General features: G+C 46.1%; 4 protein-coding genes, 1 long non-coding RNA gene and 2 other non-coding genes across 7 annotated transcripts; 3 read left to right on the top strand and 4 right to left on the bottom strand.

Annotated features, from left to right (window-relative positions):
• Positions 1–5,406: 5,406 nt before the first annotated feature.
• Positions 5,407–8,706, bottom strand: LOC129693719 (uncharacterized). The gene is made up of 2 exons (XR_008722904.1): positions 6,415–8,706; positions 5,407–6,375 (listed from the first exon to the last, which is right to left on the bottom strand). It is a non-coding gene; the product is annotated as an uncharacterized LOC129693719 (long non-coding RNA).
• Positions 8,707–23,145: 14,439 nt separating this feature from the next.
• On the top strand, positions 23,146–26,473 carry LOC129693720 (zinc-binding protein A33-like). Its single transcript, XM_055630497.1, has 3 exons — positions 23,146–23,453; positions 23,539–23,654; positions 25,677–26,473. Exons 1-3 carry the CDS (start codon positions 23,413–23,415, stop codon positions 25,805–25,807), a joined length of 288 nt encoding a protein of 95 aa, XP_055486472.1. The 5' UTR covers positions 23,146–23,412; the 3' UTR covers positions 25,808–26,473.
• A 939-nt stretch (positions 26,474–27,412) lies between these two features.
• Positions 27,413–27,584, bottom strand: LOC129693723 (U1 spliceosomal RNA). The gene has a single exon (XR_008722906.1). It is a non-coding gene; the product is annotated as a U1 spliceosomal RNA (small nuclear RNA).
• Positions 27,585–32,783: 5,199 nt separating this feature from the next.
• Positions 32,784–59,149, top strand: LOC129693717 (tubulin alpha-8 chain-like). Its single transcript, XM_055630495.1, has 3 exons — positions 32,784–33,025; positions 38,979–39,131; positions 58,417–59,149. Exons 1-3 carry the CDS (start codon positions 32,784–32,786, stop codon positions 59,147–59,149), a joined length of 1,128 nt encoding a protein of 375 aa, XP_055486470.1.
• Positions 38,976–39,139, bottom strand: LOC129693722 (U1 spliceosomal RNA). Its single transcript, XR_008722905.1, has one exon. It is a non-coding gene; the product is annotated as a U1 spliceosomal RNA (small nuclear RNA).
• A 5,954-nt stretch (positions 59,150–65,103) lies between the features above and the next one.
• Positions 65,104–70,802, top strand: LOC129693718 (tubulin alpha-1B chain-like). Its single transcript, XM_055630496.1, has 5 exons — positions 65,104–65,153; positions 65,718–65,995; positions 66,120–66,268; positions 68,097–68,777; positions 70,376–70,802. Exons 1-5 carry the CDS (start codon positions 65,104–65,106, stop codon positions 70,673–70,675), a joined length of 1,458 nt encoding a protein of 485 aa, XP_055486471.1. The 3' UTR covers positions 70,676–70,802.
• An 18,974-nt stretch (positions 70,803–89,776) lies between these two features.
• Positions 89,777–106,049, bottom strand: LOC129693721 (zinc-binding protein A33-like). Its single transcript, XM_055630498.1, has 6 exons — positions 105,209–106,049; positions 105,025–105,120; positions 103,243–103,476; positions 101,032–101,054; positions 98,564–98,682; positions 89,777–90,769 (listed from the first exon to the last, which is right to left on the bottom strand). Exons 1-6 carry the CDS (start codon positions 105,617–105,619, stop codon positions 90,189–90,191), a joined length of 1,464 nt encoding a protein of 487 aa, XP_055486473.1. The 5' UTR covers positions 105,620–106,049; the 3' UTR covers positions 89,777–90,188.
• Between the last annotated feature and the right edge of the window lie 18,563 nt (positions 106,050–124,612).

A 124,612-nucleotide genomic window follows, 5' to 3' on the forward strand; every position in this document is an offset into this window, starting at 1 on the left:
CGACGTGGATGCTGCCCTGGTGGAATGAGATTTGTACATGTTAGTGTTTATCCCAGCAGCTTTTAGCACCTGCTTGAGCCATCTCGCAATGGTTTGGCTCATCACCCGACCATAAGGTTTTTTATGACTGACCCACAAGGTTTTTCATCTCCCTCGAATATTTTTGGTTGTGTCTATGTAGGATAGTAGGTGGGTCATGGCACATAACCGTGGTTCTGGTGGGTAAGCCTGGAATTCCACAACTGGATTAGGTGTTCCTGGTCTGCTCTGTTTGATCAGTCCCTGGATAATGACAGAGATCTGGTCTGGAGCTGTGAGCATGGTGTCCAGTTGCAATAGGTGTAGTGACTGGACCCTCTGTGCAGATACAAATGCCATCAACATGAGTGTTTTGAGCGTAGATTGTTCCAGGTTGAGGGATCTGGCTGGTGGCCATCCCCTGAGGTATGTCAGGACCACACTGACATCCCATATATGGGTGTACCTTGGTCTAGGGTGTAAATACCCTTCATTAATTTGACCACCAGCGGGTGGGACCCCATGGCCTGTTGTCCTGGAGCTGGTTTTAAATAGACAGGCAGTGCACTTCTAGCTGTGTTGATGGCTCTGTAGCCGAGTCCTTCATCGTGGTGAAGGTTCGCCAGGAATTCCAGTACGTTGGTAACTGTAGCGGTTGAGTAGGTGGTCCCTGTATCCAAGCAGTACTTCTCCCATTTTTTGATGCTGGACAAGTGCTGTTTTTTAGTGGATGTTCGGAGGGATGCTGACATGGTGTCGACGGTTTGTTATGATAATCCCAGTCCCATAAGTGGTTTGTGCAGAATCTGCAACCCAGGAGTATGATTTTTTAATGGCACAGGTGGCTTGTGCCCGACACTGTGTGTTAATAACTCTGGGTCACTGGGGAATACCATCGGAGTTTCAACAACCATGTCATGGAGTATTGGGAACCATGGCTGTGTAGGCCAGTCGGGTACTATCAAAATACCTGAAGCAGAGTCCATTTGTATTGTGCGTAGTCCCCGACTGATGAGGCAGAAGGGAGGAAATGCATAGAAGAAGAATTTCCCCAATCCAGCATGAATGCATCTACCGCTGCTGCCTCAGGGTCTGGTTCCCAAGCGACATACATAGGTACCTGGTGATTTAGCCTTGATGCAAATAAATCGATATCTGGCGTGCCATATTGCTTGATAACTTTTGCAAATTTTTGGGGGTTTAACATCCATTCGATGTTGTCAATAAATTTACGTGACCTGGTGTCTGCCACTGTATTTAGCTTACCTGGCAGGTAAGTTGCTGACAGCCAAATATGTCTTTCGACACACCATTGCCAAATTGTGTTAACCAACTTGTCGCATGATACCGATTTTATGCCGCCCACATGGTTAATGTAGGCCACCACCGTAGTATTATCTATTTGTAACCGTACATGCAAGTGATGCATATTTGTGCATATGCTTTTAAACCATAAATGTCACCCAACATCTCTAGATAATTAATGCCCAGTGTAAGTGGTAATGATGACTCTGGGTTAGTCCATCTACCACCTGTGCTGGATATAGAGTTAATTGCTCCCCAGCCTTGAGCACTGGCATCTGTTTGGATAACTAACGTAAGGTCAGTGATGATAATAGGGCTGAAACTATGCCAAACATTTTTTGCCCACCACTGTAGTTCTGATATTGCTTCAGTGGGTAACTTTATGACACGATCATAATGACCTGTATGTTGTTTTGGTGCCTGTACCTTTGCTCTTTGTAAGTTTTGACAGTGCAAAGGTCCGAATTGTGTAGCCGGAAATGCTGCTACCATTTTCCCAATTACTCTGTTACTTGTCGAATAGTTGGTAATTTGTTAACCATTAAATTGTTGCATGATTGTGCCAATTCAACTGTTTTGTCTCTTGGCAATGTTACAGTCACGTAGACTGAATTAATTGTGAAGCCCAAGTAGTCCATGATTGTAAATGGCTTCAACTTAGACTTATCTGGATGTAAGACAATCCCAGGGTTTTGAATAACTGTTTGGTAGCTGATACAGCTAACATAGTCAATTTCATGGTCTTGCCTATTATTTAAGATATCATCAAGATATGCCATGACAATATGTTTTTGTCTTCTGACTATTGCCAGAGCTGGTTTTAGTATCTTGGTGAATGATCTTGGGTTGATATGAACCCATTGGGTAACGCTTTAAAACTGCCATAGCTGCCCCATCCAGGTAAATTGTAGGTATCTGCGATGATCCGTGTGAATGGTACTGAATAGTAAACATCTTTAAGATGAATGCTTGCCATGAAGTATCCTTTGGAAATTAGTTGTTTGGCAGTAACAACCATTTCCATTTTGAAATGTATATACTTAACAAACATATTTAGTGAAGTTGTCAATGATGATGCGACATCCACCATCTTTTTTGGGTTTAGTGATGAATATTTGATATGAATTCCAAGGGTTCATGTTTGCCCATGATACCTTTGTAATTATTCTCACCAGTTCAGCTTGTCCCTCTTGTTTCTTTAACGGAGAGGGGAAATACCCTCTGGGGTGAATGTTGAACTGGAGGCAATTTTTCTAGTATGAATTGTATTTTGTATCCACTAATGCCATTGAGTATATACTGATCACTCGTGATAGACTCCCATGTGTCAGTATTACTCTATATGCTGGTAGGAACCAGACCCACCTACCTCCATGGTTATGGGTATTCTTCTGTTTCCTGCCGGTCCAACGAGTCTCGCACGTTGTCTGACGTGGCGGTGATGTTGGGGGGTGGCGCATTTTCCATGGGGTTCACTCTGGGCCCTGGTCTAAAGAAGACTTCCGGGGATAGAATGCGGACCCCGAGCTTTACACCAGTCCCATATGGTAGACGTCGACTGATGGACGTGATGGGGTGCTGCTGCTTAGGAATTATTGTTTTTGGTTTGCTCGTCCGAAAGTTTTTTAAGGCCTCTTCCATATCCTTCATATGCTTTGTGAGGTTTTTGCCAAAGAGCAGTGGGTCTGGCTCAGTGGCTGGGGTATCCACAACCCCGCAGTGTAGGATTTTATGGCAGGTTTTATGATTTGTTTACGAAGGTTGTGGTCATCTCCGTATTTGTCCACGGAACGAGCAAACGATGTGATGGCTGTCGTCAGGAGCCTGAGGATCGGCTGCAGTTTTCTAAGGCCTTATTGACCACCTCTCCTGTAGGGTCCTGTTGGAGAGGTGGTTAATGCTGGCCGCTGGTTTAACGGCCTCCTGCACGTGGGGTTGCCACGTAGCGGTCAACCACACCTAAGAGCTCTTCCTGCACCCCTTGCATACTCCCGAGATCTTCAGCCATCATCCCCTCTTCTTGACCAGCCCAGTCTTGGTCACCAAAGCTACCCTCACGTAAGGAGGAAGCAATGGGCAGTGCACAAGACACTGTGGAGGGAGTGCCTGAACTTCCCCTGTGAGAGCGCCCCTGACAAAGCGCGTCTCGCTGGAGCTCCTGCTCCAGCAGCTGCTCCATGCGGCTCAAATGGCTGTCTCTCCCCCGGGCGGGTGGAGAGACGTCCCCGTCCGACAAGTCGGAAGCCACCGGCCGGACGCCTCTTCCGTGGCTTTACATCCAGCCCGCTGCTCAGGCGCTAGCGGGCTGGGCTCGGCACCGTGTCGGGAAATAGCGGAGCGCGCGGTAAGTGGTCCTACCGCCTTGTTGCTGCCCCCAACCCCCAGATGGAACGCTCCTCCGTGGAGTCGAGCGGGGGACCGGTTTGTCCAAGAGCTTTTCTTCTCTGCCTGAAAGCAGAAGGCTCCTCCTGTGAAAGAAAACCCGACCTCAGCTTACCTGACGGTCCGTTCTTTCACCCTGTAGCGGGAGCGCCTGACTCCCGATGTGGCCGCTGTTGCACTGCTGAACACAATGCGCATGCGGCTGAGCAGGCTCTTCACGTAGTCACTCACGTGACTCTGAAGTAAAATCAAGTGATCGAGTTTTATTGCCATATACTCAAGCATAGAAACATAGAAAATAGGTGCAGGAATAGGCCATTCGGCCCTTCGAGCCAGCATTGCCATTCAATATGATCATGGCTATTCATCTAAAATCAGTACCTCTTTCCTGTTTTTCCCCATATCCCTTGATGTCGTTAGCCCCAAGAAATAAATGTAACTCTCTCTTGAAAACATCCAGTGAATTGGCCTGCACTGCCTCCTGTGGCAGAGAATTCCACAGATTCACAAATCTCTACGTGAAGAAAGTTTGGCCTCATCTCCGTCCTAACTGCAACCCCCCCCCCCTTTATTCTTAAATTGTGACCCATGGTTCTGAATGCCCCCAACATCGGGAACATTTTTCCTGCAGTTACAGTAAGTGAAAATCTAGCAGGCAAGCAGAGTGCTTTCTCCAACCACCCCCATTTGAAGTTCACTACCTTCCACCGTTTCTACCCAGTGCTTGGTACTTACTTCCAGCAGGCACTGGTTGTCCTCCAGGATGCACCGAGCCGCAGCCTGATCCATGCCGGTCACCTGGGCAAATTCGACACAGAGACTCTCTCTCTCTCTCCCCCCTCTCTTCAGCTCTCTCTCCTCTCACCCCCCCCTCTCTCTCTCTCTCCCCCTCTATCTCTCCCCTCCCCCTCTTTCCCTTCTCCTCCCTCCCTCTCTCTCTCCGCTCACTCCCTCTCTCTCCCCTGTCTCCCCCTCTCACTCGCTCCCCTTCCCTCTCTGGTTCTTCTCCCATCCCTCCCGCAGCCTCTGCTCTCCAACACCAGCGGACCATGCAGTGTATCCGAGTTTTGACATTTTCGTTGATCACAAAATTTCTCACCACTGAGCGTGAGAAATTTCTGATGAGCGTGAGGGCGTGAGAGTTTGCTTGAGGGCGTGAGTCTCACGCTCAAAGCGTGAGAGTTGGCAGCCCAGATGAAAGTACGCGTTTCTTACATTAATAACATATACCGGAAGTTACGGATGTCCTCCAGATGGATTTGGCGGCTCCGTGCGTCAAGCCCTATGACCCAGTGACCTTACGTGCAACCCCCCTATTAACAACTCATGACTATTTCCCTCTCTTGGGCTGAGGGCGTCGAGTAAAATTTCACCTGATGGATTGGGTGAAAAAAGGGAAGAAACAGGTAGATAATCAGAGAGAAAAACATGTAAAAGGGGTTGGTTCATTGAAATCAAATCCACTTACAATATTGTTGGTCAGTAGATGAATAAAACATATATATTTAGTACCCTGTTGTTGTTGTTGGATAATTCACAGGACCAGTAACATTCATAAGAACCGAATAGAAAGATTGTGTTTATTCGAATGATGTGCTTGATGCTTCTAATACTCCAATTGAAATAAACCCAAGTCGGTGTGGACAGAAACGCTTGCTTTTAAACTCTGTCTGTGAATGTTCCTTTCTTTTTTTTTAAATCTTTTGATAGTTTTTTCCCCCCAAAAACCCACAAAATAAAACATGAAAAAACAGCAAAAAGAATAATGATAAACATAACAATGATATTGATACTTAGGGATCAGGATTACATTAATAACAGGTATAACCTAATATGAGACCAGTGTCAAAATACACAATGAATATAGACTCCCGGTCTCTATGTAAATATAGTTCAATCATTAAAAGGAAACATATAAATATTAAAAAAAACACAAAGATAAAAAGACAAAAAGAAAAAGAAAAAAGGAAAAAACAAAACCCTCCTAAACTAAAGAAAAATAAATTATAACAATAAAATAAGAATAAAAATAAAATAAATAAAAAAACAAAGCAAAGCAAAACCGAATCTGAACTGAGAATTTCAACAATTTATGTTTGTTTGTCGTCAAGTCCGTTCCACACTATAGAGGTAAAATAATTTTAATAACTGTTAAAGAGGGAGCAATTTATGTTGTATGAAAGTGCTCAATAAATTTTCCCCAGGTTTTATCAAATTTAACCAAGGGTTCAACAATGTCACTCCTGATTTTTTTTCTAAATTTAAATATTATATCGTTTCCGAATACCACTGGAGTGTAGTCGGAGGGTTGGAGTCTTTCCATTAAAATAGAATAGATCTTCTGGCGATTAATGTGGTAAAAGCAATTAACCGATGGGTGGAGCGGGACAAAAGAATAGAATCTAACATTGGTAGCCCAAAAATTGCAGTAATAGGACGAGGTTGTAAATCTATACCTAATACTACAGAAATCGTATAACCATATAACAACCATATAACAATTACAGCACGGAAACAGGCCATCTCGGCCCTACAAGTCCGTGCCGAACAATTTTTCCCTTAGTCCCACCTGCCTGCACTCATACCATAACCCTCCATTCCCTTCTCATCCATATGCCTATCCAATTTATTTATAAATGATACCAACGAACCTGCCTCCACCACTTCCACCTTTATGCTCCTTTGCCAGGGCTGGGCCACCACTTCCACTGTAAGCTCATTCCACACCGCTACCACTCTCTGAGTAAAGAAGTTCCCCCTCATGTTACCCCTAAACTTCTGTCCCTTAATTCTGAAGTCATGTCCTCTTGTTTGAATCTTCCCTATTCTCAAAGGGAAAAGCTGATCTACATCAACTCTGTCTATCCCTCTCATCATTTTAAAGACCTCTATCAAGTCCCCCCTTAAACTTCTGCGCACCAGAGTATAAAGACCTAACTTATTCAACCTTTCTCTGTAAATTAGTTGTTGAAACCCAGGCAACATTCTAGTAAATCTCCTCTGTACTCTCTCTATTTTGTTGACATCCTTCCTATAATTGGGCGACCAAAATTGTACACCATACTCCAGATTTGGTCTCACCAATGCCTTGTACAATTTTAACATTACATCCCAGCTTCTATACTCAATGCTCTGATTTATAAAGGCTAGCATACCAAAAGCTTTCTATATGAGATTCCACCTTCAAGGAACTATGCACAGTTATTCCCAGATCCCTCTGTTCAACTGTATTCTTCAATTCCCTACCATTTACCATGTACGTCCTATTTTGATTTGGCCTGCCAAGGTGTAGCACCTCACATTTATCTGCATTAAACTCCATCTGCCATCTTTTAGCCCATTCTTCCAAATGGCCTAAATCACTCTGTAGACTTTGGAAATCCTCTTCATTATCCACAACACCCCCTATCTTGGTATCATCTGCATACTTACTAATCCAATTTACCACACATTCATCCAGATCATTGATGTACATGACAAACAACAAAGGACCCAACACAGATCCCTGAGGCAACCACTAGTCACCTGCCTCCAACCCGACAAACAACCATCCACCATTACCCTCTGGCTTCTCCCATTCAGCCACTGTTGAATCCATCTTGCTACTCCTGCATTTATACCCAACAGTTGAACCTTCTTAACCAACCTTCCATGAGGAACCTTGTCAAAGGCCTTACTAAAGTCCATATAGACAACATCCACTGCTTTACCCTTGTCAATTTCCCTAGTAACCTCTTCAAAAAATTCAAGAAGATTAGTCAAACATGACCTTCCAGGCACAAATCCATGCTGACTGTTCCTAATCAGTCCCTGTTTATCCAGATGCTTATATATATTATCCCTAAGTATCTTTTCCATTAATTTGCCCACCGCTGGTCAAACTAACAGGCCTATAATTGCTAGGTTTACTCTTAGAACCCTTTTTAAACAATGGAACAACATGCGCAGTACGCCAATCCTCGGGGACTATTCCCGTTTCAATGACATTTGAAATATTTCTGTCATAGCCCCGGCTATTTCTACACTAACTTCCCTCAATGTCCTAGGGAATATCCTGTCAGGACCTGGAGACTCATCCACTTTTATATTTTTCAAAAGTGGCAGTACTTCTTTTACTTTGAATCTCATAGCATCCATAGCTACTCTACTAGTTTCCCTTACCTCACATAATTCAATATCCTTCTCCTTGGTGAATACCGAAGAAAAGAAATTGTTCAATATCTCCCCCATCTCTTTTGGCTCTGCAGATAGCTGTCCACTCTGTCTCTCCAATGGACCAATTTTACCCCTCGTTATCCTTTTGCTATTAATATAGCTGTAGAAACTCTTTGGATTTACTTGCCAAAGCAACCTCATGTCTTCTTTTAGCTTTTCTAATTACTTTCTTAAGATTCTTTTTACACTCCTTATACTCCTCAAGCACCTCATTTACTTCATGCTGCCTATAATTATTGTAGATCTCCCTCTTTTTCCGAACAAGATGTCCAATTTCCCTTGAAAACCAGGGCTCTTTCCAATTTTTACTGTTTCCTTTCAACCGAACAGGAACATAAAGATTCTATACTCTTAAAATTTCCCCTTTAAATGTCCTCCATTTCTCTTCTACATCCTTCCCATAAAACAAAATGTCCCAGTTCACTCCTTTTAAATCATCTCTCATCTCATCAAAGTTAGCCTTTCTCCAATCACAAATCTCAACCCTAGGTCCAGTTCTGACCCTCTCCATAATTATATTGAAACTAATGGTATTGTGATCACTGGACCCGAAGTGTTCCCCAACGCATACCTCCGCCACCTGACCCATCTCATTTCCTAACAGGAGGTCCAACACTGCTCCTCCTCTAGTAGGTACCTCTATGTATTGCTGCAAAAAAACTATCCTGCACACATTTTACAAACTCCAACCCATCCAGCCCATTTACAGAATGTGTTTCCCAGTCTATGTGTGGAAAGTTGAAATCTCCCACAATCACTACATTGTGCTTACTACTAATATCTGCTATCTCCTTACATATTGTACTTCCGGTGGCGCTGGTGCCAGCAGCCTCCACCTACAGCCCGGTATCTTTCTGGTTTTTTTTGTTTATTTAGTTATGTAAAAGTGTATTTTTTTGTGTTTTTTTGGTGTTTTTATGTGGGGGAAGAGGGCACGGTGCGGGGGATACCGTCCTTCAGCCGCTTCCTGGTGAGGACACGACTATTATTCGAGTCGCGTCCTCGCCCCCCCCCCCCTCCCCCCAACAGCGGCCTACCTACCTGGATTGGCGCGGCCTTTCCTGCTGGGATCGACTGGAGCTCCAGCAGCGGCGGGACAGCGCTGGAACATCGCGGGGCTGGCGATGCCTTACCGGGGGTCGCCGTCTGGAGCCCGGAGTGCTGGACCTGCTTCACCAACACCATGGAGCTGCGGTTTGCGGAGCTCCCAACGCGGGCAGCGCTGACTAACTACGCGGGGTCCTGTGACTCTGCCCGGCTCGGCCTGTGGACTCAGGAGCTGCAGACTCCGGCAGCGGGAGGCGGCTGATCAGAAGGTCCGGGCCGCTGAGGAGGAAGATGCTCACCGTCGGGGTTCGGCGTCGGCATTCCACCAGCCCGGCGTGAGGGCCTGAACATCGGGCCACCCGGGGCGGCGACTGCGGGTGCTCGGAAGGCCCAGACCACGGATGAACACGGAGGGGAGGCTGGCTGGACTATGGTGCCTTCCTCACCTTGGTGCCATATATGTTATGTTGTGTCGTGGACCTTCTGTGTTGTGCTTTTTAAAATTTTTTAATTCAATTTCAATTTTATTTTTAATATGTTTTATTATTTATTTATTATTTATTTTTATTATTTCTTTGTGATTTTTTTTTTTTTTTTTTTTTTTTTTTTTAATGATACTGCCTGTAAGGGAAATTCATTTCGTTGTCTCAATTGAGACAATGACAATAAATTTGAATACAATACAATACTTCCAATTCTCGATCCCTATTTGGCGGTCTATAATACACCCCTATAAGTGTTGCTACCCATTTCCCACTGCTCAGTTCCACCCAAATAGCCTCCCTAGATGAGCCCTCCAATCTATCCTGCCAAAGCACTGCTGTAATATCTTCCCTGACTAGTAATGCAACACCTCCACCTCTTGCCCCTCCAATTCTATCACACCTGAAGCAACGAAATCCTGGAATATTTAGTTTCCAATCACAGCCCTCCTGCAACCATGTTTCACTGATCACCACAACATCATACTTCCAGGTGTTTATCCAGACTCTAAGCTCATCCACCTTTCTTACAATGCTCCTAGCATTAAAATATGCACATTTAAGAAACCCCCCGCCTCTTATTCTCTGTTTATTTCCTTTTTTTTTCTTTCTCCTCTTGTGCCCGAGTGCTTCCCTTTTCTGCTTCTTGCCTCCCATTCTGTCTACTAGCTTTCGCTATTTGAGTCCCTCGCCCCAACCATTCTAGTTTAAAGTCTCCCCAGTAGCCTTTGCAAATTTCCCCGCCAGGATATTGGTCCTCCTCGGGTTCAAGTGCAACCCATCCTTTCTGTACAGGTCCCACCTTCCCCAAAAGAAGTCCCAATGATCCAGAAACTTGAATCCCTGCCCTCTGCACCAGTCTTTCAGCCACGCATTTATCCTCCACCTCGCTCCATTCCTACTCTCACTGTCGCGTGGCACAGGCAGTAATCCTGAGATTGTTACCTTGTTGGTCCTTTTCCTTAACTCTCCTCCCAACTCCCTAAATCCTCCCTTCAGGACCTCTTCCCTTTTTTTACCTATGTCATTGGTACCTATATGTACCACGACCTCAGGCTCCTCTCCCTCTGATTTCAGGATATCTTGGACGCGTTGAGACACGTCCGAGACCTTGGCACCAGGGAGGCAGACTACCATCCGGGTCTCCCGACTGCGTCCACAGAATCGCCTATCCGACCCCCTAACAATAGAGTCCCCAATTACTATTGCCCTCTTCTTTTTGTCCCTACCTTCAGGAGCAACAGGGCCGGTCTCTGTGCTGGAGGCCCGTCCGCTGTCGCTACCCCCTGGCAGCCTGTCACCCCCATCCGTTTCAAAAATATTTTTCCAAAAGAGGGCAGGACCAAACCATATGGGTCAGTGAGGCCACTTCAGAGTTACATCTGTCACAGGTAAGATTTATATGACCATAAAAACGAGCTAACTTATGTTTTTACATATGAGCTCTGTGAACACACCTTGAATTGTATCAAAGCGTGTCTTGCACACATTGAAGAGGTATTAACTAATTGAAGAATGCTCTCCCATTTCTCTATAAAGAAATGTGGAGTTCTCTTTCCCAGCCATTGTTAATAGAACAGTAAACTGCCCTGGCACTAATACTCCCCTCTTACCCTGGATACAATACAAAGTACATGTAATGTTAAAATTGTACAAGGCATTGGTGAGGCCAATTCTGGAGTATGGTGTACAATTTTGGTCGCCTAATTATAGGAAGGATGTCAACAAAATAGAGAGAGTACAGAGGAGATTTACTAAAATGTTGCCTGGGTTTCAGCAACTAAGTTACAGAGAAAGGTTGAACAAGTTAGGGCTTTATTCTTTGGAGCGCAGAAGGTTAAGGGTGGACTTGATAGAGGTTTTTAAAATGATGAGAGGGATAGACAGAGTTGACGTGGAAAAGCTTTTCCCACTGAGAGTAGGGAAGATTCAAACAAGGGGACATGACTTGAGAATTAAGGGACTGAAGTTTAGGGGTAACATGAGGGGGAACTTCTTTACTCAGAGAGTGGTGGCTGTGTGGAATGAGCTTCCAGTGAAGGTGGTGGAGGCAGGTTCGTTTTTATCATTTAAAAATAAATTGGATAGTTATATGGACGGGAAGGGAATGGAAGGTTATGGTCTGAGCGCAGGTATATGGGACTAGGGGAGATTATGTGTTCGGCACGGACTAGAAGGGTCGAGATGGCCTGTTTCCGTGCTGTAATTGTTATATGGTTATATGGTTATAAAGTACAATACAATACAATACAAACTGCTGGAAGAAATCAGCTGCTCACTCTTGTCTGCTTCCACCAATCAGCGGCTTCCTCAAGCCCACTTGTTTTGAAATGTGAATGGTACGTTGCAGATTTGGGTTCTGTTCCTCCCTCTGCAACCGCTCCAACCGCTCTCAGGCCTCTGTAAGAAGCAAGCCCCACGCTCGAGTTTAAATCCTAACGCTCGGGTGTAGCCCCTCCCTCCGCGACCGCTCCGATGACTCTCGGGCCTCTGAACATCTCGGACATCTTTACTGAACTTTCTTCTTGCTATCAGTGTGTCCACCGCCCTAATAGTTGGGGATTTCCGGCAGATTGGCAAACGATTTGGAGAGGGCGATTACGGTGGCGCAGCGGTGGAGTTCCTGCCTTACAGCGAATGCAGCGCAGGAGACCCGGGTTCGATCCCAACTATGGGAGCTGTCTTTATGGAGTTTGTACGTTCTCCCTGTGACCTGCGTGCGTTTTCTCCGAGATATTCGGTTTCCTCCCACACTACAATGACGTACAGGTTTGTAGGTTAATTGGCTTGGAAATGTAAACATTGTCTCTAGTCGGTGTATGATAGTGTTAAAGTGTGCGGGGCTCGCTGGTCGGCGCGGACTCGGTGGGCCGAAGGGCCTGTTTCCGCGCTGTATCTCTAAACTAAACCTAACTAAAAGGTGGGAGGATGGTGGGTTGAGTGGTGGGGAGGGGGGATTCTGCTGTTGGAATGTGGAAGGTTGTCTCAATCAATTGAGATTTTGTGTTGTATTTATTTCAGGCAGAAGCTGGTCACAAGCGAAGGTAGGATGTATTCTTTATTGAAACCCTGCACGATTTTGTGGAATAATTCACAAAGGTGTTGACATTAAAATTAAAACTAACTATCTAATATTCGCAGGGTTGGATGTGGGGAACATACATTGTTGGTAGCAGAAGGAGCTCTGCCGGTTGAAAAATTCCATCACCCGTTTTTGTTGAACGTACCTTTGAGAAAAATGTTTGGCATCATTAAGCCAGGTAACATTGACACAAATTCATCCATTGCTACATACATATTAGAGATCTGTGTGCACCAATGAAATGCAAAGAAGACAAAACATAATGGAGATACGTGGAATTAGTTTAGATTAGTTTCTTATTTTCACGTGTGCAGTGAAAAGCTTTTTTTTGGTAGATTAAATAAAATATTTATCCTAGTCCCAAAACAAACCTGCATGGAAACTGACTGTCAAATCGTCAGCGGGCGACGTCAGGTCCATGAACACAAGAACACAACACAACCTAAACTCACTTCATGAGGGAACCACACATCCTGTACACATTCACACTTCATAAACATTTGATCACATGAATTCAAATCCCTGGGCAGCAGTGAAGCAACTTCAACCCATTCAATTAATTCACTGGGTATCAAAAGTTCATAAGGTTGTAGTGGATAGGAGCAGAATAAGGCCATTTGGCCCATCAAGACTACTCCACCATTCAATCATGGCTGATCTATCTCTCCCTCCTAACCCCATTCTTCTGCCTTTTCCCCATAACCCCTGACATCCATCCTAATCAAGGAGATCTATCTCTGCCTTAAAAAATGTCCATTGACTTGGCCTCTAGTGGCTTCTGTGGTAAAAATGTCCACAGATTTAACACCCTCTAACCAAAGAAATTCCTCCCCATCTACTTCCTAAAGAAACGCCCTTTGATTCTGAGGCTTCTGAGACTCTCCCACAAGTGGAAACATCCTTTCCACATCCACTCTTTCACTATTCGATAAGTTTCAATTATGTCCCCTCTTATCCCTCTAAACTCCAGCGAGTACAGGCCCAGTGCCTTCAAATATTCATGCCATTGGGTTGACTGTTATTACCATAACAATGCACTGATGTTACCAGCAATGTAAATCTGCGCCCTACACCCACTCAATGGTACTTTCTATGTCACATGTGCAACTGCAGAGTGAAATTATTTTTGCATATTTACACATGCAGCCCCCGTCATGTTTTAGCGCTATTTCCAAAGTCTGGTCCGCAAGCAGGCTCTGTCTACCGAAGCAGTTCCCAATCCAGGCAAATCCCAGGCTCTGCAGTGCCTTCCTGTGTCACCTTCAACCAGTTTGGTCCGTGAACTGACATCCCTCTCCTTGCCCCGCCATCTTTTGGGTCCCAGGGCGCTTCCTGCAGCCAACCTTAGAAACATAGAAACATAGAAATTAGGTGCAGGAGTAGGCCATTCGGCCCTTCGAGCCTGCACCGCCATTCAATATGATCATGGCTGATCATCCAACTCAGTATCCCGTACCTGCCTTCTCTCCATACCCCCTGATCCCCTTAGCCAGAAGGGCCACATCTAACTCCCTCTTAAATATAGCCAATGAACTGGCCTCAACTACCCTCTGTGGCAGAGAGTTCCAGAGATTCACCACTCTCTGCGTGAAAAAAGTTCTTCTCATCTCGGTTTTAAAGGATTTCCCCTTTATCCTTAAGCTGTGACCCCTTGTCTTGGACTTCCCCAACATCGGGAACAATCTTCCTGCATCTAGCCTGTCCAACCCCTTAAGAATTTTGTAAGTTTCTATAAGATCCCCTCTCAATCTTCTAAATTCTAGAGAGTATAAACCAAGTCTATCCAGTCTTTCTTCATAAGACAGTCCTGACATCCCAGGAATCAGTCTGGTGAACCGTCTCTGCACTCCCTCTATGGCAATAATGTCCTTCCTCAGATTTGGAGACCAAAACTGTACTCAATACTCCAGGTGAGGTCTCACCAAGACCCTGTACAACTGCAGTAGAACCTCTCGGCTCCTATACTCAAATCCTTTTGCAATGAAAGCTAACCTTGAAGGCGTTGGATGCATTACTCCAGGTCTCCATCCTGCCGGCCCTTGCTCCTCGCGTCCGAAGTCTCCACCGACTCAGTCCTCCCCCTCCTCTTTATCCTTTCCTCTCCCTCCCCGGGCCAGCATGGAGCCTCAGGCCTATAGTCTCATTGCTGGCTGACTGATCTGCCCTTTGTGACCCTCACAGTAATTGTGAAATGGCAACAGGGAGGCAGTGCATTAAGACTTGGTAGGCCATGATTAGTGTGTAGAAAGGAACTGCTGATGCTGGTTTATAGCGAATGTTTACACAAAGTGCTGGAGTAACTCAGCGGGAAGGGGCAGCACTGAGTCCGAAGAAGGGTCCCGACCTGAAACCTCACTCATCCTTTTGTTCCAGAGATGCTGCCTAATCCACTTTGTACTTATCATCATACACTAATTAATATTGACTACGCACCAAATTCAGTAAATATCAATATTCAGTAAAATGCCCAGCCCTGTCTGCCTTGCAAATTTCCCTCACAGAAGTGGTCAAGGAGGATTTTGGGTAAAGCTGCCATGAGTATACTCTGGAGTTTAGAAGGATGAGAGGGTATCTTATTGAAACATATAAGATTATTAAGGGTTTGGGCACGCTAGCGGAAGGAAACATGTTCCCGATGATGGGGGAGTCCAGAACCAGGGGCCACAGTTTAAGAATAAGTGGTAAGCCATTTAGAACGGAGATAAGGAAACATTTATTCACCCAGAGAGTTGTGAGTCTGTGGAATTCTCTGCCTCAGAGGGCGGTGGAGGCCGGTTCTCTGGAAACTTTCAAGAAATAGCAGGATAGGACTTGAAGGTAGCGGAGTCAGGGGATATGGGGAGAAGGCAGGAACGGGGTACTGATTGTGGATAATCAGCCATGATCACATTGAATGGCGGTGCTGGCTCGAAGGGCCGAATGGCCTCCTCTTGCACCTATTGTCTATTGTGGTGGCCATCTGGCTATTCCCTCCACACACGCTGCCTGACACTGAGTTCCTCCAATACTATGTTTTACGCTAAAGATTACAACACTACCATGTCACAGATCCCCGGGACATAACATTTATACACCATTTATAGACATTAAAAGCTGGAATAACTCAGCGGGAGAGGCAGTATCTCTGGAGAGAAGGATTGGGTGACGTTTTGGGTCGAAACCCTTCTTCAGTCTGAGAGATGCTGTCTGTCCCACTGAGTTACTCCAACTTTTTGTGTCTATCTTCGGTTTAAACCGGCATCTGCAGTTCCTTCCTACACATACCATTTATTATCTCACCCAGTTTCCAACAACCGTGTTTAACAAACATGGGTGTAATTTCTCATGTTTGCTTAGCAAATATTTGTTGGGCATAGAATTACATCTCTCTGCACTGTTAACCCACTAACCTGCTACTTACATTCCACTTATTGCACAGAGACGCAGAGCAACCCCACAAATCTCTACGTACATGTGATAATCATCTGCCCAGTTAGCTTTACTCTAAGTTATAAAACTGAGAATGCCACACAGACAAATCCCCCAGATCCTCAATGTCGTGGAGTGCTGGAGGAAAGCAGTGCAGGAACTCATTGGTACCAAGCCAGTCCCATTTGCCCGGGTTAGGTCCATATCCTGTTGAACCTTTCCTGTCCATGTACCCTGTCCAACTACAGTTCCTGTCCACATACCCAGTACAGCGAGTTGTGAGTCTGTGGAATTCTCTGCCTCAGAGGGCGATGGAGGCCGGCTCTCTGGATACTTTCAAGAGAGAGCTAGATAGATCTCCTGAAGATAGCGGAGTCAGGGGATGTGGGGAGAAGGCAGGAATGGGATACTGATTGGGGATGATCAGCCATGATCACATTGAATGGCGGTGCTGGCTTGAAGGGCGGAATGGCCTACTCCTGCACCTATTGTCTATTGGCTAAATGCATTGAAAAGTTGTTATTGTACCTGTTTCATCCAATGGCTGATTCCATTTACCGAAGGTAGATGCACAAAGTGTTGGAATAATTCAGCAGGTCAGCAGCATCTCTGGAGCAAAAGCATGGGTGACTATTGGGCAGTTCTTCAGTATGCTGTTCCATGCACTTTTATGTGAAGATCTTGCCTCTGTGATCCATTTAAATCTTTCTTCTCTCACCTTAATTGCCCTACAGCCATTGATTCCCGTTCCCTGAGATAACTTCAACGGTTTTTATTCTATCATTTGCCTCGTGGTTTCACATGCATCTACAAATCATTGTGTGTGTGTGTGTGTGTGTGTGGCCACAGTCCCCTACAATCCTTCATCCCTCCCGACCCACTGAGGTTCCCTGTCTCTCCATTCACCCACACACTCTGTGACCTTGGATTTGGAAACCGCGTGTCCGAGACTCGAAGTGTCCGAGGATCGGAAGAGCGTGAGGTGGAGCGGGAACCAGAGGAGTCTCCCTGACAACGGGAAGAGGTTTCCAGCCTGGCCTTGTGTGCTGGGATCGGAGGGATTCACCTTGGGGAGACATTACTGAGAGGTGGTGACAGAGAACTGGGGCTGGTGTGTGGGAGTCGCCGCAGAGTCTCTGGCCAGGGAGGGAGACATCGACCTGAGGCAGGTGACTGGGCTCTGGACAGTGGAGCAAGTTGGCGACGAGTTTCGTGTGAACTCCTCTCCGAAATCCCGTCTCCTCACCGATCCCATCCCAGAGAGGCTGGGAGTTTATCTTGGTTACGAGGCAGGAACAGTCTCATTTTACATTGCGGACACCAAGTCCCATCTCCCCTCCTTCAGTGGGAATAAGTTCACCGGGAAACTTTACCCTTTCTTCGGGGCTTGGGATGGAAACCAGTGTCTGAGAATCTGCCCCGGTTCCACTCTAGATCTGTAAATGTCTTTGGTCCCGGGTCCAAAGTCAGGAACAACTTCTAATTCAAGGTTCCTTGTCACCTTAACAATTAATATTTTTGGGGGGTCAAATATGGGCAGAAACCCCATTCACAACAGACCAACGCGAAACAAGTTACATTTAACCACCAAATGATTAATTGTAAAGCCACAAGAAACTTGGAAATAGAACTGGTTAAAAGAATGACATGCAAATGTAATTGAATTTGGGGATGTGAATGCAATAATGTTTAACTGTATCTCCACCACCTCGATCAACTCGGACTTGGAGTTAACTACTTCTTTTTTTCACAAATACTGCCTGGCCCGCAGAGGTTTTTGTACCATTGTTTGCTTTTCTTTCAGGTTTGTGACATCCGCAGTATTTCTTCGATTTTCATAGGCACGTACAATAAACAATTATCGCAAAAGCATTGAAGAGAATATGAAGTGTGGGCAGATTCAGATTGTGACGGGGACATTTTCCTGGAGTCTTCTTGGGATATTAATCGAAATGACCCCGAGAAATAAAACGGATGCAATTATATTCATATTGTTTTGCTAGTTTTCATCATACAATGATTCGGAAGCCACAATTGACAGTAGATTAAGGCATATAACGCACCGTATAGGATATTCATTGTCAGTATTGCAACTAAACTGGTTACTCACGTGTGATTCAATAATATAAAAATAAGTAAGTTAGTTCATTGGCCAAGTATTCACATACAAGGAATTTGCCTTGGTGCTCCGCTCACAAGTAACAATATGACATACAGTGCCAGTTACGAATGACTCAGAAAACACTAAACATTAATAATAATAAAACATTAATGATAAAACACCATTGATCAAGCATGCGAACCAACAAAATACCAGATAAAAGGAAGGCTACAGATTTTTGGCTGTTGACTCGTGGATAAAAACTGTTTTTATGTCTGACTGTGGCAGCTTTGACAGTCCGGAGTCGCCTTCCAGAGGGAAGTGATTCAAAGAGTTTGTGGCCAGGGTGAGAGGGGTCAGAGATGATCTTGCCCGCTCGCTTCCTGGTCCTTGCAGTGTACAGTTAATCAATGGAGGGAAGGTTGCAGCCAATAACCTTCTCTATTGATCGGACGATTCGCTGCAGCCTCCAGGTGTCGTGCTTGGTGGCTGAGCCAAACCAGACCATGATGGAGAAGGCGAGAATAAGAAAACAAAGCAGGCCCCACAAGACAGCTTCTCCGTTCAATACAGCCACCCAGCATTTAAAGTTACTCCCATATTATTTATGTTTAAGAAAGAACTGCAGATGCTGGAAAAATCAAAGGTAGACAAAAATACTGGAGAAACTCAGCGGGTGAGGCAGCATCTCTGGAGCGAAGGAATAGGTGACGTTTCGGGTCGAGGCGCTTCTTCACCTAAACGTCACCAATTCCTACGCTCCATAAATGCTGCCTCACCCGCTGAGTTTCTCCAGAATTTTTGTCTACCTTCGATTTTTCCAACATCTGCAGTTGCCGAACTTACGCCGCGTAACTGCGCAGGTCTTTGGATTACTTGCTGTCGCCATCTCCTGGTTGAAAGCAGCGCAGCAATGAAGTGCAATGGAGATCTCCAAAACGCAGTGCTGGAGGAACTCAGTCGGCTGGACAGCATCTGTGGAAGGAAAAGAACAGGGAGAGCTGAGGGAGAACTTCGCCCCAAAAATAAAGTACATTTCGAGGATTAAATGGGAGCTCTTCAATATGGTTCCCAAACGTCACTGATACGTACAGTTGGTCCTCGGAACATAAACTAGGGAGCAGAAGTGCAAGTAGACTAAAGCCTCTCTCGTCTCTCATCACAGATGCTGCCTGACCTGCTGAGCATTTGCTGCTGCTTCAGATTTTCAGCAGGGTTTTTTCATCGAAACTCAAAAAAAAGGGGAGAGTTTCTCCGTGAATTTATTCCCGCTGAAAGTGTGGCGGTGAAAATTGGTGTCCGCGCCGTAAAAAGAAACCGTCCCGGGCTCGTAGCTGAGGTAGACTCCCACATTCCCGGGGATTGGAACGGTGGGAAGGGGGAATGGTTGGGAGGCGTTTACATTGAAACTGTCACCAGCTCTTTGGATGGTCCAGAATCCATTCACTGGCGTCAGGTCGACCCGGCTCTTCCTCTCCATGGACTCTGCGGCGACTCCCGGACCCCAACCTCCACCTCCCAATAATGTCTCCCCAACGTGAAACCCACCCATCCCAGTACACACGGCCAGACAGTAAAACTCTTCCAGGTGTCCGGGAGTTTCCTTTGTCTCCTGGTCCATCTTTTTGGACTCTGAAGATCTTTCCTGGTCCGAGAACACTAACGCAATTATCAAAAAAGCTCATCAGCGCCTCTACTTCCTGAGAAGATTACGGATAGTCGGTTTGTCAAGGAAGACTCTCTCTAACTTCTACAGGTGCACAATAGAGAGCATGCTGACCGGTTGCATCGTGGCTTGGTTCAGCAACTTGAACGCCCTGGAGAGGGAAAGGCTACAAAAAGTAGTAAAACTGCCCAGTCCATCATCGTCTCTGACCTTCCTTCCATCGAGGGGATTTATCGCAGTCGCTGCCTCAAAAAGGCTGGCAGTATCATCAAAAACCCACACAGGGCCGGCCTTAGGGGGTGCGGGGCCCAATTGGGAACAATTTTGGTGGGCCCCAGGTTCCCAGCCAAGGTCTGTCAGCCCAGTTATTTAGTATATATTATGAAATTGTACACTAGGTGCTATGGATTCTACACTGTGTGAATCTCTCCTGCTCCCGGTTGACTGTCAGTAGCTCCGCTGGCTTCCAACATTTACCGTAGCGGCTAGTTACCATTAAACTGCATTATGTGATTGGACACAATGCCCTTGGAGACAGCGGCTGATTGGACGGGAGGAGACCTATTTGTTGATTGGACGGGAATTTTAAGACAAGCTGGTTGGTGATTGGTGATGTAACCCCCTTAGAAATAGCGATTGATTGGTCGCCAAATAAAATTGTCAAATAGAAAAACAAAAATTGCTGGTCGGTGTGAACTCAGTGGACTAGCTGGTTGTATAAACAGTATAACATGCAGGGACATTCATTTAAAATTAAATTCAGTGATTATTTCACATGATTTTTCACTGTGTAAAGCAAAGATCCTATAGCAGAGCTTTGGTGTAAAGCTCAATATCTGACTAATTTCTGTTTAACACGTTTGGTCTGCCGTCAGCATTTTTCTCTCCCAAAACAGTTCATATCTAGCAATCAACGAACAACGAACCAGACAGCAGTTGGACGTAGTCATAGAAACATAGAAACAAGGTGCAGGAGTAGGCCATTCGGCCCTTTGAGCTTGCACCGCCATTCAATATGATCATGGCTGATCATCCAACTCAGTATCCTGTACCTGCTTTCTCTCCATACCCCCTGATTCCTTTAGCCACAAGGGCCACATCTAACTCCCTCTTAAATATAGCCAACAAACTGGCCTCAACTACATTCTGTGACAGAGAATTCCAGAGATTCACCACTCTCTGTGTAAAAAATGTTTTACTCATCTCAGTCCCAAAAGATTTCCCCTTTATGAATGCGACCCATACGAATGTAAAGAAAGCCACGCACTCTTTTGTATTTGTTCTGTACATTGCAATAAACCAACTTTAAATGTATACATTTTTTAAACATTCCGTGCGTCAGGGATTATGCAAGGAGACGTGAAGGAGATTGGGGTCGAGAGGGCAAGATAGATCAGCCATGATTGAACTTGATGGGCCGAATGGCTTAATTGTGCTCCAGGAATTTATGAACGAGCATGAATTCGCTGAGCTCAGCGCTGTATCGCAGCGCAACCAGCGCGCGTAGCGTAGCTGCACCGTGAGGCAAAGATTATAGAACGGTATGTATGTATGTATGTGTGTGTGTATATATGTATATGTGTGTGTATGTATATATATGTGTGTGTATGTATGTGTGTATATATGTATGTGTGTATATATGTATGTGTATGTATGTGTGTATATATGTATGTGTATATATATATATATATATATATATATGTGTATGTATGTGTGTATATATGTATGTGTGTATATATGTGTGTATATATGTATGTGTGTATATATATGTGTATGTATGTATGTATATGTATATGTAGATGCACAAATTATCTTATTACCAAATTACCTAAATTACCAAATTAGGGGCGTCGAGAACAGGACAGAGGATTGACGTGAAGGGGGAATAATTTTATAGGAATCTGAGGGGTAGCTTTTTCACAAAAGAAGGTGGTTGGTGCATGGAACGAGCTGTCAGAGGAGGCAGTTGAGGCAGGGACTATTGCAACATTTAAGAAGTAATTGGACAGGTACATGGATAGATACATAGATACATATATGCATAGACAACAGGTGCAGGAGTAGGCCATTCGGCCCTTCGAGCCAGCACAGCCATTCAATGTGATCATGGCAGATCACCCACAATCAGTACCCCGTTCCTGCCTTCTCCCCATATCCCTTGATTCCGCTAGCCCTAAGAGACCTATCTAGCTCTCTTTTGAATGATCTAACTCTGTTGAATAGTGGATAGGACAGACGTGGATGGATATGGGCCAAACACACATAGGTGGGACTAGTGTAGGTAGAATATGTTGGTTGTTGTGGGCATGTTGGGCCAAAGGGCCGGTTTCCACACTATATGACACTGTGGCTCATGAACACTTTTTCTCCTAATCCCAGGATCAGATGAAATCCTCCTTCATCTCTCTCTCCAAGAAGATATCAGAATTCCAGGAAATGGAACTGCAGCAGAAACAGACGATTAGTAAGATTAAGGTAAAACAAACCACTTTCTGTTGATTTCCTGGGCTCGCGATTAGCTTTGCTTCATTCGTCACACTGATTGAATTAAATAATTAATTAATAAGTTTATGAATAGGTTTATTGGCCAAGTATTCACATACAAGGAATTTGCCTTGGTGCTCCGCCCACAAGTGACAACATGACATACAGTGACAGTTAGGAATGACACAGAAAACATTAAACATTAATAATAAAACATTATGGATTAAACATATGAATTAAATAAAATAGCAGAGCAGAAGGAGGCTACAGATTTTTAGTTATTGAGTAGAGCTACTACTCGTGTAAAAAAAAAAGCTGTTTTCATGTCTGGCTGCGGTGGCTTCGAAAGTCCGGGGTCGCCTTCCATAGGGAAATGATTCAAAGAGTTTGTGGCCAGGGTGAGAGGGGTTCAAAGATGATCTTACCCGCTCGCTTCCTGGCCCTTGCAGTGTACAGTTCGTCTGAGCATAATGGAAAGAAATCTTAAATACTTAAGTCAGCCATGATCATATTGAATAGCGGTGCAGGCTCGAAGGGGGGGGCCTGTACACTCTGGAATCTAGAGGATGAGAGGGGATATGAACCTGACATAGGGAGGTGGGACTAGCGAAGCATGGAACATGTTGGCTGGTGTGGGCAAGTTGGGCCGGAGGGCCTGTTTCCAAGATGTGGGTCATATTGCAGTCCAGGTAGAGCTTCATGGTATGAGCGCCGTCTCTTATGGTGAGCAAAATAAGCGCTATCTCTCAAATCGAAATTACCTTTTTTTTTAATTAAAGAGGCTCATAAAAAAATTAAGGTTTACTGTTCAAATTCAATCAGCTCTTATTTTTGTTGTTGTTGTTGTCGCTTCCTTCCAGGGATGCTGCCTGTCCCGCTGAGTTACATCAGCATTTTCTGTTTATCTTGAGTAACACTTACTGTGAATAGGACGTCCCTTTTTACATCACCAAGCACAGTCTCTGCCTCCTAAACATAGAATATAGAACAGTACACAAGATAGACACAAAAATCTGGAGTAACTCAGCGAGCCAGGCAGCATCTCCGGGGAGAAGGAGCAGGTGACGTTTCGGGTCGAGACCCTCCTTCAGACCCGATACGTCACCCATTCCTTCTCTCCAGAGATGCTGCCTGTCCCACTGAGTTACTGCAGCTTTTTTTGTGTCTTCTGTTCTTCTGTTCAAATCAGCTTCATCAATTGCTTCCTACTTAATGCATCTTTATGTTTTATTCATTTCAGGAGGAAACCTCTCGGAAGAGCAGGTAGACAATTTCTTCTCTGAAACTTTATACCAATTGGACACGTGTTTACGATGATCAATTTATATCAGACTTTACTTTTTTGCAGGCTTAACGAAATAGATCAGAAAGTGTCGGTGACTGGAGGCAGCCTCTCGATGGGACATTTCAACTGCACTTTGCCGTTTGCAGTGTGGAGAGAATATATTGACACTGTTAAATCTGGTAAGTATTTTGTCGCAATTTGATTTCTAAAGGTCAAGGTGGTATTTTACTAACTTAGAGCAGCACAGCGGTGTACCGGATAGATTTACTGCCTCAAAGCGCCAGAGACCATGGGTTCGATCCTATCCTCGTCTGGTCTGATACCTGTGTGTTCAGATCTAGGCACCGTTTTAGAGGAGAAATGTTGTCAAGCTGGAAAAGGCACATAGAAGATTTAGATAATAGACATTATAGACGATAGGTGCAGGCATAGGCCATTCGGTCTTTCAAACCAGCACAGCCATTCAATATGATCGTGGCTGATCATCCACAATCTGCGGAGAATGTTGTAGAAAGGGAAAGATAGATAGAAACATAGAAAATGGGTGCAGGAGTAGGCCATTCGGCCCTTCGAGCCTGCTCGGCCATTCACTATGATCATGGCTGATCATCCGACTCAGTATCCTGTATCTGCCTTCTCTCCATACCCCCTGATCCCTTTAGCCACAAGGGTCACATCTAACTCCCTCTTAAATATAGCCAATGAACTGGCCCGAACTACCTTCCGTGGCAGACAATTCCAGAGATTCACCACTCTCTTGGTGAAAAATGTTTTTCTCATCTTGGTCCAAAAAGATTTCCCCCTATCCTTAAACTGTAACCGCTTGTTCTGGACTTCCCCAACATCGGGAACAATCTTCCTGCATCTAGCCTGTCCAACCCCTTAAGAATTTTGTAAGTTTCTAAAAGATCCCCCCTCAATCTTCTAAATTCTAGCGTGTACAAGCCGAGTCTATCCAGTCGTTCTTCATATGAAAGCCCTAACATCCCAGGAATCAGTCTGGTGAACCTTCTCTGTACTCCCTCTATGGCAAGAATGTCTTTCCTCAGATTAGGAGACCAAAACTGTACGCAATACTCCAGGTGTGGTCTCACCAAGACCCTATACAACTGCAGTAGAACCTCACTGCTCCTATACTCAAATCCTTTTGCTATGAATGCTAACATACCATTCGCTTTCTTCACTGCCTGCTGCACCTACATGCCTACTTTCAATGACTGGTGTACTATGACACCCAGGTCTCGTTGCATCTCCCCTTTTCCTAGTCGGCCACTATTCAGATAATAGTCTTCTTTCCTGTTTTTGCCACCAAAGTGGATAACCTCACATTTATCCACATTATACTGCATCTGCCATGCATTTTCCCACTCACCCAGCCTATCCAAGTCACTTTGCAGTCTCCTAGCATCCTCCTCACAGCTAACACTGCCTCCCAGCTTCGTGTCATCCGCAAACTTGGAGATGTTGCATTCAATTCCCTCGTCCAAATCATTAATATATATTGTAAATAGCTGGGGTCCCAGCACTGAGCCTTGCGGTACCCCACTAGTCATTGCCTGCCATTGTGAAAAGGACCCGTTTACTCCTACTCTTTACTTCCTGTCTGCCAGCCAGTTCTCTATCCACATCAATACTGAACCCCCAATACCCTGTGCTTTAAGTTTGTAATCTAATCTCTTATGTAGGACCTTGTCGAAAGCCTTCTGAATGCCTTTAGCCATGAACGAATGGCGGAGTAGCCTTGATGGGCAGAATGGCCTATTCCTGCTCCTAGAACTTGTATGAACTGTTATGGAGCACCTTGGGAAGATCTTTAAGAAGGACCACCAGCCATTCTTGTGTATTTCTCTGGATGCTTTCAAGAGAGAGTTAGATAGAGCTCTTAAAGGTAGCCAGAGTCAGGGGATATGGTGAGAAGGTAGGAACAGGGTACTGAATGTGGATGATCAGCCATGATCACATTGAATGGCGGTGCTGGCTTGAAGGGCCGAATACCCTATTCCGGCACCTATTGTCTATTGTCTATTATCATTTGCAGATCTATTCGTTAACAGCAGAAGGAGGTCTTTGGGACCAATGGTCAAGAATTCCAGCTCCAGTCCCTCACCGTGGTGACCCACGAGGTCTCTCCATTAGTGATCATATTAACCCATAAAATCTCACATACCACAGCCCCTCTAATTATCTGCTTCTGCCCCTAGACTCTGTGACCCTGGATGAGGATAGCGCGCATCCGGAGCTCGAGGTGTCCGGCAGCCTGATGAATGTGAGATTGACCAGGGTCAGGAGAAGCCTCGGCAACAACAGGAAGAGGTTTATGGAATGTCTCTGAGCGCTGGGATCGGAGGGATTCACATCGGGGAGACGTTACTGGGATGTGGAGGTGGCGGGGAGTCGCCGCTGGAGTCTGGGAGTCGCCGCAGAGTTCAGCCGGAGAGGAAGAGACGGGTCGACCTGAAACCAGAGGAAGGATTCTGGACCATCGAGAGATATCGCGAGGATGTTTCCGCAAGCAATTCTTCCCAGATCCCTCTCTCAGCCGGTCCCGTCCCTGGGAGGGTGGGCGTTTACCTCAGTTACAAATCGGGGACAGTCTCATTTTATGATGCAGACACCAAGTCCCACCTCCACACGTTCACCGGGAATAAATTTGTGGGGAAAATGTATCCCTTCTTTGGTGCTTGGGATGAAAATCAATGCCTGAAGATATGTTTCATTCCCTGCTCGAATCAGTAAAAGGGTCGGGTCCCGGGACCGGCGTCATGAGCGGGGCTGATGTGCTGTGGGGCAGAAACCGTGTGGAAAAATGGTTGGCGCTGAACCGGTTGCATTTAATCCCCAAATTTTGCGTCGGAATAGTATAAATATCAATGTGGGTTTGTGTCTTTGCGCATTTGTTCATTGGATCATCATTAGTAAAGGAATGGCGTGTGTGAGATTAGTCACAACATTCTGGGCTAACTCAGTGGGGACAGGCAGCATCTCTGGAGAGAATGAATGGGTGGCATTTCGGGTCAAGACCCTTCTTCAGACTAGTGTCAGGGGAGAAGGAAACGGGAGGTAAGGTGTGAGATTAGTGACGGCCAATTGCACCGATGCTCAAACGGTCACCCACTCCCAGCCTATTCACAGGTGCTTTGTCGTGGGGGGGGGGGGGGGGGGGGGGGGGGGGGGGGGGAGAGAGAGAACGAGCAGGAGAGAAAGGGACACAACCGCCTGTCTGTCAGCAGATATTTCCCCTCCAAAATAAACTTTATTCATGTCCCAGGTAGAACAATGACATTCTTACTTGCAACAGCACTACAGAATATGTAAAACACAGTACACTCTAAACAACATACTAAATGGGGAAAAAGTTCATTGTGGGCACACACACGTACACAGTAAAACAAATAAGCAATAATAGTGCAATAATAACAATAATACTCTCTTTGTACCCATTTGAGGTTGTAGTGTTTAATAGCATAATGGGTGTTAAACAGCCATTAGGTCAATAAAGAAGCTGTTCCTGAACCTGGACATTACCCTTTTCAGGCTTCTGTGCCTTCTTCCCGCTGGCAGAGGTGAAATGAGAGTGTGACCAGGGTGGTGTGGATCTGTGATGATGCTGGCTGCCTTTTTGAGATGGGGAACACAGAAAATCCCTTCGATGGTGGGGAGGTCAGAACCTGCGATGGACTGGGCAGTGTTCACAACATTGAGCAGTCTTCTTCGTTCGTGGGCATTTCAAGGTGCCGAACCAGGCCATGATGCAACCAGTCAACATGCTCTCTAATGCACACAAGTAGGAGTTCAAGAGAACAATTCACAGAATTCTCAACGTAGTCGGAATGGAATACGAGTCTGTAAGGAGTCTGTAAGGCTCCACCTCAGAAATCAGTGATCCTCCAGCATATGTGGTGTTCGCATGTATTAATTCTGTTTTTTATATTTAAATCAGGGGAGAGTGCGAACGCAGTCCCCCACTACCACAAATTTTGCAGTCGAGTATCCCGCATTTGGGGATATCGCAGACGTCAGCACACCCGAAGTGCAATGGGATAGCCTCGTCCTGGGAGAACCTTTTTTATTGATAAATATATACAATTCATGAACCGTGCGAAAAATTAATCGGACATTTTCGGAGGCTATACAAATTGTTCAATACAGTTTATACATATTTTAAATTTCACAAAAATGTCCTCCACCCATGCCACTCATGTGGCCCCCTGGCGTGGGATACCTTCTCTTAATTTGAGTGGCGTCTCCACCATACCGTGCCCCCCATGTCCAGCAGCGGAAGGACCCTAGACTGTGGCCCTTCCCCACCGAGCCTTGGCGTTGGCTGCACCAAGCTTCAGCGAGTCCCTTAGCACGTACTCCTGCAGTCTGCAGTGGGCCAGTCGGCAACATTCCCTGACGGACATCTCGCTCTGCTGGGTGGTGAGCAACGCTCGGGCAGACCAAAGAGCGTCTTTGACCGAGTTGATGACCCTCCAGCAGCACTCGACGTCAGCCCCTGAATGTGTCCTTGGGAACAGTCCGTAAATCACAGAGTCCTCTGTGACGGAGCTGTTCGGGATAAATCGTTCCACCCTTGCATACCTCTCCAGACTCTTTTTGCAAACCCACACTCTGCAAAGAGGTGGGCAACCGTCTCCTCTCCACCGCAACCGTCCCGGGGGCAGCGTGCGCTGGTAGTGAGGTTCCGGCGGTGCAGGAAGGATCTAACTGAGAGGGCTCCCCTCACCGCCAGCCAAGCCAGGTCTTGGTGCTTGTTGGTCAGTTCTGGCAATGAGGCATTTTGCCCGACAAGCTGGGCAGTCTGCTCTGGGAACCACGCCACCGGATCCATCGAGTCCTTTCCCTGCAGTGCCTGCAGGACATTCCGTGCTGACCACTGCCCGATGGACTTGTGGTCAAAGGTGTTGGTCCGGAAGAACCTTTCCACAGACGACAGATGGGGCGGCAACGTCCAGCTGACTGGCACATTGCGTGGCATCTGCGCCAGGCCCATCCTTCGCAACACCGGGGACAGGTAGAACCTCAGCAGGTAGTGACACTTGGTGCCCACGTGCCTTGGCTCTACACTCCGCCTGATGCAGCCACACACAAAGGTGGCCATCAGGGTGAGGGCGACGTTGGGCACGCTTTTACCCCCGTTGTCTGCCGACTTGTACATTGTGACCCGTCGCACCTGGACCATCCTTGACCCCCAGATGAACTGGAAGACGGCCCGGGTGATCCCTGTGGCATAGGAGGGAGGGACAGGCCACACTTGTGCCAAGTACAGCAGCCCCGAGAGTACCTCACACCTGAGTTTTTCCCGGTTATGGAGAGGGAGTGTTGCCTCCACAGCTCCAGCTTCCTCCCCACCTTGTCTATCCGCTCCAGCCAATTCCTGTTACTCGCCTCAGCCCCCCCGAACCAGATCCCCAGCACCTTCAAGAAGTCAGGCTTGATGGTGAAGGGGATGGAAGATCGGTCGGGCCAGTTGCCAAAGAGCATGGCCTCGCTCTTCCTGCAGTTCACCCTGGCTCCCGTGGCCGACTCAAACTGGTCGCAGATGCTGATCAATCTGCGGACCGACCTTGGATCCGAGCAGAAGACGGCGACATCGTCCATGTACAGGGAGGTCTTTACTTGAATGCCCCCACTGCCTGGCAATGTCACTCCTCTTATGCTCGCATCCTTCCTGATGGACTCGGCAAAAGGTTCAATACAGCAGACAAACAAGACAGGAGAGAGAGGGCAACCCTGCCTGACTCCAGACCTTACAGGGAAACTGTCTGATTCCCACCCATTGATTTGGACTGCACTACGGATATTGGTGTAAGCAGTTTGATCCAATTTCGGATTCCCTCCCCAAAACCCATTTTGAAGAGCACGTCCCTCATGTACGTGTGCGATATCCTGTCGAAGGCCTTCTCCTGGTCCAAGCTGACTAGGCAGGCATCCACCCGCCTGTCCAGCACGTAGGCAATGGTATCTCTCAGCAGCGCTAGGCTGTCCCAGAGCAGACTTGACCCGGTTGGCGATGGCCTTAGACAGGATCTTGTAATCTACATTCAACAATGTTATGGGTCTCCAATTCTTTATATCCTTCCTCTCCCCCTTCTGCTTGTAGATTAGGGTAATGCTGCCCTTCCTCATGGAGTCTGACATGCTGCCTGTTAGAAGCATGTCGTTGTACACTACCAGCAGGTCCGGGCCCACCCAGTCCCACAGAGCCGAGTACAACTCAGCCGGTAAGCCATCGCTTCCGGGAGTTTTACTCGAGTCAAAGGAGCGGATGGAGCCAGTCAGCTCCTCTAGGGTCAGTGGTTGGTCCAGACTCTCCCGCTTGCTGTCCTCCAAGACCTCCGTGATAGAGAACAGGAAGTTCTGGGACGCGGTGCTGTCTGTGGCCTTTCTGTCATACAATTCCATGTAAAAGGATTTGCAGACCCTCAGCATGTCCGTCTGTGAGGATGCTACCGAGCCGTCCTCCTCCCTAAGGCTGTTGATCACAGAGCTCCTCCTGTGAACCTTATGGAAGAAGAAACGTGAGCACGTCTCATCCTGCTCCACATGGCGGACCCTAGATCGGAAGATGATCTTGGAGCTTGCCGGTCCTTCACCTCTCTAAGTTCCTCCCTCACATCCACCTTGCCCCCCCCCCCCCTCGACTGCAGAAGGAGCAGTTGTTGCAAATCTGTCTGGAGTTGGCACAATTCCCTCTGACTCTGTCTTGCTCTCTGAACCCCTTTAACTATGAAGAACGTCTTAATGTTCTCCTTGGTTGCTTCCCACCAGAGTGTCGGGCAGTCAAAGAGGGGCCTCACCATTCTCCAACGTGCGTAGTCCCTCTTTAGCTGCTCAACATTCTCTGGGGTCAACAGCTTCACGTTTAACTTCCATGTCCCTCTGCCTGCCTTCCGGTCCTCCTGTAGGTGACAGGAAGCCTGAAGGAGGCAGTGGTCAGAGAAGAACACCGGCGTGAGGTCGGTGTGTCTCACCGTGACGGCCTTCGTGGTGAAGACGAAGTCTATCCGGGATCGGGCTGAACCGTCCGATCTCGACCAGGTGAACCACGGCTGTGACCCGCCTGCAGGGTCGCTGAAGGCGTCGTGCAGCTTTGCGTCTTTTACCGTTTCCATCAGGAACTTGGACGTGATGTCCAGTCTGTTGTCGGCACTGCCGGATCATCCAGCCGCATCAATGATGCAGTTGAAGTCACCGGCCAGAACGAGCAGCCGGGACGTGGTCAACAGCACTGGGAACTGCTGGAGAACGGCCAGCCGCTCGCTCCGCACGGGTGGGGCATACACATTAATCAGCCGGAGCGGAGAACCACGGTACATAACATCCACCACGAGGAGACGCCCCGCTACCACCTCCCTGACCTCAGTGATGGCGAAGTTCCCTCCCAGCAGCAAGATCCCCAGGCTGGAAGCACGACAGTCATTGCCCCCCGACCACACCGACAGTCCGTGGGGCCACCATCGCGACCACCTTCGATAGCAGTGGAGGTGTGGCAACCCGCACTCTTGCAGAAAAGTCACATCTGCCTTGACCTTGGTCAGGTACTGTAAGGCATTAACACATCGCGCAGTGCTCTTCACACTGCGCACGTTTAAGGATGCCAGTTTCAGCTCCATTAGAGTCACTGATCATTTTCATGTTGCCTCATGCCCACCGCTTCAGCGAATTGGCGCACCTGTCCTGGGCTCAGGTACCCGCCCTCCTCAGCGAGTTGGGTTTCCTGTGTCATAACCAGAGGTGTCGTTGAGGGGGGGGCTGCTCGTTTTACCCCCTTCTGGGTGAGCCGCTTCCCCCGTCTCTCGTGGCTGGGGCACGGTGACAAACTTACTGCTCCCGGTTGCCCGGTACTGGGGCCCATCGACCTCTACAATGCTCCCGGTTGCCCGGAGCTGGGGCCCAACGGCCACTGCACTGCTCCCGATGCCCTGAAGTCACCGGCCAGAACGAGCTGCCGGGACGTGGCCAACAGCACTGGGAGCTGCTGGAGAACGGCCAGCGCTCGCTCCGCACGGATGGGGCATACACATTAATCAGCCGGAGCGGAGAACCACGGTACATAACATCCACCACGAGGAGACGCCCCCCAACTGTAGCGGGTTTGTGCATGTACCTTTAATATAGTGACCTCACCACTACTAACCACTCCCCACATCACTTGTATAATTGTAACCTCCCTACCCCTGTAACGCTCTCTGGAGCTCCGGTGACAGACCACAAACAGCTAGGGAAGCAACCTGTATGAATGATAATAAAACAGTAGTAAAGACACGATGTGTTAAGGGTCTTCTTTACATGGTGTCATAGTCGTACCTTGTGCCTCCTGTTTGACGGGTTTTTTTTTTGTTCCTTGCCCAGTTCCCTTCCCCTTCACTCTGTGTGCTTTCTGTGCCATGGCTAACTATTGCCGCAAGCCAGATGTCCTTGTCTTTGACTCGGACATTGCTCATCGGTGGGGTGTCTTTCGGCGTGACTTTCAGCACTACCTCGCGATCGCCCATCCTGCTGCCCGCCCCTGCAACGCAAGCTTCTCTGCTCCTCAACCTGGCCGGTCCCGATGCCCTGGAACGATCTGAGTCGTTTGTCTACGGCGTTGGTGAAGATGCCCGGGGCCCGGTATGTCTTATCGCTAAGTTTACCGCGCTGTGCGACATCCCCACCAACAGCATCCTAGAGCGGTTTAAGTTTTTCACCCAGCGCCAAAGCCCCGGTGAGTTGATCGATAACTATATCGCCGCGTTACGGCATCTGGCGCGACGCTGCCGCCTGGACACGCTGACCCCCGATCAGCTGACCCGGGACGTCCTGGTATATGGTCTACAGGATGAGAAACTGCGGGCTGAACTTGTGAGGAAGCCTGACTTGTCGTTGGACGATGCCATGCACGCATCTCGCATGGCCACGGCTGTCACCTCCTCGGTGCCGCCTGCTGCCCAGGACATTAACATTGCCAGCGTTGCTGGCCGCTGGCGCAACGTTGGCCCGCCGCGGCAACGGGGGTCCCCTGCTCCTGGGGGTGGCAGCCCCCGGCGCTGCCCCAACTGCAACTTTGCCTCCCACCAGTTCAATGTGTGCCACGCGCTGGGCAAGACTTATAATTTTTGCAGAAAACGGAACCATTTTTCGGCTGCCTGCCGTTCCCGTGGGAAACCTGTCCCTGCTCCTCGGAGAATGGTAAACAACCTTGCTGAGGCAGATAGCGCACCTGTTCCCGGGCCACGTAGTGTGGATGCAATCCCCCTCTGGCCACTCTCGGCTGGCCGTTGCCGTCGGGTCTGCTGGTTCGCCGCTGTCCTATCTCGTTGACCATGACGTCACCATTTATCGCCGGTCCCACCAACATCTTCGTCTCGTCAATGAGCCCCCACCACCTCCTGACGACCCTTTTGCCCCTCCGCTATCTTCCACTTTACCTGCCGCTCCTCGCATGCCCAGCACCCTGCCATCTCAGCTCTATCAACCACGACCTCCTGCCGCCAGTCCAGTTCCGCCGGCACGACCACCAGCCGCTGCGCCTGTTTCACCCCCGCGGTCTCCTCCCGGTTCTTCGGTTCGTTCGCCTGCCTGCTCCTGCTCCTGCTCCTGCTCTGCTATTCTTGCGGAGGGGGAGATGGCGAGTTGCGTACCCGCCCCGGGCACGTGGTCAAGCCCCCTGTCCATTGTGGGGACTTTGCTTAAACACTGTTTGACTGTTTGTTTAGTTGCTCGTAGCGTATGAGCCGTGGTCGCCTTGTCACTACAGTACTGCTTTTGTTTCCAAGGGGAAGGATGTAGAGGGTTTGTGCATGTACCTTTAATATAGTGACCTCACCACTACTAACCACTCCCCACATCACTAGTATAATTGTAACCTCCCTACCCCTGTATCACTCTCTCTAGCTCCGGTGACAGACCACGAACAGCTAGGGAAGCAACCTGTATGAATGATAATAAAACAGTAGTAAAGACACGATGTGTTAAGGGTCTTCTTTACACCAACCACCTCCCTGACCTCAGAGATGCGAATGTTATTTTGTCTAGACTGTCCTTCCAAATCAGTCTGATTTTCTTGCTTGACTTTCAGTTTTTTCATAGATGTAATCAGCACATTTTTCATAGCCATTGTCTCAGCCTCTTCGATTCGTGCCTCTGCTTTGTTTAGTCTCGTTTCGTGGGCATGGATTTGTTTGGAGTTAGCATAAAGTTTATGGTAAATTTCATGCTTCAGATCTTTGAGATCGGCGGTGAATAGCTGGGGGTGAGTAAATACCAGGAGACCCGGATCAATTAAATAACCTGTGTGACAGGTCCCATTGTTGGCTCGGGAAGGTGTGATCTCAAGAGACAAACAATGTGGAGATCTGTGGAACTGGTTACACGAGAAAGAAGGGGAAGGGTATGAAATTTGTGTAAACATTCAGTATTGAATGTACGTATATCCTCCAAGAATGTCGGAAGAATTCCTTGCACGGTTTTAGTATTGGACATATTTTTTTACTTGAATAATGTTTTTTTGTTTTTGTTTTTAAGCATTGAATTCTTTAACTTTAAATAACTTCCCCTTACACTTCCCCCTCTTCCTCCCCCCTTCCTTGTCATTTGACCAGTTCCTTGGCTCTCCTCATTGTTTGTTTATAGTTCACACCTTCCCAATCCAACAATGGACCTTCCAGCCTCCAATCATTTGTGGCTGGTCCACACCCACCCTCAACTTTCAGTTTGAAGAAAGGCCCCAGCCGGATAGGCCAGCCAGCCTTTTTCTTCTGAGAAGCCGCCAGACCCACGGTGTTACTCCAGCACTTTGTGTCTATCTTTTGTATAAACCAGCATCTGCTGTCTGGGGGGTGGGGGTGGGGGGGGAGCACGAGTAAGAGCGGAGCTTTGGGATACCGAGGAGATACATGCGAGGGTACTCATCTATGACAGAAGAGGTGAACCAGATTCAGATTCAGATTCAATTTAATTGTCATTGTCAGTGTACAGTACAGAGACAACGAAATGCATTTAGCATCTCCCTTGAAGAGCGACATAGCAAACGATTTGAATAAATAATAATAAGTGTCCGGGGGGGGGGGGGGGGGGGGTGGTGATTGGCAGTCACCGAGGTACGTTGTTGAGTAGAGTGACAGCCGCCGGAAAGAAGCTGTTCCTCGACCTGCTGGTTCGGCAACGGAGAGACCTGTAGCGCCTCCCGGATGGTAGGAGGGTAAACAGTCCATGGTTGGGGTGAGAGCAGTCCTTGGCGATGCTGAGCGCCCTCCGCAGACAGCGCTTGCTTTGGACAGACTCAATGGAGGGGAGCATGGAACCGATGATGCGTTGGGCAATTTTCACCACCCTCTGCAATGCCTTCCGGTCGCAGACAGAGCAGTTGCCATACCATACTGTGATGCAGTTGGTAAGGATGCTTTCGATGGTGCAGCGGTAGAAGTTCACCAGGATCTGAGGAGACAGATGGACCTTCTTCAGTCTCCTCAGGAAGAAGAGACGCTGATGAGCCATCTTGATCAGAGTAGAGGTATTGTGGGTCCAAGAGAGGTCATCGGAGATGTTGACTCCCAGGAACCTGAAGCTAGAAACACGTTCCACCTCCGTCCCGTTAATGTGGATGGGGGTGTGCGTGCCGCCTCTGGACTTCCTGAAGTCTACAATGAGCTCCTTGGTCTTCTTGGAGTTAAGGGCCAGGTTGTTGTCAGCGCACCATGCTGCTAAGTGCTGGACCTCCTCCCTGTAGGCCAGCTCATCGTTGTTGCTGATGAGGCCAATCACCGTTGTATCATCTGCATACTTGATGATGGTGTTAGTACCATGTACAGGTGTGCAGTCATAGGTGAAGAGGGAGTAGAGGAGGGGGCTCAGCACACAGCCCTGAGGAACGCCGGTGTTCAGGGTGAGGGTTGAAGAGGTGTGCTTGTCTAACCTCACAGACTGGGGTCTGTTGGTTAGAAAGTCCAGTATCCAGTTGCAGAGGGAGGGGTCGATGCCCAGGTTACCGAGTTTGGTGATCAGTTTTGATGGAATAATGGTGTTGAATGCTGATCTGTAATCGATGAACAGCATTCTTACATAAGTGTCTCTGTTGTCGAGGTGGGAGAGGGCGGAGTGAAGTGCCGTTGAGATGGCATCCTCCGTACTCCTGTTCTTGCGGTAGGCAAACTGATAGAGATCCAGTGTGGGGGGTAGGCAGCTTTTGAGGTGTCGTTGAGGCTTGCCGCAGTGGAGTGTTTTGGCACTGGCACGATGGAACCACCATTCCATAAAGATGCCAAGACATCTTGGATGACCTCTGCAAATTGGAGAAACGGCACCTCATATTTCGCCTGGACAATTTACAACCTTGATTTCTCTAACTTAAAGTAAACTTGCATCCCCTCTCTCTCCGTCTCCACCCGAACCCTCTTGCGAATTTCACCGTTTGTATTACTTGGATAACACCGCGTCCCTGGTCCACCATGGGCTCTACCTATCCTGAGTCATCGATACAGTTCTGCTTGTTCTGTACCTTCCCATACATCAAGATTCAAGAATCAAGATTCAAGATTCAATTAAATTGTCATTTGGACACCTTGAGGTCCAAACGAAATGCCGTTTCTGCAGCCATACATTACAAACAAATATACCCAAGACACAACATAATTAACATAAACATCCATCACATCGCTGTGATGGAAGGCCAGAAAAACTTATCTCTCCACTGCACTCTCCCCCCCCCATGTCAGAGTCAAAGTCAAAGCCCCCTGCTGGCGATGGCGATAGTCCCGCGGCCATTAAAGCCACGCCGGGTGGTGCGAGGTCACACACCGGGTCTTGGTGTTAGAGCCCCCGGCGTGCGCTCGCAGAGTCCCGCAGCCATTCCAAGCCGCACGGGGCGGTGCTGTAAGGCCCCGCTCCAGGAGCTCTTCGACCCCGCAACTCGGGCGGGAGAAGTCGCCGTTGCGGGGGCCCTGAAAAGCGATCTCCCTCCAGGGACCCGCGGGCTCCCGGTGCCGCCATCCGCAGACCCGCAGTTGCAGCCTCCGAATCTCCGGAGGTCAGGCCGCAGCAGCGCTCCACCACCGCTCCACCCGCTCTGAACTCGGCCAGCTCCGCGAAGGTGAGGTGAGTCGTCGGCACCAGGGTCCCCGGTCTTCTCCTGTTGGAGGCCGCTCCTCGTTGCAGCCCCAACGACAACGGAGACCCGACAAGAAAAGGTCGGGTCTCCCGTGCAGGGAGAGATTTAAAAGTTACCCCCTCCCTCCCACCCCACCCCCACCCCAACAAAAAATAACAAAACTACATAGAAACATAGACAAAAAATAATAAAAACGCGGACGGGCTACAGAGGCCGCTGCTGACGAGAGTCGCGCCGCCTACCAGCACATCAAGTTTCATCTTCCCCGACTCTCAGTCGGATGAAGGGTCGCGACCAGAAATGTCACCTATTCCATTTCACCAGAGAAGCTGCCTGACCTGCTGAGTTACTCCAGCATTTTGTGTCTATGTTCGGTGTAAACCAACACCTGCAGTTCCTTCTAACACATTTTATCTGCAGTTCTTTGTTTCTACGATGCAGTTCCTTCTTATTCCAGGATGAGACCTGTTGCAGTTTGTAACCTTGTGTTGGTTCTGTGTGTCCTGGTGGGGTGCCAAGGCACGGAGCGGGCAGGAGCGATGGATTGGATTTGCAGCGACATCCTCCTCTATCCGACGAGAAGTCGGTAACACCCTCTCTTGCTGCGCCCCCTCTGTGATTCCTCCCGCTTTTAACCATATAACCATATAACAATTACAGCACGGAAACAGGCCATCTCGGCCCTACAAGTACGTGCCGAACAAATTTGCGAATCTTTCATTCATTTGTTCTATGTACCGATTATATCTCTTGTTTCCCTTTCCCCTGACTCAGTGTGAAGACGGGTCTTGACACGAAACGTCGCCTATTCCTTGTCTCCAGAGATGTTGCCTGAACAACTGAGTTACTCCAGCGTTTTGTATCCAACTTCTGTCACTGAAACGTCGGCGGTGGAGCAGCGCCACCCAGAGGCGATGCTCAGTAACTGCTTGCTTCCTTTTAAGGAAGGAATGCAAATGAAGCGAGCAGCAAGGAAAAGCGGGCAAATGTGAAAAAGATCACATATATAACGAGAAATAAAAGGCGAAAATATGTAGTTTTTCCTGTTTTCGGCAATCAAGCGCAATATGATTTTTAAATCTTGTCTCGTACTGCCTGGAAAGAGTAATGGTAGAGGTTGGCTGTGAGAGAGCGACCATATTCTAGCATACTTACCTGGCAGGGGAGATACCTTGATACCTTGATCACTCAATTTAAATCAGCTTTCTAGTGGGTTCCTGTGAACGCGCTGGTTTAGAACGTTCACATTGCGCTGGATTTGTGCCCTCAAGTGCCCAGAAAAATACTGCGGGATATAAAGAGCCCAAAATGAACTACTCGCTATAGAAAACTTTATATACAGGGTTATATACAAGCCCCATTTAATGTAAAAATAAGGTACATACCTTTAATTGTTTGCTTTATAAAACCCTGGGGCTGCGAGAGGTTGCGTTGTGAGAGAGTGATTTTTAAACTACTATAACTATTATACACGGCCATAAAAACTAATAATACCTTTTGCGACAGGGTCTTTCAGCGATTTTCCGTTGATGATTTACTAGGCTGAACATTTTCGATTGCAACAGCCTAGTAAAAATCGCGTTTTAAACTCGCACCCTCTAAACATCGCCAAAATCGCGCACACGGGGTAGGGCAGATGCTCAGCCACGATTCAGGTAGGTTTTGTAACATACCTACTATCTTGCCACTCACACAGAAACACACACATACCGTTCCCCCACAGTACTGATTAAACAAAAGATCATAGAATTCATATGGTCCTTTCATTGCGCATTGTTGCTCATTTTATAGGGTGATTTCACAAGGTCACTGGAGCGTAGATCCGCACCCACGTGACCGCAAAATTCAACTGGAGGACATGCGATACTTCCGGTACATGTTAATGAATGGGAAAACACGCACTTTCACACCCGTTAAAAACATCGAAAACGGCCAGTTTTTGAGCTGCAATTTACTGTGCCAGTCGGGGTGACCGTGAGGCACAGCTACCTAAATTTACAGTCCAAAACAAAGATAGAAACTAAGGTAAATTCAAGAGGGAGCTGAGGTGAGCTGAAGTGCTTAGCGGACATTTGTCGTGGAGATTTAAAGATCCAAAGCATCGGGAATTATTGCGTTTGCTCGCTGCATTTCATCAAAAGTAAGGAATTATTGACTTTTTTATCTTTATTCATTTGTTATGTGAAAAGTTTTAAAAGTGAAAAATCCGTCAGTAAAATGGCAAAATCGCCCATGGTGGGTTTTAACATGCAAAATGAAAACGCTTCTGAAGCTACATTTACCATTTAAATAATCGTAAACTATCAATGCGTAATTCCTATAAGATCTTTAGTAATTCCACCGCAACATCAGCGATCTTCCAGCGTATGCAATGTTTGCATGTATTAATTCTGTTTTTTAATTTTGTTATCAGGGGAGAGCGCGAACGCAGTCCCCCACTACCACAAATTTTGCAGTCGAGTATCCCGCATTTGGGGACATCGCAGGCGTCAGCACACCCGAGGTGCAATGGGATAGCCTCGTCCTGGGAAAACCTCCTGAGTGATCAAGGTATCTCCCCTGCCAGGTAAGTATGCTAGAATATGGTCGCTCTCTCACAGCCAACCTCTACCATTACTCTTTCCAGGCAGTACGAGACAAGATTTAAAAACCATATTGCACTTGATTGCCGAAAACAGGAAAAACTACATATTTTCGCCTTTTATTTCTCGTTATATATGTGATCTTTTTCACATTTGCCCGCTTTTCCTTGCTGCTCGCTTCATTTGCATTCCTTCCTTAAAAGGAAGCAAGCAGTTACTGAGCATCGCCTCTGGGTGGCGCTGCTCCACCGCCGACGTTTCAGTGACAGAAGTTGGATACAAAACGCTGGAGTAACTCAGTTGTTCAGGCAACATCTCTGGAGACAAGGAATAGGCGACGTTTCGTGTCGAGACCCGTCTTCACACTGAGTCAGGGGAAAGGGAAACAAGAGATATAATCGGTACATAGAACAAATGAATGAAAGATTCGCAGAAGCGGGAGGCATCACAGAGGGGGCGCAGCGAGAGAGGGTGTTGCCGACCTCTCGTCGGATAGAGGAGGATGTCGCTGCAAATCCAATCCATCGCTCCTGCCCGCTCCATGCCTCGGCACCCCACCAGGACACACAGAACCAAGGCCCTCAATGCCACAAGGTCACAAACTGCAACAGGTCTCATCCAGGAATAAGAAGGAACTGCATCGTAGAAACAAAGAACTGCAGATAAAATGTGTTAGAAGGAACTGCAGGTGTTGGTTTACACCGAACATAGACACAAAATGCTGGAGTAACTCAGCAGGTCAGGCAGCTTCTCTGGTGAAATGGAATAGGTGACATTTCTGGTCGCGACCCTTCATCCGACTGAGAGTCGGGGAAGATGAAACTCGATGTATGGGAAGATACAGAACAAGCAGAACTGTATCGATGACTCAGGATAGGTGGAGCCCATGGTGGACCGGGGACGCGGTGATATCCAAGGAATACAAACGGTGAAATTCGCAAGAGGGTTCGGGTGGAGACGGAGAGAGAGGGGATGCAAGTTTACTTTAAGTTAGAGAAATCACGGTTGTAAATTGTCCAGGCGAAATATGAGGTGCCGTTTCTCCAATTTGCAGAGGTCATCCAAGATGTCTTGGCATCTTTATGGAACGGTGGTTCACCTCTTCTGTCATAGATGAGTACCCTCGCATGTATCTCCTCGGTATCCCAAAGCTCCGCTCTTACTCGTGCTCCCCCCCCCCCCCCCCCCCCCCCCCCCCCCCCCCCCCCCCCCCACCACCACCCCCCCAGATAGCAGATGCTGGTTCATACAAAGATAGACACAAAGTGCTGGAGTAACACCGTGGGTCTGGCGGCTTCTCAGAAGAAAAAGGCTGGCTGGCCTATCCGGCCCGGAGTTTTTCTTCAAACTGAAAGTTGAGGGTGGGTGTGGACCAGCCACAAATGATTGGAGGCTGGAAGGTCCATTGTTGGATTGGGAAGGTGTGAACTATAAACAAACAATGAGGAGAGCCGAGGAACTGGTCAAATGACAAGGAAGGGGGGAGGAAGAGGGAGAAGTGTAAGGGGAAGTTATTTAAAGTTAAAGAATTCAATGTTTAAAAACAAAAACAAAAAAACCTTATTCAAGTAAAAAAATATGTCCAATACTAAAACCGTGCAAGGAATTCTTCCGACATTCTTGGAGGATATACCTACATTCAATACTGTTTACACAAATTTCATACCCTTCCCCTTCTTTCTCGTGTAACCAGTTCCACAGTTCTCCACATTGTTTGTCTCTTGAGATCACACCTTCCCGAGCCAACAATGCGGCGTTCTCTCGGAAATCGCAGTACAGATCGCCAAAACCGGTCAAGAACAGACTTTTAGTAATATAGATATATAGATAGAAAAAACTAACCAAAGGAGGGGAGTGGCTATCCTTATCACAAATGCAGTCCAATTTAAATGCCATAAAGAAGTCAGGGACAAAGAGGGAAGGTATGCATTAGTTAAAGGGAAGCTGGAAAACAAAGTAGTGGCACTGATCAATGTATGTGCCCCCCCCCCCCCCCCCCCAGAGAGTACCAAATGCTTTTTCAAAACTTTGTTTGACATTATTGCTTAGAGACTGAAGGTATTTTGATATGTGGAGGGGACTTCAATGTGGTCATGAATCATGATCCTCGCCGACGTTTTCAATCTCTCACTGGCCCAGGGTGTCGTCCCCACTTGCCTCAAGACATCAACCATCGTGCCAGTGCCCAAACAATCAGCTACAGGGAGTCTCAACGATTTCCGCCCAGTGGCACTCACCCCTGTCATTTCAAAGTGCTTTGAGCGGCTGATCTTGGCTCACCTCAAAGCCTGCCTCCCCCCCACACTGGACCCCCATCAGTTTGCCTACCGGACCAACAGGTCTACAGAGGACGCCATATCGGCAGCCCTACACTCTGCCCTGACCCACCTGGACTACAACAACTCCTACATCAGGCTGCTGTTCATTGATTTCAGCTCTGCCTTTAACATCGTCGTCCCAGCCAGCTTGATCACCAAACTCAGTGGACTTGGCATCTCCACCTCCCTCTGCAACTGGACACTGGACTTCCTCACTAACAGACCACAGTCTGTTAGGGTCAATAACCTCACCTCCTCCACTATAACACAGGGCTGTGTGCTCAGCCCTCTCCTCTACTCGCTCTTCACCCATGACTGCATCCCAAAGTACGGATCCAACGCCATTATTAAGTTTGCTGACGATACCACGGTAGTAGGACTGATCAGCGACAACGATGAGTCAGCCTACAGGGAGGAGATCCAGCACCTGACAGCCTAGTGTGCCAACAATAACCTCGTCCTCAACTCCAAGAAGACGAAGGAGATTATTGTTGACTTCAGGCAGACCAGAGGAGGCAGTCATACCCCCATCCATATAAACGGGACTGAGGTGGAGCGCGTCTCCAGCTATAAATTCCTCGGAGTACATATCTCGGAGGATTTGTCCTGGTCCCTCAACACCTCCAAGCTGATCAAAAAGGCACAGCAGCGCCTTTACTTCCTGAGGAGGCTCAAGAACGTCCACCTGTCCCCCCCCGGATCCTGACCAACCTTTACCGCTGTACCATAGAGAGTATCCTGACCACCTGCTTCATGGTATGGTACAGCAGCTGCACTGCTACGGACAGGAAGGCACTACAATGGGTGGTGAAAACCGCGCAGCACATCATCGGTGCCCCGCTCCCTGCCATGGATGCCCTCCACCGAAAACGATGTCTGAGACGGGCCAAGAAGATCATCAAAGACCCCTCACACCCCAACCATGGACTGTTTGCCCTCCTCCCATCAGGGAGGCGGTACAGGAGCCTCAGGTCACGTACTAGTAGGATGAGGAACAGCTTCTACAACAATACAATCACACTGCTGAACTCGGAGTCCCGCCGATAGATTTCTCTGGTCCCTCCGTCCCCATTGTTTAATTATTCTGTATTTTTTGATGATTCTGTATCTTCTCTTTCTATTTTTTTTTTATTTCTTTATGCACAACTACTACGGACTGACGCAAAACTGCATTTCGTTGTACTCATACTTGTATTTGTGCGATGACATTAAAGTTGAATTGAATTGAATTGAATAATTTGGATACAACAAGTCTAAAAAACCAAGATGCATCTGACCAAGTTTATTAACACATCAGTGCAGGAAATGGGCCTAATTGATGTTTGGAGTGAACTTCACCCTTTAGAAAGGGACTACACACACTATTCAGTACCTCACTCAGTCTACTCCAGGATTGACTACTTTTTAATGAATACGGGTGAAAGTCACAGGATCACAGAGTGTAAAATCGGGGTGGCAGATGTATCTGATCACAGTGCGATCAGCTTGACAGTACACCTGAATAGTAGAAAAAGAAATACTGTTTGGAGGCTCAATGTGGGTATTTTGAATAATAAGGCAAATGTGGAACAAATAAGGGAAGAGATAAAAAGGTACATAGAAGAGAATGATAATGGGGATGTGGATCCAGTAATACTGTGGGATGCTATGAAGGCAGTTATACGTGGAAAGAATTGGAGAAAAAACATAAAAACATAGAGGATCAGTTGGTACTAAATCAGATTAAGGAAATAAGGGGGGAGATAGATGAGATCCTCAGGGGGGATATGGAAAAAAGGGCAAGATTTGTAAAGCAGACCTATTATGAAGCAGGTCCAAAAGCAACTAGACTGCTGGCCAGGCGCCTGCGTAAACAGCAGGCCTCTAATACAATTCATAAAATAAGAGATCCTAAAACCAATGAATTATCACATGAGCCAGATGAGATAGAAAGAATGTTTAAGAGGGAACTGCAGATGCTGGAGAATCGAAGGTTACACAGAAAAGCTGGAGAAACTCAGCGGGTGCAGCAGCATCTATGGAGCGAAGGAAATAGGCAACGTTTCGGGCCGAAACCCTTCTTCAGACTGATCAGGGGTGGGGGTGGGTGGGGACAAGAAAGGGAAAAGGAGGAGTAGCCGGAAGGCTGGAGGGTGGGAGGAGACAGCAGGGGAGCTGAGGAAGGGGAGGAGACAGCAAGGACTAACAGAATTGGGAGAAGTCGATGTTCATGCCCCCGGGGTGCAGACTCCCCAAACGGAATATGAGGTGCTGTTCCTCCAATTTCCGGTGACAGTTGGAGGGCAGGAGGGATCACAGATGGGGGACAGTTAGAGAGGAGGTTGTGAAACTGTCTCCGGAGAGAAGAGGAGAACTTCTTCAAGGTAGGCATATCTTGAAGAGATAACGCAGTAGAGTGTACACAGTGTTTAAGAGGGAACTGCAGATGCTGGAGAATCGAAGGTTACACAGAAAAGCTGGAGAAACTCAGCGGGTGCAGCAGCATCTATGGAGCGAAGGAAATAGGCAACGTTTCGGGCCGAAACCCTTCTTCAGACTGATCAGGGGTGGGGGTGGGTGGGGACAAGAATAACCCAATAATAGAAAGAATATTTGAAGAATACTATAAGAAACTCTATTCCAAACCACCATCAGCTGGCGAAAGGACAATGAGAAGTTTGCTTAACTCATTTGATCACTTGATTGGTGAGACACAAAATAATACCATTACGTCACACTTTACGGTTAATGAGCAGGAAGCTGCAATCAGTAGACTTAAGGCTAGCAAATCACCAGGTAGCGATGGGTTTCCACCAGAATGGTACAAGGCCTTTAAGAAAGAGCTAACACCTCTGCTCCTGTCTTGCTTTAACCAGACCCTTAAAGAGGGCAGGGCTCCCCCATCATGGAAGGAAGCAATTATTACCATTTTACCCAAGGAAGGCAAAGACAAAGAGCAATGTAAACATTTCAGGCCAATCTCAATTTTAATTGTAGACTACAAACTATTTACCTCAAGTATTAGCAAAAGACTAGAGACTTTTGTACCAGATCTGATTAATGAAGACCAAACTGGATTTATTTATGTGGATGCATACAAACAGAAGGGATCTCTCTTTGTTTTGTATATTGAACCCTTAGCACAAGCAATAAGGCAGAGAGAAGACCTGCAGGGGGTCAAAATAGGGGGGAAAGAACATATAATTGGTCTTTTCGCTGATGATATCATTATTTTTCTTGAACGACCAGATATATGTCTCCCAAATCTAATGAACCTATTTGAAACATATGGATACTACTCAGGGTATAAACTGAATATAACAAAAACACAAATTCTTTCATTCAATTAGTCTCCATCCCAACAAATCAGAGATGCATATAATCTGAAATGGAACTGTAAAACAATGCAGTATCTTGGTGTAACTATAACCAAAACATTTTCCAACATGTTTGAAACTAATTATAATAAAATTGAAGAAAACATCAAAAAGGATGCTGAGAGGAGGTCGACCCTTCCTCTAGACTTCAGTGCCAGAATACAAACTGTAAAAATGAATATGCTACCTAAACTACTATATTTATTCCAATCTCTCCCAATTAATGTTCCCCGAGATAAATTCATAGCCTGGGATAAAATAATCTCTAGATTAATTTGGAATAGCAAAAAACCAAGAATAAAACTAACAACACTTCAACTGCCGAAAAGCAAGGGTGGAATGGCTTTACCAAATCTGAGGAAATACTTTTCTGCAGCTCAACTCAGACCTCTGGCTTGTTGGTGTTGACCTGATTATGAATCTCGATGGAATGAAATGGAAAGGGAGATACAGGGTTACCAGACCCAGATTTTGGTGGGAGACAAATATCTGAGAGGGTCTTTGAGACATGCTATGGATCCAATAGTAGCATTTACATTAGAAATATGGAATGTTATAGTGGAAAAATACAAATTAAAAAGAGGGGTTCACGCATTGAAGTGGTTCACATATGACAAAGTTTAAGCCAGGGGTGTTTGATTCAAAATTCAAAGAATGGGCACAAAAAGGCATAACGGCAATGTATACAGTTTCAGAAAATGGCGAGTTTATGAGCTTGCAAGATATAAAGTCAAATAAGGTCTTGAAAACAAATATTTTTTTTTTGATACTTGCAATTAAGAGACTACTTTACAAAAGAGATAAGGCCAGAACTAGATGAAACTTCAAATAATGTGATCAAGGTGATTGTGGATGCATACAAACAGAAGGGGTCTCGAGTCATCTCTGCTTTTTACCAAGCTCTGGTGGAAAGCGGGGGAGAATCAACGCTCTACATAAAAACAAAATGGGAAGCAGAATTAAAGATTCAAATAACAGAAGAAGAATGGTATCAAGTGTGTGAAACACAATGTTCATCCACAAGCTCACTAGTGTTGAGAGAATTTTGCTGGAAGAATCTATCTAGCTTTTTTATAACATCCAAAATTAAAAGCCAACAACTTGCTGTCCAACAACACTGTTGGAGGCTGTGTGGGAGTACGGAGGCAGACCACTCGCATATTTTCTGGAACTGTGTAAAGATAAGGCCATACTGGGAAAATGTAAATGCAGTTGTAAATAATATCTTGGGTTATAAAATCCCAAATACCTGCCCTGTGATGTATCTGGGAAGCTTTAAAGATATTGTAAAGATAGAAGATACATATTTGATTAAAGTTTTTCTTGCAGGCAGTGGCTTAATGAAAAAAGTCCAAAACAGGAACAGTGGTGAGAAATTGTGCGAGACATCTTTACTATGGAGAAACTGACATATTCCTTGAGAGTCAAGGAGAATTCATTTGAGAAGATCTGGGAAAAATGGACCTTTTATGTGAGCAATGACACCAATTAGATAAATGCCGAGCTAGATATGGGAAGATTGTGTTATATAGAACTAGATGGTATGTTTGTATGAATATTGAAATATCTCCAGATAACTAATCAATGTAACTTTTTTTTTTAATTTGGTAAATGAACCACACGGTCTTATTCCAATTTTTAGTTATTTACTTTTTTTTTTTCCCCTATCTATTTATGTTTTTATTTTGATTGCTGTTTTTCTTATTTTGTTTTATTTATGGTGATGGTGTTGCACTGTTTTGTATATATCTCTGAAAAATCAATAAATATTTAAGTGGAAAATAAAAGAGAACATGCTGACCGGTTGCATCGTGGCTTGGTTCGGCAACTTGAGCGCCCAGGAGCGGAAAAGACTACAAAAAGTAGTAAACACTGCCCAGTCCATCATCGGCTCTGACCTCCCTTCCATCGAGGGGATCTATCGTAGTCGCCACCTCAAAAAGGCTGGCAACATCATCAAGGACCCACACCATCCTGGCCACACACTCATCTCCCTGCTACCTTCAGGTAGAAGGTACAGGAGCCTGAAGACTGCAACGTCCAGCTTCAGGAATAGCTACGTCCCCACAGCCATCAGGCTATTAATCTCAACTGAAACAAAACCCTGAACATTAATAGCCCATTATCTGTTTATTTGCACTTTATCTGTTTATTTATTCATGTGTGTATATATTTATATAATGGTATATGGACACACTGATCTGTTCTGTATTCATGCCGTCTACATTCTGTTGTGCTGAAGCAAAGCAAGAATATCATTATCCTATCTGGGACACATGACAATAAACTCTCTTGAATCTTGAATCTTGAAGGCAGGTGATCTGTGAGTTGGTGGGAGTTAATGTGGTCGTGAGGGCCATTGTGTTTCAGGGAAACGCAAGGAAATGCGAATAATGGGATTATTCTAAGGAACAGCATAGATATCGATGTGCCAAATGGTCACCTTCTACTTAACAGTGAAATAGAATACAGAAATATATTCGATCAATCTTCACCTTTCATTTGACCGGAGCTGTCACAAAGCCTTGAGTCTCAGGTCACATCTCAATTTGCTGAACTGCACCAGATTCTTGTGAAGAAAGAGCAGCGCATTCTCAGAGAGATCAAGGAGGATGAGGAGAAGATTCTAAGTCCAATGGAGATAAATCTTCAAGACATTCAAGAGAATTTAAACTCTATTGAGGAGGAACTCTCAAAGCTGCAGGGACGAATGGAACAAACAGACAACGTGTTATTTCTGAAGGTCAGGGGTTATGTTTGAATTTTGTTCAATGAAACTGCAGTCACAACATTGCGAGAGATATACTTGTGGAAATGCAACTTTTATTCATCCAATGTCCCTCATACAAACACGCTCTTCTATCTCATAATTCATAGTAGAAGAAATAGGCCATTCGGCCCATTAAGTCTACTCTGCCATTCAATCATGGCTGATATATCTTGCCCACTTAACTCTATTCTCCTGCCTTCTCCCCAAAATCCCCGACACCCATACTCATCAAGAATCCATCTATCACTGCCTTAAAGAATAATCCATTGACGGCCTCCACATCCTCCTGTGGCAATGAATACCACAGTTTCACCACCCTCTGACTAAATAAATTCCTCCTCAACTAAAGGTACGTCCTTTTATTTGGATGCTATGGGCTCTGGTCCTGGACTCTTGCGCCGGTAGAGACATCCTCTCCGCATCCACTCTATCCAGGCTTTTCACTATCCTGTATGTTTCAATGGGATCCTCCCTCTTCCTTTGAAACTCCAGCAAGTTCAGTCCCAATGCCATCAAACGCTCATTATTCATTAACCCACTCATTCCTGGGATCATTCTAGTAAAGTTCCCTTGGATTTGCTCCAGGCCACTTTAAAATGTATATTTGTGTTTTGGTATCTTCAGAGCTGTAGATACATCCTCCATTTACATTAAATCAATTCCATCGTTAATCTTAAATTCCTCCAACCAATTATGATCAACATTTTATTATGAGTTAGAAACATAGAAACATAGAAATTAGGTGCAGGGGTAGGCCATTCGGCCCTTCGAGCCTGCACCGCCATTTAATATGATCATGGCTGATCATCCAACTCAGTATCCCGTACCTGCCTTCTCTCCATACCCTCTGATCCCCTTGGCCACAAGGGCCACATCTAACTCCCTCTTAAATATAGCCAATGAACTGGCCTCGACTACCCTCTGTGGCAGAGAGTTCCAGAGATTCACCACTCTCTGTGTGAAAAAAAAGTTCTCCTCATCTCGGTTTTTTAAAGGATTTCCCCCTTATCCTTAAGCTGTGACCCCTTGTCCTGGACTTCCCTAACATCGGGAACAATCTTCCTGCATCTAGCCTGTCCAAAACCCCTTAAGAATTTTGTAAGTTTCTATAAGATCCCCTCTCAATCTCCTAAATTCTAGAGAGTATAAACCAAGTCTATCCAGTCTTTCTTCATAAGACAGTCCTGACATCCCAGGAATCAGTCTGGTGAACCGTCTCTGCACTCCCTCTATGGCAATAATGTCCTTCCTCAGATTTGGAGACCAAAACTGCACGCAATACTCCAGGTGTGGTCTCACCAAGACCCCGTACAACTGCAGTAGAACCTCCCTGCTCCTATACTCAAATCCTCTTGCTATGAAAGCCAACATACCATTCGCTTTCTTTACTGCCTGCTGCACCTGCATGCCTACCTTCAATGACTGGTGTACCATGACACCCAGGTCTCGCTGCATCTCCCCCTTTCCCAATCGGCCACCGTTTAGATAATAATCTGCTTTCCCGTTTTTGCCACCAAAATGGATAACCTCACATTTATCCACAGTATAAACTGCATCTGCCAAACATTTGCCCACTCACCCAGCCTATCCAAGTCACCTTGCAGTCTCCTAGCATCCTCCTCACACCTAACACTGCCCCCCAGCTTAGTGTCATCCGCAAACTTGGAGATATTGCCTTCAATTCCCTCATCCAGATCATTAATATATATTGTAAATAGCTGGGGTCCCAGTACTGAGCCTTGCAGTACCCCATATAAGTTAACATATAAGAGTTTTTCGAGACTGGGCCTATACTCACTGGAGTTTAGAAAAATGAGGGAGGACCTCATTGAAACATACCGAATAGTGAAAGAGATGGATGGATGGAGTGGATGTGGAGAGGGTGTTTCCACTAGTGGGAGAGTTTAGGACCAGAGGTCATATCCTCAGAATTAAAGGACATTTCTTTTGAAAGGAGTGAGGAGGAAATTTAGTCAGAGGGTGGTGATTTTGTGGAATTCTTTGCCACAGAAGGCCGTGGAGCCCAAGTCAGTGGATATTTTTGAGGCAGAGATATTATCTGTATAGGATTTTGATTATTAAGAGTGTCAGAGGTTATGTGGAGAAGGCAGGAGACTAGAATTGGCAGAGATAGATCAGCCATTATTGAATGGCAGAGTAGACTTTTGAAGGCGTGAGATTTAGCATTTACCGAGATTACTCGACAGAGGTCTTCAAGAAAAGAATGCTGTTCAATGAGACCAAAAGAATATTGAAGAGTGTACCGGATTTGAAATACAGCCTGCTCTATCCCGCAAGGCTAAGAGTCACCTACAATTCCAATGAGTTCTTTTTTACAGACCACGAAAAAGCACTCGAATACGCCAAGGAAGTCGGTAACGTGCCCACAGACTGAAGAATCTACATCACTCCTTAGGAGCCATGGACTAAGATGACCGTCAGATCTAAAAGGACCTTTAAAATTCGTTCAAGAACTTTAAAGACACTTGGAAACCGAAAATGATGGAGGACATTGGATAAAAACTGTGATCTTTCGAGGGTTTTTCCCTCTTTTTTCTCTTTTTTGTTTTGGCTCTTTTTCGGTTACTAATCATTACTATTATATGTAAATTCATATCTAACTATATAGGTAACAACTAATACTTATTAAATATCCTTATTTCCACTAAAATTATTAACATTATCAATTCTTATAAAAAGTTAATACGGTATAAGATGGATAACAATGACCAATAATTAATAGTCTTTGATAAATGAAGAAAGGAATTACATAATATAGTATATAGAAAGATATGTAAGAGGTAAATTAACCTATATCATAATTAAGATTGACGGGTTTCCTTTTCTTTTTTTCGCTCTATCTTTCAATTTAAAATCATTTTGCTGTCTTGAACCTTTCTGCAGGGTTACGTGTTGATACTAGTATGCATGTGGGTATGTATACATATATATATATATATATATGCGTGTACGTAGGTAGGTGCGTATATATTGTGTGGGTATAAGTATGACTAGGTAAATAAGTTTGATACTCCCAAAGAAGTTGATTGAATGTTAAATATAATTTCCTTTTTTTTTTTTTTTTTTTTCTTTCCTCTTCCTCGGGCACGGAGCTGGGAATTTTTTCATTTTACAAAGGCTACGGAAGTCTTTAGAATTCTAGCCACGTTAGTGTGGCTATCACTAACTACACTAATTGTAGATGTAGTTCTTTTTTCTTCACCCTACACTAACCAACCCTATCACTTTTCTTTCTTTAAATATTTCTCTAACTCAAGGTTTGAATGGAAAAACAAGACCAAGGCAAGGAGATATGATCGGAAGAATGATGTATTCGAATTTAAATTCATCTATCTGAGGTTTGGGAGCAGGGTCAGGTTCTATGTGTTGTTCCTTCTGCCCGGTTATAGACCACCTCAGATGCAATATGCAAGATGCTAACATGACAAGAAGGGGTCAGGGAATAACATTTTGTAGTTGGAATGTCAAGGGAATCAATGAACCAATCAAGAGAAGTAAAGTTTTGGCACACCTAAATCTAATCAAAACAGATATAATATTTCTTCAAGAGACACATCTTAAAAAGGAATCTCAACACAGACTTAAAGCTAAGTGGATCGCTGAATCATATCATTCCTCTTTTTCCCACAAGTCAAGAGGAGTAGCAATAGTAATTCGTAAAGGAATACCTTTTGCGACCTCTTCAATAATAGTGGATATGGATGGCAGATATATTATAGTGGTTGGAGAGTTAAATGGAGAAAAAGTGATCCTTCTAAATGTTTATGGGCCTAACTTCGATAACCCCACTTTTTTTAACAAAACATTTAATAAAATTCCTGAATTTGCACAATACAAATTAATAATTGGAGGAGACTTCAATTGTACATTAGACCCATACTTAGATAGATCATCAAGGCAAAAAAAAGCAACATCCAATTCAAGTGTATTTTTAAATTCATTTATTAATACCACTAATATTAAGGATATCTGGAGAATAGAAAACCCAACCGGACGGGAATATTCATTTTATTCACCAGTACACAAAACATACTCAAGAATAGATTACTTTTTAGTTGACTCTACGTTTATTCCATTTACTTATAATTCAAAATATCATAACTTCATAATCTCAGATCACGCACCGGTAACATTCATGATTAAATTAAATGGAATGTCCGAGAAACAAACATATTGGAGACTTAACCCACAAATCTTGAACGAAAGATCATGCCAGGAATATATTATTAAACAAATCCAAATATTTTTTGAGGTAAATGACAACCCTGACACACCTGCTTCTCTTATGTGGGAGACGTTTAAAGCGTATGTTCGAGGTACATTAATCTCTGCCCAAGCATTTTATAATAAAGAAAACAGGATTAAACAACAAGCACTGGAAAGTGAAATTAAGCAACTAGATACAGAAAATGCGAGAACGCCATCTACGTTAAAACATAATAAAATTGCTGTACTGAAATATAAATTAAATAAAATGTACTCAGAACAAGTAATAAAACTTTATCAAAAAACCAAACAATTACAGTTTGAATTTGGAGACAAACCACAAAAACTATTAGCACGCCAGCTGCGAAAAATGGAAGGGGAAAAAATAATTCATAAAATTAGAACAGAGACAGGAGAATTATTAAAAATGCCCAAGGATATAAATGATAGATTTCTACAATACTATCATAACCTTTATTCAACTAAAACTGTAGCACAATCAGAAGGAATAGCAGATTTTTTAATAAAATGTAATTTAAAAGGTTTAGATTCAAATGATAGAGAATTATTAGAAAGGGAAATTACGATAAAGGATATTGAGGAGTCTATTGGCTCTCTAAAAAATGGTAAGGCAGTAGGGCCACATGGTCTAGGTTCAGAATTTTACAAAAGATTTCATGATTTGCTGTGCCCACGCTTGCAAAGACTATATGATTATATCTACACCCAACAGAAACTCCCAGACACCTTAAATGAATCTATAATAACGCTTATTCCTAAAGCTGATAAAGATCCGGAAGATCCGGGATCATACAGAGCAATTGCACTTCTGAATACAGACCAGAAAATACTAACTAAAATACTAGCACGTAGATTAAGTACAGTGATGAATAAATTAATACACCCTGACCAAACAGGCTTTATTCAGAAACGGTATTCATATTATAATCTAAGAAGATTATTTAATATTATATATACCAAGAGAATTATTAATGAAGATTTAGCAATAATCTCACTTGACGCTGAAAAAGCATTTGATCAGGTCGAATGGCCTTATTTATTTTCGGTGATGGAAAAGATGCAGCTAGGGGAGAAATTTTGCACATGGATAAAACTGCTATACACAAATCCTACGGCTAGAATACTTACCAACCAAAGACTGTCATCTAAATTCAGTCTATCTAGAGGTTGTAGACAAGGATGCCCGTTATCTCCATTACTATTTGCACTTGCAATTGAGCCACTTGCAGAAAGAATTAGGGGGCATCCGGAAATATATGGGTATAACACTAAAGACACAGTGAATAAAATTTCTCTATACGCAGATGACGTATTAATTTACATCACAAAACCAGAAATTAGTATCCCAAACCTATTAAAACTAATAAACCAATTCGGTGCACTTTCAGGATACAGAATAAATTGGGATAAAAGTGAAATTATGCCAATAAGGGAACATAACAAACAGATAATACAACAATTCCCATTTAAAGTAGTAAATGAAAAATTTAAATATCTAGGTATCTATGTAACTAAGATATATACATCATTATTTAAAGCAAATTTCCCCCCATTATTGAATAAATTACATAAGAATATCCAATACTGGAAAACATTACCTATTTCAATGGTTGGCAAAATTAATGCCATAAAAATGATTTTTTTACCGCAAATATTATACCTTTTTCAGACGATTCCGATATACCTGGCAAAAAACTTCTTTAAAAAATTGGACTCTATTGTTAATGATTTTATCTGGGATTATAAGAATCATAGGATAAGCAAAAGACACCTGTGTAAATCAAAAAATAATGGAGGCTTGGTTTTACCTAACTTTTTGTTTTATTTCTGGGCAGTTAATATTAAAAATATGAACTTCTGGTTGGGAGAAATAGACCAGCAACCAGACTGGTTAAAAATGGAAAAGGAAGATTGTATGCCTTATGATATTGGTTCGATATTATTTGCTACGTCTAAATTAAACAGAAATTTACAGGGAAAACCCCTATAATATTTAGTGCTATAAAAATTTGGAAACAATTAAAAAAGACATTAAAAAATTAGATAACTTATCTTTTTTTTCTTCCAATTGTGAATAATTCATTGTTCATAATGCCTTAATGTTTAGACGGGGGTTTTACACAATGGAAGAATTATGGAATTAAAAATATGGGACACCTTTACAAGGAAGGCTCTTTTTTGACATTTCAGGAGTTGCAACAGATTTATGGACTTCGAGGAAATGATTATTTCAGATATCTTCAACTTAGAGATTATGTTAAATCGAATTCTAAAAATTTTCGAAATAGAAACCCAGAGATTCTTGATGAATGTTGGAATAAGCATCCTAATACAGAAAAATTAATATCTTATATATATAATATCTTATTAGACAGTGACATTCCTTTGACGGACTTACACAGACAAGCATGGGAAAAAGAATTAAATCAGGTAATAACGAAAGACACTTGGGAAGAAAGTTTACAACACATACATCAGTGTTCACTAAACGCAAGACATTCTCTAATACAATTTAAAGTAATACATAGGTTACATTACGCCAAAACAAAATTACATAAAATTTTTCAACATATCTCACCTATATGTGATAAATGTCAACATTTAGAAGCTACGTTATCGCACATGTTTACAAACTGTACAAAAATTAAAAATTTTTGGGTAAATATTTTTAGTATAATATCCAAAGTAACCAACACACAACTGGAACCAAACTCAAAATTAATAATACTCGGAATATTAGAATTAAATCAAACACTTAGAATAACACAAAGAAACTTTATCGATTACAGTTTAATAACAGGAAAAAAATTAATCCTAAAATTTTGGAAAGGCCCTACGGCCCCCACAATCAAAATGTGGATTATAGAAATGACGGGGACCTTAAACGTGGAAAGAATCAGATTTTCCCTGTTGGACAAACAGGAATTATTCGATGGAACATGGTCTCCTTTTATTGATTACTTAAAGGGTCAGAATAGTTCAGCACAGGAACCTGACTAGCACCCGGACTAAAGATTGGATGAAATGCTATACTTCGAAATGTACGAACATATCTCGAATGATGTTTTTAAACTCTAACAAATTTTTCCATTCTTCTTCAATTACCTCTTTCACTCCTCTTCCTTTTTTTTTTATTTTAGTTTTCTTTTTCCTTCTTCCCTCTCTCTATTTCATCTATCCCTTTAGCTCTATCTAGTTATAAAAAAAAACGAAGAAAAATGCAAAAAGTATTGGAGACAATGTAATAATAACAGACAATATTATCAATTTAAAAATGTAAGACAGTAATGATGTAATAGATTATGTACCTATCTCCAATAATAAAAAAATTAAAAAAAAAAAAAAAAAAAAAAAAAAAAAGACTTGATGGGCCAAATGTACTAATTCTGCTCCTATCACTTATGACCTTATGACTGATGTTATAACATACATAATAACAGAAGTGTGAACTAACAGAATTACACCAAAGATCCTATAGCTTTGCTATAGGATCTTTGGATTACACTGCGAGTCAGGTCGGGTAGGTTCCGGTTACTAAAATGGGCGGGGAAAAATGCCCAAGATCCCCTCCGTAGCGTACTACACGTCAGCCCATTGCATTTCGCAGGAGTAGCCCATCTTGCTCTGCTATAGGATCTTTGCTATTCAGTGTAATGATGACGACTCTGCCCCAGGCCTCAACTGCTCCTGTGTGCCAGTTCCACACTGGCCCCAAATCTCCTATATCACATTCAATATCCTGCCTGCCTTTATAAATACTTCCTGTTACCACTTATCTCAATCCGCTGCTTGATAATCTGGTTCCCTCTCCACCTCCTATCAGCGACATCTCACAAAACCCTGCCCAACTCTCTCTCTCTCTCTCTCTCTCTCTCTCTCTCTCTCTCTCTCTCTCTCTCTCTCTCTCATTAACAGCTGACAATTATCCCATTCCTTAGCTTGCATCTGAGTAAAATTTATTTCAAAACGCATTGATAGTTTACGATTATTTAAATGGTAAATGTAGCTTCAGAAGCGTTTTCAGTTTGCATGTTAAAACCCGCCTGAGAACCATGGGCGAATTTGCAATTTTACTAACGGATTTTTCACTTTTAAAACTTTTCATATAACAAATGAATAAAGATAAAAAATCAATAATACCTTACTTTTGATGAAATGCAGCGAGCAAACGTGATAATTCCCGATATTTTCTATCGTTATATCTCCACGGCAAATGTCCGCTGACCACTTCCGCTGTTTTTGCACCTTCAGCTCCCTCTTAAATTTACCTTAGTTTTTAACTTTCTTCTGGACTGTAAAGTTAGGTAGCTGTGCCTCACGGTCACCCCGACGGGCACAGTAATTTACAGCTCAAAAACTGGCCGTTTTCACGGTTTTTAACGGGTGTGAAAGTGCGTGTTTTCAGCATCACTAGCATATACCGGAAGTGCCGATTGTACTCCAGTTAAATTTTGCGGTCACGTGGGTGAGGATCTACGCTCCAGTGACCTTTCGTGAAATCACCCTATTAGTCAAGAGTGATTTGTTGCCATATGTCCCGAAACAAAGCAATGAAACAATTGCTTGCAGCAGCACACGGCTCTGTAAAACCCAGGATACACACAAACAACACCAGTGTATATAAAAACGAACACATAAATAAATAGAAAATGGTAGTGCAAAGTCAAAATGTAATTCGCCCAAGTTTAAATCGTCTGGAGTGTATTTGGAGGTTGGAGTGTTTAATAGCCTGATGGATGTATGGGCTATACTGTTTTCAGGCTCCTGTGCCTTCTTCCCGGTGGTAGCAGCGAGATGAGAGCGTGGCCAGGGTGTTGTGGGTCTCTGATGATGCCGGCTGCCTTTTTGTGACAGCGCCTCCTGTAGATCCCTCAGATTCCTATTCAATCGTTTCCCCTTCACCTTGAGCCTATGTCCTCTGGTCCTCGATTCCCCTACTCTGGGCAAGAGACTCTGTGCATCTATTCCTCTCATGATTTTATACACGTCTATAAGATCAATACACCTCTAGAAGATCAGATGCGTACACATATTTTGCCGGGGGAGGGAAAGGGGAAAGAGAGAGAGGGGCGGGGTGGGAAGATGACTGGACATTTAAGTGCACACATTTCTGTCATCAACTCCCACCCCTCCCCAGTCACCCTGCTCCTTTCCCCTCTTCCACACGCTCACCGCCCCATCTCCAAGACCCCATTGCACTATTATTCACCCCGAGTCCCATTGTCAGTACTCCATTCCTGCTTTCTCCCCAAATGTCTTGATTCCTTTAGCCCGAAGAGCGAAATCCAGATCTCTCTTGAATACATGCAGTGAATCGGCGTCCAATGCCTTCTGTGGCAGAGAATTCCACCGATTCACAACTCTCTTGGTGAAAAAGTTTTTCCTCATCTCAGTCCTAAACAGGCTACCCCTTATTCTTAAACTGTGTGACCCTTGGTTCCGGACTCTCCCAACATGGGGAACATGTTTCCTGCATCTTCCCTGCCCGATCCCTTGAGAACTTATGCATGTTACAGAGAAAACTCTGTACTCCAATACAATTCTCAACAAAACACTATTCAACCTTCTGAAGAAGGGACTTGACCCAAAACATCACCCATATGCTCCCTCCAGAGATGCTGCCTGGCCCGCTGAGTTACTCCAGCATTTTGTGTCTATCTACAATTCAACCCTTTCTGGTCCGGAATTGGTTTAGTTCACGCCCCCTCGGGACGCGCATTGTACGGGCGGTTCTGTCCAACACAGCAGAGCAGGTAGTAATGCCCCTGTCCCACTTAGGAAACTGAACGGAAACCTCTGGAGACTTTGCGCCTCACCCAAGGTATCTGTGCGGTTCGCGCAGGTTTTTTGTCAGTCTCCCTACCTGCTTCCACTACCTGCAACCTCTGGCAACCACCTGCAACCTCCGGGAACCACACGGAAACCTTGGGTGGGGCGCAAAGTCTCCAGAGGTTTCCGTTCAGGTTTCCTAAGTCGGACAGGGGCATAAAAGTCTGCGCGTCCGTCCTGAAATGGAGCAACAGGAACAGCCCAGAATTCTCCCAATACCCCTTTGCAGAGCTGTATAACTTTCTTTTGTCAAGTCAAACTACATTTAAAGCAGGTGTCCCTTGCTGTAACACGGCGGACCCCGAATTTCGAAAGCGATTTGGAGCGAAATGTGGATGGGAAGGGTTCACAAGTGTAGCGACCCAATAGAGATAAATCTCCCGAGCCCAGTGCCAACTAGATCAGCATTTAGATGTTGGGATAGGCAATGGATATACAATATTGCTCGTTCATAGAAACATGGAAACATGGAAAATAGGTGCAGCAGTAGGCCATTCGCCCCTTCGAGCCTGCACCGACATTCAATATGATCATGGCTGATCATCCAACTCAGTATCCTGTACCTGCCTTCTCTCCATACCCCCTGATCCCTTTAGCCATAAGGGCCACATCTAACTCCCTCTTAAATATAGCCAATGATCTGGCCTCAACCAGATAATTCCACAGATTCACCACTCTGTGTAAAAAAGGTTGTTCTCATCTCGGTCCTAAAATACTTCCCCCTTATCCATAAACTGTGACCAGTTGTTCTGGACTCCCCCAACATCGGGAATAATCTTCCTGCATCTATCCTGTCCAGTCCTATCCAGAGACTCTCCGTCGACTACCGCAAGAAATCCAAGCTGGAGTTTTCCGTCTACCCGGCGCCGCAGATCTCCACCGCCGTGGTCGAGCCCTACAACGCGGTGCTGGTCACCCACTGCACCCTGGAGCACTCCGACTGCTCCTTCATGGTGGACAACGAGGCCATTTACGACGTGTGCCGGCGGAACCTCGACATCGGCCGCCCCACCTACACCAACCTCAACCGCCTGATCGCGCAGATCGTGTCGTCCATCACCGCCTCGCTGCGCTTCGACGGCGCCCTCAATGTGGACCTGACTGAGTTCCAAACCAACCTGGTCCCCTACCCACGTATCCACTTCCCGCTCGCCACCTACGCGCCCCTCATCTCGGCCGAGAAGGCTTACCACGAGCAACTGTCGGTTCCCGAAATCACCAACGCCTGTTTCGAGCCGGCCAACCAGATGGTGAAATGCGACCCCCGCCAGGGCAAGTACATGGCGTGCTGCATGTTGTACCGCGGGGACGTGGTGCCCAAGGATGTCAACGCCGCCATCGCCACCATCAAGAGCAAGCGCTCCATCCAGTTCGTAGACTGGTGCCCGACCGGATTCAAGGTGAGTGGAGGGTTTGAGACAAAACCGTGTGTACCCGGTGGAGGAGGGACTTTGGCTATGCTTGTCCGATACCTCAGGTGAACGGCACAGCTAGAAATGTTAAGTAGATGTCACTGCATTCATCGACAATAATTATACAAGGACCTCTCCTATTCTCCCCACAGTGCCCTCCCTACACAACATCCCAACGCAATGTAGTCATCCAATGGGAATGTTTTAACCCGGTGCTACCATTTTCAGAGACATCCTGTCCTGATGCGTGTGCAAGGGTTGGAGGAGGGTGGGTGGATTTGAAGGATTCATGTGCTTGGAGACGGTGGGGTGACGTACCCCTTTCTACCGGTAAAAAATACTGCAGGGAACATTGAGCTTCTGATAGGGGAAGAAACATAGAAACATAGAATATAGGTGCAGGAGTAGGCCATTCGGCCCTTCGAGCCTGCACCACCATTCAATATGATCATGGCTGATCATCCAACTCAGTATCCCGTACCTGCCTTCTCTCCATACCCCCTGATCCCTTTAGCCACAAGGCCCACATCAAACTCCCTCTTAAATATAGCCAATGAGCTGGCCTCAACTACCTTATGTGGCAGAGAATTCCACAGATTCACCACTCGCTGTGTAAGAACGATTGCCACAGTAATGACTAGCATGGGGCGGTCATGTCAGTGGAGCGGGGTGGGGGGGGGGGGGGGGTCCGATGGAGTGAGGCGGAGGGGGAGATCGTGAGGGGGGGGTGGAGCAAATGTAGGGGGGTGGGGGGAGGGAGGGAGAGGTAAGGTGAGGCAAAGGGACAGGGAAGGGAGGAGATAGGTGTGGGAATTCGCGGGGTGGAGGGTTGAGGGAAGAGGTCAAAGATGAATTGCAAAGCTTCAACACGACCAAGGGATAGGGTTGGGTAGATTGATGAAATATTCTTAAAATTCCTCTTCATGTGTTATTCTAATTCTGTGCTTCAAAGAAGATTGAAACTGAGCATGTGGGAATCACACACACTGCCGTCTCCTGCAGTCAGATTCTGTTGCATGTTGACAAAGGACAAAGGGCAATCGTAAATTAATTAAATAAAGTCGAAAAGCTAACAGGACCTTTAGTAGTCACACATTTATCTCCTCCCGCCTACATTACTGCAACTCCCTTTACACTGGCATCCAAATCATCCCTGTCCCGCCTGACGGGCACTCGAAAAAGGGACCACATCACCCTGATGCTGGCCTCTCTCCACTGGCTCCCTGTGCCGTTCCGAATCTATTTCAAGATCCTTCTATATGTCTACAAAGCCCTCAATGGGCCTGCCCCCTCCTACATTAAAAGTCTGCTTACCCACCACACCACCTCCAGGTCCCTCAGATCGGCCGACTTGGGGCTGCTGAATATCCCGCGGTCTAGGCATAAACTCAGGGGCGACCGCGCCTTTGTGGTTGCAGCTCCTAGCCTGTGGAACAGCGTCCCTCTTCCCATCAGAACTGCCCCCTCCATCGATTCCTTTATGTCTAGACTTCAAACTTATCTCCACTTCCAAGCCGTTCTTGACGTCGTCTGAGCGAGGGCTATATGTATATATGTATGTAGTTTGTTTGTTTATACTATATACAAAAGTAAAGCATTTTGGCCAACGAGAGTTGTTTTTTAAATGTGCCATATAAATAAATGTGCCTTGCCTTGACTTGATTTGCTAATCTGTAATGGCGTGGAATTGGATTGTGTTTAAACCTGAAATCCTCTTGTTAAGAAAGCTAATGTAATTTTGCCCTTCATAACAAGAGGATTTCACTATAGGAGTACAGAGGTTTATCTGCAGCTGTATAGGGCTCTGGTGAGACCACATGTAGAGTATTGTGTACAGCTTTGGTCTCCTAATTTGAGGAAGGACATCCTTGTGATTGAGGCAGTGCAGCGTAGGTTCGCCAGATTGATCCCTGGGATGGCGGGATTGTCATATGAGGAAAGATTGAAAAGACTAGGCTTGTATTTACTGGAGTTTAGAAGGAAAAAGGCGGATCTTATAGACACATATAAAATTATAAAAGGACTGGTCAAGCTAGATGCAGGAAATATGTTCCCAATGTTGGGCGAGTCCAGAACCAGGGACCACAGTTAGAATAAAGTGGAGGCCATTTGAGACTGAACGAGATAAAGACTGTGAGAAAAAAACGGTTTCACCCAGAGAGTTGTGAATTTATGGAATTCCATGCTAGAGAGGGCAGTGGAGGCCAAATCACTGGATGGATTTAAGAGAGAGTTAGATAGAGCTCTAGATGCTGGTGGAATCAAGGGATATAGGGGAGAAGGCAGGCACGGGTTATTGATTAGGGACGATCAGCCATGATCGCAATGAATGGCGGTGCAGGGTCGAAGGGCCGAATGGCCTCATCCTGCACCTATGTTCTATATTTCTATGTTTCTACGTTTACTCTGCTGTGTCTTTCGGTGGTGCATGATTTACATTATCTCACAAGACCATTTGTAAGACATTGTTTGTAAGTTCAACTACATATCTGTCCGCACGTATTAGACAGCACCCCTTTAATTTTACAAAGGTAAGTTTATTTGCAGGTGGAATCCGACAACAGCCAAAATCCAAGGACACGTCAATCTAAAATACACAAAATAAATAAAAGCATAGCAAAAGGATTTGAGTATAAGAGCAGGGAGGTTCTACTGCAGTTGGTGAGGCCACACCTTAAGTATTGCGTACAGTTTTGGTCTCCTAATCTGAGGAAAGACATTCTGGGAGACATAGAGGGAGTAAAGAGAAGGTTCACCAGACTGATTCCTGGGATGGCAGGACTTTCATATGAAGAAAGACTGGATAGACTCGGCTTGTACTCGCTAGAATTTAGAAAATTGAGGGGGGATCTTATAGAAACTTACAAAATTCTTAAGGGGTTGGACAGGCTAGATGCAGGAAGATTATTCCCGATGTTGGGGGAAGTCCAGAACAAGGGGTCACAGTTTAAAGATAGGGATTTTAAAATAAAGATTAGGACCGAGATGAGAATTCGAACCCCCCCCCCCCGTCACTCTTCCCACCAGGAAAACACTATGACTGTATGCATGTAAATAGATGTATATATTGTCATATTCTATGTCGCTCTACCAGGGAGATGCTAACTGCATTTCATTGTCTCTGTACTGTACACTGACAATGACAATTAAAGTTTTGGTCTCCAAATCTGAGGAAGGACATTATTGCCATAGAGGGAGTGCAGAGGGTTCACCAGACTGATTCCTGGGATGTCAGGACTGTCTTATGAAGAAAGACTGGATAGACTTGGTTTATACTCTCTAGAATTTAGGAGATTGAGAGGGGATCTTATAGAAACTTACAAAATTCTTAAGGGGTTGGACAGGCTAGATGCAGGAAGATTGTTCCCGATGTTAGGGAAGTCCAGGACAAGGGGTCACAGCTTAAGGATAAGGGGAAATCCTTTAAAACCGAGATGAGAAGAACTTTTTTCACACAGAGAGTGGTGAATCTCTGGAACTCTCTGCCACAGAGGGTAGTTGAGGCCAGTTCATTGGCTATATTTAAGAGGGAGTTAGATGTGGCCCTTGTGGCTAAGGGGGTTAGGGGGTATGGAGAGAAGGCAGGTATGGGATACTGAGTTGGATGATCAGCCATGATCATATTGAATGGCGGTGCAGGCTCGAAGGGCCGAATGGCCTACTCCTGCACCTAATTTCTATGTTTCTATGTTTCTATGAATCTGAATCTGAATCTGATGAGTAAAATCAAGGGCACTACATAGCGCAAATAGTTACCCCTCAGATACCTATGAAATATTTCCCCCTTAACCTTAATCCTATGTCCTCTCGTTCCAGATTTCCCTTCGCTGGGCTAAGGACTCTATGCATTTGTCCAATCTATTTCTGACGATTTTGCACACCTCTACATGTTCTCCCCCTCCTCCGCCTGTGCTCAAAGGAATAACGTGCTCAAACTGTCACTATAGTTCAGGCCCTCGAATCCTGGCAACAGATGCGTATATCTTCACTGCACTCTTTCCAGCTTGACCACACAGAAACTTAGAAAATAGGTGCAGGATGAGGCCATTCGGCCCTTCGAGCCAGCACCGCCATTCATAGTGATCATGGCTGATCATCCCCAATCAATAACCCGTGCCTGCCTGCTCCCATTTCCCTTGATTCCACTAGCCCCTAGAGCTCTATCTAACCCCCTCTTAAATCCATCCAGTGATTTGGCCTCCACTGCCCTCTGTGACAGGGAATTCCATAAATTCACAACTCTCTGGGTGAAAAGGTTTTTTCTCACATCTTGTCTTAAATGACCTCTCCTTTATTCTAAGACTATGTGGCCCCTGGTTCTGGACTCGCCCGACATTGGGAATATTTTTCCTGCTTCTTGTTTGTCCAGTCCTTTTATAATTTTATATGTTTCTATAAGATCTCCCCTCATCCCTCTAAACTCCAGTGAATACAAGCCTAGTCGTTTCAATCTTTCCTCATATGACAGTCCCGCCATCCCAGGGATCAATCTCGTGAACCCACGCTGCACTGCCTCAATCACAAGGATGTTATTCCTCAAATCAGGAGACCAAAACTGTACACAATACTCCAGATGTGGTCTTACCAGAGCCCTATACAACTGCAGAAGAACCTCATTACTCCTATACTGAAACCCTCTTGTGATGAAGGTCAACATTTCATTAGCTTCCTCAAATTAGGATATGTGGTCTTACGGAGCCCTATAAATCTGCAGAAGACATCTTTCGTATAACATGGTAACCTCGGTTAGAAAATCGGGATGAGGCCTTCATTTTGTAAGAGGCTTGTTCAAGAGAACGATAACAGCTGGGAAGGGTCTGTTCCTAAATCTGACAGGACATCCTTTCATGCTTTTGTTTCTTCTGTTTATCGACTAATTTGGACCCCGCCTAGCAAAGATTTCTTCAATTATAAGAGTTGGTGGTGAACCCAGCACAGTGGAGCTGAGTGCATTTAAACTAGAAATCAGCGGGTATTGCGATACTTGAGATAGTGGGAAAAAACTTTTTTCACCCAGAGAGTTGTGAGTTTGTGGAATTCCCTGCCATGGAGGGCAGTGGAGGCCAAGTCACTGAATGGATTTAAGAGCGAGTTAGATAGAGCTCTAGGGGCTAGTGAATCAAGTTACAAACTTACAAAATTCTTAAGGGGTTGGACAGGCTAGATGCAGGAAGATTGTTCCCGATGTTGGGAAAGTCCAGAACAAGGGGTCACACAGTTTAAGGATAAGGGGGAAGTCTTTTAGGACTGAAATGAGAAAAACATTTTTACACAGAGAGTGGTGAATCTGTGGAATTCTCTGACACAGAAGGTAGTTGAGGCCAGTTCATTGGCTATATTTAGGAGGGAGTTAGATGTGGCATTTGTGGCTAAAGGAATCAGGGGGTATGGAGAGAAGGCAGGTACAGGAGGTCCCCCTCCCACTCCGCCTCTGACCTCTCTGTCCTGGGTCTCCTCCATGGCCACAGCGAGCAGCACCGGAAATTGGAGGAACAGCACCTCATATTCCGTTTGGGGAGTCTGCACCCCGGGGGCATGAACATCGACTTCTCCCAATTCTGTTAGTCCTTGCTGCCTCATGGCTGTACTCCTGCAGCCTTCTACTTTCTTTCCCTTTCTTGTCTACCCCTGATCAGTTGAAGTGGGGTTTCGGGGGGGGGGGCCTATTTCCTTCGCTCCATGATCTGCTGGTGCACCCGCTGAGTTTCTCCAGCTTTTGACTAACAGGGGACAGGACTGAGTTGGATGGGACCATGATCATTTGAAGGTGAGGCTCGACCATGTCCTTATCTATTTTGAGTTTCAACGATTTCAGTGGGGGGGGGGGGGGGGGGGGGGTTGATCTAGACAGCAGGGGACCGGACCGGCCTCTGACGTTGTCCATCTATGAGGCCAACGTTTACCTTGGCACCTAGCAACCATCGGCCCCGACCGACCAATCAGACGACGGGCTGCAACCTCCCCGACCAATCAGACGACGGGCTGCCCCGTAATGTCGGGGTATAAATACCGCGACGGGCGCAATGCGTCAGCCAGTCATTATCGAGGGCTGCGGTGATCGCCGAACATTATGGTAGGTGACGCGGTGGAACTCTGAGGAACACCATGGAGACAAGGGGCTGATTGGTCGATGGGAGCCGTCTGTGGGCGTTGTGCACCAATTAGATAAATGCGAGCCCTGTTGTAGCCGGGAGTCCCGGTTAACACAAACAGGGGGCGTGTTTCTTGGGAAGGGATCGGGTAAGAGGGGGAGGATGAGGTGTTCTACTTCCAGCGTGCGAAGGAGGATAAATAATGCCCCTGTCCCACTTAGGAAACCTGAACGGAAACCTCTGGAGACTTTGCGCCCCAACCCAAGTTTTCCGTGCGGTTCCCGGAGGTTTTTGTCAGTCTCCCGACCTGCTTCCACCACCTGCAATCTCCGGAGACCACCTGCAACCTCCGGCGGCCACCTGCAACCTCCGGCGACCACTTGCAACCTCCGGGAACCGCACGGAAACCTTGGGTGGGGCGCAAAGTCTCCAGAGGTTTCCGTTCAGGTTTCGTAGGACAGGGGCATTTTTTGGAGGTATTGGATGGGATGCGCCTGACAGTGACTTTAAGTCCCACCCCACTCCCTCCACCACTCAACATGACCCCAAGGCAATTTTGCACATCCGGTACTAATCCCGTGTTTGCCCCCCCATCTCCAGCGCGAGTGTATTTCAGTCCACATCGGCCAGGCCGGGTGCCAAATCGGCAACGCTTGCTGGGAGCTGTATTGCCTGGAGCACGGGATCCAGCCGGATGGCGAGATGCCCAGCGCCAAGACCATCGGAGCCGGCGACGACTCCTTCAACACCTTCTTCAGCGAGACGGGGGCGGGCAAGCACGTCCCGCGGGCCGTGTTCGTCGACTTGGAGCCCACGGTGATCGGTAATTTGGAATGGCGGGCGAGGCCTTGTATGTCCAGGATTGTCTACAAACCTTCCCGCGTCGTGCAAGGAAGGGGCTTTTGCGGCGCTGGTTAATTCCCTGTTCCCTTCTCCCTCCCCTGCAGATGAGGTGCGGACCGGCACCTACCGGCAGCTCTTCCACCCCGAGCAGCTCATCACCGGCAAGGAGGACGCGGCCAATAACTACGCACGGGGCCACTGCTCGATCGGGAGGGAAATCGTGGACCTGGTGCTGGATCGCACCCGGAAGGTGGTAGGTGGACTTGCAATGGAACTTCCCAGAATTCTTATATTACCACCGCACTCCCGAGAGTGTGTTCCTGTCCCAAGCGTTCAAGTTCAAGTTCAAGTGAGTTTATAGTCATGTGTCCCTGATAGGACAATGAAATTCTTGCTTTGCTTCAGCACACAGAACATAGTAGGCATTTGCTGCAAAACAAATCAGTGTGTCTATATACCATAATATAAATATATACACACATGAATAAATAAGCGTCATCCGAGAACTGGGTTTCCTGTGCACTCAGCATACTTTAAAGCATTGCCCAGTCTGTTGTGACATTTCCAAACCTCGGGAAAAGGGTTCTCAATATGTACCCTACGTATATATACATATCGTATTTGCATAAATATCTCTCAGGTCTCCGAAATGAGATTTTGATCCAAATTTGCCAACCTCTCCGCATAAACCCTCTATTCCTGTTTCCAAACAGTAAGCCCCTGTCCCACTTAGGAAACCTGAACGGAAACCTCTGGAGACTTTGCGCCCCACCCAAGGTTTCCGTGCGGTTCCCGGGGCGTAAAGTCTCCAGTGGTTTCCATTCAGGTTTCTTAAGTGGGACAGGGGCAATGTCACCCCCACGACTCCACGATTGACATTATTTGCATAAATACCTATCAGTTCAACGACAAAAAAACAGTCCAGGTTTTTTTTTGCTAAAATCCTCAAATCCGTGCATAATTCTCGTGAAATTCATCTGCGTCCAAATCTAAGCCTGCACGTCCGTCCTAAAATGGAGCAACCGGAACAGCACAGGATGCTCTCAATATTGCCTTTCCACAGCTATATAACTTTATTGACAAGTCAAGCCCAAATGTAACATAGAAACATAGAAACAGAAAATAGGTGCAGGAGTAGGCCATTCGGCCCTTCGAGCCTGCACCGCCATTCAATATGATAATGGCTGATCATCCAACTCAGTATCCTGTACCTGCTTTCTCTCCATACCCCCTCATCCCTTTAGCCACAAGGGCCACATCTAAACCCCTCTTAAATATAACAAATTAACTGGCCTCAACTACCTTCTGTGGCAGTGAATTCCACAGATTCACCACTCTCTGTGTAAAAAATGTTTTTCTCACCTCAGTCCTAAAAGATTTCCCCTTTATCCTTAAACTGTGACCCCTTGTTCTGGACTTCCCCAACATCGGGAACAATCTTCCTGCATCTAGCCTGTCCAACCCCTTAAGAATTTTGTAAGTTTCTATAAACCCCACCCCCCTCAATCTTCCAATTCTAGCGAGTACAAGCCGAGTCTATCCAGTCTGTCTTCGTATGAAAGTCCTGCAATCGCAGGAATCAGTCTGGTGAACCTTCCCTGTACTCTATGGCAAGAATGTCCTTCCTCAGGTTAGGAGACCAAAACTGTACGCAATACGTCAGGTGTGGTCTCACCAATACACTATACAACTGCAGTAGAACCTCCCTGCTCCTATACTCAAATCCTTTTGCTATGACGCTTTCTTCACTGCCTGCTGCACCTGCATGCCTACTTTCAATGACTTTCAAATCGCAGGCATCCCTTGCTGTAACACGTCGGAAGCCGAATAACGTTCCGAATTTCGAAAGTGATTTAGATGGACAGGTGGGTGGGAAGGGTTCACATGTATAGCGACCCAATACAGATAAACGCACCGAGCCCATATTGCCAACTAGATTAGCATTGATGGATAGGGATAGACAATGATTCGACAATGTCGCTCCATCACTCCAGTTCTATCTTCGTGCGCGGAAACATAGAGGTGACGGTGGCGTGCCATCCGGTATTCCATCCACGATTTCCGCTTTCGTTTCACCCTAGGCCGACCAGTGCACCGGGCTCCAGGGGTTCCTCATCTTCCACAGTTTCGGGGGCGGCACCGGCTCGGGCTTCACCTCCCTCCTCATGGAGAGACTCTCCGTCGACTACGGCAAGAAATCCAAGCTGGAGTTTTCCGTCTACCCGGCGCCGCAGATCTCCACCGCCGTGGTCGAGCCCTACAACGCGGTGCTGGTCACCCACTGCACCCTGGAGCACTCCGACTGCTCCTTCATGGTGGACAACGAGGCCATTTACGACGTGTGCCGGCGGAACCTCGACATCGGCCGCCCCACCTACACCAACCTCAACCGCCTGATCGCGCAGATCGTGTCGTCCATCACCGCCTCGCTGCGCTTCGACGGCGCCCTCAATGTGGACCTGACTGAGTTCCAAACCAACCTGGTCCCCTACCCACGTATCCACTTCCCGCTCGCCACCTACGCGCCCCTCATCTCGGCCGAGAAGGCTTACCACGAGCAACTGTCGGTTCCCGAAATCACCAACGCCTGTTTCGAGCCGGCCAACCAGATGGTGAAATGCGACCCCCGCCAGGGCAAGTACATGGCGTGCTGCATGTTGTACCGCGGGGACGTGGTGCCCAAGGATGTCAACGCCGCCATCGCCACCATCAAGAGCAAGCGCTCCATCCAGTTCGTAGACTGGTGCCCGACCGGATTCAAGGTGAGTGGAGGGTTTGAGACAAAACCGCGTGTACCCGGTGGAGGAGGGACTTTGGCTATGCTTGTCCGATACCTCAGGTGAACGGCACAGCTAGAAATGTTAAATAGATGTCCTACTATTCGCCGAAAATAATTGTACATGGACCTCCCCCTCACTCACCACTGTGTCCTCCCCATTCAACACCCTAACGCAATGTAGTCATCCCATGAGAATGTTCTAACCCGGTCCTAACATTTGCAGGAGACATCCTGTCCTGTTCCCGGAGCAAGGGTTGGAGTAGGGTGGGTGGATTTGCAGACGATGGGGCGAAGTACCTCTTATAACCATATAACCATATAACAATTACAGCACGGAAACAGGCCATCTCGACCCTTCTAGTCCGTGCGAACACGTATTCTCCCCTAGTCCCATATACCTGCGCTCAGACCATAACCCTCCATTCCTTTCCCGTCCATATAACTATCCAATTTATTTTTAAATGATAAAAACGAACCTGCCTCCACCACCTTCACTGGAAGCTCATTCCACACAGCTACCACTCTCTGAGTAAAGAAGTTCCCCCTCATGTTACCCCTAAACTTCAGTCCCTTAATTCTCAAGTCATGTCCCCTTGTTTGAATCTTCCCTACTCTCAGTGGGAAAAGCTTTTCCACGTCAACTCTGTCTATCCCTCTCATCATTTTAAAAACACCTCTATCAAGTCCCCCTTAACCTTCTACCTTCTGCGCTCCAAAGAATAAAGCCCTAACTTGTTCAACCTTTCTCTGTAACATTTCTACCGGGTAACTGGTCAGTGAAAATACTCCAGGGAACATTGATCTTCTGATTGTGGAGGGATACAGAATTTGGAATAATCTCTCAATTGCTACGCTCCCATTTCCAGCGCCCTCGCGCGGGGAACAGAGAATCTGCAATATACACAGAACCTTCGTCTCGTATCGGTGGGGGGGGGGGGGGGGGGGGGCGAGAATCAGTCTTGGGTCAACTCAGGAATGGAGGAAACGTCCTCTTCCCACAAAGAGACTAGAGGGGCCTCTAGTATCTTTGCTCTTCCCTGTGATGTGATGTTGGAGCATATTTGTATAACTGTGGAGTCCGTCCCCGCTACCAAAGATGTCGCGTTTGGCATAAACAAATGGCGGCAATTCCGTTCCGTTACGCACTACACGTAAGTCCATTGGGTCACAGTTTAAGGATAAGGGATATTTTAGGACTGAGATGAGAAAAACATTTTTCACACAGAGAGTGGCGAATCTCTGCCACAGAAGGCAGTTGAGGCCAGTTCATTGGCTATATTTAAGAGGGAGTTGGATGTGGCCCTTGTGGCTAAAGGTATCAGGGGGTATGGAGAGAAGGCAGGTACAGGATACTGAGTTGGATGATCAGCCATGTTCATATTGAATGGCGGTGCAGGCTCGAAGGGCCGAATGGCCTACTCCTGCACTTATTTTCTATGTCTATGTTTATTTCGGATGAGGGGGTCTATCTTGCTCCTGTAGGATCTTTGGCTTATACGGTGATGGGGTTGGGAGGAGCTCGCATGTTGACAGGGGTCCAGGAATTGAAATCCAATGTCTAAACGTTTCCATCCCCCGCAGGTAGGCATCAACTACCAGCCCCCGACTGTGGTGCCGGGGGGCGACCTGGCCAAGGTGCAACGCGCCCTCTGCATGTTGAGCAACACCACCGCAATCGCCATGGCCTGGACCCGTCTGGACGTCAAGTTCGACAAGATGTACTCCAAGCGGGCCTTTGTCCACTGGTACGTGGGAGAGGGGCTGGAGGAAGGGGAGTTCCAAGACGCGCGGGAGAACATGGCGTCGCTGGAGAAGGACTACCAAGAGGTGGCCCTGGATTCCACCGACATCGCAAGGGCAGAGGAGGAAGGAGAGGAGTAGACTACATTACTTCAAATTAAAATGTATAATCAAATGCCACATTTATGCGATAGATTTGGAAAGCAAGTTTAATCAGAGAGCATTGTAATTTCGAAAGTAAATTTAATTGGATAAAAAATGCATTTGGAAGTCCATCCTTTGGAAAATTCACAGGACATGGTCACGCTGTGGGAATTGGGCGGTACTCGCTGGCGGCAGAAGAACGACTTCGACAGAAGCGAATAGTATGGGTCGCTCATGTCAGTGTAAAGCAGATTCATAGAAGGGGGTGCGAGACCAGAGGAGGGGGCAGAGAGGGGTGTGGGGGGGGGGGGAATAGTTGGAGTGGGTGGGGGCAACGGGAGGGGGAAGGGAGGGAGAAGTAAGGGTGGGGCAAAGAGACGGGGATGTGCTGGGAAAGGACGGGATAAGAGCTACTGCTACCGAGAACATGAATGCAATTATCAAGAAAGGTCATCAGCGCTTGTACTTCCTGAGAAGATTATGGAGACTCGGTTTGTCAAGGAAGACTCTCTAACTTCTACAGGTGCACAGTAGAGAGCATGCTGACCGGTTGCATCGTGGCTTGGTTCGGCTACTTGAGCGCCCTGGAGAGGAAACGACTACAGACTACAAAAAGTAGTAAACACTGCCCAGTCCATCATCGGCTCTGACCTTCCTTCCATCGAGGGTATCTATCGCAGTCGCTGCCTCAAAAAGGCTGGCAGGGTCATCAAGGACCCACACCATCCTGGCCGCATACCCATCTCCCTGCTACCTTCAGGTAGAAGGTACAGGAGCCTGAAGACTGCAACGACAAGGTTCAGGAATAGTTACTTCCCCACAGCCATCAGGCTATTAAACCTGGCTCGGACAAAACTTTGATTATTAATAACTAATTATCTGTTATTTGCACTTTATCATATTATTTATTCATGTGTGTATATATTTATATTACAGTATATGGACACACTGATCTGTTTTGTAGTAAATGCCTACTATGTTCTGTGTGCTGAAGCAAAGCAAGAATTGCATTGCCCTATCAGGGACACATGACAATAAACCCATTTGAACTTATTCAATTTTAGCTTTAAAGAGGTATGAATCAAAATTCAGTTATGTTATCATATTTACGTTTTAGGTTAAAATAAATGATTTAGTACAATTATTTAAGTGTTAGTGATATAATTAATTATGTAATTTGTTAGTAGATTATTACGTTCCGCTCCGTTTAATTAGATTTGTATACTGCATAATTCCAGTTTCTTCAACCTTTCTTTGGCAAACACGTCGGCCTTGACCATTCTAACCGCTTAAGGGCCTGTCCCACGAGCATGCGACCTGCATGCGGCAAGCGCGACCAAACCAGAAGCGGGATCCGCGCGGAGAACGAGTGAGTGACACGGCGTCGAGGCGGTGTGTACGGCGTCGAGGCGCTGCGTATGGTGTCGAGGCGGCTGCGGGACGACAGGCCGTTGCCGCGCGGAATTTTTAAACACGGTCAGTTTTCCGGAGCCCAGTTCGATGTCGGGACCAGCTCCGCACAACTCCATACGGCTCCGGCGATCGAAGTGGGACCGGCCCCGCGAGGCCGTACGGCTCAAGCGACCACGTCAGGTCGCGCTTGCCGCATGCAGTCGCATGCTCGTTGGACAGGCCCTTTACGTTCCAATCCATCCCTGATAAGGTGTCTAGGCGTAACCACCCGTACTAATCAAGTCTCTTTAAGTATCGGTCTCTTTAAGTTCAAGCGTTAACTCCTTTATCACAATGCTTCGCCCCAATGAGCAATGTGTCTTTTCTGCATCGCCTTCTACCAGTGCATTCACATCCATGAATGTTCGGCCCTTCGGAACGTGGGAGGGATTGATGACTCTTGCATTTCGCTGTCTCTGAACGAAATGCATTTCGTTGTCTCTGTACTGTACACTGACAATGACAATTAAAATTGAATCTGAATCAGAATCTGAAGCTGACTGCGAGAATTGTTCATTAAAATTGGGTGTTGTGAGGAAGTGAGCGATGCCGGTCCTGCTGACTCCCCACTTAGATAGCAGAGATGTAGATGTTCTATGTTCTGTGAAGCAGCAGATATCTGGATTAGGTAGGGATTGCAGAAGGTACGCCGCAAATTTCGCATGCAGCCGATAGGTGGTCCCATGACAAATGCGGCCAATATCCGGGACCAAAATCTGCACCAGATTTTCATCCCGGATATTCGCCGTATCTGCCATGGATATATAATATAATATAATATATAATATATTATAGTGATATCACAGATATACAATATAACATATAATATAATATATAATATATGCAATTGATATATAATATATACAATATAAATGCCTTTATATTGTATGTATCCCCCCCCCCCCCCCCCCCCCCCCACCTCTCTCACGTCCCCGGGCTGCAGGGACTCGGTGGCGAGTCGGGCAGCGTCTGTGGGGCGGTGAAACGGTCATTGCTGGGGGGTAGGGACCCTGTCTAATGCACAGATGTTGCCCGACCCACCGGATTTACCAGCTCTGCACCGGGGTCACACATCATTCCCACCCTATAAATTACAGTTTCCCAAAGAGCAACAGATGCAACAATAGTCAATGGAGATTGGGTAGATGTTGTATACATAGACTTTGGTAAAGTTTACGACAAGATTCTTATAGAACATAGACAAGTACAACACGGGCCCTTCGGCCCACAATGTCTGTTCTGAACACGATGCCAAAATAACCCAACCTCATCTGCCCACATCCCCCCATAATCATGTGCTCTTAAACACCCCTATCATATCTGCCTCTACCCGTGACCACGAATTCCAGGTCCCCATCACTTTGTAACAAAGTAAAACTTACCCACACATTAAATATTACTAATACTCTCATCTTGTTTGTTTTTATGTCTGACTGTGCAGAGTTCATGAAATTTCGCCAAAACGGTACAAGATAGTGCTACAATTTTGAACCACCTTAATCACCATTGTCCTGTGATGTGCTGAATTGAGTTTTGTTCAGATTGATGTTATATTTTACAAGTCATTCATATTTTAAACTTGTAAAATGTACCACTGTGTTTCTAAAGTGTAAAGGCATCATGTTCGGCACGGACATTGTACTGCGCTAGGAGTACAAAATGCAGAGAAAAGACAGACAAAGAGACGGAGAACACGGACAGAATCTTCAAACCACAATCGTTGAGATCACGGTTTGTTGGTGACCATGGTCTTCAATTCCTCATAGTTCATACATTCTGTAGTCTTCATCCGCCCAGTGATCTCCCCTCCCTCTACATCCCCCCCCCCCCACCAGATTGTCAAGCTGGAGGGCTCTGGGACCATGGACAGGGGGCTCACATCTGCCACAGAGATGGGACAACAGCAAATTTGGGGACGGGGTGAACTGTGACCCCCACGTACACCAGTCCGCACTCTGTAACTCTCCCAGTCGCACACCGTCCCGGGGGAGGGGACGGAGAGGGGGAGAAACGCGGATAGAGAGGGAGGGATGGGCGAGAGAATGAAGGTGAGGAGGATACTCGCGGCATGGTTCCTGCGGAGATTCGATGCCCGGACTCCCAGCACGGCAACAGCGAGAAGGATCACAGCGAGAAGGAACACGGAGAGAACGATTGCCCAACGATTCCTGGACCCTGGAGGAGATATCGTCACACATTGGTGAACCTGGAGTCTGGTTTAATTTAGCGATACAGCACGGAAACAGGCCCTTTGGCCCACTGAGTCGGCACTGACCAGCGACCCCCACACACTAACACGCCCCTACACGTGGACAATTTACCGTTAACAACTTACAATTATCATCAAATAGACACCAAACCCGCACGTCTTTGGAATGTGGGAGGACCCACATCTTAAAGACGCTACAAGAGCCGAGAACATGGTCTGCACAGCGGTAGAACTGCTACCTCACAGCGCCAGAGAGACCAGGGTTCAATCCTGACTACGGGTGCTGTCTGTACTGAGTTTGAAAGTTCTCCCTGTGACTGCGTGAGTTTTCTCCGGGTGCCCCGGTTTCCTTCCACATCTCCCCATTCTCCACCAGTCTAAAGGGTCGCCTGTTCATTCCCCCCACAGATGCTGCCCGACCCGCTAATTTCCTCCAGTCTGAAGAAGGGTCTCGTCCCGAAACGTCACCTATCCCTTCGCTCCATAGATGCTGCCTCACCCGCTGGGTATGTCCACCATTTTTATCTACCTCCTCCAGCACAATTGTACACTCCTAACTTTGAGTTCAAGTTCAAGTTCAAGTGAGTTTATTGTCATGTGTCCCTGTATAGGACAATTAAATTCTTGCTTTGCTTAAGCACACATAAAATAGTAGGCATTTACTACAATTCAGATAAATGTGTCCATATACCATGATATAAATATATACACACATGAATAAATAACTGGTAAAGTGCAAATAACAGAAAGTGGTTGTTAATAATCAGAGTTTTGTCCGAGCCAGGTTTAATAGCCTGATGGCTGAGGGGAAGTAGCTATTCCTGAACCTGGTTGTTGCAGTCTTCAGGCTCCTGTACCTTCTACCTGAAGGTAGCAGGGAGATGAGTGTGTGGCCAGGATGGTGTGGGTCTTTGATGATACTGCCAGCCTTTTTGAGGCAACGACTGCGATAAATCCCCTCAATGGACTGGGCAGTGATGATGGATGGGCAGTGTTTACTACTTTTTGTAGTCTTTTCCTCTCCAGGGTGCTCAAATTGCCGAACCAAGCCACGATGCAACCGGTCAGCATGCTCTCGACTGTGCACCTGTAGAAGTTAGAGAGAGTCTTCCTTGACAATCCGACTCTCCGTAATCTTCTCAGGAAGTAGAGGCGCTGATGTGCTTTTTTGATAATTGCGTTAGTGTTCTCGGACCAGGAAAGATCTTCAGAGATGTGCACGCCCAGGAATTTGAAGTTCTTGACCCTTTCAACCATCGACCCGTACCTCTTTAGTTTAGAGGTACCACAACAGCGTGGGGAACAGGCCCTTCGGCCCATCGAGTCCGCGCTGACCAGCGACCAGCCTATTTGTTCTATCCTCCACGCACTAGCGACAATTTACAGAAGCCAATTTACAGAAGCCGAAACCGTTCTTCAGACTGGAGCAGACTGGAACCCCTTCTTCAGACTTTCTGAAGAAGGGTTTCGGCCCGAAACGTCGCCTATTTTCTTCGCTCCATAGATGCTGCTGCACCCGCTTAGTTTCTCCAGCAATTTTGTGTACCTTCGATCGTCCAGCATCTGCAGTTCCTTCTTGAACATCTTATAGCAGAGCTCTGCTCTAAGATCTTTGGTTCAAAGATCCTATTTATACTGTTTGTAATGTGGGCGTTGCTGATCGAACAGTTGTGCCCAAAGATCTTATAGCAGTGCTCTAAGATCTTTGGTTGTGCCCACACTCCAGTATAAACGGATCGGTGAAGAAATCCAAGCAGATGGGACAAACTATCTCTTCGGTTAAACTCTCAAAAATTACTTTCGCAGCCACTCCGGCACTTCCTGGTTCAAAATGTTTTCCACTGCGCGCACTGCCGTCCCGGGGAATAAATGTTATTTGGCTGCAAGTGTTCAGCAAAGATCCCATAGAGGAGCAATTTTTGTTTCAAAGTCGACAACTTTGATGAAGGGCGGCCATCTTTGTTAGGGGCACTAATGTCCCGGTGCCCCAGGGGAGGGCGGCCATCTTTGTTACGGGCACTAATGTCCCGGTGCCCCAGGGGAGGGCGGCCATCTTTGTTACGGGCACTAATGTCCTGGTGCCCCAGGAGAGGGCGGCCATCTTTGTTACGGACAGTTCCGCCTATTCGTTTCTATTATCGACACTTCCCTCCGCCATTTTTGTTGTGGGCAGTGAAAACAACTAAAAATTATTTTAAAAGAGGATGAAATCTTTCCAAACGGAACATCTAATCTGTCTTGAAGTGGGCGCGGAGAGACGTTTGTTTCTGTCTGGCGCTGGGATGTTGTGGTTACAGGCAGGAGGAGATCGTGGGTGACAAGCAAAGGTGGAGCTGGAGAGACTGAATGAGAAAATAGAGAGCGAGAGGGAGAGAGAGAGGGAGAGAGGCAGAGAGGGAGACAGACAGACAGACAGACAGAGAGACAGAGATACAGAGAGAGAGATACAGAGAGAGAGAGAGAGAGAGAGAGAGAGAGAGAGAGAGAGACCCAGATATCGAGATTCCATGTTACTGCTTTTTTTTTAAATTGCTGTATTTCCCTTTTTCCTTCCGCCCACAATATTTAATATGAAAAAGAATATGTGATTCTGTTACATTCTGTTTGTAGTTTGTTTGGTTGTTTGTTTGTTTGTTTGTCTTTTTGCACAAAGTCCGCGAGCATTGCCACTTTTCATTTCACTGCACATCTCGTATGTGTATGTGACGAATAAACTTGACTTGACTTGAGAGAGAGAAAGATAGAGAGAGAGACAGGGAAAGAGAGAGAGAGACAGAGAGAGAGACAGAGAGAGAGAGTGAAAGAGAGAGACAGAGCCCTCGGGAAACCAGTCCCTTCAGCCCACAACGCCCATACTAGCGCTCCAGAAATCTGGATCACTCACCCTCACCCTGAACACCGGCGTTCCTCAGGGCTGTGTGCTGAGCCCCCTTCTCTACTCCCTCTTCACCTATGACTGCACACCTGTACATGGTACTAACACCATCATCAAATATGCAGATGATACAACGGTGATTGGCCTCATCAGCAACAACGATGAGCTGGCCTACAGGGAGGAGGTCCAGCACTTAGCAGCATGGTGCGCTGACAACAACCTGGCCCTTAACTCCAAGAAGACCAAGGAGCTCATTGTAGACTTCAGGAAGTCCAGAGGCGGCACGCACACCCCCATCCACATTAACGGGACGGAGGTGGAACGTGTTTCTAGCTTCAGGTTCCTGGGAGTCAACATCTCCGATGACCTCTCTTGGACCCACAATACCTCTACTCTGATCAAGAAGGCTCATCAGCGTCTCTTCTTCCTGAGGAGACTGAAGAAGGTCCATCTGTCTCCTCAGATCCTGGTGAACTTCTACCGCTGCACCATCGAGAGCATCCTTACCAACTGCATCACAGTATGGTATGGCAACTGCTCTGTCTCCGACCGGAAGGCATTGCAGAGGGTGGTGAAAATTGCCCAACGCATCACCGGTTCCACGCTCCCCTCCATTGAGTCTGTCCAAAGCAAGCGCTGTCTGCGGAGGGCGCTCAGCATCGCCAAGGACTGCTCTCACCTCAACCATGGACTGTTTACCCCCTCCTACCATCCGGGAGGCGCTACAGGTCTCTCCGTTGCCGAACCAGCAGGTCGAGGAACAGCTTCTTTCCGGCCGCTGTCACTCTACTAACCAACGTACCTCGGTGACTGCCACCCCCCCCCCCCCCGACACTTATTATTTTTTTTTTTTATTCAAATCGTTTGCTATGTCGCTCTTCAAGGGAGATGCTAAATGCATTTTGTTGTCTCTGTACTGTACACTGACAATGACAATTAAAATTGAATCTGAGTCTTGAATCTGAATCACTGGATGGGTTTAATAGAGTTAGATAGAGCTCCAGGGGCTAGTGGTGTCAAGGGATATGGGGAGAAGACAGGCCCGGGTTATTGATTGGGGCCGATCACCCATGATCACAATGAATAACGGTGCTGGTTCGACGGGCCGAACACCTCCCCCTGCACCTATTTCTATATTTCTTTGAAACATTTTCCCAATGTTGGGGAAACCCAGAACCAGCGGCCACACAGTTTTTCCCCCAGAGTGTTGTGAGTCTGTGGAATTCTCTGCCTCAGAGGGCGATGAAAGTTACGGTTTTTACGGTTAAGTATTATTGTTCTTATCTCCTGTTCTGTATTATGTTTACATATTCTGCTGTGCTGCATCAAGCAAGAATTTCATCTTGGCACGTAATTCGAATAAACAAAATCTTTCTATTAGGTTCTTGTGAATTTTACTGCTCGTACGAATTATCTAAATTCATCAAACGGGCATTAAATGTCGACAGCAAAGGTCTTGGTCGACAGTGCTCTGTACCTCAGTTCCCCGCTGTTGCTGGTGAGTTACTCTGTCTCCGCTCCCGGCAGCTCACAGCTCAGTGGTATGAATATTGCTTTCTCTCACTTCAGATAGCCCCGGCATATTTTTTTATTTTTTTCTCTCTCTCTCTCTCTCTCTCTCTCTCTTTCTCTCTCTCTCTCTCTCTCTCTCTCTCTCTCTCTCTCTCTCTCTCTCTCCTCCCCCCCCCCCTCCCCCCTTGCATCTCTCCACCCCATAACTTGCCATAACTCCCCCGCGCCCCCGCACTAATGTATCTCGCTCTCTTCTCCAGCCCAGCCCAGGCGGAGAGTCTGCTACGGCTGCGGGCAGGTTCGGAGAGAGAGATAGAGAGACGCCACTCGGCCCGCTCGTTACTGCTGCCACACAGCGCCAGGGACTCGGGTTTGGATCCTGACTCCGGGCGCTGTCTATACGGAGTTTGCACGGTCTCCCCGTGACCGCGTGGGTTTCTACCGGGTGACATTTCGGCTCTGAAGAAGGGTCTCGACCCGAAACGTCACCCATGCCGCTGCTGCTGCTGAGTCGGAGGCTGCTACTGCGGGTCTGCGGACGGCGGCACCGGGAGCCCGCGGATCCCTGGAGGGAGACCGCTTTTCGGGGCTCCTGCAACGGCGAATTCTCCCGCCCGTGTTGCGGGGTTGAAGAGCTCCTGGAGCGGGGCCTGACACCGCTGCCCCGCGCGGCTGGAATGGCCGCGGGACTTTGCGAGCGCACACCGGGGGCTCTAACACCAAGACCCGGTGTGCGACCTCGCACCACCCGGCGTGGCTTCAATGGCCGCGGGACAATCGCCATCGCCAGCCGGGGGCTTTGACTTTGACTCTGACATCGGGGGGGGGGGGGGGGGGGGGGGGAAGAGTGCAGTGGAGAGATAAGTTTTTTTTGGCCTTCCATCACAGCTATGTGATGGATGTTTATGTAAAATGTAATTATGTTGTGTCTGGGGTCTATTTGTGTGTAATGTATGGCTGCAGAAACGGCATTTCGTTTGGACCTCCAGGGGTCCAAATGACAATTAAATTGACTCTTGACTCTCTTGACTCTTGACATCCCTTCACTCCAGAGATGCCGCCAGTCCCACTGAGTTCCTCCAGCTTTTTGTGTCTGTCTCAGGTTTGTAGTTTAATTGGCTTCTGTAAATTGGGTGACGTTTCTGGTCAAGACCCTTCTTCAGACTGGTTAGTGAAGAAATGTCTCTAACTAGTCCCGAACTAGTTGTGAATCTGTGGAATTCTTTGCCACAGGGCAGTGGAGGCCAATTCACTGGATGTTTTCAAGAGTTAGATTTAGCTCTTAGGGCTAACGGAATCTAGAGATGTGGGGGAAAAGCAGGAACGGGTACAATTTTTGATGATCAACCATGATCATATTGAAGGGCCGAATGGCCTACTCCTGCGCCTAATGTTCTATATTTTTTCTGTGATATCCCGCACCCATGGGCTTTTCCAAAGAGGAGGTCGCCTCGTAGTGTTTAAGAAAGAACCGCGGATGCTGGTAAAATAGAAGGTAGACACAAAATGCTGAGTCCCAGCATGACACGTGAGGGCTGGACACCCAATGCAATATTCCACCTCTCCATCTATTCCAATATTGCTGCTGGCCGGGGGGGGGGGACTTTCTGTTGCGCTCGTATGAGTGTTGTGGGCCGAAGATACTGGTTTCCAGAGGGCTAGTATGGAGTTTGTGAGACAAATGGATTTTTGGGCTGGCAGCACAGTCACTGAGGGCTGGCAGTACAATCACTCAGACCTGGCAGTCAGGCTGGCGACTGAGAAACTGCCAGAAATTCTGCCCAAAACAGGTGACAGACTGTAAGAGAGAAGGGGGAAGAGGGTGGACTGAATGGATTATTGGGCTGGCAATTCAGTCACTTACGGCTGGTGGGCTGGCAGTGAAGTCACTCACGGCTCGTGGGCTAGCAGTGAAGTCACTCACGCCTGGTACACTGGCAGTTCACTCAGTCACCCCACCTACCTTCACCCCCCCCCCCCACTCTGCCCCTTGCCATTCCCCTCCCCCCACACATTCAGTGCCTCCCCACAACTTCCCCCCCATGTACTCTTAGTGGCTCTCCCACAGAGCCATTCCTGCCTATTAGGTTCATATTGTGACAAACAACACACAGGCATCAAAAGTGCAAAAGGGATTTATTAAAGTTTAAAATGTGAATGACTATTAAAATATAAGTACAATTTAAATGTTCAAGATGAGAATTATTAAAGTTATTTCTTGTTGTGTCTCTTGTTGTGTTCTGCTGCTCACTGCCTCTTCATGACTATTTCCTGTTGATAAAAAGCGACAATTTTAATATAGCGAAAAGTCAGCGGTCAAATTTTACGAAAGAAAATCTGAGAATTTATCTCAGATGTCATCAATCAACAAAGCAAGCTGTTAACGACAACATTCTTGGTCGATGTTACCATCCTTCAGGAAACCTTCGACATTTCCCTTCATCTTTCAACCAAAAGGCTTAGTGTTGACATCTTGAAGACTTCTGTCCACCGCTTCAAAGCTTTCTCTCCTATTCATTGGACATTCATCCCAAACAATGACTCACTTGCCTCATGAAATGTACTGTCTTAGAGTTCTTCTCGATGTTGCACAATGTATCCTCGGCCATTTGGATGGGTATCTTGAATCGAGAATGTGTAGATCTTCCACCAGACATACACGTAGCTGCTATCCCAGAGGATACTACAGCAATAGCCACATCACCTTGACCTCTAACGTTTCCTGACATTATGTTGAAAAATACAGCCTAAAGACAATTTCAGTTGTTAATAAACACTGAATATTTTGTGCAAACATTTTTTTGAGGTGGGGGCTGTCAGGGTGGGGTGGGGATGGTAAATGTCGTGCAGCCAAGGGTGGGGCATAGCTCCAGGTGGAGGCTCGCGTGAGCTGACGAGAAGGGGGAGGGGGGTGTCCTCATGGAGGGGATGTGGGCGACTTCAATAGGGGGTGCATCCTGTAGCCAGGCGGAGGGCAGCATCTTGAGGTGGGGGATGTCAGTGGAGGAGGGGGGGGGGGGGGGAGAGAGTGAGCGATTTACTCATGACCTGTGGACTCACTCACTGCCTTGGGATTAACTCATGGTCTTTGGACTGACTGACTCTCACGGCTTGAGGACTGACTGATGCCCGACTTCTGGAGTCACGTCTGACTTTTGTAAACTGAAAACTGTAACAGCTACATTGAGGAACAGCTTCTTCCTGAGCCATCACGCTATTAAACATAACAAATAAGCTCTGAACTATGAAACACTATATTATTTGTACTATTTGTTGATCACACACACACACACCACACTCACACAGGCTCACACACACACACACACACACACACAGACTCACACACACACTCATTCATACACAGACTCATTCACACTCACACAGACTCATTCCCACACACTCATTTACATACACATACACAGACTCATTCACTGACACATTCTCACACACACACACACATGGTCACACACATATTCACATTCTCACACACACACATATTCACACACACACACACACACACACACACACACACATTCACACAGTCAAACACACACATATTCACACAGTCACACATATTCACACAGTCACACACATATACACACACACTCATATATACACACAGACTAATTCACACATGCACACACATTCATTCACACACACATATACACCCACACTCATTCACACACACACCGACTCATTCGCACTCAGACAGACACACACACACACACACAGACTCATTCATACACACACACTCATTTACACACACACATACACACTCATTCGCACACACATTCTCATACACACACACACTCATTCACACACACATTCATTTACATAGACTCATTCACACACACACACACACACACATATTCACACACACATTCACACACGCACATATTCACACAGTCACACACACACATATTCACACACGTGCACACATATATACATTCACACACACACACATATTCACACAGACACACTTACACACACATATATTCACACACACACACACCCTACCCCTCGCACAGACTCACACACACACAAACACACTCACACAGACTCATTCACAGACTCACACTCACACTCATATATACACACACACATATATACACAGACTCATTCACACATTCATTCACACACACATATACATACACAGACTCATTCACACACACATTCGCACACACACATACTCAATCGCACACAGACTCATTCACACCCACACACACATTCACACGCACACACATACCATATAACCATATAACAATTACAGCACGGAAACAGGCCATCTCGGCCCTACAAGTCCGTGCCGAACAACTTTTTTCCCTTAGTCCCACCTGCCTGCACTCATACCATAACCCTCCATTCCCTTCTCATCTATATGCCTATCCCATTTATTTTTAAATGATACCAATGAACCTGCCTCCACCACTTCCACTGGAAGCTCATTCCACACCGCTACCACTCTCTGAGTAAAGAAGTTCCCCCTCATGTTACCCCTAAACTTCTGTCCCTTAATTCTGAAGTCATGTCCTCTTGTTTGAATACACACACACACAGACTCATTAATACACACACACTCATTTACACACACATTCTCACATATGCACTCACACACACACACTCATTCACACACACAGTCGGTCTCACACTCACATATTCACACACATTCAGTCAAACACACACATATTCACACACACATATTCATGCACACACACGCATTCACACACACACATATTCAGTCACACACACACATATTCTCACACATACTCACACACACATATATTCACACACATATATTCACGAAACACTATATTATTTGTACTATTTGTTGATCACACACACCCTCCACCTCACACAGACTCACACACTCACACACACAGACTCATTCACACACACAGACTAATTCACACACACAGACTCATATACACACACACTCATATACACACACACTCATATATACACACACTCATATATACACACACACACTCATTGCAGCAAAACTTGAACAGTAAATCAAAAGCGCTGTCCGAAAAGACTGCCGCGATAGCCAGAAAAGGCAAGCAGGACTGATTTTCTACAGACCCTATTGGCAGTCGGTAAGGACTGAAGTCTAAATGAACTGAGCCGAAGACTGCAGCCCCAGAGACTGTTTAACCCTTTAATGTCTGAGAAACTTGTCTGGCTAACGTGTTGATTAAGAAAGTTTGAAATATTGGTGGTGTTTGTTAACCAAGATGACAGGGTGATGATAGTGTTTGTTGTCTATGTAAAGTGCATCCTGCTTCAGTGTGGGGTTAAGGGCTAATGTGAGCTAATGTATAATGCTTATATGCTATGTGTGGTGTTGGTTTAAATAATTGCACTTTAAAAAATATGATAAAAGGAGTATAGGAGCATATGATGAGTATAGGAGCAGAGAGGTTCTACTGCAGTTGTACAGGGTCTTGGTGAGACCACACCTGGAGTATTGCGTACAGTTTTGGTCTCCAAATCTGAGGAAGGACATTATTGCCATAGAGGGAGTGCAGAGACGGTTCACCAGACTGATTCCTGGGATGTCAGGACTGTCTTATGAAGAAAGACTGGATAGACTTGGTTTATACTCTCTAGAATTTAGAAGATTGAGAGGGGATCTTATAGAAACTTACAAAATTCTTAAGGGGTTGGACAGGCTAGATGCAGGAAGATTGTTCCCGATGTTAGGGAAGTCCAGGACAAGGGGTCACAGCTTAAGGATAAGGGGGAAATCCTTTAAAACCGAGATGAGAAGACTTTTTTTTCACACAGAGAGTGGTGAATCTCTGGAACTCTCTGCCACAGAGGGTAGTTGAGGCCAGTTCATTGGCTATATTTAAGAGGGAGTTAGATGTGGCCCTTGTGGCTAAGGGGATCAGAGGGTATGGAGAGAAGGCAGGTACGGGATACTGAGTTGGATGATCAGCCATGATCATATTGAATGGCGGTGCAGGCTCGAAGGGCCGAATGGCCTACTCCTGCACCTAATTTCTATGTTTCTATGTTTCTAAAATGTGTTAAAAAAACAGTAAAGATTCATTTGATAATAAGCTAAAAGAAATGGTAACAGTAGTGGGCATTATCTGTATTTTTCATTTAATGAAATCTGAAAATTATTTAAAAAAACAAAATGGCTGCTATGAGTTGGAATGTTAGATACATGTCATTTTCTGTTATTTATATTTGGTTACAGTAATGTGTATATTTTCTGCCTTTGTGTCTAAAGGTTTGTCACCTGATAAAGACAAAAACTGCTAAAGACTAAAACTGCTAAAGACTAATCTGCCAAAATAAAAGGAGGAGAAAATAAAAGGTGGAAAAGAAGTGTTTGGTCTGAGTGAATCCAGTGCATCATTTTGGGGTAGATAAATCAAATCCCTTTCAAGCGGGGAATCTGCAGAAACATTACAAGACTTGACACACACACACACAGACTCATTCACACACACATATACACACAGAGACTCATTCACACATAGACTCATACACACACACTCATACACACACACATTCTCACACACTCATTCACACTCACACACAGATTCATTCACACACAGACTAATTTACACACACACAGACTCATTCACTCACAGATTCATTACCATATAACCATATAACAATTACAGCACGGAAACAGGCCATCTCGACCCTTCTAGTCCGTGCCGAACACAGATTCATTCTCACACACAGACTCATTCACACTCACACACAGATTCATCCACACACACACTCATTCACACTCACACATATTCATTCACAGACTCATTCACACACACACTTACACACATTTACACACACACATACAGACTCATTCGCACACACATTCTCACAGACATTCTCACACACGCAGACTCATTCACACACACACACACACATGGTCACACACACACATACATATTCACACACACATTCAGTCACACACACATATATACATTCACACACACATATATATATACACACACGTACACACATATTCACACACAGCCACACACACACACATATATTCACACACATACACACATATTCACACATTCATCACACACACACCCTATACCTCACAAACTCACACACACACACAAATACACTCACACAGACCCATTCACACACACACACAGATTCATCCGCACACACATTCTGATACTCATTCACACACACATATTCACACACATTCACATGCACACTCATTCACACACACTAATTCATGCACACAGACATGCACACACACACTCATTTATACACACACACACTCATTTATACACACACATACACAGACTCATTCGCACACACACATTCGGTCTCACACACACACACACACACATATTCACATACATATTCATTCACACACACCCATATTCACACACATATTCATTTCAACACAGACATTCACACACACACACACACACACACATAGACATTCACACACACACACACACACATACATTCACACACACACACACACACACATATACACACACACACACATATTCACGTGCTGTAATTGTTATATGGTTATATTCACAGACACTCACACACACACACACATATATTCACACACATATTCATTCACACCCGTATTCACACATTCACACACATATTCATACACACACACACACACACATATTCACTCACACATAGATATTCACACAAAGATATACATTCACACACACATATATACACACACACACATATTCAGACACTCACACACACATATATATTCACACACCTATTCACAGACATATATACACACACACACACACACATGTACACACACACACACATTCACACACACATTCACACACACACACACACACACACACACACACAATACTAAAATGCCAAGTAACTTCAGAACGTGTTTTGTTAAATTTGTATTTCATTAGAAGTACAATAATGTGGTACCTTGTAGATACCTAATAGATATTGACATGTTACATTTTATTTACAACTTATTTTTTTTTAGCAGTAAATGGAAAAGAAAGAGAATAGTAGAAAAATAGAGAAGTGTGTGATATCGAACAGTGAGGTGAAGGAAAGAAGAAGAGAGAAAATAGAGAGAGAAAAAGACAACAGAAAACAGGGGACTGAAGGAGAAATTGCTATTTATTATCTTGACCACCCTTCATCCGATCCTGAAACAGTTAATTTCTACAGTTATGATGCACCATATGCTTGTTAGAAGTCGATAAATGGAGACCAAATCATTAAGAATTGGTCTGCTTTGTCTGTTAGGAGTCGCAGCATGAACATATTGAATATACAGTGTGTAAAACGAATCTTTAATTCCTGCTCTGGAGGCTGCTTCTGTAACAAAATGCTTATTTTAAATAACATCTAACAAACACACATACAACTAAAATACCAAGTAACTTCAAACCGTGTTGAATATACAGTGTGTAAAACAAATCTTTAAAGCCTGCTGTTGTCGCTGTAGAAACTCTTTACACCAAATCAATTTTCTTTTCAGTAAACATTTATTTTAAACAGCCAACAGAAACACATTTACAAACTCTTTACAACCAAACATTTCCTGAAGAAAACACAGACACACACACACTCACAGCCAATACTAAAATGCCAAGTAACTTCAGAACATGGTAACCAGACAGTGTATAAAACGAACGATTCAAACGTTTAAAGCCTGCTGTAGACGCTGCTGTTGCTGAAACAAAATGCTGCTTTTAAATAACGTCCAACAAACACACACTTACCAGAGACAAAGTAGCAAGCTCTGTGGAATTATTGAGCAGCGCCTGCACTCCGTGTCTTCTGCAGGCAGCGCCATCTTGCCTCCAACCAGAAATGACACCATCGATGCCATCTTACCGCTATGCGTAAATGACGTCACCGACGCAATCTTACCGACAACCGGAAATGACGTCATCGATGCCATCTTGCAACCCATCCAAAATCACAAAATGAGCGCAAATTTTAAACTTAAACACAGTTCTAATCAAATAAAAACGTTTAGTCATGCTTTATCCATCTGAAAACGGTTGCAACCATTTTAATACCCAAGAGAAACAAATTTGCAAACTCTTTACAACAAATGCATTTTATTTTCTATAAACATTCATGTTAAAGACAATATAGACAAATTTGCAAACTCTTTACAACAAATCCATTTCATTTTCTATAAACATTCATGTTAAATTGTACAAGGCATTGGTGAGACCAATTCTGGAGTATGGTGTACAATTTTGGTCGCCCAATTATAGGAAGGATGTCAACAAAATAGAGAGAGTACAGAGGAGATTTACTAGAATGTTGCCTGGGTTTCAGCAACTAAGTTACAGAGATAGGTTGAATAAGTTAGGTCTTTATTCTCTGGAGCGCAGAAGGTTAAGGGGGGACTTGATAGAGGTCTTTAAAATGATGAGAGGGATAGAGAGAGTTGATGTGGACAAGCTTTTCCCTTTGAGAATAGGGAAGATTCAAACAAGAGGACACGACTTCAGAATTAAGGGACACAAGTTTAGGGGTAACATGAGGGGGAACTTCTTTACTCAGAGAGTGGTAGTGGTGTGGAATGAGCTTCAGTGGAAGTGGTGGAGGCAGGTTCGTTGGTATCATTTAAAAATAAATTGGATAGGCATATGGATGAGAAGGGAATGGGGGTTATGGTATGAGTGCAGGCAGGTGGGACTAAGGGAAAAAATAGTTGTTCGGCACGGACTTGTAGGGCCGAGATGGCCTGTTTCCATGCTGTAATTGTTATATGTTATATGGTTAAAGACAACATAGACAAATTTACAAACTCTTTACAACAAATGCATTTCATTTTCTATAAACATTCATTTCAAAGACAATAGAGACAAATTTGCAAACTCTTTACAACAAATACTAAAATGCCGAGTAACTTCAGACCATGGTGAACAACATACATATCAATTGGCTGAAAAAGCACATGGAGGGGACTCACCGTGGAGTAGAGCCGCAGCTCAGAGAGCCGTGACCCTTTCCCTTCGTGGGTCCGGTAGAGAGTGAGTGAAGCAGGACACTTCCGGGTTTTATAGTTTCTCCCTCTACCCTGCCGCCAGCGGGGGCAGCAGAGAGAATGGGGAATTTTGTAAAAACATTAATATCTCTGTCATTTTTCATCGACGGGAAAAATCCTCAGCACACATGCGGCGGAGGACGGCTCTGAGCGAGGTGGCCAAAAATGACGGCCGTAGGTGGCGGCGTTCTCTCGGAAATCGCAGCACAGTCGGCCAAAAGCGGTCAAGAACATAGATTTAGTAATATAGATGTGTGTTTGTTTTAATATACACTGGTGTTGTTTGTGTGTAACCTGGATTTTACTGAGCCGTGTGCTGCTACAAGCAAGTATTTAATTTCTGTTTCGGGACATATGGCAATAAATCACTCTTGACTCTAAAATGCAGTTTAAAGAAGCAGGCCCTTCGACCCGAGTCTGCGCCGACCAGCGATCCCTGCACATTAACACTATCCTACACACACTGGGGACAATTTACATTTACACCAAGGCCACTTAAACTACAAACCTGTACGTCAAGAGTCAAGAGTGTTTTATTGTCGTATGTCCCAGATAGAACAATGACATTCTTACTTGCTGCAGCACAATTGAATATAATATATGTTAAAAAACCGAGGTTCTCGGAGAAAACCCACGCAGGTCACGGGGAGAACGTACAAACTCCGTAGAGACAGCACCTGTAGTCAGGATCGAACCCGGGTCTCTGGCGCTATGAGGCAGCAACTCTACAGCTGCCCCACCTTGCACCGACTGTTGCATTACAAATGCCTTTAAATCATTAAATGATGTTAATGTTGTGGGGAGCTCGAAGCACTCACTCATTGGCTGTCAATGCAAAGTTTACACCAATTTCCTGCCTCCTTGGGTTTGAACCCATTCTTCCAAAGATCCGTTCCACAGTAAACGAGTCTGTTGCGTGGAGAGCAAATGCTGCAAACACGCTATGAATTATCTGAGCCGGCGGACTTTAGGACCAGCAGCGACTGCTGCTGAACCCGCGGGAAGAGAGATTGTTTCTGTAAATGAGACATTACACACGTGTAACTTTAAGATAGTCTTTAATATACATTCAGACTTAACAACATATCAGTAGTCACTGACTCCAGCCTGTTACTGAACTGCGTAGCGGGAGATGTGGGTGTTAGTATAAATGATACAGTAAGGCGGGATTAGTGATGCTGAGATATATATGATTGGTTGCATTCATAAACCAATCTAGTTTCAATCTTTATATTTTCACAAAAGTAATTTCTGTTCCGTTGCCGGACGCGGTTAACGCGTTAAAATGAACGGATCGACAGACTGCTCTGATTTCAGTTGCTGTTTATTTCACTCTTCCCACATTTACATTCCCCCTGGTTTTATTTCCGCGCTCACTCGGTTTCACATCGCGGAATTTGGGGATTAAATGGGAGCCGTTCAGCGCCAACCTGTTGTCCACCGGGTTTCAGCCTCACAGCCCGAGCCCCGCTCCTGACGCCAGTCCCGGGACCCGACCGTTTTTCAAACCAAGAGTGCAACTGGAGCAGATTCTCAGCCACTGGTTTTCATCCCAAGGCCAGAAGAAAGGATAAAGTTTCTCCGTGAATTTATTCCCAGTGAAGGTGTGCAGATGGGACTTGGTGTCCGCGTCGTAAAATGAAACTGTCCCGGACTGGTAACTGAGATAAACTCCCACCCTCCCGGGGATGGGACGGGCGGGGAGAGGGGATGGAGGGGAGATGAGTGCTTTAAACTCGTCATCCCACCGCCCGATGCTCCAGACTCCAGTCTCCGGGGTCAGTGTGACCCGTCTCTTCCTCTCCACAGACTCTGCGGCGACTCCCAGACCCCAGTCCCGACTCCCTGCCACCTCCACCTCCCAGTAATGTCTCCCCGATGTGAATCCCTCCGTTCCCAGCACACACGGCCAGTCTGTAAACCTCTTCCCGGTGTCAGGGAGACTCCTCTGGGTCCGGGTCCATCTCACCCTCTTCCGATCCTCAGACACCTCGAGCCACGGATGCGCTGTTTCCACATCCAGGGTGATGAAGACTGGGGAGAAAAGCAGAGAATCAGAGAGTCCCCGGGGGTTGGTCGGGGGGAGACTCGGGCAGCGCGACCCCGGGACCGGGGTAGAAGAGAGGCCGCTCGGCCTCACGCAGTGTTTCCAAGAGTTTTTATCCAGGGATGGGGAGGGGAATTTCGTGAGCGGGGAGGCTCGAGGGTTGACAAATTGTAAGCATAAAGATGGAGTTGAAGAGGAAGGGAGTACAGGAAAAGTTACAAAATACCCCCAAATTAATGGGAAGGAAAGTTCGAGAAGGGATAAGAGAGTAAAGTCAGGGCCAATTGTGTGTGGTGTGAGAGGGGAGGTGAATGCCAAAGTCAAAGTGTTATATATGAATGTGCAAAGTATATGAAATAAAGTGGACGAGCTTGAGGCTCAGTTTGAAATTTGCATGTATGATGTTGTGGGAATTACAGAGACATGGCTGCAAGAGGACCTGGAAATGAATATTCAAGGGTCTACCTTCTATCGAAAAGAGAGACAGGTGGGCAGAGGGGGTGGGGTAGCTCTGTTGGTGAGGTATGAAATTCAGTCCCTTGCAAGGGGTGACATTGAAACAGGAGATGTGGAGTCAGAGTGGATAGAACTAAGCAATCGTAAGGGTAAAAATAACCTAATGGGAACTATCTTGTTTTGATGACATTAAGTCCTGGTTGGCCCTAAACTTTCTTGGATTTAATGAAAAGAAGACAGAGGTGATTTTATTTGATCCCAATGGCTGCCGTGAACCTCCATTTGTTGATTTAGGTCCATTGTCAAGGTACGTGAAGCCAACAGTTGTGAACCTGGGTTTTAGGATGGACAGTGACTTTAAATTAGATCGCCAAATATGCGCGGTGGTTAAGTCCAGCTTCTTTCACCTAAGGAAGCTGGCGAAGGTGAAGCCCATTCTCGAGCGGCAGCATTTTGAGACAGTAATCCATGCCTTTATTACATCTAGGCTGGATTACTGTAACGCGCTCTATTTTGGTGTTGCTCGTTCTTCACTGGCTCGTCTCCAGTTGGTTCAGAATGCTGCTGCTCGCCTTTTAACAGGGACTCGAAAGAGGGAGCACATATCGCCAATTCTGGCCTCCCTACACTGGCTCCCGGTGCACTTTCGGGTTCATTTTAAGTTACTGTTATTTGTTTTTAAATCTCTGAATGGGCTCGCCCCGCCTTACCTCTCTGAGCTGCTCCACCCATACACTCCTGCCCGGTCCCTCAGGTCAGCTGGTCAGCTGCTCCTGGAGGTACCGAGGTCTAGTCGGAGGCTCAGAGGGGATAGAGCCTTCTCTGTTGCTGCTCCGGCACTCTGGAACACCCTGCCGCTGCACATCAGACAGGCCCCCTCACTGTCCATCTTCAAATCCAGTGTTAAAACGCATTTGTACTCCCTGGCTTTTGACCATGCCTGAGGCTTTGCTTCTGTTTGTGGTGTTTTTTGATGTTTCTTTATTTTACATGTCTTTTCCTACTATTTCTTTTGATTGTTATTTTTGGTGTGTATTAACTTTTTTGTCAATGATTAGTGATGTACAGCACTTTGTTGCAGCTATGTTTGTTTTTAAAGTGCTCTATAAATAAAATTATTATTATTATTATTATCTACAGGCCCCCAAACAGTAGCCTGGATACAGGGTGCAAGTTCAATCAAGATTTTAAATTGGCATGTCGTACAGGTAATGCTTCAATTGTTATGGGAGATTTCAACATGCAGGTAGACTGGGAAAATTAGGTTGGTATTGGACCCCAAGAAAGGGAGCTTGTGGAGTGCCTCCGTGATGGATTCTTAGAGCAGCTTGTACTGGAGCCGACAAGGAGAAGGCAATTCTGGATTTAGTGTTGTGTAATGAACCGGATTTGATAAGGGAACAAGGTTAAGGAGCCATTAGCTGATAGTGACCATAATATGGTAAGTTTTAATCTACAATTTGAGAGGGAGAAGTGTAAATCAGAGGTGTCCGTGTTACTGGTGAATAAAGGGGACTATGGAGCCATGAGGGAGGAGCTGGCCAAAGTTGACTGGAAAGATACCCTAGCAGGGATGACAGTGGAACAACAATGACAGGTATTTCTGGGAATAATACAGAAGGTGCAGGATCAGTTTGTTCCAAAGAGGAAGAAAGATTCGAAGGGGAGTGAGGAGTGACCGTGGCTGACAAGGGAGGTCAGAGACAGTATAAAAATAAATGAGAACTACAACATAGCAAAGATGAGCGGGAAGCAAGAGGATTGGGTAATGTTTCAAGAGCAACAGAAGATACAGGGAGAAAAGGAGAGGTACGAGGGTTGGTCAGCCAAGAATATAAGGAGGATAGTAAAAGCTTCTATAGGTATGTGAAGAGGAAACAAGTCGTTAAGACCAAAGTTGGACTTGACGACTGAAAAAGGTGAATTTATTATGGGGAACAAGGAAATAGCAGATGAGTTGAACAGGTACTTTGGATCCATCTTCACACACACCTTCCTGATGTACTAGTGGCTTGAGGATCTGAGGTAACAGAGGAACTGAACGGAATCCACATTAGCGGATTTCCTAATTTAACATCACCTAATTTGAGGAAGGACATTCTTGCTATTGAGGGAGTGCAGTGTAGGTTTGCAAGGTTAATTCCCGGGATGGCGAGACTGTCATATGCTGAGAGAATGGAGCAGCTGGGCTTGTTTAGAAGGATGAGAGGTTTCTCATTGAAACATATAAAATTGTTAAGGCATTGGACACGCTAGAGGCAGGAAACATGTTCCCAATGTTGGGGGAGTCCAGAATCAGGGGCCACAGTTCAATAAGGAGTAAGCCATTTAGAATGGAGAAGAGGAAACACCTTTTCTGAGAGAGTGGTGAGTCTGAGGAATTCTCTACCTCAGAGGGCGGTGGAGGCAGGTTCCCTGGATGCTTTCAAGAGAGCCAGATAGGACTCTTAAAAATAGCAGAGTCTGGGGATATGGGGAGAAGGCAGGAACGGGGTACTGATTGGGGATGATCAGCCATGATCACATTGAATGCCGGTGCTGGCTCGGGCCGAATGGCCTCCTCTTGCCCCTATTGTCTATTGGCTCTCGGCTCCTAGAGCCCTGAATGACTGAGTCTCCACAGCCATTGGTGTAGGGAATTCCAAAGGTTCCCCAGTCTCTGCGTGCAGTAATGTCTTATTGTCTCTGTCCTACATGGTGCAGCCGACATTCTGAGAGGGTGCCCGTTCTCCATATCCCTCAGACAGGGGAAACATCCTCCCCGCATCCAGCACACTGAGCCCTTGTTTCACTGAGATCTCCTCCAATACACCCGAACTCTCGAGTACACAGGCCTAGTCTACTCACTCTCACCCCACACAGCAAACTCATTGTCCCAGGAACAAGTATTGTTAATCTTTGCTGCATTTCCTCTGTGTCAAGACTGTCAATTTATCGGTACACATGAGCATTGGAACACAAGAAAACAGGAGCAGGATTAGGAACCGCTCCTCAGGCTTTCCCCTCCATTCAATGTGATCATGGCTGATCTAAACTGGCACCAATTCCTCTTCTGTGTGAGTTCCCCATAATCTTAATTTTTAGATCTATCAAATAGTTATTTGTAGCCAAGTTACAGATATCCAATAAATCAGGTTTTCACCACCATCTTGGGCACAACATTCCAGATATTCACTGCCCTCTGAGAGATGCAACTTCTACACACAGCATGAGAGGCCGCTCTGGAAGGTTGGATCTCATGGAATCCGAGGTGAACTAGCCGATGGAATACAACATTTACCTGAAGGTCGAAACATAGAAACATAGAAAATAGGTGCAGGAGTAGGCCATTTGGCCCTTCGAGCCTGCACCGCCATTCAATATGATCATGACTGATCATCCAACTCAGTATCCTGTTCCTGCCTTCTCTCCATACCCCCTGATCCCTTTAGCCACAAGGGCCACATCTAACTCCCTCTTAAATATAGCCAATGAACTGGCCTCAACTACCTTCTGTGGCAGAGAATTCCAGAGATTCACCACTCTGTGTGAAAAATGTTTTCCTCATCTCGGTCCTAAAAGATTTCCCCCTTATTCTTAAACTGTGACCCCTTGTTTTGGACTTCCCCAACATCGGGAACAATCTTCCTGCATTTAGCCTGTCCAACCCCTTAAGAATTTTGTAAGTTTCTATAAGATCTCCCCTCAATCTTCTAAATTCTAGCAAGTACAAACCGAGTATATCCAGTCTTTCTTCATATGAAAGTCCTGACATCCCAGTAATCAGTCTGGTGAACCTTCTCTGTACTCCCTCTATGGCAAGAATGTCTTTCCTCAGATTAGGAGACCAAAACTGTATGCAATACTCCAGGTATGGTCTCACCAAGACCCTGTACAACTTCAGTAGAACCTCCCTGCTCCTATACTCTAATCCTTTTGCTATGAATGCTAACATACCATTCGCCCTCTTCACTGCCTGCTGCACCTGCATGCCTACTTTTAATGACTGGTGTACCATGACACCCAGGTCTCGCTGCATCTCCCCTTTCCTAATCGGCCACCATTCAGATAATAATCTACTTTCCTGTTTTTGCCGCCAAAGTGGATAACCTCACATTTATCCACATTATACTGCATCTGCCATGCATTTGCCCACTCACCCAGCCTATCCAAGTCACCTTGCAGCCTCCTAGCATCCTCACACAGCTAACACTGCCCCCCAGCTTCGTGTCATCCGCAAACTTGGAGATGTTGCATTCAATTCCCTCATCCAAATCATTAATATATATTGTAAATAGCTGGGGTCCCAGCACTGAGCCTTGCGGTACCTCACTAGTCACTGCCTGCAATTGTGAAAAGGACCCGTTTACTCCTACTCTTTGCTTCCTGTCTGCCAGCCAGTTCTCTATCCACATCAATACTGAACCCCCAATACCGTGTGCTTTAAGTTTGTATACTAATCTCTTATGTGGGACCTTGTCGAAAGCCTTCTGAAAGTCCAGATATAACACATCCACTGGTTCTCCCTTATCCACTCTACTAGTTACATCCTCGAAAAATTCTATAAGATTTGTCAGACATGATTTACCCTTCATAAATCCATGCTGACTTTGTCCAATGATTTCACCACCTTCCAAATGTGCTGCTATCCCATCTTTAATAACTGATTCTAGCAGTTTCCCCACTACCGACGTTAGACTAACTGGTCTGTAATTCCCTGTTTTCTCTCTCCCTCCCTTTTTAAAAGTCGAAGAGAGGATGTTGGTAGAGGGTCGTTTTTCAGACTGGAGACCGAGTCCACTGTTGTTTCTTATTTATATACACGATTGGGTGTGTATGTAGGTTGCACGGTTAGTCAGTTTGCAGATGGAACTAAAATTGGTGACATTGTGGAGAGTGAAGAAAGTTATCTGAGAGTAAATGTGATCCCTGTGAACTGGGACAATGGGCTCAGGAACGGCAGGTGGGATTTATACATGTGAAGGTGAGGTGATGCACTTTGCTGAGACAAACCAGGGCAGGACATACACCGTAAACGGGGAACTTTATAGAATTGAGAGATCTCGTGCTGCAGGTACACAGTGCCATGGAAGATGCAACAGTGACAGGAAGGGTGGTGAAGAATGTGTATGTCACTCATGCTTTCATATGTCAGGATATTAAATACAGCATTTGACACAATAAGGTTGTTAGCAAGTTAGAGAGGGTGCAAAAGGATTTACAATAATTTAATCAGGTCTGAAGCCGAGGGCTGGGTTATAAGGAGACGTTGGACGGGCAGGGGTATTTTTCTTTAGAGCCCATCGGAATGCTTTTATAGATGTGTGTCAGATCTATATAAGGTGCCCAGATAAGGTGAATAGGCACAGTATTTTACCCAAAGGCTGGAGAGTCTGAACCTCTGACTCAATGATGCTTCCCAGCTGATGAATTTAGTGGGAGATCAAATCTCCAATTTCCCTTCAGTCCAAAATACAATTAATCTTTGCATCTATGTATTACTTAAATATGTATTGGAATGAACTGCAGATGTTGGTTTAAACCAAAAATAGACTCAAAGAGCTGGAGTAACTCAGTGGGACAGGCAGCATCTCTGCATGACGTTTTGGTTCTAGACCCTTCTTCAGACTGGTTAGGGATAAGGGAATCAAGAAATATAGGCGATGGTGTAAAGAGATAAAGAACAATGAATGGAAGATAAGCAAAAAATAACGATAAGATGAAACAGGCCATTGTTAGCTGTTTGTTATAACGATAAATTAGTGTGACTTGGGTGGGGGAGGGATAGAGAGAGAGAATGCCGGTGCTACCTGAAGTTAGAGAAATCAACATTTCATACCACTGGGCTGTAAGTTGCCCAAGGGAAATATGAGATGCTGTTCTTCCAATTTGTGTTTAACCTCACTCTGACATTGGAGGAGACCTAGGACAGAAAGGTCTGTGTGAGAATGGGAAGGGGAATTAAAGTCTTTAGCAACCGAGAGATCAGGTAGGTTCAGGCAGACTGAGCAAAGGTGTTCAGCAAAACAATCGTCCAGTCTGTGTTTGGTCTCACCGATGTATAAGAGTCCACACCTTGAATAACGGACACAGTAGATGAGGTTGGAGGAGGTGCAAGTGAACCTCTGCCTAACGTGAAAGGACTATTGGGGTTCCAGGACAGATTCAAGAGAGGAGGTATAGGGACCGGTGTTGAATCTTCTGCAGTTGTTGGGGAACGTACTGGGGAGGGGGTGGTTTAGGTGGGAAGGGATGAGTTAACCAAGGAGTTGATGAGAGAATGGTCTCTGCAGAAGGTAGAAAGGGGAGGAGATGGGAAAATGTGACTAATGGAGGGATCCCGTTGGAGGTGGCGGAAATTTTGGAGGATTAGGTGTGTGTGGCGGCTGATGGGGTGAAAGGTAAGGACAAGGGGGGACTCTGTCTAAGTTGCGACTAAGGGGAGGGGGAGCAAGGGCAGAGCTGCGGGGTATCGAGGAGACACGAGTGTGGGCCTCATCTATGATGGGAGAGGGGAACCCCCATTCCCTAAAGAATGAGGACATCTCGGATTTCCTGGTTTGGAATACCTCATCTTGGGCGCAGATGCGGCGTGGACGGAGGAATTGGGATCAGGGGATAGAGTCTTTGCATGAAGCAGGATAGGGAAAAGTGTAGTCGAGATAGTTATGGGAGTCAGTGGGTTTGTAATAGGTGTCAGTCATAGTCTATTTACTGTAATGGAAACTGTGAGATGAAGAAAGGGGAGGGAGGTGTCGGTGATGGTCCAAGTAAATTTGATTGCAGGATGGAAATCAGTGATGAAGTTGATGGTCCATGAGTTCTGCATGGGTGCAGGAGGTAGCACTGATGCAGTCATCAATGTAATGGAGGTAGAGTTCAGGGATAGGGCTTTGGACTTGAAGGAAGTGGGAGGATTCGAAGGAGAAGTTATTAAGAGTGAGAACCAGCTCCGCTAGTAATGTTAGTAGAGGGAAATTGGATGGTTCTGCGGTCGAGGAAGAAACAGTGGACTTTAAGGCCTTTCTGGTGGGGAATGGAGGTGTAGAGTGACTGAACGTCCATGGTAAAGATGAGGGGGTGGGGGCCCTGAAAGCAGAAGTCATTAAAGGAACGAAGGCATGTGAGATATCTTGGACATAGGTCGGGACGGATTGGACCGGGGGATAGGATGGAGTCAAGATACGTGGAAATCATTTCAGTGGAACAGGGCAGTTGTGTTTATGGATGTTGTGGGGAAGTTCAAACCGGGCTGTGCGAGGCTGGGAAATTATAAGGTGTTACATGTCAGGCGTACGGCTTAAAGATGTCAGAAATAAGAATAATGGAAAAGGTATCAGCTTTACCTCGCTTGAAGTCCTCAGATATTTCTTTGGATGTTGTCTTAAACGAAACAAAGCTATGAAATTTTTCAATCGGCAAGGCTTCATCTATCACCGACAGTGGTTTGGCTTCATCATGAACCCTGGAAATATTTAACAGCTGGTTATAAACTGAGTACAGGTGCACAACCTTTTATCCGAAAGCCTTGGGACCAGACACTTTTCGTAATTCAGAATTTGTCGGTCTTCGGAATGGAAATTTTTTAGCGTAGATTTTAATGGCTGGCTCAGTGGTAGAGTGCTCGGCTCATATCCGCAAGGTCGCGAGTTTGCGCCTTGATCCCGGCAGTTACTCGGTCGCGCGTTTGAGTCTTCAATGTCGTTTTTTCTTGCAGAATAAATGTTTGTATGAAATGCAGTGTAGGTGAGGTGTACTGACTGTGTGGGCAGAACTTTGGAAGTGATTGCCCACCAGTCTAAAAAGCCGCTGTGTCTCCCTGTCCCTGGGATAGCAGGGGGCGATCAAACAGCACAATACCCCCCTCCCCCTCCAACACCAGAGGAATCCGCTCCCCGATGGGCCGCTACGGCGACAAGTGGCAGTTTGCCCACAGCCCGAGCTGCGCCACCCCAAGAACACCTTGCACACCATCAGCTTCTGCCCCTACGTGATCCTCTGGAGTTGGAGCGGGGCTGGGCTGGAGTTGCTGCTGGCTGTGGGTCTCTGGGATCTCCGTGCTTGCAGTGGGCCTGGGGGTCGCTGTCCCGTTGGTCCCGACGTCTCCGGCCACCCCCCTGGACTGGAGCTGAGACTGGGAACTGTACCGCCCTTGCCCCCTCCCTCTGCAACTGCAAGCAACCCCACTCTCCTGCAAGGGCGGTACAGTTCCCGGAGGATAGCAGGTGGCCGGAGACGTCAGGACCAACAGGAACCCGCTCCCCGATGGGCCCCTACGACGCCCCGAGCTGCGCCCCGTCATCCGCAACCCAGGTTCCTCTGTAGTTGGAGCGGGGCTGGGCTGGGCTGCTGCTGGCTGTGGGTCTCTGGGTTCTCCGTGCTTGCGGCGGGCCTGGTGGTCGACGTCCAATTGGTCCTGACGTCTCCGGTGATTGCACTGGCCTGCGGGCTGCCTTCGCCGACGTGAAGACAGTACAAAGCCCCCGCGCCGGTGCAATGAGCGGGGAGCTGGAGAGGCGAGGGATGGGGTCACACACATGGCCGGGGAGCAGAGGGGTGTAGGTGGGGTGAAACTGAAGGGAGCAACAATCTGCTGCTGCCTGCACACTGAGTGAAAAAGTTCCCACGCAAGACTCACGATACACTGTGTATCGTGTCTACGGTGGGAACTTTTTAACAGCGGGCAGGTAGCAGCATATTGTCAATTATTAACCCTCCCGCGCAATATACCCTCACCTCTTTTATGGATGGGGATTTAGTTCCCCTTTCTTCGAGGACCGACCAGAGGTTCCGCTGTCACCTCTGCGGGTCGCCCTCGGTGAACGTCCTGTCTCCCTGTCCCTGGGATAGTAGGGGGCGATCAAACAGCACAATACCCCCCTCCCCCTCCAACTCCAGAGGAATCCGCTCCTCGATGGGCCGCTATGGCGACAAGTGGCAGTTCGCCAACAGCCCGACGTACCTCTTGCATACCATCAGCTTCTGCCCATACGGGGAGCGTGTTCCTCTGGAGTTGGAACGGGGCTGGGCTGGAGTTGCTGATCTGGGATCTCCGTGCTTGCAGTGGGCCTGGGGGTCGGTGTCCTGATGAGGGGGCGCAGCTCGGGGAGCGCCTTCTGGTGGTCCTGACGTCTCCGGCCAGTTTGCAGTTTTCCTCTGGAGTTGGAACGGGGCTGGGCTGCTGCTGGCTGTGGGTCTCTGGGATCTCCGTGCTTGCAGTGGGCCTGGAGGTCGGTGTTCCGTTGGTCCTGACGTCTCCGGTGACTGGCACTGTGCTGCTAGCATCGCGACGTGAAGACGGTGCAAATCCCACGCGCCGGTGCAATGAGCGGGGAGCTGGAGAGGGGAGGGAAGGGGTCACACACATGGCCGGGAAGCAGAGGGGTGTAGGTGGGGTGAAACTGAAGGGAGCGACAATCTGCTGCTGCCTGCACGCTGAGTTAAAACGTTCCCACGCAAGACTCACGATACACTGTGTATCGTGAGTATACCGTGGGAACTTTTTAACTCAGCTGGCAGGTAGCAGCATATTGTCAATTATTAACCCTCCCGCGCAATATACCCTCACCTTCTCTTTTATGAATGGGGATTTAGTTCCCCTTTCTTCGAGGACTGACCGGAGGTTCTGCTGTCACCTCTGCGGGCCGCCCTCGGTGAACGTTTTCAAGGACCTTTCTTCAAGGACCGAAAAAATGTCGCTATTCGGAGGTTTTCGTTATTTAGATCGTCGGATAAAAGGTTGTGCACCTGTATTAGAAATGTTTTGAGTTGTTCCACAAAAACTTACAATGTTTTCATCAAGACAATGTCCTACCTTCGCTTACGACCCCCTTCCTCCTGAAAGAAATAAAACACAAATCTCAATTGATTGAGATGGACCGTCCTCATCCCGACAGCAGGAATTTCATCAAATTTCTGTAACCCTCTGATAATCCCCATTTCCCAACTCTTATCTTCACTATCATGCAGGCAGAAAGCGGATATTGCTGTCGAGATGTAGAACGATGGGGGAAAGCACAAGGAATGTTCATGAGAATGACGCCATAACTGAGAGGATGGAACTTACTGAAAAGACCAGGCAGGTCGTGGGATTTCATCTGGAGAAGATGTCAGGAATGATGAGATAGAATTTAATATTATAGGTGGATTTAAATGGGTGGGGATGAAATAATATCTCAAATCGAAGGGAAGACCAATAATCAAAGCTGAAATGTAAAGTGGACTTCAATAAATACCAAAACGAATACAGTCATGAGAAGGTATGCTAGCCTTTATAAATCAGAGCATTGAGTATAGAAGCTGGGATGTAATGTTAAAATTGTACAAGGCATTGGTGAGACCAAATCTGGAGTATGGTGTACAATTTTGGTCGCCCAATTATAGGAAGGATGTCAACAAAGTAGAGAGAGTACAGAGGAGATTTACTAGAATGTTGCCTGGGTTTCAACAACTAAGTTACAGAGATAGGTTAAAGAAGTTAGGTCTTTATTCCCTGGAGCGCAGAAGGTCAAGGGGGGACCTGATAGAGGTCTTTAAAATGATGAGAGGGATAGACAGAGTTGATGTGGACAAGCTTTTCCCTTTGAGAATAGGGAAGATTCCAACAAGAGGACATGACTTCAGAATTAAGGGACAGAAGTTTAGGGGGAATATGAGGGGGAACTTCTTTACTCAGAGAGTGGTAGCGGTGTGGGATGAGCTTCCAGTGGAAGTGGTGGAGGCAGGTTCATTGGTAACATTTAAAAATAAATTGGATAGGCATATGGATGAGAAAGGAATGGAGGGTTATGGTATGAGTGCAGACAGGTGGGACTAAGGGGAAAAAAAGTTGTTCGGCACGGACTTGTAGGGCCGAGATGGCCTGTTTCCGTGCTGTAATTGTTATATGGTTATATGGTTATATGTTAACATGGACCTCACTTGCAATGGAGGGATAGCAGAGATAAATTTAACAGCAGAGATACATTTAAGTGCAAGTGGGATAAACACATTAGGGTTCCTGGAATTTGGGTATTGTCACCAGATGTGGAGAGTAGATGGGAGGGATGATGAGTGGAGCAGAAATCTTGACTGGATAGGATGGGCTGAATAACCTGTCTATGATGTTCCCCATGTTGGGCGAGTCCAGAACCAGGGGCCACAGTCTTAGAATAAATGGCAGGTCATTTAAAACTGAGGTGAGAAAAAACGTTTTCTCCCAGAGAATTGTGAATTTATGGAATTCCCTGTCACAGAGGGCAGTGGAGGCCAAATCACTGGATGGATTTAAAAGAGAGTTATATAGAGCTCTAGGAGCTAGTGGAGTCAAGGGATATGGGGAGAAAGCAGGCACGGGTTATTGATAGGGGACGAGCCATGATCACAATGAATTGCGGTGCTGGCTCGAAGAGCCGAATGGCCTCCTCCGGCACCTATTTTCTATGTTTCTATGTAGATTAGGATGTCATTCTATGGTGAAACAAGATGGACAAAACAAACAGAGCAAATTCCCCCAAGGTGACCAACCACTGCTGATGGGAACTGGATATACTGTAGATGATCAATCTGATGTACGCACCACGTTCTAGATTTCAATGTTAATCCCCACAATGTGGTCATGGCTGATCTAGCCCAGGACTAAACTCCTCCTCTTTGCCCCAATTAGAATCCGCAAATTTTCAAAAATGTATCCTCCTCTGAGAGGTTTACATGTTAGACTATTTAAACCAGAGTCTCTTGGTTGGAGAATCACAGATATTCACTGCCCTCTGCCCATGCTGTGGTCCTTAGATTCAGATATAGGATCACCTGTCATTGTTCTAATCGTTACACAACACAAACACCTCCCTACATTCTGGCCAGGCAGTCTTGCGATCCCATAGATTACACGGGAGGCCAATTAGTTTGGGAACAACAACAGCTGAAACAGATTAAACATTTACCTATTTCTGAATTACTGATAAATGCAGCATCTATTTCTGAAATGTCACCCACAATTTTGTGACTGTGCACTTTCACTTCACCAAACTGTTGTGTAACCCCTCACCTTCAGAAACACCACACTGTCTTTTTGATCCATCTGTTGTTGCAACTTTAAGAGTTCCTCCTGAATGGAATTTAAATTCTTTTGAATCTCTCCAAGATTTTTCTCCATTGTATTTAGAATCTTCGTCTCTTCCTCTCGGATGTCTGCCAGTACGCGCTGCTCTTTCTCAGTGAGAATCTGGTGCTGTTCTGCAAAATGAGATATGGTCTGGGACTGAAGGTTGTGTGACTGTTTCTGTGAAAGGAAAGGTGAAGATCAACATATAATGTCACTGATTGTGTTTCCTCACGACTTTGACTGTGACATTTGCCTGGTACATTTTTTATTTGCTTTGGTATTTCAATAGCTTCTCTAAATGCTTCTGAAATGTTGTGAGGGTAATCTTATAACCCATCAATCCAGTAATTTACAATATATATTTTGATAAGGGAATTAAATGTAACACCTCCAAGTTTGCGGATGACACAAAGCTGGGCGGCAGTGTGAGCTGTGAGGAGGATGCTATAAGGCTGCAGGCTGACTTGCATAGGTTGTGTGAGTGGGCAGATGCAGTACAATGTGGATAAATGTGAGGTTATCCACTTTGGAGGCAAGAACAAGAAGGCAGCTTATTATCTGAATGGTGTAAGAAGGAACTGTAGATGCTGGTTTAAACCGAAGAGAGACATAAAATGATGGAGTAACTCAGCTGGAATAGGAATAGGAATACTTTATTGTCACATGTGACTAGGCACAGTGAGATTCTTTGCTTGCATACACAATGTATACAAATAGCAGCCACCTGCGGCGCTGACAAAGTTGCAAAGCACGCGCTCCCCATTTTGCCCCCCCCCCCCCCAACAGTTCCCCCCCACGCTGGATCTCCATTGTTCTTTGCCCCTCCCCCCGGGAGAGAAGGAATGGGTGATGTTTCGGGTCGAGACCCTTTTTCACATTCAATTGGTGTTAGATTAGGAAAAGGGAAGGTGCAATGAGACCTGGATGTCCTTGTACATCAGTCACAGAAAGTAAGGATACAGTGAAGTATTGTGTGCAGTATCGTTCTCTTAATTTGGGAAGGATATTCTTGCTATTGAGGGAGTGCAGCGTAGGTTCATCTGGTTAATTACCAGGATGATGGGACTGACATGTGATGAAAGAATTGGTCGACTGGGATTCATTGGAATTCAGAAGGATGAGATGATATCTTTGAAAAACATACAAAATTCTTCAGGGATTAGACAAGCTAGATACAGGAAAAATGTTGCCGATGTTGGGGGAATCCCGAACCAGGGGTCACAATTTAAGAAAAAGGGCTAGGCGATTTAGGACTAAGATGAGGAAAAACTTTTTCAACCAGTTGTGAACCAGTGGAATTATGTGCCACAGAAGGCAGTGGCGGTCCATTCACTGGATGTTTTCAAGAGAGACTGAGATTTAGCTCTTAGGGCTAAAAGAATCAAGGGATATGGGGAAAAAGCAGGAGTACTGATTTTGGATGATCAGCCATGATTATATTGAATGGTGGTGCTGGCTCGAAGGGCCGAATAGCCTAGGCCTGCACTTATTTTCTTTGCTTCCAGGACCATTGAACCAGCGTTTATTGGGGTTGTAGAAGGAAACCGACGCGGTCACAGGGAGAAGACGTGAACCACACGGGCAGCACCCGAGGTCAGGATCGAACCCGCTCACCAGAACTAGGTTACAGCAACACTACTTGTGTCACTGCGCTGCCCTATTATTACACGTATCACAGCGATCAAATCTACACAAGATCAGGAATTCAAAACTGGAAAGCCTCACCAGAACTCCAAAAATCTTCTGTTTCTGTTGCTGCTCCATTTGCTGGATCTCTGATTTCTTTTTTGTGAGAGATTCGAGGGAATATTTCACCTGATCCTGGGATTGGAATTGAAAATCAGAGAATTAAATTGTTGAACAATAAGAAGGAATTAAAATAATGTGATTAAAATCAGTTTGTATTTACCTTGTATATTTGAACAGCTACTTTAACCGGCATGAAGCTGTGATCTCTGTGTTCCCGCGCATCACGACAAATCACACAGATCAGCTTCTTGTCCGTTTCACAAAACAGCTTCAGTTCTTCCCGATGTTCCTCGCACTGAAGTTTATTTTCCTTCTCTGTCCGATTCAGGCTCAGTGTTCGAGCTTTCTCAGACAGTCTCGCCAAGGCCCAACTAACCCTGAGGCTGCGGCCTGTAAACTTCTCTCTACATTCCGGGCAGGAGTTTCTCCCCTCCGTGTCCCAACTCTGTGTGATACAGGAGCGGCAGAAGTTGTGCCCACACTCCAGTGACACCGGATCGGTGAAGAAATCCAGGCAGATGGGACATGTTGCCTCCTCAGTTAAACTCTCGACCTGGTCTTCCGCAGCCATTTTTAACTCGGCCACTTCCTGGTTCAAAACGAATTCCCTTCGGCGCAACTGCAGACCCCCAGCAGCAAAGATGCTATAGCAGAGCGCTATAGGATCTTTGCCCTGCAGTACCGCGAGTGTCTACTGCACACGCTGCAGTCTCGGGGAACGAATGTTATTTGGCTGCAAGTGTTCAGCAAAGATCCTATAGCGGAGCTTGCTATAGGATCTTTGGTGTTCAGTGTGAAGGTGTCCAGGCCACTTCCAACTAATCTCACACGAGGGAGGGATCAGTTAGATATGAAACAGCCCTGAATAGGGCTGGCGACAGTCGAAGGCAGTACAGATAGCTGGAAAGAGAGCAGGAAAGATTGACGAGGATGTTGCCAGGTCACGAGCGAAATAGACACATCGATGGCGGTGGGTGTATGAAACAAACTACTAGAGGAGGTAGATGAGGTCGGAACTATAACAGCATTATAGGGAGGTTTCACGGCAGTCGGGTGACGACCCATGACCCGTACTGTTGCTACGCTACTCCAAATGGATTACACGCGATGTACTGCAGGTAGGCACTTACCATTGTTTCCAGCGTAGCGGGCCCGTTAAAACCCGCTGAAATTGTCATTTTTTGCGCTGTAAATAATTATGGAAATCGGGTTAAGCATGTGAGACATTTAGCCAACTTCAGAATTCCAAAAGTGAGGAGAAATGACGGTAGATAAAAAAAAACGAGAGCTGAAGGGACAACAACAGCCAGAGTGCTTGGCGAACATTGGCCGTTTGCTCACTGCATTTCATCAACAAAGGCATTATTTGTGTTTTTTCTTGATTCCTTTGGCATCTAAAAAGTTTCAGAAGTGATAAATCTGGCTGTAATTTTTTTTTAATCGCCCATGGTTCTCGTGGGTTTTTACATACAAAATGAAAACGCATCTGAAGAAACATGTACAGCCAGATTTATCACTTCTGAGAATTTTTAGATACCAAAGGAATCAAGAAAAAACACAAATAATGCCTTACTTGATGAAATGCAGTGAGCAAACGCGATAATTCCCAATATGTTCAATGATTACCAAGCACTTTAGCTGCTGTAGTCCCTTCAGTTCTCGCTTCTCTATACCTTCATTTCACTTCACGTTTGGAATTCTAAAGTTGGGTACATGTCTCTCACTCTTACCCCGACTGCCACAAAATTTTTAAGCGCAAAAATTCAACATTTTGGCGGTTTTTAACAGGTAGGAAAGTACGCATTAATAACATGTACCGGAAGTGACGGGTGTCTTCCAGTTGGATTTAGCGCCTCCGTGCGTCGAGCCCTCTGACCCAGTGACCTTTCGTGCAATCACCGTATAGGAAAGGATAGCGGGACATGGACCAAACGCGGGTGGTGGAATTTGTGCTGATGGGGCATCTTGGTCTGCACGGGCAAGTTGGGCCGAAAGGCCTGCTTCCGTGCAGTGTGACTCTATGACTCAGTGAGGAACGGACAGGGCCGGCGTTAACGACGTCTCGTGTGTAACTGACTTGCTCCTGTTGGACAGTGGAACCCGCCGCCCGCACCTCCGTTCACAGCCCGGGGATCAGGATGGACCCAGACCTCCCTCCGGCTTCATTCTAATCCCCGTCACTGCACCTGCCTCTCATACACCAGTCTTCAGCTCACACTTACCCTCGCCGACAATGGCTCTACCTAGGCACCATTTGCCATTTGCCCTCTTCCCTTCTCCCCTCTCCCATCAGGCAAATGATGTAGAAGTGTGAAAACGCACTCCCCCAGATTCAGGGACAGGTTCTTCCTAGCGGTTATCAGGCAACTGAATCATCCTATACAACTAGAGAGCAGTGCTGAACTAGTATCTTCCTCATTGGTGACCCTGGGTCGATCCTTCTTTCCGCTGACTGGATAGCACGCAACCAAAAGCTTTTCACTGCATCTCGGTACACGTGACAATAAACGAATGTAAACTACACTTACAGCCAGCTCTAATTGGTCCTGGACTTTCCTCGCCTCCAGATCTCCATTCCCACCCCACCCACCCCTCTCGTCTGAATAACGGACTCGACCCGAAACGTCACCCACCCTTTCACTCCTGGGATGCTGCCTGACCCGCTGGGTTACTCCAGCACTTGTGTCTATGTTTGGTATAAACCAACATCTGCAGTTCTTTGTTTCAACACCAAGTCTCAGAGCATCTTATATCAGGGCAGAGGGCGGCATTCAAAGTCCGACCTCGAGGATTAGGGAGAAGGAGGGAAGCAACAGGGGCAGATGATCAGGGTTGTAAAAATGTCAAGGTATAGGACATTTCAAATGAAATGCACTTGCAGTATCATTAATTCCATTCAATGTAATAGATGAATTCAATGGAGATATTCAATGTCACTTCACTGAATTTGGATAATATGCACGACTGTACAGCTTGTTCAAGAAGGAACTGCAGATGCTGGAAAAATCAATAGTAGTCAAAAATGCTAGAGAGGCAGCATCTATGCAGCGAAGGAAATAGGCGACGTTTCGGGTCGAACCCCTTCTTCAGACTGATGTGGGGGTGTTTCTATGTTTCTAATTGTTCCATGCCGGCCAAGATGCCCCATCTAAGCTGGTCCTATGTGCCGCGTTTGGCCCATCCCCTCCCCACTCCCATCCGTTCAAATCCATGCACCTGTCCAAATGTTTTTATATGCTCTTACATGCCTCAAATAGCCGCCACGATGTAGCTGAGAAAGCGGCGAGGGAGGGGTGTGGCTACAACAGAAACAAGGAACGTTACCCACATTGTACAGAGAGGCAGACAGAGCCCACCCGGAACACCACAATGTGTCGGCGGGCTTTAGGACCCGGGGGAGCCCGGAGCTGTGGAGCCGCCGCGGCTGCTGCTGAATCCGCGGTCAATGGGGTTTCGGGCGCGAAACGGCGGCGGAACAATCAATGAAAGGGGCGGGGCCAGGCTGAGGGGAGGCGGAGCTCAGTCCCGTCAATCACATCCCTGGCCAGAAAGTGGATGTCATTAGATACAAGCTTCGGATAAATTTCATTCCCTTAAATTAAATACATCAGTGTTTCATATCGTGAATTGTTCATTATGTTAGTCTGCACAATAACATCACTTCAATACCAGACACTGTAATGAAGAAGTGTCTCGATCCGAAACGTCACCCATTCCATCTCTCCAGAGATGAAGCTTGGCCCGCTGAGTTACTCCAGCATTTTGTGTCTATCTTCGACTTAAACCAATATCTGCAGTTCCTTCTTATACGCTCGATTTTTATTCAATAATCTCATGTGTAAACTTGAATTCAATGATTCAATTTTACCCTATTGTCACATGTACCTCGTGACCAGGGCCGGCCTTAGGGGGTGTGGGGCCCAATTGGGAACAATTTTGGTGGGCCCCAGATTCCCAGCCAAGGTCTGTCAGCCCAGTTATTTAGTATATATTATGAAATTGTACACTAGGTGCTATGGATTCTACACTGTGTGAATCTCTCCTGCTCCCGGTTGACTGTCAGTAGCTCCGCTGGCTTCCAACATTTACCGTAGCGGCTAGTTACGGTCAAACTGCATTATGTGATTGGACACAATGCCCTTGGAGACAGCGGCTGATTGGATGGGAGGAGACCTATTTGTTGATTGGACGGGAATTTTAAGACAAGCTGGTTGGGGATTGGATGCAACCCCCTTAGAGACAGCGATTGATTTGTCGCCAAATAAAATTGTCAAATAGAAAAACAATAATCGCTGGTCGGTGTGAACTCAGTGGACTGTCTGATTGTATCTCCAAACTAAACAGTATAACATGCAGGGACATTCATTTAAAATTAAATTCAGTGATTATTTCACATGATTTTTCACCGTGTAAAGCAATGATCCTATAGCAGAGCTTTGGTGTAAAGCTCAATATCTGACTAATTTCTGTTTAACGCGTTTGGTCTGCCGTGAGATTTTTTCTCTCCCAAAACAGTTCATATCTAGCAAACCGATCAACGAACCAGACAGCAGTTGGACGTAGTCATAGAAACATAGAAACAAGGTGCAGGAGTCGGCCATTCGGCCCTTTGAGCTTGCACAGCCATTCAATATGATCATGGCTGATCATCCAACTCAGTATCCTGTACCTGCTTTCTCTCCATACCCCCTGATTCCTTTAGCCACAAGGGGCACATCTAACTCCCTCTTAAATATAGCCAACGAACTGGCCTCAACTACATTCTGTGGCAGAGAATTCCAGAGGTTCACCATTCATTGTGTAAAAAATGTTTTTCTCGTCTCAGTCCCAAAAGATTTCCCCTTTATCCTTAAGCTGTGACCCCTTGTTCTGGACTACCCGAACATCGGGAACAATCTTTCTGCATCTAGCCTGTCCAACCCCTTAAGAATTTTGTGGGTTTCTATAAGATCCCCCCTCAATCTTCTAAATTTTAGCGAGTACAAGCCGAGTCTATCCAGTCTTTCTTTATATGAAATTCCTGACATCCCAGGAATCAGTCTGGTGAACCTTCTCTGTACTCCCTCTATGGCAAGAATGTCCTTCCTGAGATTAGGAGCCCAAAACTGTATGCAATACTCCAGGTGTGGTCTCACCAAGACCCTGTACAACTGCAGTAGAACCTCCCTGCTCCTATACTCAAATCCTTTTGCTATGAATGCTAACATACCATTCGCTTTCTTCACGGCCTGCTGCACCTGCATGGCTACTTTCAATGACTGGTGTACCATGACACCCAGGTCTCGTTGCATCTCCCCTTTTCCTAATCGGCCACCATTCAGATAATAGTCTACTTTCGTGTTTTTGCCACCAAAGTGGGTAACCTCACATTTATCCACATTATACTGCACCTGCCATGCCCACTCACCCAGCATATCCAAGTCACCTAGTTTAGAGGGGTTTAAACGGTTTAGAGATGTTTAGAGGGCTTCAGATGGGTTTAGAAATGTTCAGAAGTGTTATAGAGGGGAATAGGGGGGGAATAGATTGTGTTTAGAGGGGGTTTAGATGTGTTCAGATGGTCCCAGAGGGGGTCTAGAGACGTTATAAGAAATTGTATTTATCTGAAATTGAATTTGAAGATAGACATAAAGCTGGAGCAACTCAGCAGGACAGGCAGCGCAGCGACTCTGGAGAGAAGACCCTTCTTCAGACGAATTGAACTCTCGTCGGTGAGAGTACTTGTGATTGTCTGAAGAAGGGTCTCGACCAGAAACGCAACCGTCTCCCCAGAGCCGTTGCCGTCCTGCTGAGCTACCTTCAACTTCAGAGCCAAAAAAAAAACACAGAGTGCTGAAGGAACTCAGCGGGAAAGGCGGCTGCCTCACCCGCTGGGTTTCTCCAGCATTTTTGTCTACCGCTAAACGTCAATGATTCCGGGAATGCTGAGGCGACAGGGTGACAGGGAGAGAGAGCGCGAGAGATAGAGGGAGGGAGAGAGAGAGCAAAACACAGAGAGACACAACGTGGGTCGGTAGGCGAATGACTAACCTGCACACCAGGAAGAAGCCCCTTCTCGCGGTCGGGGCCCTCACTCATGATGGTGAATTTAAATAAATTCTCAATGTGTCATCGATCTACATTCCTCAGTAAATGTAATTGTGTTTTAAACAAGTATTATTGACGACGCGTGAATTTTATTCAAAGGAACATGGCGTCATTAATACTTATTCAAAACACAGTAACATTTACTGAGGAATGTGGATGGATGCAGATTGATGACATTGTATAACAACTTGTTAACTACTTCATGTTAAGAAGTGCTAACAGTACGAGTTAACACATCGTTTGATGGCCGTGCAGCGGTTGTTATACATGGTCGTTTAAAAAAATTTCGGATGGCGAATTAAAAAAAATCTTTATTTAACAAAGAGAATTCGTATTTCCGTACGAAATACGGAACATTAGTGCGGGGCCCCCATTAGGCGCGGGGCCCAATTGGCAGCAATCGATCAAATCGGCTTAAGCCGGCCCTGCTCGTGACAGTGGAATTATTTGCTTTTGAATGCAATCCGGTAAAATACAGACCTCGCTTCCTCCATGGCCAGAGTAAGTCCCACCGCAAATTGGAGGAGCAGCACCTCATATTTCACTTGCGTAGTTTGCACCCCAGCGGTATGAATATTGACTTCTCCAATTAGTCCTTGCTGTCTCCCTGCTTCCCCTCCTCTTCCCAGCTCTCCCACATCCCACTGTCTCCGCCTTTTCCTTTCTTCTTCCCGCCCCCTCCCCTCCCCCACCCCCACACCAGTCTGATGAAGGGTGATAACATCACTTCAATACCAGACACAATAACATCACTTCAATACCAGGCACTGTAATGAAGAAGGGCCTCGACCCTAAACGTCACCCATTCCTTCTCTCCATAGATGCTGCCTCATCCGCTGAGTTTCTCCAGCATTTTTGTCTACCTTCGATTTTTTCAGCATCTGCAGTTCTTTCTTAAACAATCATACTCTATTGTTCAATGTTCCTCGCATCAGTGAAATGCCTTGTTTTTACAAGCAATCCGGTAAAATACAGGTCTGACCTGGGCGGTACAGTGGGCGCCGACCATGTTGCGAGAAGTTCATGGAACAGTCAAAGATGAGAGGACATCGATTTTAGCACAGTAGAGGGATCTTTCAAGGAGATGTGCCGGACATGTTTCATTACACAGGGCGGCGGGTGCCTGGAACGCGCTGCTGGAGCGGTGGTCGGGGCACATACGGTAGAGGCACTGCGGTCTGATGTGGGCTGAAGGAACTGTTCTATTCCATTAACATAACCGACAGGTTCATTATAGCTCCCATTCCCAGCTCCGTACCCACAACAATTAGGTTCTTGAACCGACCTGCACTGCCCACGTTTGGCCCATACCTTCTAAACCATATAACCATATAACCACATAACAATTACAGCACGGAAACAGGCCATCTCGACCCTTCTAGTCCGTGCCGAACACATAATCTCCCCTAGTCCCATATACCTGCGCTCAGACCATAACCCTCCATTCCCTTCCCATCCATGTACCAGTCTAAATGCTTCTGAAACATTGCGACAGTACCCGCCTCATCTACCTCCTCCAGCAGCTCATTCCATACACCCACCACCCATTGTGTGAACAAAGTTACCCCTCCGGTTCCTATTTAACCTTTCCACCCTCACCTTACACCTATGTCCTCTGGTACTTGATTCCCCTCCTCTGGGCAAGAGTCTCTGTGCGGCTCCCCGATCCATTCCTTTCATGATGTTTTACATCTCTTCCAAGATCATCCCTCATCATGGAAAAGCAGCCAACATAATCAAATACTTGTTCTACCCCAGTCAATCCTTCTTCTCATTGTTCTTGTCGGGCAGAAAGTACAGAATCTTAAAAGCGCCTACTACCAGTCTCAGGAACAGCCCCGTCTCCTCTGTTAACAGGCTTCTGAATGATCCTTCCATAAACTAGACATTGTGGTTTGAAGGGGCTGTTCCTGTGCTGTATTGATGACGTCTTGTTTTCTCTATTGAGCGGCAGTGCAAGGTTGATTTTCTGACAAGAGTGGAGCTTACTTTACTTTAGAGGTACATCATGGAAGTAGTCCCTTCGGCCCACCGAGTCCATATCGACCATCGATAACCAATTGGTCTCTGTTATCCCACCTTCCCGTTCACTCCCAACATACTTGGGGCAATTTACAGAGGGTCAATTACCCTACAAAGCCGCATGTCTTTTGAATGTGGGAGAAAACCGGAGCACCCGGAGGAAACCCACGCGGTCACAGGGAGAATGTTCACCTCCGAACAGTGAACATGGTCAGGATCGAACCCGGGTCTCTGGCCCCGTGAGGCAGCGATTCAATCTGCTGCTCCATTTACCTCAGAAATATTAACCCTAAATTTCCAGATACTGTACACTACCCGACCTGCTGAATGCCGACAACGTTTTCTGTTGTTTGTTGGCATTTTATGGTCAGACTCACGTTCCAATCACCCATTTAACTGGAAAAACGTTGAAAACATTGACGCTGCCTCACTCTCCCTCCACGTTAGCAGCGGCGCCGCAGTACTGGATTCCACTGCTGGCGGCGCTGACTTTCCAGCCGCTGACTGGGAGGTTGATTCGTTGATTTGTAGCGGCCGATTCGGAGGCTCTGAGCCGCTGAGCCAGAGCTCCCAATTGGGCCACACGCTGGAGTAATAAACTCTCGGCTCGGGACCCCGACATCCACTCCCACCGCCGGCCCTCTCTCTTCCTTCTCTCCTTCGCTTCCCTTCCCTCACTCCCTTCCCTTCTACCCCCCTCCCTTCTCTTTCCTTCCCTCCTTCCTCTCTCTTTTCCACTCTCTCTTTCCCTCCCTCCCTTCTTTCTCTCCTTCCCTCCCTCCCTCCCTCCCTCCTTTCTCTACTTCCCACCCTCCCTTCTCTCCTTCCTCCCTTCTCTCCTTTCCTCCAAGACACATCACGCACAGACAACTAACACACACAACTAACACACACACACACAACTAACACACACAACTAAGTTAGGATAGGGTAGAAGACAGTGCCTCCCCAGCCATTGACCTCACCGCACGTCACTGACTACCTCCTCTGGCAGCTTGTTCCATAAACCCACCACCCATTGTGTGAAAATGTTACCCCTCGGATTCATATTAAATCTTTCCCCCTTCTCCTTGAACCTATCTATCTCTGCCTCTCTCTCTGTCTCCGTCTCTCTGTCTCCCTCTCTCCCTCTCCCTCTCTCTCGCTCTCTCTCTCAATTTTCAATTCAATTTTTCAATTTAAAAACTTTATTGGCATGATAAAAAAAACATTGTTATATTGCCAAAGTATAAAACATGACATCCATATTTAAAATGCATCAATATAAATACAAGTATACAGTGCATGGATAGATATGTCCCTGTACATAAACTTGCAATAGGCCTATAGCCCTTTATTGATGCTACACATTCTTGCAACTGTAAGCAGTACAACACAATAGCAAGTTTAGCAATTCAATATTCATTTCTTAGTGTCAGTTAATGTCGATTAGTGTGTGCATACATATGTGCATGTTGGTCATTCACCGTCTCTCAGGTTATGGCATGCTGTTACGTATTGTGCACCAAGATGTGCCGTATTTCCTTCGCCAAGGATTATTCTTAGTTTTTATAAATCATCTAGTTCTTTAAAATCTGTGGTTGCTCGACTGAGTTTGTCAAAGTATGCTTTCCTTGTTTTGTCAATTTTTTTGCATTTTAGGAGGAAGTGCACCTCTGTTTCAACCTCATCTGTCAAACAGTGGCCGCATATTCTGTTTTCTCTTGGTTGCCAGAATCTCTTCTGTCTTCCTTTTTCAACTGCCAAATAGTGGTCACTTAGCCTGTATTTGGTGAGGGTCTGTCTCTGCTTTATGTCTCTAACAGTTGAGAGATTGTCTGCCAATTTATAATCTCTTTTTAGGGAATGGTAACATTCTAATCTGCTTTGGCTTTTGGATTCTTTATCCCAATGTTCCAAGTACATTTCTTTACATTGTTTGATAATTTGGTTCACTCTAACTGGTGATTGGGGGTCAGTATTGATCTGGGGCCGGTCAGGGTTTAACTGGATAGGGTTTAACTGGATAGGGTTTAACTGAATAGGGGTAGTTAGTCTCAGTACCAACTGCTAAGTGAACTGTTTTCTGGATTCCCCTCTTGTGTTTGAAGGGCTTTAAACTGGAGGGTATCTGGGGGGCTAGATTGAAGGTGATCCAAAATGTAGTGCTCTTTTCTGGATATTTATTATCAGTGGGTATCTGCCTAGTTCCGCCCTTCATGCGTTTGTTGGTGTTTTCCTTTGGATACCCACTACCCATGAAGAGGACATGACTTCAGAATTAAGGGACAGAAGTTTAGGGGTAATATGAGGGGGAACTTCTTTACTCAGAGAGTGGTAGCGGTGTGGAATGAGCTTCCAGTGGACGTGGTGGAGGCAGGTTCATTGGTATCATTTAAAAATAAATTGGATAGGCATATGGATGAGAAGGGAATGGAGGGTTATGGTATGAGTGCAGGCAGGTGGGACTAAGGGGAAAAAAAGTTGTTCGGCACGGACTTGTAGGGCCGAGATGTCCTGTTTCCGTGCTGCAATTGTTATATGGTTATATGGTTATATGATACAGAGGATGTTCCGACAAAATTCCGCATGCAGGGCCTTCGTTGTATGTTTTTCCCATTTACTATAACTATGGTGACTGAGCGGACCCCATACTTCACTACCATAAAGCACAATAGGCTGGATTACACTGTCAAATATTTTAAGCCAGATTTTAATTGGGATTTGGATGTTGTAGAATCTTCTTTTTATTGCATACAGACCTCTTCGAGCTTTCCCTTTTAGTGCATTCACTGCCATATTGAAGCTCCCTGATGCTGAAACAGTTAGACCAAGGTAAGTATAGCTCATAGTGTGTTCGATAACAGTACCATTGAGAGTAAATTTGTATTTATCTTCCTGACATCTGGGTCTTTTCTGTAAAATCATGATGTTGGTTTTCTTTAGATTTACTGCCAGTGCCCAATTTTGGCAGTACTCATCAAGTAGGTCCAACTGTTGCTGCAGTCCCTGTTCTGTGGGGGACAGCAGAACCAAGTAATCCGCATAAAACAGGGATTTTACCTCTCCGTCCAGAAGACAGAGGCCCGGCGCTGTGCCCTGGTCCAACTTTACTGCCAAATTGTTGATATATAGATTAAACAGTGTCGGGCTCAGATTGCAGCCTTGCCGGACGCCTCTTCTCTGGGCGAAGAGATCAGTGTGTTTGTCCCCAATTTTAACACCACATTTATTATTCAGGTACATTGATTTGATAAGATCATACACCTTTTCTCCTATACCACAGCCGAGGAGTTTGTAATATTGTTCATGCCAAATATAGTCAAATGCTTTCTCAAAGTCAATAAAACAGGCAACGAACAACGAAAACATACATAAAATGCATGCGGCATTTTGTCGGAACATCCTCTGTATCATATAACCATATAACAATTACAGCACGGAAACAGGCCATCTCGGCCCTACAAGTCCGTGCCGAACAACTTTTTTTCCCCTTAGTCCCACCTGCCTGCACTCATACTATAACCCTGCATTCCCTTCTCATCCATATGCCTATCCAATTTATTTTTAAATTATACCAATGAACCTGCCTCCACCACTTCCACTGGAAGCTCATTCCACACCGCTACCACTCTCTGAGTAAAGAAGTTCCCCCTTATATTACTCCTAAACTTCTGTCCCTTAATTCTGAAGTCATGTCCTCTTCATGGGTAGTGGGTATCCAAAGGAAAACACCAACAAACGCATGAAGGGCGGAACTAGGCAGATACCCACTGATAATAAATATCCAGAAAAGAGCACTACATTTTTGGATCACCTTCAATCTAGCCCCCCAGATACCCTCCAGTTTAAAGCCCTTCAAACACAAGAGGGGACCCAGAAAAGAGTTCACTTGGCAGTTGGTACTGAGACTAACTACCCCTATTCAGTTAAACCCTATTCAGTTAAACCCTATCCAGTTAAACCCTGACCGGCCCCAGATCAATACTGACCCCCAATCACCGGTTAGAGTGAACCAAATTATCAAACAATGTAAAGAAACGTACTTGGAACATTGGGATAAAGAATCCAAAAGCCAAAGCAGATTAGAATGTTACCATTCCCTAAAAAGAGATTATAAATTGGCAGACAATCTCTCAACTTGAAAACCATGTATCATTTTCCTTCCACTTCACAATTATGCGCCACTTTGTGTTGGTCTATCACATAAAATCCCAATAAAATACATTTACGTTTGTGGTTGTAACGTGACAAAATGTGGAAAAGTTCAAGGGGTATTCAAACTTTTGCAAACACTGTATATAGCTTTTCCAATTATTCCAATTTCTTTGTCTTGTTTCAACCGTATATGTGATTTCCACTGTTTTATTGGTGTAATGTGACTTTCTAGTTCTTTGAACCACACCAAGACCCTCCCGGAGGTTCTGCCCTTATGTATATCAGTAGTTTTTACTGAGGGAACCATGACTTTACTGAGGGCACCATGACCGTGAATGAACGTATCCTTTCGATACCATGTTTCTGTTAATATCATTATATCAGTGTCTTCTATAGACCGTAGGAACTCAGGGTTCCCAGTCTTCATCCCGAAGGTTGAAGAGTAGAGACCCTGGATATTCCAGCAGCCTATATGGAACGAATTCGTTTATTTTGTATTTACGTTCTCTTCTTTTTTAGTTTAAATAAAACCTATTTTGTGGGACAGGTGCGAAAACACTAGTTTTTTCTATAATTGGGGAATGTTAGGTACAGTTTTGTATGCCATGGTAAGGCAGACTCATACTGCCACCTAGTAATAGTAACTATATTAATAATCAATATCAACAGTATTAATATCAATATCAACAATATCCACAGTACTAATTCAGTGCAATCGTATCAACAATATCAAGTTTTAATTCAGTGCAATCATATGCTGTTTTTATCAGTCACTCGGAAGGGAGTTTATATATCCCTCTGTCTCTCTCTCTCTCTCTCTCTCTCTCTCTCTCTCTCTCTCTCTCTCTCTCTCTCTCTCTCTCTCTCTCTCTCTCCCCCCCCTCTCTCTCTCTCTCTCCCTCTATCTATCTATTTTCTCACTCAATCTCACCAGCTCCTCCCAAAGATCTTATAGCGGAGCAAGATAGGCCACCCCTGCGAAATACAATGGGCTGACGTGTAGTAGCTACAGAAGTGATCCCGGGCATTTCCCCCCGCCTATTTTAGTAACCGGAGCCTACCTGACCCGACCCGACTCGCAGTGTAATCAATGTTGCGGGGCAACAGTTTGTGTGCGTGATGTAGGGTTAGATTCATAATTGTGTCACTTCTTGTCAAGAATAAAATTTGACTCTGGTAATTTTCGTTTTTAATGTTTTTTAAATAATTTATTTTTAAATGGCTCATAAGCCGTGTATGAGTTGATTTTGTAGTAACCGGAACCTACCCGACTCGCAGGGTAATTGACATTGCGGGGGAAGTTTTTATGTGTGATATAGTAGGTTAGTTCATAATTCTGTGTGTGATATACTATGTTAGTTCATAATTCTGTTAATTCTTGTTAAAGAATAAAATGTTTATAAACACACATACATGAATGCGATATAAATGTATATAAACATATAACACACACAATTATATTTCTTCTGATTGTTATATTCAATGATGAGCTTTATTTCAGACTAGACAAGGGACATTAAATAAGAAACGTTGTAAACCCTCCCCGCAACTTCACACACACTAGGCCTTATCTACCCCCCCCCCCCCCCCCCCGCACTGCCTCGCCTCCCCCCCCCACTACAATGTCTCCCCCCCCCCCCCCCCTCTTTGCCCCTCTCCCCGCTGCCCCCTCTCCCCCCACACCCCCTCTCCCCGGGCCGCAGACTCTCCCTCTCCCCGGGCCCCACACTCCCTCTCCCCGGGCCCCACACCCCTCGCCCCGGGTCCCACACCCCCTCACCCCGGGCCCCACACCCCCTCACCCCACACCCCCTCTCTCCCCGGGCCCCCCACCCCCCCTCTCCCCGGCCCCCACACTCCCTCACCCCGGGCCGCGCCAGGATCTTTGGCTCCACCTTTGCCAGGCAACCACAGATGACCTTTCATCCCCAGAGGGTTTACGATCTCCTCCTGCCTTTAACCACAATATCCCAGCGCCAGACAGAAAGAGACGTCCCTCCGCGCCCACTTCAAGACAGATTAGCTGTTCCCATTGGAAAGATTTCATCCTCTTTTAAGATTATTTTAAGTTGTTTCGCTGCCCACAACAAAAATGGCAGAAGGAAGTATCGATAATGGAAACGAATGGGCAAAGCCAAAGATCCTATAGCGGAGCTCTTTGGGCAAAGCTGCCCGTAACAAAGGTTACACAAAAAAAAGCTGGAGAAACTCAGCGGGTGCAGCAGCATCTATGGAGCGAAGGAAATAGGCAACGTTTCGGGCCGAAACCCTTCTTCAGACTGATCGGGGGCGGGGGTGGGTGGGGACAAGAAAGGGAAAAGGAGGAGTAGCCAGAAGGCTGGGGGATGGGAGGAGACAGCAGGGGGGCTGAGGAAGGGGAGGAGACTGCAAGGACTAACAAAATTGGGAGAATTCGATGTTCATGCCCCCGGGGTGCAGACTCCCCAAACGGAATATGAGGTGCTGTTCCTCCAATTTCCGGTGCTGCTCGCTGTGGCCATGGAGGAGACCCAGGACAGAGAGGTCGGAGACGGAGTGGGAGGGGGAGTTGAAGTGCTGAGCCACCGGGAGGTCAGCTTGGTTATTGCGGACCGAGCGGAGGTGTTCGGCGAAACGATCGCCCAACCTCCGCTTGGTCTCACCGATATAGATCTGCTGACATCTAGAGCAGCAGACGCAATAGATGAGGTTGGAAGAGATGCAGGTAAACCTCTGTCGCACCTGGAACGATTGCTTGGGTCCTTGAACGGAGTCGAGGGGGGAGGTAAAAGGGACAAGTGTTGCAAAGCAGTAGGCAGGTAGTGCAGGAGTCCCCTGCGGTCATCTCCCTCCTAAACAGGTATACCATTCTGGAAACTGTTGAGGGAGATTGCTCATCAGGGGAATGCAGCAGCAGCCAAGTTCATGGCACCATGGGTGGCTCTGCGGCACATGAGGGGGGGAAAAAGAGTGGAAGGGCAATAGTAATAGGGGATTCAATTGTCAGGGGAATAGATAGGCGTTTCTGCGGCCGCAAAAGAGACTCCAGGATGGTATGTTGCCTCCCTGGTGCAAGGGTCAGGGATGTCACTGAACGGCTGCAGAACATTCTGGAGGGGGAGGGTGAACAGCCAGTTGTCGTGGTGCATATTGGCACCAACGATATAGGTAAAAAAAGGATGAGGTCCTAAAGGATGAATTTAGGGAGCTAGGAGATAAGCTTAAAAGTAGGACCTCAAAGGTAATAATCTCTGGATTACTACCAGTACCACGGGCCAGTCAGAGCAGAAATAGGAGGATATTGCAGATGAATACGTGGCTTGAAAAATGGTGCAAGGGGGAGGGATTCAAATTTTTAGGGCATTGGAACCAGTTCTGGGGGAGGTGGGACCAGTACAAACAGGACGGTCTGCACCTGGACTGGAATGGAACCAATGTCCTTGGGGGGGTGTTTGCTACTGCTGTCGGGGAGGATTTAAACTAATGTGGCAGGGGGATGGGTACAAGAGCAGAGGGGCAGGGGGGTGTAAAATGAAGGTAGAAGCAATAGGTAGCAAGGTGAAAAGTAAAAGTGGCAGGCAGACAAAACCAGGGCAAAAATCAAAAAGGGCCACTTTTCACCATAATTGTATAAGGGGTAAGAGCGTTGTAAAAACAAGCCTGAAGGCTTTGTGTCTCAATGCAAGGAGTATTCGTAATAAGGTGGATGAGTTGAACGTGCAGATAGCCATTAATGATTATGATATAGTTGGGATCACGGAGACATGGCTCCAGGGTGACCAAGGCTGGGAGCTGAACATCCCGGGATATTCAATATTCAGGAGGGATAGAGAGAAAGGAAAAGGAGGTGGGGTAGTGTTGCTGGTTAGAGAGGAGATTAACGCAATGGAAAGGAAGGACATTAGTTTGGAGGATGTGGAATCGGTATGGGTAGAGCTGCGAAACAATAAGGGGCAGAAAACGCTGGTCGGTGTTGTGTACAGGCCACCTAACAGTAGTAGTGAAGTTGGGGATGGCATCAAACAGGAAATTAGAAATGCTTGCGACAAAGGCAAAGCAGTTATAATGGGTGACTTCAATCTACATATAGATTGGGTGAATCAAACTGGCAGGGGTGCTGAGGAAGAGGATTTCTTGGAATGTATACGGGATAGTTATCTAAACCAACATGTAGAGGAACCAACGAGAGAGCTGGCTATTTTAGACTGGGTATTGAGTAATGAGGAAGGGTTAGTTAGTAGTCTTGTTGTGCGTGGCCCCTTGGGCAAGAGTGACCATAATATGGTTGAGTTCTTCATTAGGATGGAGAGTGACATTGTTAATTCAGAAACAATGGTTTTGAACTTAAAGAAAGGTAACTTTGAGGGTATGAGACGTGAATTGGCCAAGATTGACTGGCAATTAATTCTAAAAGGGTTGACGGTGGATATGCAATGGAAGGCATTTAAAGACTGCATGGATGAACTACAAAAATTGTTCATCCCAGTTTGGCAAAAGAATAAATCAGGCAAGGTAGTGCATCCATGGATAACAAGGGAAATCAGGGATAGTATCAAAGCAAAGGATGATGCGTACAAACTAGCCAGAAAAAGCAGCATACCGGAGGACTGGGAGAAATTCAGAGACCAGCAGAGGAGGACGAAGGGCTTAATTAGAAAAGGAAAAATGGATTATGAAAGAAAACTGGCAGTGAACATAAAATCTGACTGCAAAAGTTTTTATAGATATGTGAAAAGAAAGAGATTAGTTAAAACAAATATAGGTCCCTTGCAGTCAGAAACAGGTGAGTTGATCATGGGGAACCAGGATATGGCGGACCAATTGAATAACTACTTTGGTTCCGTCTTCACTAAGGAAGACATAAATGATCTGCCGGAAATAGCAGGGGCCCGCGGGTCAAAGGAGGTGGAGGAATTGAGTGAAATCCAGGTTAATCGGGAAGTGGTGTTGGGTAAATTGAATGGATTAAAGGCCGATAAATCCCCAGGGCCAGATAGGCTGCATCCCAGAGTACTTAAGGAAGTAGCTCCAGAAATAGTGGATGCATTAGTAATAATCTTTCAAAACTCCTTAGATTCTGGAGTAGTTCCAGAGGATTGGCGGGTAGCAAACGTAACCCCACTTTTTAAGAAGGGAGGGAGAGAGAAAACGGGGAATTACAGACCAGTTAGCCTAACATCAGTAGTGGGGAAACTGCTAGAGTCAGTTATTAAAGATGGGATAGCAGTACATTTAGAAAGTGGTGAAATCATTGGACAAAGTCAGCATGGATTTACGAAAGGTAAATCATGTCTGACGAATCTTATAGAATTTTTCGAGGATGTAACTAGTAGCGTGGATAGGGGAGAACCAGTGGATGTGGTGTATCTGGACTTCCAGAAGGCTTTCGACAAGGTCCCACATAAGAGATTAGTATACAAACTTAAAGCACATGGCATTGGAGGTTCAGTATTGATGTGGATAGAGAACTGGCTGGCAAACAGGAAGCAAAGAGTAGGAGTAAACGGGTCCTTTTCACAATGGCAGGCAGTGACTAGTGGGGTGCCGCAAGGCTCAGTACTGGGACCCCAGCTATTTACAATATATATTAATGATCTGGATGAGGGAATTGAAGGCAATATCTCCAAGTTTGCGGATGACACTAAGCTGGGGGGCAGTGTTAGGTGTGAGGAGGATGCTAGGAGACTGCAAGGTGACTTGGATAGGCTGGGTGAGTGGGCAAATGTTTGGCAGATGCAGTTTAATGTGGATAAATGTGAGGTTATCCATTTTGGTGGCAAAAACGGGAAAGCAGATTATTATCTAAACGGTGGCCGATTGGGAAAGGGGGAGATGCAGCGAGACCTGGGTGTCATGGTACACCAGTCATTGAAGGTAGGCATGCAGGTGCAGCAGGCAGTAAAGAAAGCAAATGGCATGTTGGCTTTCATAGCAAGAGGATTTGAGTATAGGAGCAGGGAGGTTCTACTTCAGTTGTATAGGGTCTTGGTGAGACCACACTTGGAGTATTGCGTGTAGTTTTGGTCTCCAAATCTGAGGAAGGACATTATTGCCATAGAGGGAGTGCAGAGAAGGTTCACCAGACTGATTCCTGGGATGTCAGGACTGTCTTATGAAGAAAGACTGGATAGACTTGGTTTATACTCTCTAGAGTTTAGGAGATTGAGAGGGGATCTTATAGAAACTTACAAAATTCTTAAGGGGTTGGACAGGCTAGATGCAGGAAGATTGTTTCCGATGTTGGGGAAGTCCAGGACAAGGGGTCACAGCTTAAGGATAAGGGGGAAATCCTTTAAAACCGAGATGAGGAGAACTTTTTTCACACAGAGAGTGGTGAATCTCTGGAACTCTCTGCCACAGAGGGTAGTTGAGACCAGTTCATTGGCTATATTTAAGAGGGAGTTAGATGTGGCCCTTGTGGCCAAGGGGATCAGTGGGTATGGAGAAAAGGCAGGTACGGGATACTGAGTTGGATGATCAGCCATGATCATATTAAATGGCGGTGCAGGCTCGAAGGGCCGAATGGCCTACTCCTGCACCTAATTTCTATGTTTCTATGTTTCTATCTCTTGCGGTTGCAAGGGAAAGTGCCCGGGGAGGGGGTGGACCGAGAGGGAAGGGAAGAATTGACAAGGGAGTTATGGAGGGAGCGGTCTTTGCGGAAGGCAGATATGGGGGGAGATGGGAAGATGTGGCGAGTAGTGTGGTCACGTTGGAGGTGGCGAAACTGACGGAGGATTACTTTTTGTATGTGACGGCTGGTGGGGTTAAAGGTGAGGACTAGGGGGACTCGGCCCTTGTTGCGAGTGCGGGGATGGGGAGAGAGAGCAGTGTTGCGGGGTATGGAAGAGACCCTGGTGCGAGCCTCATTTATGGTGGAGGAGGGGAACCCCCGTTCCCTGAATAGTGACGACATTTCAGATGTCCTGGTGTGGAACGCCTCATCCGTGGAGCAGATGCGGCGTAGACAGAGGAATTGGGAGTAGGGGATGGAGTCCTTACAGGAAGCAGGGTGGGAAGAAGTGTAGTCCAGATAGCCATGGGAGTCAGTGGGTTTATAGTGTATGTCGGTTAGAAGTCTATCACCTGCAATGGAGATAGTGAGGTCAAGGAATGGTAGGGAAGTGTCGGAAATGGTCCAGGTGTATTTGAGTGCTGGATGGAAGTTAGTGGTGAAGTGGATGAAGTCAGTCAGTTGTGTGCGGGTGCAGGAGGTGGCACCAAAGCAGTCGTCGATGTAGCGGAGGTAGAGGTCGGGGATGGGGCCCTGGTATGTATTGAACAAGGATTGCTCGACGTAACCTACTCGAACGTGAAGTTATTGAGGGTAAGGACCAGC

The sequence above is a fragment of the Leucoraja erinacea genome, unplaced genomic scaffold, assembly GCF_028641065.1.
Source record: "Leucoraja erinacea ecotype New England unplaced genomic scaffold, Leri_hhj_1 Leri_400S, whole genome shotgun sequence".
In the NCBI taxonomy this organism is placed as follows: Eukaryota; Metazoa; Chordata; class Chondrichthyes; order Rajiformes; family Rajidae; genus Leucoraja; species Leucoraja erinaceus.

What these genes read in the sequence shown, in the direction of transcription:
- LOC129693717 (XM_055630495.1), top strand. Translation starts at nt 32,784, where the DNA reads ATGACGTCACCATTTATCGCCGGTCCCACCAACATCTTCGTCTCGTCA. An exon ending in GGTCTCCTCCCGGTTCTTCG is followed by an intron (nt 33,026 to 38,978) that starts GTTCGTTCGCCT and finishes TTTTGTTATCAG; the next exon opens with GGGAGAGCGCGAACGCAGTC. An exon ending in CAAGGTATCTCCCCTGCCAG is followed by an intron (nt 39,132 to 58,416) that starts GTAAGTATGCTA and finishes GTGACCAGTTGT; the next exon opens with TCTGGACTCCCCCAACATCG.
- LOC129693718 (XM_055630496.1), top strand. Translation starts at nt 65,104, where the DNA reads ATGCGTCAGCCAGTCATTATCGAGGGCTGCGGTGATCGCCGAACATTA. An exon ending in GGTGATCGCCGAACATTATG is followed by an intron (nt 65,154 to 65,717) that starts GTAGGTGACGCG and finishes CTCAACATGACC; the next exon opens with CCAAGGCAATTTTGCACATC. An exon ending in CTTGGAGCCCACGGTGATCG is followed by an intron (nt 65,996 to 66,119) that starts GTAATTTGGAAT and finishes CCTCCCCTGCAG; the next exon opens with ATGAGGTGCGGACCGGCACC.
- LOC129693720 (XM_055630497.1), top strand. Translation starts at nt 23,413, where the DNA reads ATGTTTTATTCATTTCAGGAGGAAACCTCTCGGAAGAGCAG. An exon ending in GAAACCTCTCGGAAGAGCAG is followed by an intron (nt 23,454 to 23,538) that starts GTAGACAATTTC and finishes ACTTTTTTGCAG; the next exon opens with GCTTAACGAAATAGATCAGA. An exon ending in TATTGACACTGTTAAATCTG is followed by an intron (nt 23,655 to 25,676) that starts GTAAGTATTTTG and finishes TTCTGCCCCTAG; the next exon opens with ACTCTGTGACCCTGGATGAG.
- LOC129693721 (XM_055630498.1), bottom strand. Translation starts at nt 105,619, where the DNA reads ATGGCTGCGGAAGACCAGGTCGAGAGTTTAACTGAGGAGGCAACATGT. An exon ending in AGAAGATTTTTGGAGTTCTG is followed by an intron (nt 103,477 to 105,024) that starts GTGAGGCTTTCC and finishes TTCCTTTCACAG; the next exon opens with AAACAGTCACACAACCTTCA. An exon ending in ATCTGAGGACTTCAAGCGAG is followed by an intron (nt 90,770 to 98,563) that starts GTAAAGCTGATA and finishes TTTTCTCCCCAG; the next exon opens with TCTTCATCACCCTGGATGTG.